The sequence below is a fragment of the Athene noctua genome, chromosome 3 (assembly GCF_965140245.1).
Source record: "Athene noctua chromosome 3, bAthNoc1.hap1.1, whole genome shotgun sequence".
Taxonomy (NCBI): domain Eukaryota; kingdom Metazoa; phylum Chordata; class Aves; order Strigiformes; family Strigidae; genus Athene; species Athene noctua.
In genome coordinates this window covers 64,298,820-64,442,998 of record NC_134039.1, presented here as the reverse complement: position 1 = coordinate 64,442,998, position 144,179 = coordinate 64,298,820, and positions in this window count along the sequence as shown.

Here is a 144,179-nt window from a genome sequence, read left to right as displayed (position 1 = left end):
AGCAGGCTGAGTTGAACAGAGAAATGTGCTAATCGTGTTTTCCTTAAGGGCTTAGGACCTCTTCCCTGCGTCTGTCTAACAAATGCTAATTTAAAAATCTTACTAAACTTACATTGTGACTTTCTTTTAGGATGTTTATTGAATTCTTTTCCACAGACATGGACTAATTAGTAAATCTATCCTACTTTTCTCACTTCACAGAAATAACCTCCCCAGGAATTAAATAATTTGTTTATTTCATAACCTTAATTATTAAAGTTTTTTAATAAACACAAGTGAAACTTGCCTTTCCTGGCATCCTTGTTTGTTCAAGGATGATCTTCTGTAGCCAGGAGTTTCTCTGGGATGCCAGTGAAGTACTCTGCAGCCTAAAAGGCCAGTCTTGTTCTAGATATGTAGTGAAATATGAACTGGTGTCTGGTTGTGTTCAGTCTGTGTGCAGAACTGCAGTGAAACCTCAGCACATATTCTTCACATATACCACAGCTGTCAGTTTAAGGGACAGCACTGCTCACCTGACTTAAGGAAAGGGGAAAAATAAAATTAAACATAGCTCACTATATAGTTGATATGCTAGATGATTCACCGTAATGAATGTTCAGTAAAAAAAAGCCATTAAACAAACACTTTATTAGATATAGCTCTGTGGAATAAGTGTACCTTTTTCTGACTGTGATGGTACATAGATGAACAAGGTATCTAGTGAGAAGTATATGGAAAATACTGTGCATGTATATATTTGTACATATAGCTACATTATGTGGAACCTTCCTTCCAATAAAATTAAGTGTAAAGAAAGATAGTGCTAGATACACTTTTCACTGAATTGGAGGAAAAACGCCTATTTGGCTTGGGTTTTGCAGTTCAAATGTCAACTGCTTGTTAGGGGAAATAAACAAGTAACTCATAATGCTTACTTAAGTTTAGCACTAGCTTCTTGTAAAATCACTGTTACTGCATTAGTCATCCACAGTGGTATATGCAGATAACTTAAAAGCAGGAAACCCTAGATAAAAAAGATGGTTCCTGCAAGCAAACTTAAATTGTGAATTATAGTACAAGTGGATGTGATGTTTGGAAAAGGTAGCAGAAACTTGCTGCAAACTAACATTTTATGGGAAAGAGGAATGTAAATAGGAATTTTGTGTTGGGTTTTGTTTTGTTTGTTTGTTTGTTTGTTTGTTTGTTTTGTTGTGGGTTTTTTGGTCGTTGTTGTTGTTGTTTGGGTTTTTGTTGTTTTGTTTTGTTGTTTGTGTTTTTTGAACCATCTGAATGTTAATCCTTAATGTGAACTAGCAACAAAATAGGAAACTATATGGATAAAACAATGGTCAGGTCACTGACGTTTTTTGTATACCAGAATACACAGGGTATATCCTTCCTCCCATAGGATGTGACTACCTTCTTTACCACAAAAGGTAATGTGTGTCTACGTTATCAACTTGTAACATGTCTGAGTATGAATTGTGCTTTACATTTGTGTCTGCCTTTGTCTTTCAAATTAGCTATCTAACCTCACAAGTCTCCTAATTTAGTGTTATTTCCTGATGTGGAGGACATTGAGTCAGCCTGTCACTTTATAGAGACACTGAACACGTGTGCAATAATTTTTGTTTCTGTGAATAGATTAAAAAATTAAAAAGGTTTGTTGAAACAAATGTGAGACAAGCCTACTTCTGACATCTACAAATGTTCAACATCTGCAAAAAACCCCATACATGTGTCTAAAGAAAGTGGAAATCATTCTTCTTGGAACAATCATTGTCATAGTTTGCTCTCAACTACATCTAGGAAGATAGTAGTGAGACATATGTTAAATTGCTGATGAATTTGCAGAAAATGCCTTACACAGAAAGTAATGTGATTTCATTCTGAGCACAGTACAATTGGTGTGATTTTTCCGCATGTGACTATCCAATAAAAGTGCTCTGAGTATAATCAAGACCTACATACAGTGAGTTTTGATCTCATTAAAGCTTCAATAAGTTAAAATACTTCAAGGGCACTGCTTCTTAAATTGGGCTATAATAACCATGACAACTTCACTGTGTCCCTTCATACAGGAATGAAGGTTCATGTTCTCAATCACAGAGATGTTTTTTGAAAGTTTCTGCTGCAACAAATGAAATTAAAGATGGTATGCACTGACTGCCTTAATTTTTCCATAAGTATATTTAAAGATATGGTTGTGACATCTATACTGAAATACAGAGTAGACAGATCTTAAACTTGCAGTAAGTAAAAAAAATATTTAAAATACAAAGAAAAGTAACACAGGCATGCAGTGCAGGCTATAAGGAATTTGGAATGTCTGGAAACATTTGAAAATACTGGACTGGACAACAAGGTTGGAAGAAAGGTTGGTTTTCAAGGCAGTGATGATGGGGAAGAATTACTTTTCATTGTCTACCAGTAGGAAGAAATTGTATATTAACAACTTGAGAAATTAAACATTTAAGGAGTTATTTTATTACTGTGTATTTATAAACTGGATGCCATTACTGTCTTCTGTTCACAATTGAACACTCAGCTCAATACTTTTGAGCTGAGTGCAGACTATTTTTGCATATGGTATTTTTCTTGAAATGAATTTATTTCAAATGTAGGTTTACAGGTTGAGTCTGTGAGAAAGATTGCTATCTACCACAATGTTATTAGCATCATTTAACTTTATACCTACTTTATGCCTGGGACTGTGTATTGCCAGTATAATAAACACCGTGACCCATGCAGTCCACATTTTTCAAGAACTAGATAGTCAGTTGCAAAATATAATACTTAACATTGAAATACTACAGCATTATAACATCCCTATCATGACAACCGAAGCACAGCTCAAATCACGAGATTTTGTAGCTGATAAAATTTAAAACAGAATCCTGATTGTCAGTAGTTAAGGAGAGGTCAAAACAAAGACAGAAATCATTTAAAGGATAAAAACTTGAACATAATAAAGATAAAGAATTTGCTTATGATGGTTAAAAAATTATTAAGCAATAGAGACTAGGAATAATTATTTAAAAAAATGATAAATTCTAAAATACAATATACACAATATAGACAGGGGAAATACTAAGAAATTTTTTAAAATAGTCTTTACTCTGGTATCACCTGATTTCACTTTTGGTACATATATCTGGTATCGTACAACATGTCAGTCTCTTCTCTCCTCTTAAAGTTCATCTGCTCTGCTCCATTAAGGTATAAATATAAAAGTGTTAGAAAAAGTCATCACAGCTTAGAATGATCACGACCCTACTCCAGATGACATTTTATAATACTTTGTTCAAAGAACAAAGACAATGGCACTCCCTTATCTATGTTGGAGATTCCTGTAGAACATTCCCAGCTTTGTCTATTGCATAATTACCACACTTTGGCAACAGATAAACATCTTCTGAGGAAATTGTATCTGCAGGTGCTTTCCTTATTGATCTCCATCTTAAATATTTCTCATCTTATAGTATCTGGAATTAATACAAAGACATAAATGACCCTGAAAGGTTCAGAGTCAGTTCATTCCTGATCTATACTTATTAATGAATCTGCTCCCAGGAAACTGGCAGTTGTCCTCTTAATTCCCTTACTATTTACCAGGGAACTGGTGGAGAACTGAGCTCTCTTCTGGTGTTCTGAAGGAAGACATGATTTTTTTTTTTTGATTGTCTATTTGAATGTTCATTTTACATGCAATAGAATTACAAAAGAATTTTGAAGGAAACAGGAAAAAAAAAAGAAAATATTGATGGATTTATTTAAATATGCATTTTACATACTGCTGAGTGCATAAAAAAAAAGTGGGAATGTTTGTCTTTTATATTTAACAAGGCTTTATATACATCTATATTCACAGGTTAGCTAATGAGAATTCAAGGATCCTAATTTTAAAGATTATAAATTAAGTTCATCTCTAATAGACTTGAATTAGTAATGTGAAAAATGGTGAAACATTCTTATTCTGACTTTTCGAAATTTTAGACAAAGTGATGAATGATTCAGTGATTCAGAAAAAGTAATGTAGCTATGACCTCTTTTGAGGGATAAAAATTCCTAGAGTGAAGTCAACAAGTCTTTGCAGACAAAACAGTAAGTATTTAATTATATGGTAGCATGAATGATTAGAGGTTAGCTGGGTTGTGATTTAGCTAAATCTGTCCTGCATGTACAGCATTATATAAGGCAATAGTTGATATCAGACCCAATGTCTTCCTGTTATTTTTCTTCATGCCAATAACGATAAACTCTTCTGTAACTCTGATTTAGAGCAAGTTTTGGCTTCATTTGAGACAACAGCCAGACCAAAAGGTATCACAATCAATCACTTGATGTAAGAAACCATAGTAACACTCCTAGTTCTGTAGAAAGACTTTTTAAAAGACAGACAGTACAGTAACAGTACAAGCCTCTTGAGTCAATAATTACACAAGGTGAGTAGTAAGAATCTGGCTGACATGGACAAAATTGGAAGTAGAGACAGATGAGTGGCTGAATGCGTTGCAGTAAAAGGAAATCCTGATCTCCTGATCATGAGCATTGAAATACGGACATCAGAAAAGATGCTTTACTTAGAGCAGTTAAAAAAACTATTAATAGATTTGAATTAAATTAAAATAAATTTTAAAACAGGGGGTCTGACTCCAATTCTGAACCAACGGTGAATGGATTTCATCCATACTGTATATGGATGCAAATCCTCTTTTGTGCTATTCAGTAGATGATCTTGAAACTCTATCTCTCTGGATACTAATGACAACTCAGCAGGTCATATCTCAGCCTGGAGATAATTCTGATGCATTTAATAATATGCAAAGCTGCCTTATTAAACCACTTTCTGGAATAAAAAAGCAGGAATTAAAAACTTCCTTCCATTGCTTCTGCATATTACAATTTCCTTAAAAAATAAAGGTATTGAACTATCACAGAATTATAGAATCATAGAATATTTCAGGTTGCAAGAGAACGCTAAAGATCATCTAGTCCAACCACCCACCATAAGGAGGAACATCTTTCACTAGATCAAGTTCCTCAAAGCTCCATCCAGTCTGACCTTGAACACTTCCAATGATGAGGCATCTACAACTTCTCTGGGCAACCTGTTCCAGTGTCTTACCACCCCCACCATAAAAAATTTCTTCCTTATGTCCAATCTAAACCTACCCTCCTTTGGTTTAAAACCATTGCCTTTTGTCCTGTCACTACAGGCCCTGGTAAAAAGTACATCTCTGTCTTTATTAAAAGCTTCCTTTAAGTATTACAGAATCACAGAAACACAGATTCAGCTAGGTTGGAAATGACCTTGAAGATCATCTAGTCCGATTGTTAACCTAGCACTGACAGTTCCCAACTATACCATATCCCTCAGCGCTACGTTGACCCTATTCTTAAACATTTCCAGGGATGGGGACTCCACCACCTCCCTGGGCAGCCCATTCCAATGCCCAACAACCCGTTCTGTAAAGAAATACTACCTAATATCCAGTCTAAACCTTCCCTGGTGCAACTTGAGGCCATTACCTCTTGTCCTATCGCTTATTACTTGGTGAAAGAGACTCATCCCCAGCTCTCTGCACCCTCCTTTCAGGTAGCTGTAGAGGGCGATGAGGTCTCCCCTCAGCCTCCTCTTCTCCACACTAAACACCCCCAGTTCCCTCAGCCACTCCCCGTACGACCTGTGCTCCAGACCCTGCACCAGCTTCGTTGCCCTTCTCTGGACACGCTCGAGTCATTCAATGTCCTTCTTGTCATGAGGGGCCCAAAACTGAACACAGGTATCGAGGGGCGGCCTCACCAGTGCCGAGTCCAGGGGCAAGATCCCTTCCCGGTCCCTGCTGGCTACACTATTGCTGACACAAGCCAGGATGCCATTGGCCTTCTTGGCCACCTGGGCACACTGCTGGCTCCTGTTCAGCCGGCTGTCAATCAACACCGCCAGGTCCCTCTCTGACCGGCAGCTCTCCAGCCACTCCTCCCCAAGCCTGTAGCGCTGCTGGGGGTTGTTGTGGCCCAAGGGCAGCCCCCGGCATTTGGCCTTATGGAAACTCCCCCAGTTGGCCTCAGCCCATGGCTCCAGCCTGTCCAGGTCTCTCTGCAGAGCCTCCCTACCCTCGAGCAGATCAACACTCCCACCCAGCTTGGTGTCAGCTCCAAACTGACTGAGGGTGCACTCGATCCCCTCGTCTAGATCATCAATAAAGATGTTAAACAGGAGTGGCCCCAAAACCGAGCCCTGGGGGACACCACTCGTGACTGGTCGCCAACTGGATTTAACTCCATTCACCTCAACTCTTTGGGCCTGGCCATCCAGAGAGTTTTTTACCCAGCAAAGTGTGTGCCCAGCCAAGCCACGAGCAGCCAGTTTAATCAGGAGAACGCTGTGCAAAATGATGTCAAAGGCCTTACTGAAGTCAAAGTAGACAATATCCATAGCCTTTCCCTCATGCAATAAGCAGGTCGCCCTGTAGTAGAAGGAGATCAGGTCTGTCAGGCAGGACCTGCCTTTCATAAACCCATGCTGACTGGGCCTGAGCATCTGGTTGTCCCACATGTGTTCTGTGATGGCACTCAGGATGAGCTGCTCCATCAGCTTTCTGGGCACCAAAGTCAAGCTGACAGGTCTGTAATTTCCTGGATCATCCTTCAGAATCTTCTAATAGATGGGCGTCACATTGGCCAATTTCCAATCTGTTGGGACCTTCCCAGTCAGGCAGGACTGCTGGTAAATGATGGAAAGCTGCTTGGCGAGCACCCCAGCCAGCTCCTTCAGCACCCTCGGGTGTATGCCGTCTGGTCCCATAGACTTGTGTGTGTCTATGTGATGCAGCAGGTCACTGACTGTCTCCTTCTGGAATGTGGGGGAGTAGTTCTCCCAGTCTCTGTCTTCTGGCTGAGGAGGCTGGATTCCCTCAGTACAACTGGTCTTGTTATTAAAGACTGAGGCAAAGAAGGCATTAAGCACCTCAGTCTTTTCCTCATCGCTTGTTACCTTGTTTCCTCCTGCGTCTATCAGGGGATGGAGGCTCTCCCTGGTCTTTCTTTTGCTACTGACATAGAAAAATTTCTTGTTGTCCTCTATTTCTGAAGCCAAATTAATTTCCAGCTGGGCTTTGGACCTCCTGATTTCCACCCTGCATAGCCTCACAGCATCTTCATCACCACTGTGAGTCACTAGCCCCTTCTTCCAAAGTCTGTAAACTCTCCTTTTCTCCCTGAGTTGCAGCCAAAGCTTCCTGTTCAGCCAGGGTGGTCTTCTCTGTCGCCAGCTTCTCTTACAGCACCTGGGGACAGCCTGCTCCTGTGCCATTAACTCTTCCTTCTTAAGGAGTGCCCAGCCTCCCCATATACTCTTCAGGACCATCTCTCAAGGTATCCTTCAAGCAGTTGCCTAAACAAGTCAAAGTCAATCCTTTTGAAGTCCAGGATGTCAGTCCCGCTGCCCTCTCTCCTGGTCTTTCTAAGAATAGAGAATTATTTTAATATAGAAATATTATTTTGTGTTCACTGTCCTAGTCATCCTCCAACTGCCACAAGAAGGCTGTAATAAGGTCTCCCTGGAGCATTATCTTTTCCAGGCTGAACAACTCCATATGTCTCAGCCTTTCCTCATATCAGAGTTGTTTCATCCTTCTGATCATTTTCATGGTTATCCTCTGGACCTGCTTCAACAGGTCCATGTTTGTCTCGTACTGGGGACCCCAGGGCTGGATGCAATATTCCAGGTGTGGTCTCTAAGAGTAGAATAGAGGGAAGAACCACCTTCCTCAACCTACTGACCACACTTCTTTTTAAGCAGCCAGGATACTTTTGACTTTCTGGGCTGCAAGCACACATTATTGGCTAATATCCAATTATTCTTCCACCAGTATCTCCAAATCCTTCTCTGCAGTGATGCTCTCAATCCATTCAGCCTTCACTCTGTATTGATGTAGAGGATTGCTCCAGCCCAGATACAGGACCTTGCACTTGGCCTTGTTGATCTTCATGAGGTTCAACATGGGCCCACTCCTCAAGCCTATCAAGGTCCCTCTGTATAGGATCCCTTCCCTCAAGTGAATCAACTGCACCTTCAACTTGTCATCAGTAAACTTGTTGAGGGTGTAGTCAGTCCTGCTGTCTATATCATTATGAAAATATTAAATAGTATTTGTCCCAGTACAGACACTTGAGTGATGTCACTCATTATTGTTTTCCTCTTGGACATTGAGCTGTTGACTGTAACTCTTTGGGCATGTTCAACCAGCCAATATCTTACCCATCTAACAGTACATCCAGCAAACCAATCTCCACACTTTCACAGCAAGAATATTGTGGGGGACCATATAAAAGGCCCTACAGAAGTCCAGGTAGGTGACATCCATAGCTCTTCCCTTGTCCACTGCTGCAGTCACTCCATCATAGAAAGCCACTAGATTAGTCAGGTATGGTTTGCCCTTAGTGAAGTCATGTTGTCTGTCTCTAATCATCTCCCTTTCTTCAAAATGTTTTGACATATCTTCTAAGAGGATCTGTTCCATGATCTTACTGTGTACAGAGGTGAGGCTAACTGGTTGGTATAGTTCCCAGGGTCCTCCTATTACTCTTTATAAAAATGAATACGATATTGCCTTTTCTCCAGTCACTGGGGACTTCACCTGATTGTCATGTCATAACTTTTCAAATATTGTGGAGAGTGACTTGACAACTACATCAGTCAATTCCCTCAGGACCCTGGGATGCGCCTCATTATCTTCTATGCACTTGTGTATGTTCAGGTTCCTCAGGTGGTCTTGAACCTGATCTTCACTTACCATGGGAGAGACTTCAAGCTCCTGCCTTAAGATTCAGAAGTTTTAGAGATGTGGGAAGAGAGATTACCACTGAAAACTGGGGAAAAAAAAAAAAAAAAAAAAAAAAAAAAGTTGTGTACATCAGCTTTCTCCACGTCTGTTGTCACCAGCTTTCCTGTCATTTATAGAAGGGTACATGTTCTTTAATCTTACTTTTTGGACAAATGTACCTGTAGAAGCCTTTCTTATTATTCACATCCCTTGACAAATTCAGCTCTAGCTAAGACTTAGCTGTTCTGATCCCATCTCTACAAATCTGGGCGGTGTCCCTATATTGTTCCCAGGATACATATCCCTAGTTCCACTGCCTGTGCATTTCTTTCTTATGCTTTAGTTTGACCAAGAGGTTCTTACTTATCCAGGATGGTCTGCTTTTCTTGCCTGATTTCTTATTTATGGAAATGGAGAGCTCTTTCACTCTGAAAAAAATGTCTTTAAAGAGTTGCCAGGTCTGTTCAGCTACTTTATTCCTGAGGGCAGCTTCTCAGGAAGACCCACTCACTAATTCCTTAAACAACTGAAAGCTTGCTCTCCTAAGATTCAGGGTCTTGACTTTACTCTTTGCTTGATCCTTATGCATCAAGATTATTAATTCCACCAGGGAATGATCACTGAAGCTCAGATTGTCACCAAACTTGACCTCTAATTAGTTCATGAATGCTGGTAAACAACAAGTCTAGTAAGGCTTCTCCTCTGGTCAAAGAAGCCTTACAGAGTAATGTGGATATACTAGAGAACTGGGCAATCACCAACCATATGAAATTTAACAAGGGCAAGTGCTAGATTTTCCACCTGGAAAGGTGTAATCCTGTTTATATGTACAAATTGGGGAATGAGAGGCTGGAGAGCAGCCCCACAGAAAGAGATCTGGGGGTTGGGTTGGTAGCAAGTTGAATATCAGTCAACAGTGTGCCCCAGCAGCCAAAAGGGCCAACCATGTCCTTGGGTACATCAAGCACAGCACAGCTAGATGGTCAAGGGAGGTGATTGTCTCAATTCATGCTGCACTGGTGTGGCCCCACCTCGGGTACTGTGTGCAGTTTTGCATGCTTCATCCATCAAACTATTAGAGTGTGCTCAGAGGAGGGTGATCAAGATGGTGAAAGGTCTTGATGGCAAGATGTGAGAAGTGGCTGAGATCACTTGATTTGTTCAGATTGGGGAAGAGAAGGATGAGGGGTGACCTCATCTAAGTCTACAATTTCCTCAAAAGGGGGCAGTGGAGGGGGATGTGCTGATCTCCTCTCTGGGGACCAATGATAAGGCAAGAGAAAATAGAATGAAACTGAGTCAATGGAAGTTCAGACTGGATATTAGCAAAAGGTTCTTCACTGGGACGGTGGTCAGACATTGGCAAAGACTCACCAGGGAAGTGATCACAGCACCAAGCCTGTCAGAGTTCAAGTAACATCTGGGTGTCACATGATTTATTTTTAGCTAGTCCTGAGAGGAGCAGATGATCCTATGTGTCCCTTCCAACTTGATATATCCTATGATACTACTATTAAACTCAATATACTCCAAGAGTCTCCTGTACCACTTACAGTTTACCATGCTGCTTTTCCAGCAGATATCAAGGTGATTGAATTCCTCTAGCAAGATCAGAGCCTGCAAGAACGATGCTTCCCATAGCTGAAGTAAGAATGCTTTGCAACAGGCTCCCCTTTATGGGTCAGCCTGTAGTAAAAAACCCCCACTGTTTTTCAAAGGCAGCTCTGTGCAGTCAAACCATTTTTATTTTTCTTAATATAGAAGGCAATCCCCCCACCCCTTCTTCCTTTCCTGTCCTTTTTGAACAGTTTATAGATTGATTACAGTGCTTCAGTCATGTAATTTGTCCCACCATGTTTCAGTGACAGCAATTACATTTTATCTTTCTAGCTGGACAGTGGCTTCCAACTCCTCCTGACTGTTACCCATGCTGTATGAATTGGTATGGAGGCACTTCAGTTGGGCCTAAAAAGTCACCATGTCACCTTTTTAGAAGAACACACTCTAACTCCTTTGAAACATTTCATGGGTGTTTTCCTGTTGGTTCCTAGTACACCAGCAAACCCTTGCTCTTCTCTGTTACTCAGAAGTCCATCCCTGTCCCCTGTTAAACCTAATTTAAAGCTTTCCATGTAAATCCAGCCAGCTTGTCAGTGAAGGCCCTCTTGCCCCACTAACACACCCTATTTCATTTTCATACAATTTACAGATTTTTCAGACATTTTTTTCAATTCTCTATCTAACAATTTCACAAAGATTACAGCATCAGTTGCACTCACCTTCCAAAGGCTGAAACTTTCATGAAGTCAGACAAGCCAAATTTGATACACTAAATAGGCACAAGATTGGGTAATCCAGTGAGTAAAGTATTTGACAGGATTCACACACAGTTAGTCTTACAGAAAGCTGGTGACAAATGAACCTTCTCAGAAAGACTGATCAAACCCCTGTGGTGGTGTCCAACAGGCAAATACACCTCCTCCATGCTCTGAATGGGTGTTTGGCTTCTGCACTTTCACAGGAGGATTTAGGGGACCTAGAATTGCCATTAATATTGCCAGACATGGTATATGTATTCCCAACCACATGTGTGAGACAGCCTATATGGTCTTGTACCTCCTTTGTCACACGAAGACTGCATTAACTTCTGCAACAGATTTAATTTCTTTCTTGGTTTTCAAGCTGTCCTCTTCTATATGCTTTAGATGAAAAAGAAAAACTTCTTTTTCCCCTTTATGCTAATGTGTACTTTTTTTCTTTACATTATTTTCCCTGTTTCCCAATTGGAGTAAAAGTAAGCTCTTGTTATCGAGAGGGGATGCAGACACTGAGGGCTACAACTGCAGTTCTTTTCAGTAGATAATGTTTAAGAAATGCAGGTTGATAATGTCCAAAGCAGTTTATCTGTTTCACAAGACAGAAAATGACTGAAGGACTTGAACATAAAGTCACACTGCCATGTCTTCAAAGTCACTGCATGTAGCAAGACCTTTAGACAGCTGTTACAGGGAAGCTATCCCACTTGAATCATTCAGAGATTCCTTAGGTCTCTTTGCACAGCGTTGATTGTAGATACATTAAGTCTATCTTAGGCTGTTCTGCAGTCCATGACGCCAGAGGCACTGAAAGTGATTCTTAGGCCTGTCTGAATTATGTTTGTGTGGCAACAGGATTAGAAGGATTCAAAAATGATTTCATGCCACTTCAGCCTCACAACTGACTTCCGTAATCGTGTATGTCCAGTTCAGAGTCATCCCATCGGTATTACCCACCATTGTCATGTAAGGAAGAACATCCCTTCCATTTGTCAGCTACAATAATTATTTACGTAAAACAGATTAGAAGAGTCTCATTCTTCAGTAACTTCTGTCAAATAACAGACAAACTACTGTGTTCTTACTACAGAGCATGGGAATGGCTAGGTGTGGCCAGAGGGAGGCTGTCTCAATTTGAGCAGGCAGCTGTATTTTAAATGTTATTAGTAATCTAATTATGCATTTATATTTTGTTTATGTCTTGAACACATAAGTAGCAAAGATTTCTTTCAGAACACCCTTTACATGCTTTGTTTTGAATTTTCTTCCAAGATAATTATTGTTTGATATAAGTGATTAGAAAGTTATAACATCATTTAGACATTTTATTTGGAATCTCTTTTTGTTAAAGAGAAAAAAAATAGGCAATACAATTACAAAACATCACATTTGCAGCTAAAAGATACTATATACAACAGCTAGTAGGAGAAACAGTGCTGTAACACAGATTATAATTTCTGATTAATTAATTCAGACATGAATTATCTGTAGCCAAAATCCGTTCAGTCACATGTTGTTTCTGAAGACATTAAAAAATGTGAATGTGTGAATTATTTGTGATCTCTTCTTCTCAGCAGGATGTTTAACCTGAAATTCATAGTGAGCCTGACAGTGATGTTCAGTACACAAAACACACAGTTGTTAATTCTAAAAGCACAACTGTGGTAGCATATGAACAGTAAATGATAAAGAATTTCTTGTATGTTCTGCTGTTTTATTTTCCTCTAGCAGATAAACAGTTGAAAATAGAGTGATGAGGAATTAGGACAATATTTATCTAGAATTTTCTTAAGAAGCATTGATTATTTCATTAGTTTTATTTCGTCTGCCATCAAAAAAATCATGTGAGAATGAGGGTGAATGATGGTTAAACTGTTTAGTTAACAGGCATTAATATAGTTTTCCCTCCTTTTTGAGAATTGTACTGGGTCTGGCTGAGCTGGAGTTGGTTTTCCCCTATAGCAGCCCTCACGGTGCTGTGGTTTATGCTGGGAGCTGGCAGGGTGTCGATGGCACCCTGGTGCTGTGGTTACTGCTGAGCAGTGTTTAGACAGCACCAAGGCTCTTTCTGATATTTTCCCCCCCAGTGGGACGGGGTGGACAAGATCTTGGGAGGGGACACAACCAGGACAGCTGACCCGAACTGACCAAAGGGATATTCCAGACCATGTGGCATCTGCTCAGTATAAAGCTGGGAGAAAGGAGGAAGGGGGTGGGGTCACCCTTGGTCCTCCGAGGCAACCACTACGGGTATGGGAGCCCTGCTCCTGAGAAGGCCCGACATCGCCTCTTGATGGGAAGGAGAGAATAAATCTGTTTTCTTTTTTTTTGCTTCCACGCACAGACCGTTGCTTCGCTTTGCTTATATTAAAACTGCTTTTGTTTTACCCGCAAGGGTTGGGTTTGTTTGTTTTGTTTTGTTTTGTTTTGTTTTCCTATCTTATTTTCTTTCCCCTCTTTACCCTGTTGAGAAAAAAAGGGGAAGGGGGGGGAAATGATAGGGCAACTTGGTGGGTACCTGGCATTTAGCCAAGGTCAAACCACCACAAGAATCAAAAAAAGCCCATCAAATAAAACTTGCTGCTTTGGATTCTAGCCTGCTCACTGTTTCTCTAGATTAATTTCTATGTGAAAATATAATTTTTAAATAAAACCATTGTCTTATTGTTATGAAAATGACAAGGTTTGACATAAAAAAAAAAAAAAATTACTTGACATTTATATGACCCATAACAACTAAGTAATTTTCTGATGATAGCCAAAACTTAACACGAACACTGTCCCTCTAATCTATGAAGTGAAAACTTTGTAACAGAGTTAGCAAAAAAAGACAAGTAAGATGAGAAATGTGTTCAGGAGGCAAGGTGAGGCAATGTATCTTATTTTTGTTTACAGAATTATTTTGAACTTTTTAAAAAAGTATTTGTAGGTCTAGGGTCGAAATTTTAACTTCACATTAAAGAGCATTGACATTACATACATTAAACATCAGATTTACAGTATACTTACTTTATAAATAGTAATTTAATTTTTAATAGACAATATTTAACATCAAAAACCAGTTATATTTATAGTGTCTTAATTTAGTATCTTTGGTTGGGATTTTAAAAAAGTGGATAGTTACTTTTCTACAAACATTACTTTCTCAATTAATAATCATTTTAATACGGAGTAGTTTTATATAACACAAATTCATCACTCTGAAATCACAGTAGTGTAATTTTAAAATATATTAAATTTCACTTGACAGGTTTTCAGGACTTTTGAGATGTTATTAATATATTCTTCACTACTATGCAGTAACAACAAATTTTTTCTGAAATTAAAAATAATAATAAAACAGAAAATAATTACAATGGACATTTCTTATTGTTCAGATGCATGTGCAGAGCAGGAAAAGCACTACAGATATGGATTCTTTTATTCTTTTTTTTTTCCTCTTTGACAGATTTATTATTTATTTATTTTTTAATTACAAATGACATTGCTATTACTTTTTCTAGCCTTATATTAAGGATTATACTTTATCTGTTTTTACTTTATGCTTTATCTATGTTTTTACTTTCTTGAAGGTTAAAGTTCAATTTTATTCACTCTCTTATTACTTTCACAAGCAGCTTTCTGAAATTTTTGTCATACAGATGGAGACTATTCATCTTTTCTCTCTTCCAAAAGAAGAGACATTTAGGTCTTAGCGGCCGTATAACAAGAAATATTTCACACGGTCTTCTTTGCTTGGAAAATGCTGATTCATAAGAAGTAAACTTTTTTTTTTTTTTTTTTTTTTTTAAGACTCCATACACTTTGGTGAATTTATTGATTGCTCAGGACTGAATTTTTAAGTAAATCAGAGCCACCGGTGAAATGTTGAGGGTGCTAACATAGCTTCAAGGCCTTTCTGTATTTGACTGACACCTTAATGTGGAATGATGAATTCTCACTTCTTTCTGAATACCAATAGAGGCAAAGAAAGAGATAATTAAATACATTTTGTTAAAAATAAGATGATGATAACATTCTGAGTCTATGTAAAAAACTAAAAAAATTTATGGGACCAAAAAATCATCTCGGAACCCACAAATGAAAGTACTCTGAGTACTGTGGGTATCTATAGAAGGGGAAGATAAGCAAAGTGAAGAATTGGTTGCCCACCAATTTAGTGTCAATGTGACAGCATGAGCAAGAAAATAATTTTCTCTGAATGGACAGTCACACTACACAAAGACACACCAGTAAATGCAGTAAAGGGAACTGAAAAAGGTCAGAAAGTTTCCAGTAGATTTTTTTTTTTTCCCTCTGAAAATGTCAATTTGTCAAAACTCAAATCCTTTGTGAGGGAAGATTTATTTTTGTGCACTTTCCATTTCAATTTTGTTCTTAAATTAGTTATGACATGCTGAAATAACACATTTTATATGTGTGTTAAAGTATGATATAGAAACAGTTTGGGCTTTGGATCATATGATTATTTAAAAACATACATTATTTTTAGTGAAGATGAAAAAAATTAAAACCAACTAAGCTGCTTTGAAATTAATGAAGTAAAAGTTTTTATTTATCTGAAGCAATGAGGGAAGCTGTTCCACAAGATGTAGAATTAAACCATGACTTGCATCATGATGGAAAAAAAGAATTCATGAGATGGGAGCCACTTTTCTTTTAGTCTATGTTGAACAAGACTATGATTCTTAGAAATGCTACTTGTGATTGCTGTCTTAGCTTTGGATTAGGCTTAGAGAGTGGGAAAATTACACAATTTGTAATGCAATTAGTTATGTATGTATTGATATACTGGGTTTTTTTGAAGGGGGAAATAAGTGAAGATCACAGTTCACCACATCTAATAAATCCATGAGCCTTGTGAGTAATGAATGAGATGCACATATGCAATTTTTCTTTGTTTGACTGCTCACCATGCTCTAATAAATACTTTTAAACACCTTTTCCAGGTAGATCTGTACAGTCCATATACATGTTTCCAGGATTTACACTTACTAGTTATCTGGATAAATTGCTGCTACTAACTAGAAGAGTAGGAGAAAAAGTGCAATGAACTTCTCTGGCTATGACAGCACCAGAACTGCTCAATCTCTGCAATATGAATCCAAAATTTATTCTGCCAATTAAACATCTAAAGAGTTACAAACATATGAGAAGAAAGAAACTAAGTGAATGGGAAAATATTGGGAACTGCAGATTAAAAACATTTTATTATGCTTAGGTACATAATGCTCACAGTCATTCTTTTCACTCTTCTCTGTTTATAAATGAAGGATATGGTGAGACCATGAACTCTGAAATACTTAAACCAAAATATTTTTAAGAAAGCAAATATTAAGACAGTTCCTTAGCCTTTCTTATACATTTAATGAAAATGAAAAAATTTACTGTTAAAGATTCTGCTTAATAGGAGTTACTTGCATGAATCATGTATGTAGGATATCTGTGGCTTATAGTTTTGTATCATTTTGTACATAGAGACCAAAGATTCTACTTGACAGCTAGGACTACATGTCAGTAAATAATCCAAAAATTTTATGCACCTATGTCCTGGTTTCAGCTAGGATAAAATTAACTTTCCTTGGGCTAGAGGGGGCACAGCTAAAGGGGGCCTGGATCAGTCACTGGAGTATTCCATATCATGTGACTTTATGCTCAGTATATAAAGAGATGCGTGCTTTCTCATTGTTGGTTTTCTGGTCAGTGTGGCAGGATTTTTGGTGCAGTCGGGATCGTTGCTGGGGGTGGGCTGAGTACCGGTCACCAGGTGGTGAGCAACCGCATTGTATATTAGCCATTTGGACTTACTATTGTTACTGTTGTTTTGTTACTACTACTACTAATTATTTTTTTATTCAACCTACAGATTTCTTTTTTTTTGTCCCTCCCATATTGGCACCCAATGTGGGTCTTGAGGTTTGAGATGATGACAGATTACGTCATAATGTCTACTGCTTGGCTCATTAAGATTTTATCACCTCATTTGCAATATGTATTTCCCATGCTGTTGCTCACTCTCTGTGAGAGTTGGGTTAAGATTTTGGTTTTGCTGTGATATGTAATGCTGATTGATGACATGCAGTCATCAGTCCTGAGGCGATTTACAAGTGAATTTTAGAATTTCAGAAATTTCAAATATCCTTGGAATGTTGACATTAACATGGTCAGTTTACCGCTAGGAGATAGTATGTTCCTGCACGTGGTTCAGGTTTTGTTTAGGGTTAAGCAACTATTTAAGAGTATTACCTGGAGATCTACCCCAAGGTTGGAGAATTATGAGGGTGTGGGGGGTGTGGAGTAACATGGGCAAGTACTTAGACCAGTGGGTTCCTCCAGTGTATTGGATTTTCACTCCCGAACAGGTGTAGAATCCTGAAGAACTAGTAAAATATTTGGAGAAAGTATGTTGTCACCCGGGTAATTCCAGAGAGGCACAGATCACTGCAACATGCTGAGGCCTAGCCCATGCCTACTGAATGCCATTAAACACTGTTCAGCACCCTTAAAAGGAAGACAAGGGCTTTGGATCTGGTAACAAAATAATAGACATTGCAACCACTCCAAAGTCCACAACAGAAGCTGCAGACGCTACAAGCCTGAGGACAGGCACTGCAGCTGAGCCAGAGGACCAACCCATGACAGTGTCAGTTGCTCCCATACATAAGAAGAAATACACAAGAAAATCCCCTCGCAGTGTACAGGGCGATGATGAACCAGGCCAATCATGAGAACGGGAGGAGGAGGCAGAGCCAGTGATAGCCACCCAATCCTTATCCCTGAGTGAGTTGTGAAACATGTGAAAAGATTTCAGCCGCCATCCAGGTGAGCAACTCATTACCTGGATGCTCAGATGCTGGATATTGGGGCCAGTAGTGTGGAATTAGGGGAGAGGGAAGCCAGGCAGCTAGGATCCCTCTCTAGGGAAGGGGGCATCTACAAAGCAACTGGAAAGAAGACACAAAATCTCAGTCTCTGGAAGTGACTCCTGTAAAGTGTGAGGGAGAGGTATTCCTTCAAGGATGATTTTGTATGTCATCCAAGCAAGTGGACCACTATGGAGAGAGGTATTCAATACTTGAGGGATACTTAGCCATGTGGGAGATGGTTTATTATGACCCAGATAATGCACGGCTACCCAAAGATCCAGATGAAGTCCAATGCATCCGGTCCATGTGGCAGAAGTTTGTATGGAGCACACCATGATCATATGCCAGTGCATTAGCACTAAAGGACTGGAGAAATAAAGAGGGACCAACAGTGGATGAATTGGGTCACTGAGTACAACAATATAAAGAAAGTCTCTCTTCCTCCCTTGTTATGCCTGTGGAGAAATTATCTCAAGAATTCCATCAATGTAAAGAGTGTGGCAACTGAGGCACAGACTCTCCATTGAAGTCCAGAAGGAAAGACCCTTTATTATTAAAACAGTACATACTATGCTCTTGCCAAAGCTCTTACTTCGTAATTAGCAAATCAGCAATTAGACAGCTATCAACCTTTACTCCTATCAGCATAAGACCACTCTAATACACGCTGTGCAGACCAATCACCTTCTTGTTCACGCACTGTTCACGTAGCAGTAACTTCTCATAGTTCAGTACTTTTCCACAGTTCAGTGTTTTTTCCCTGCCATCTTGACACAACTCAGCAGATTCTTATCTTTCTTCCAAGGCCTGTTTTTCATCAAAGCCTAGCTGTTTCTCAGAGGCTGTGTAAGGCTGACAGGCCAATGTCTCCCACAAAAGAGGACATGTCCTACTCCCCACCTGCATGGACTAGGGTCTCAGCTATTAGGAGCAGACGTTTCCCTACTCAAGAGAACCAGCGTACTCCATAGGGGAAGTTGTGGCATAGTCTGTGTGACCATGGAGAAGACATGAAGAAATGGGATAGAAAACCTGCCTACCTCCTAGAAGAGGAGGTACGTGAGTTGGAAGGAAGAACAACTACAAAACAGGGTTCTTTTAGGAGAAATGATGCTCCAGTTTCCAGTAATCAAATTCCAGAACAGACCCCTGGAGCACTTACAGTACATAGATGACATCATTATATGGGGAAATACAGCAGAAGAAGTTTTTGAGAAAGGGGAAAAAATAATCCAAATCCTTCTGAGAGCTGGTTTTGCCACAAAGTGCAGTAAAGTCAAGGGACCTGCGCAAGAGATTCAGTTGTTAGGAGTAAAATGGCAAGATGGATGTCATCAGATTCCAAGGGATGAGATTAATAAAATAACAGCTATCTCCCCACAGACTAACAGAAAGGAGACACAGGCTTTCTTAGGCGTTGTGGTTTTCTGGAGACCGCACATTCCAAATTACAGTCAGATTGTCAGCCCTCTCTATCAAGTGACCCCGAAAAAGAATGATTTTATATGGGGCCTGAAGCAACCACAAGCTTCTGAACAAATTAAGCAGGAAATAGTTCATGCAGAAGCACTCGGGCCAGTTTGGACAGGACAATATGTTAAAAATGTGCTCTACACTGCAGCTGGGAAGAATGGCCCTGCTTGGAGTGTCTGGCAGAGAGCACCCAGGGTCGACCTCTGGGGTTTTGGAGTCAGGGATACAGAGGATCTGAGGACCGCTGTACTCCAGCTGAAAAGGAGATATTGGCAGCATATGAAGGGGTCCGAGCTGCTTCAGAGGTGATTGAGACTGAAGCACAGCTCCTCCTGGCACCCCGACTGCAAGTTCTGGGCTGGGTGTTCAAAGGGAGTGTCCCCTCTACACACCATGCAACTGATGTCACATGGAGTAAATGGGTTGCATCAATCACACAACGGGCTCGAATAAGGAGCCCCGGCCATCCAGGAATATTAGAAGTGATCACAAATTGGCCAGAAAGCAAAGATTTTGGAATGGCGCCAGAGGAAGAGGTAACGCGTGCTGAAGAGGCCCCACCGTATAATAAACTACCGGATAATGAGAAGCGATATGCCCTGTTTATTGATGCATCCTGTTGCATTATGGGGAAACATCGAAGGTGGAAAGCAGCTGTGTGGAGCCCCACACGACGGGTCACTGAAGCTACTGAAGGAAAAAGTGATACAAGTCAGTTCACAGAGGTGACAGCCATCCAGCTGGTCTTGAATATCGCTGATTGAGAAAAGTGGCCGGTGCTCTACCTCTGTACTGACTCATGGATGGTGGCAAATGCGCTGTGGGGGTGGTTACAGCAGTGGAAACGGAGTAATTGGCAGCACGGAGGCAAACCCTTCTGTGCTGCTGAATTATGGCAAGATATTGCTGCTTGCATAGAGAAACTGGTTGTTAAAGTACCCCATGTAGATGCTCATGTACCCAACATCTGGGCCATTGAAGAACAATGAGCAACCAACAGGTGGATCAAGCTGCTAAGATTAAGGTGGCTCAAGTAGATCTGGACTGGCAACATAAGGGTGAAAAATTTATTGCTCGCTGGGCCCATGACTCCTCAGGCCATCAGGAAAGAGATGCAACATATAGATGGGCTCGTGACTGAGTGGTGGACTTCACCATGGATGCTATTGCACAGGTAATCCATGAAGGTGAGACATGTGCTACGATCAAGCAAGCCAAATGGTTAAAGCCCATTTGGTATGGAGGATGATGGTTAAAATAATACAAATATGGGGAGGTCTAGCAGATTGATTATATCACGCTCCCACAAACTCAGCATGGCAAATACTATGTGCTTACAGTGGTGGAAGCAGCCACTGGTTGATTGGAAACTTATGCCATGCCCCATGCCACTGCCCAGAACACTTTAGGCCTTGAGGAGAAAGTCTTATGGTGGCATGGCACACCAGAAAGGATTGAGTCAGATAATGGGACACATTTCCAAAACAACCTCATAGACGCTTGGGCCAAAGAACACAGTGTTTGAGTGGATATATCTCATTCCCTACCATGCACCAGCCTCTGGGAAAATTGATCCGTACAATGGATTGCTGAAAACTACACCAAGAGCAATGGGTGGTGGAACTTTCAAACACTGGGACGTGCATTTAGCAAAAGCCACCTGGTTAGTCAATACCAGAGGATCTGCCAAGCAAGCTGGCCCTGCTCAATCAAACCTCCTACGTACTGTGGATGGGGATAAAGCCCCCGTAGTGTGCATTAAAAATATCCTGGAGAAGACTGTCGGAGTTACTCCTGCATTGGGTAAAGGTAGACCCATGCATGGAATTATTTTTGCCCAAGGACCTGGGTGTACTTGGTGGGTGATGCGGATGGGCAGAGAAGTCCAATGTGTGTCTCAAGGAGATTTGATTTTAGGTGAAAATAGCCAATGAATCAAACTGTCAAATAACCCTGTTATTACACTTGACGTCTCGCAACATCCTCCTGCCACATCCAAAGCCTCTTGCTCCAGTGACTGAGCCAACTCCACCTCATTCCTCCAGCTTTAAAGACTGTCATGACAGATGGAACCCAAAGTTATGGACTAAATGAACTCAGTAGTTTGGAAGGATGGCCCATAGACTGAGGGAATGATATCTGTGAGACCTGGGAAAAGGGGTGGTGATTCCTTAGAATGTATTTGGAACCTGAACATAATGTAAATGATATGGAATAAGTCCTGGTTTCGACCAGGATAGAGTTAACTTTCCTTGGGCTGAGAGGGAGCACAGCTAAAGGGCCGGGCCGGATTAGTTATTGGAGCATTCTGTATCATGTGATGTCATGCTCTGTATATAAAGAGATGCATGGTCTCTCATTCCTTGTTTTCCGGTTGGCATGGTGATATTTTGGTGGGGTCGGGATCATTGCTGGGCGTGGGCTGCATACCGGTCACCAGTCGATGTGCAACTGCATTGTATATTACCCATTTGTACTTACTATTTTTACTGCTGTTTTGTTATTAGTAGTAATTTTTTTTTATTCAACCTACAAATTTATTTTTTTTTGTCTCTCCCCTGTTTCACTGGGGAGGGGAATTAAATGACTGGCCATGTGGTGGTTGGCTACCAGCTGAGTTCAAAACATGACAGCCTATTTTCTATAATTCTAAGGCAAATTAAACTTAAAGTGAAATCCATGCATCCTGCCCATGAGTCACTTGATTCAGACTTACAGTTATTCAAGAGGCAATATTTCCCATTTCAAACTTCCATGTTGAATATCAAAACAAATATGTTAACCTAACATAGGTAAATATTTGTATGTCTTCATTCAAAAATGTACATATTTTATTTGCATCCAGTCAGAGTAGAACAACAGTGCCAATTATCCAACAAAGTTGAAAGTCAAGGCATACAACAGAAGAGCAAAATTTAGCATGAAAACTATAGTGAAGAACAAGATATAAAGCCTCTTCAAACACTTCACAAGATCTTTATGAATATCTCCTGCAGAACTCCCTTGAACAAACAGAAGTAATCCCAGGATTCTAAAAGCAATAAAAGTTAGGAGTAGACATATATGGAGCAGTGTGCTTGTACAGGACCCCTACAAAACAGTTATGAAGAAACTAAAAAAAAAAAGTCTGTGGGTCAGGCTAACAGCAAACTCCCACCCAGCTGCTCTCTCACTCCCCCATTCCTCACAGGACAGGGGGAGAAAATAAGAATATCAGGAGTGAGAAAGCTCACGGGTTGAGATGAAGACAGGGAGATTGTTTGCCTATTACCATCATGGGCAAAACAGACTCAACTTGGGGAAAAGTAATTTAATGTATTGCCAATTAAAATAGATACTGATTCAGGTGGTGAGAAATAAAAACACTTGAAGCAACAACTTTCCTCCCCCTTTTACCCATCTCAATTTCTATTCTTCACTCCAGACTTCTCTAGCTACCTCGCCCCTCTCCCCCCAGGTATAGCAGCAGGGGATGGTGCTGTATGGTCGGTTCATATGGTCAGTACGCAGCGATTCCTCCTGCTCCAGCAGCTGGTCCTCCCCAGACTGCAGAGATTATCTGTTCTGGCACCTGCAGTGCTTCCTCTCCTCTGACCTTGGGGTTCCCCCTGCTTTTTATCATTCTTTTTGTTCCCTCCTCCTCTCTGTTTCTCCCTCTGTAATGTTTTTTTTCCCTTTCCCAGAGCTGCCACCCCCATGGCCGAGGGACTCAGCCGTGCCCTGCGGTGGGTCGGTCGGAGCCGGCTGGAACGGCTGTGCCTGGCACGGGGCAGCCCCGGCCTCTGCCCACAGCAGCCCCTGCTGCCAGCGCCTGGGCACCTGCGCCCAGCACAGAGCTGATAACCTGACTGATTTATGAAAGAGCAACCACTGCCGTTAATTCAACACATCATACTGCAAATATACTATAATACATGCCTATCTTAAAATCACACTGACAGTCACATCTAATTTGCTGCAGAAAGTTACACAGAACTCTGTTATCCGTCACACTTCAGCCTTGTTACCTAAATCACAATCTGCTGGGCAACAGTGGCCACTTGCCCTTTCGAAAACTGATCAGTTGTAATCAGCTTGTTAATATGCAACAGAAAAATTGTGCTTTTAAACCTTTAGATATAAGCATTGTGGATATTAATTATTCCAGCAGTAAGAAAGTTTCCATGTCTCCATCAGGGCAATGACCATTCTCTGTCTAATCTGGTATCAGAATCAGTAGACAAGGCGCTCTGTTGATTTTTCATCAGTCAAGAGAGCTTTTCCCTTTATCATTGTAATAGCAAGAAGAGGTTTATGTAGATTTTTTCCACTAAGGAATATGATTTTTTAATTAGATTAACTTTTCTGTTAAGAAATGTTTCCCTCTGGTGAAAATTTTCAGTCTTTCATGAAACTATAGAATGTTCACGGTTGCAAAACAAATCACTTGAAACAAAGCCTAAAATACTTATTTTGGAAATAGTCATATTGCTGTAATCACTAGAGTGCTGGTTATTTTGGGGGTAGCACTGTAATTGAACTCTCTTTTAGTTCTCAGATGGTAAAAGCTAAATATTAACTTCTGTACACATTTGAATGGTTCATTTGAACTTTCATTAATGCAGGGTGCAAGGAATTATATCTCAAAGCTGTCCAAATTAGCAGCTCACCACATGTATGAGCAGGGATATTACTGATGTTGCCCTGATATTTTGTTTTCACTTACAAAGAGTTTTATAGAAATGTTTCTTTAAATTGTTTACACCTTTGTGCTATGACCTGTTAGTGTTCTTGACATATACTAGGATGACACAAAAGGGAAACACAACCATGATTGAGGCCATTATTGTTTTAACATTATTTCTATCTCTGCTACACCCCATCCTGTAGGATAAAGATATACATAGAGGATGATTTAAGACATACATATTTTTTGTCACATGAAGAAGATGAACTAATAAACCGTAGGATCTTTTTGATCTGGATAAATTTTCTGCCTTTTAAAATAAGGCTAGTTGTAAACCTAAGGAATTTTCCAGTACAGGGTCTTTTATTGAAAGCTGATCAATCAAGGAAAAAATTATTAAGTTTGATGATACATTTTTTCTTCATTTCTTTAGTATAGCAAAAGTATAGTTGTATATTGGAAATGTTCCCAAAATACATTCTTTATTAAAAAGTAAATGTTGAATTCTGGAGTAAAAGGATAGAAATAATTTTCAACCTCAACTGTAAAGTCTCACTGTGGAATCCATAATAAGAACATGGAAAACAAAAAGTAAATTTAACAGTCATCACAATTAATTAGAAAAAATAGTTAGTGATGTGATCCCATGATCCATTCTTTCTTTTTCATTATTTGTTATGCCTGTAATCAGAAGTAATCAGCTTGTTTGGTTGAAATATACCATATGCTACATATGAAGGACTGTAATTTGTTTTCAGTCACTGTTTCTTAACTTCAGCTAATAAGGAATTGTTAATAAAAACATTCTGAGAAAAGATGAGCACTCAACTAGGTTTTGTAATATTAATGAATAGTGTTGTAATTACAGTTATAGAGACTGATATCCTCCTTTTTGTCTACAGAGAGAGTGATGGCATGGATTGTAGCAGTGGTGATTCACTAGAAGTCTGGAACTGCTTTGTGAGGGACCAAAAATTTGCTTTCAATAAGTTTATCTATGACCTGAATTATCTGAGTCCCCATCTGAAACCTTATTGAAATATTACAGGGCCCCCACTGATTACCTGTCAACAGAAACAATTCTACAGGGGCTTTGTATGATATGGACACATCATTTGCTTACTAATGATTTAAGATTGCTAAATCATTACAAAATTAGGTAATAGCAGTCATCTTCAGTCACACAGTATTTGAAGTAGACAGTTGGAGATACCAGTAGTGGTATTCATTTGGTAAAATGTACACGTTTACATCTGATTTAGACATCCAAGTTGCAATAGAAAGAAAAATAGATCCTTCTTCAAAGTGATTGTTGTCACCCAGATGAAAGAGGTTCAGTCAATTATGCCCTAAAGTTATTTATGTCTCTCAATTGATTATAGCAGGAGTGTCTTCAATTAAGTGAGATGAACCTTAATGTTGCTATCACATATCCTACTATAGCTCAACACCTTTCTCGCAAGAACTTTTTTTTTTTTTTTTTTTTTTTTCCGCTGCTTATACATGTCACATATTTTATGAGTATTCCTGATGTGGAGGAACCACTGGTTTGCACAGGGGTAAACAGCTCAACATAGGAGCTCTTGCTGTCTCCAAAGCTTGGAACTGCAGTGGAGGTCAGCACATAAAGACTGGCTACCAGCTCTCCAGAAGAGTGACAGCTTGGCCTGCAGAAACTCAGCAGTAGCTGCAGCGTGGTTGTCTTGGCCTCTCACTTGATGGACAATGGCTTTTTCGTCTTCATAAAATAGGTGCCTGTTTCACGGTGCCTGCAAGACTTCTGTCTGTGCTTCACCACTGTGATAAGCAATGGTTACCCGTGGTTCCTGCATCTTTGAAATATTGTATGGCAGCATTATACTCCAAATACAATGTATCAGTATGAAAAAGCGTATTATTCAACTCCAGTTACTGATGAACCCTGTTGAAACGGATTTTTTTTTTTTTTTTCAGTTAAGCTTAACATGTGTTCCATCAACTGTAGTTACAGCCGATTTGTACAGGAAAACAACTAAGGGGTCTAAAAGAGGTAGGAAAAGCTAGTATATGGAGCAGATTTTGCTCATATACCTAGGAAGCAACTGTTTTGTCAACTTGTTTTGGCAAAGATAAGGTCAATGCATGTGACTCATCACTGTGTTAATCTAATTTAGATCTGTATCATCCTAATGAAACTAATGAATTTACAACAGTGCAGAACTGGAGCGTTGCTGTAATGAATCGTCTGCTTTATTATAGTAATCCTTTAAGAATCAGCTCCCTGTTATACCAGCCACCAGATAATTTCAAGCCAAAAAGGAAGTTTCTACATTGAAGGAAATAAAAGAAAGTCTCTGTCTTAATTAATCATTGATTTAAACTTTTTTTTTTTTTTTTTTTTTAGGATCTAATTAGTACTCCATCTGAAGAGGCAACAGCTTCAAGATGAAAAGTAGCGTACAGCAGATTGAGGTAGGTCTCTATCATAATATTTCAGAAAAATATTTTTTTGTCTTCTAGTTTCATATTTATTATGTAATTCATAATGAAATCAAATAAAATAAAGTGTTAGAGATGATAACTTGACCTTCATCATAATGAACACAAAGCTCAGTTCACCCTTAAATTGGACATTTATTCTCTGCTCTTCACCTGACTGCAGGAGAAACACCTGAACTCTGAAGTCACTGAGATGACAAGCTGTGAAATCTGGTCAGTCTAGTTAGCTTCAGATAAAAGATTCATATAAGTCACTTACAAGATTGAAGTTGACTTTATAAGTAAAAGTCAAGTTTTTAATGGAATATTTGTCATAAATAACCAAAGAAATGCAATGCATATACAGAAAGCTATGAAATTAGTTTTAACAGAGCAGATAGTGCTTTGTTTTAGCAATGTTGATTTTTTATCATATAGTCCGTTGTCTGGACACGATTAGTACTGACTTCTTTTGTTTTTTTGGGTTTGGTTTTTTTTTTTTAATACAGAAAGTTAGTAAAAGAACATCTAAAATATACTTCCAAAGGCAGTTGATATAATGTACACATTGAGATGTCTTGATGGTTTTTCTGCACATTTACCAAATAAGAAGCAATGGCATGCCATGTAGAAAATAGCTTTTACTTGGCCATAGAGAGTAACATGAATTATCAAGAACAAAAAAAAAAAAAAATCAATAATGCATGCTTGAAACCAGCATGAAAGGCCTCTTTGAAAGTGATAAACATAATCTACAAAGGTCAAGAAGTATTGACTACATTTAAAGAAGGAAAAATAATCCTTCTGTGCAAAATTTTAAGAATGAGTAAGACAGTAGCTGCACAGTCAATAATAACTCCTAATAAGAGGTTACAAGGTGATTAACAGAGATCTTTGGAATCTAAAAGCAGTATCAGATTAGTGGGTTTTCATTTTATATACACATGATATAAGTCATTGTTTTTACAGCAGAAAAGACTGAAAAGGGATGAAGGGTTTTCAATTCCCCTTCTTCAAGCATAGAATTGCAGAGAAATTACAGATTTTGATAACAACACTATAAGCAGATGTGTTACTTTTAAGTTTCTTCAAAGCAGTTTGAGAACATAACTCTATGGGAAAATGAGAAAGGTGTAATTAAATTCCTGTTATTTAAATCTGGGAATTTCAGAGCACGCTTATGTAGGCAACTTGTTCACACCGGTTGTAGTTAATTATCATTCCTATAATTTCAGATTCTGTTTTCTGTGAAATCATGAAGGGGATGAAAACTGTTATCTGATTTTAGGGGATACTTTTTATAATTGTTGATATTATTTTTATATTTTGATAATTTAAGTATTGTTCCAAACCCTTCTATTGTCTTTTTTTCCTATTAGGTAGGCTTTTATGATCTTATAATCAAATGGTGAGAAAGATTGTAAATTTATTTTGTGTCACCTGAGACATTTTATAATCAAATTCAGGACAGTTAAAATATGAAAAATAAAGCTTCAATAATAATAAATAATTTTTTAAAAGGGACTGTACTACAAAGTTTCACATTATCAGATATACATTAATGGAATAAATGCTAATTAGAAGATTGAATTAAGACTGTTAATCAGAATGGAGAACTGCTACTTCAGTGCATAGTGCTGTGTAAATGAAATCAAGAGAAGATATTTGTACCTCATTCATAATATCAGGGTGCATATACATAGGCTCGCACACCACTGAATTTGGCCTAAAGTTCAATTATCTGTTATGCAAGTCCCATATACTATGCAAATCCCGTATAATTCTGTGTTTTTTATGAAGGATTTCTGCTTAATTATGCTAGCTTATTTTTAGTCTTTCCTTATTGTTTCTTCTTGTTTTGTTTTGCTTTCACTCATTTTTAATCTCCATTTTTAACACTGATCTTTGACTTATCTTAGACTATCAATATTTAATTCTGCTGCCAAAGTGTAGCAAGGATCATTGACTAGGTCACATGCTATGATGTCCTTATTCAAATTGACAGATTAAAAGTCAGTTTCTGTTTGCCTTTTGCTCACGTGAAAATACCATTCAAATAGATAAATTTTTGACTAACTGATAATACCTACATCTCAACTCAAAATATTGTTGTTTTTGATTGCAACTTCTAGTTTTCTCCTTGTTTTAATTTTCCATTATTTAAAAGGAAAGAAATATTTAAATATTAGAAATATAAATAGTGTTTCTAAGCTTTTTCTAATATAGCATTTTTGTCATATAAAGGTATTATGAGTATCAATGTTAGAAAGTGCTTAGAAGCATCATTATATGTATTTGTCATATGTAATATATATAACCACACGTATGTGTGTATATATATATATACATAACCACTCATTGCTAACATTTGTCATAAATGACCACTGGTAATGAATGGCTCCGGGTTTAATTTTTTTATTTGTTAGGCTACTGTAAAGGGTGCTTTGTGACAAAAATATGTTAACAGAACCTATCGTAAATCAAGTAAAAATTCTGTCTTCTCATCCTAGTGCTGCCTTGTTCAATTTTCATCATTATGAATAGTTTAAAAATTCAGACAAGCTCTTCCTCTTTCTTTTCTGTATTTGTTTGGGAAAAAAAGCCTTTTTAATGAGAAACAAAATGAATACTCATTGTTTCTGACTTGAGGTACATCAAGAAAGAAGAAACACTGGAAGGGACTTCAATCATAGCAGTGTGTGCAGACATTTAGCACTCTGCTGTTGATTGTTTCAAAAGTTTGTCTCAGTTCAGTAAAGGGTTACAAGCTACATGTCACCTAACCAAAAACCTGATGTAAGCCTACAACTGTATTTGCCAAGTCTCAGACCATTTCTCACTGCTAGAATCTCCTGAATCCAGCAGCCCAACAGATGTAGGTCTGTGGCTGGTCTGTGTTCTCAGGTCCAGCCAGGAGAGAGGCTGAGCATGCATTCCTACAATATATAATATACTGTAAGGAAGTAATGACTCAAACACTCAACACAGAAAGTTTCAAGGACAAGCTGTGGCCTTTGTGATTAGTCTCAGGAATGTCACCTAAGGAAGCATGGGAGGGTATCAAAGGATGAATGCCCCCACTCCCTTGAGGTTGCATTGTCAAACTCCTTAGATAAACCTCAAATGGGGGAAATGTGGACTGAGTGGAACCAAATGTTTCTCATCAAGCACAAGGACCATTAATCACTGGCTCCATTGTGTAAACCTGATAATTTGTGACTATTATGTAAGCCCAAAGAGGCGACAAGGCCTGATAAGAAGTGAACATTTCTGCCCCAGAAGTCCGATGATTGCTCAAGAAGCATGAAGTCAGGAAAGAATCTGTGGGAACTGAGGAAAAAACAAAGGTGGGCAGGGTGAGTAAAACCACTGACTCAATTGGGCAGGGGTTGGTGTACCCCATTCCCCTCAATGTATGCACAGAACCCATGCTCCACCTTTTTCCTCATCTCTCATGGAAATGAGTTCATGGAATACTTACCTCTCTGTCTAGTATGCTAATCAACTGATAAAATTAAGTTAAAAGTGCCAGAAAACTTTGCTGTGTGGGCACCCACCACCCAAGATTACGAGACCTGAGACAATGCTGGATCCAGGAGTGGTGACTGTATTTACTTGACTCTCTTTCTCTTCTTTCTTTTTCTTTCCTTTCTTTCATTTATTTCTTATAGATTTACAAGACACTACATTGCTTACTGTCCTTTTCCAAGTTTAAATTATTTTCTACCTCAGACAAAACATTTTAACTGGTTATTTGGTGTTGTTTCACCTTAATTCAATCTGAGGGGATCACAGAACCTTTACAATTCTTTGCACTCCCCATCTGGGTCATGACACATATACACTGCCGTCCGCAGAGATCAACACAGAAAGTAGAATGCTCTCAAACACCAAAAACATACACAAGGTACATCACTTCAGTAAGTGGTCTGGGTAGACACTGTCTATCCTGTCACTGGCCGCTGGACCTCCCAGCTGTCTCATGCAGAGACACACACACAGATGCCTCCCCTCTGTAGCTGGTCTCAACTTCTGGCCTTACCAGTAGTCAACTCCCAGACCCTATGGTCTCTCCAGAAGCTGACTTGAACCTCTCAGTTCCTCCAGTAGTGAACTCTGAGAATCCCCCAGTGTCTCCAGGACGCTATTCAATCTAATGATTGCTTCAAAACCTGGCTCCAAAACCTTCTGTTCTACCTGAAAGCTAGTCTGACTTGATGGTTGCTGATATGCCCCATAGCAAACACACACTCCAGTCTCTCCAGGTACTCACATCCCAGATCCATAGGACCTTGTGTCCTACTGAAGTTGCTAGTACTCAGACCTCTGTATACACACATGCACACAGAATAGCAAGTCCCTAACCCAATAAAACAGAAATAATGTTTAAACAGGACAGACTTCAGTAATTAGGAGCAGGGAATGGTGATAAAATACACTGTCTAGCAACCTTTTTACACACGACCTGGTAATTTTATGTCCTATTTTCTCTATTTGTCATGCCTGTTTCTTTTACTTTTGGTACTTCTCTCCATAATAGGTCTTGTATAATTCCAAAATGTTCTTTCCATAAGTGCCTCCTCAAACTGGAAGGTGATTGAGGGAGTGTTTCCTCTTGTCTCAGGCTGGTGAGTGTCATTCCTGCTCAATGGTCTGAGGCTCCCATGGAATCACCTGAGGAGAAGCCAGCTCAGGAGCTCCATTTGCTTGGATGAGGTTGTTTGGGTTCCCCTGCCTGTCATTGTTCCTCTGGGCTCCTTTGGGTTCATGAAGATGGGCACTAAAGTATGTATTCTGACACTCAGACCTCAGGCTTTCTATTTGCAGAAGGACAGTAGAAACAACATGTTGAGGCACTCTGTCTTCAGGATTTCAGGATTGTCTTTCAGGGATCTATTTGTGCAGCCACAATCCTAGGTCATGTTTGCTTATTAGAGTAAGGACACATGGCCTTCCTGGCCTTGACATGAGCTACTAGTTGCTAGAATGACTCATTCTTTCATTACTCTACCTGGCAGAGAGCATGGATATACATCTATATGTACATATCTATGTGTGCATATATATATATACATCTGAACATATAGATACACACTTAAAATGTGTTTGTGTATACAAGTCTGATGTGACATGTGACTTTAACTGTTCCTCATCAATTCCTCACCGAGGTAAGGAAAATTATACTGGCAGTTGTTGATGCTGTGGAATGGGTGATTATTGAAATCCACGGTACATTTCAAATGTAACTTGCCATCTATAACTGTAGAAAGTGAGATTAAAGCAGCTCAAGTGGGAAGATTTTGGTGTATTTTAGAAAAAAACCAATGAAATTAGGTCTGGAGCATGACAACAACATGATAACCATTCTGTGGCAGTTGGCTGAAGGAAAACAACGAAATTCATTTAAGTTGAAGAGGCTTTCTATTTTCTTTCTTTCTTTCTTTCTTTCTTTCTTTCTTTCTTTCTTTCTTTCTTTCTTTCTTTCTTTCTTTCTTTCTTTCTTTCTCTCTTTCTTTCTCTCTTTCTTTCTCTCCTTTTTCTTCTGAGTAGTAAAAATACCAAATAGCACTACATGAGAGAAACACATGTTGGGCACTGGTCCACTTTCTCAAGTTATAAATTAAAAAAATTAGAAAGTCTTTTTAAAATTCACTCTCTGCTTGATTCAGATCAGAAATTTGAACTCCTCCATCATCTCTTTCTTTTATTTCTAGGGAGCCAGGAAAGAATCAGTTGTTCCAACAGCTTCTAACTGAGTGAATTATGTGACAACCTTCTAATGGGAGAACATTTTAGTTTAAAAGTTGTAGTCTGGTTGATTCTCCTTTGCTGACCCTAGAATCTTTGCATAAATCACTTGAAAGCAATTCAGGAACTGTATTGAAATGGAGGAGAGTGAGAGAAGTAGAGTCTGGATGTTCTGAATCCTAAATGGCTTAATCCACAGGATGCACAGTCATCCTTAAACTTGCTCTCCAGATCAGAAACACACAAAAAAATGTCTGACATGAACTTGCAGTGTTGCCATTGTATACCCTCTGTTGGTGTTTCCAGTCAATTGCATTCCTCTCATCTTTGCTCATAAACTGCTTGTCATAGAATGGGCTATCTGATGTACTTTCCTAACTTGACCTTTAATTTGGAACATATCCACATGACAGCATTTTTTTTTTCAATATTTTGGATTTTTTTCTCCATTCTTTGTGCGTTTTATTCTAGGATTTGTCAAGTTCCATTTTACTTACATTTAATTTTGCATCAGCCAGTAATGATAACTCATGTCACTCATCTCATACCTCATCAGACATTTTAATTTCTCCACTTCTTCACTCAGAGTAAGTACTTTATTTTGCATTGTTCTTGATACTTTAAGGGGTCTAGGAATTGCTGTGACTTCAAACTGCTTGAAATAAATCCTCTTCACTGAACATTAGTGAAAAACAGTGTATAGATTTCTGATTCCTCTTTCCAGATGTTCTGTCTCCAAGGCAAGCCACCAGCAATGGAGATTGTAACCCAGATCAGATAAAATTTAATGAAAAACTGACTAGTAAATATTAAAGGTAGAAGTAGTCTGTCCTTAGTTAGACATTTAATATCTGGATATCTGTATCTGAGCTAGTCATCTTCATGGTCAAAGAGGAAAAAGCCTGTGTTTAGTAAGTGACACCTCTCTTCTGAAACCAGACATGGAAGAACCATAAAAAAGTTCTATTTCTTTCTATTAACTGTTGAAGGAGCCCAGACAGCTAATTCATTTATAATGTCTAGATTTGTAAAGTTAGGTGAGATTAATATTAACCTGAAGAATGTAAAACCAGAGACATTTATGAAAATTTGGTCCTAACTGCAGAGAATAGGCTAGCTTCCTGTATTTAAAAGGTTTGCATTGTTACCTCTTCTGTATCTGTTCATACTACCTAGCTATTCATACATTTATAATTACCTCCTCCATGGTTTTTGAAGGTGTATCTGCCTTTGCTGACCTGCCTGAACTGAAATCCAGTGCTCTAGTAAAGATGATACTGACAAAAATGTGTCCTATTTGAATACATCTCACCATTTATCCTTCTGTTGAGGAAAAATAATTGATACCACAAAGAAAACATTTAGATAATTCAAATGCAAGATGTTTCGACCCAAGCAAAAATTTTCTTCAGAAGTATTTATGAATGGTAAAATTAGTTATAACAGTTTTGTAGTTTAATGAGAGAAGTTTGCAGGGATATGCAACTCTTTAGGGGAGGAGTCATGAACGGGAAGGAATACTGTTGATCACATACCATTTCATAGTAAAACAGAAGCAAAATGGGCACAATAGAAAAATAAATTTTTGGAATTACAAAATTATTCCTAAATTTAACATAAGAATGGCAAATAGTGTCTTGATTTTTAATTTGCATACATGTTTATTTATATGTTTTTCTATAGTATTTCTATATTTCTTTGTGATATCAATATGTCACTAAATACATTTTGGATTTTGGCTTGTTTTGTTTGGGTTTGGTTTGGTTTTTTTTTTTTTAAGTAGAAGAAATACTAAAGGCCAGCTTCTGCTGGGTAATGATTGGACATATTAGGTTTCCTACATCAGACAGTTTGATATAACAAAACAGTTTCTCTGTGTAACACCCCCCCCCCCCCAAAAAAAAAAAAACAAACCCCAACAAACCAATTGTTTGACCCAATTACTGTAATTTTCATATAACAAGCTGAAAATTATTTGAGATAATAAAGATATTTAGCTTGATACTAAATAACAGTTGGCCTTTCATTATTTTAAAGGATTATGATATTTGAGCAAATATTTATTTCCATATAGTTCACAGTATTATCATGTACAACTATGCTAACAATCAATGAAACAATAAAAATAATAATACAATATAAATCAAAATATAACATTTGGCTTGAATTAAAATACAAAATCGTATTTTGAAAATAAAGACACCTCATAATTAAATTATTTGAAATTGTCATGTTGAAGGAAATTTCAAAAGTATCGGTCATGCTCCTTGAAAAGAAGAAAAATAATTTTGAAACATCAAAATTTTCCATGGAGTGAAAATCTTTAGTGCTAACATTCTCTGATTTCTGATTGTATAAGTAATTTAGAAACACTTCAGCATTTTTCACCAGTAAAAAGAGATACATTAAAAATGTATGATGTAAGCCATCTCTGTAGTGATTAATCCATTAAAGCGTCTTTTACTCTTGTCAGGGTTTTTCCACACATTTTGAAAATTAACAATATTATCTGCTGACACTCCTGTCATAAGGTATCAGAAGGTTAATTTGTATCTAAATGTTTAACATGGTATTCACTGAGCACTGAGTTCCATACTGGTAGGGTCAGCCTCACTAGAAAGTAGGAAGCGTAATTTCAGTTTCAGCAAGATGACAGAAAGCAGTTTTTATCTGATCTATCACATGTAATTTAAAACTTTGGCTTAACCAACAGGCTAATTTTAGTAACACAGTGGCTTGAAATTTCCAGATTGTTGGTAAGGAATGGGTGCTGCTTATCACTTACTAGTTGAACTATTCTCTGGAGAGGCTGGCTTTTCTTCACAAGTTCTCTGGGTACCAAAGGGTTTACCTAGAACCTAGGACTTAACCTTCTCAGTAAATGCCTTACAGTTATGTGGGAGAGGAATAGAATGCCCTTTCATCTTTCTACACTGCTTTTTGGTTTCAAATAAATCACAATTAAACATTAAATATTAAAAAAAAACCCCAAACTTCCACATTTTTTTTTTTTTTTTTAATTAAGAAGGACTAATTGTGAACATGTATTGCAGAAGAGAATTGAGGAAGAGATATTATAGGAACTACTAGAAGAGCTGGAAACATCAATGTAACATCCATTGATAGATTACATAAACTAGTTATTACCCACTATTGAATAAAGCCTGAGCTAAGTAATAAGAATTTTCAGGATCAGATCCATAGTATGTGACTGGGGAATTATCACTGAGCTAAGAAATACTGAATTTACTCCTAATCAAAAAGCCGAAGAAAGCTTTTTTTTTTTTTTTTTTTTTTTTTTTTTTTAAGTGAAGAAGAAACAGATGTATGTATAAATTGACATATAAATTCTCCAGGTTTTTCTTTCTTTCCCTTTCCCAATGGACTTAATAACCAAATAGAATCAAGAAGTCTGCACATGTTCCCCAATGATTTCAAAAGGAAGACATTTTACCAGAAGAACATTTTAATGCTTACCAAACTAGTCAGCAGCTTTTTGTTTTGACATCCTTCACAAATGTGGTAAGCAATGTCTATCAAGGATTTTATCAACAAGTGTCTGCAACATCATTAAATCAAAACACTCAGACACACAGCACAAATCATAAGCCAGGCATTTTTAGATTTTTAAATGCTCATAAATAAAACTTGTTTTATGTTAGCATCCAATTAGCTGAATGAAAAAAAAAAAAAAAGGGTAATGTAAAATCCAAATCTGAGCATTAATTAGACCTGAATGTAATCGTTTAAGATTATTATTATATCTTATTAAGAAAGATATTACTGTGGTCATCGTGTTCTATTTACATGTTCTAATGCTCACACAGATTAAAACATTAATATAACTGCAATAGTAACTATGCTTGTAAATGATATCACAAATTATGTCTGACTGCATTCAGCAACCTTAGGTTGATGCATCTTATTGTACTTGTTAGGAACCTGGAGGCAGTATGATTTTTATGGTTACCTTGAAGGAAAGCTGTATTCTCAAGCAATCATCATGTTTGTTTGGGACATAATTTCTGAAAAGACTTGTGAATTTTATTAGTCATGTTAACACGCTCTTGAGTCCAGACTTCTTAATTTTCTGCGAAGTGCTCATCAATCAGTATGCCTTGCTTGTCAAGTAAAGACTGACAGGGTCTTCATAGTGGCAGTTTTTGTAAAAAACAATTTTCTTGCTATCTTATTGTATATTTCCCTGGTGATAATTTTATAAGCATTAAAATGTAACCAGTGAGATATTTTCCAAAGGAAGGAAAATCTACCTGAAAAGTTCTATGTCAATTCACACTAATCACATAATTCTCAAAAGATTATATAATATCTATAAATACACATATATAGCCCAGAAAACAGACTTTGTAGGAGTTTATGTCTACCTGGTGATATCTATTGACTTCCTTAATTCCTGAAATTTTATAAGGAGACTTGAAAAGGAAAAAAAAAAAAAAAAAAAAAAAAAAGAGATAACACTACAACTAAGAATAAAAATCTTTAAAGAATGAAGCTTCCTTTTTAAAAGGAAGCCTTTTGACATTTGCAATCATGTCTCCTCAATTATGCATAAAAGACATGGCCACATAGTAAACAACAGTGAAATATGTTTTATAGGCTATTATTCCAGTGTGCTGCTTTAACACTTGGTCAGTGAAATCATCAAAATACTCCTTGTACATTTCAAAATACACCACTGATTGAGTCAAACATTATTTAGCAAAGCATTCATTCAAATAAGTTTGTAGTACCACAAAAGTAAATAATAAGAATACTGCTCTCCATATAAAATATAAAGGAATATTACTTTATGCATATGGGGGAGAAGAAACACATTTATTTTGTGAATGAAAAAGTTTTAGCTTAAAGGATGAAAAAGCTAAACTGTGACTAATCACAACTGTCTTAAAGATCTACATAAGTCAGGGTGCTCCTCAGTTGCAGCATGGATGTGTTCCTATATTTTTTTTAGCTTTTTTACAGGAAGGAGAAATTAGTAACTTTGTTTTAAGTCTGTAATGTACTGTGCACTTGGGGAGTTATTTTGAAGCAAGCAATATTGTCATTGCCTATAACACTGCAATGAAAACACTGCTCAAAACATGAGCTACACCCAAGCAATGATGAGGATAAACACACATGAGCCAATGGAAAAGAACAAGCAGTACTCTGGTTTTCAAAAGAACTCTAGTGGTATTCCCATAGATTTACAAAGATATCCTCACATGAGCTTATCCCCCAGGTGCTTTCTTTTAATACCGCTGTATATATTAACATGAAGCACTTTGCTGGCTTCCTTGAACCATGAGATTAGCAAGCAGGGCTAGAATTGAGCAGCTGACTCCAACTTCTAATGTTCAGGTTAGCTTTCTTGCAGTTCATCAAAACCTCATTTCAGACTTGGACTCAGATTCCAAATACTAATGTTTCTTCCTAGTCAAAAAGGACAGATGAATAGTGGGTGGTTGTTTTTTTTTTTTTTCCTCTTTATTTCTTCTTTCTTTCAAGAACAGATGAGCTGTTCATTGCTATATGAAATCATTAAATATCCTATTGCTGTATCCTATCAAATTCTGTGCCCATATATTTCTGTATTTAAGGTATACAAATGTTAAATACATTCTTAATTTTGATTTCTCTGGGCATAAGAACCTCATTTGTTCTTATTGTCCATTTCCTAGGTATAGTAAAAGAACTATATGATGAGCATTCAGGTTTATTTCAGCTTCTCTAACAGCTCTCTGAAAAGATGTAGAGAGATATTGTGACTTGCTGTTCAAGAACTTATCTTGTCTTGCATTTATTATGCTAATTATCCAAGCCACCTGGTACATATTTATTTTTTGTGTGAAAAATTGACAGCATGGAAGTCAGAAATCTTGCACGTATGTGTGTGGAGGAGGAAGAAAAATTATGCAGACATGCATCTTTTTTGGATAGGTGACCGTAGTTTCTTTTTGAGCTCCATTCACTGGGGAACTGCAATATCATGACACTGATAGAGTAACAGATGACTAAAATATGTTTCTTTTTTTTCTCTCTGCTCCTGAATCCTGTTGCAAATGAATTACGCTTGTGAGGGAGGAGATTCATATTTGAATCAAGAGTTTTGTTTGTTTGCATATATTTGAATCTTCAGTGAAATGGTCTGTTATGGTTTTATTTCTAAAAAGCTCATGTAAGTTATACAACACTTATTTTTCCATAAATGCTTTCCCAGAGTGGTTCAGGTAGCCCATCCAACTAGATGTGGAATGTCGCACTAAACATTACGCAAAAAAGACAAGAGCTTGATACCTAAGTCTCTCTGGGTTGAAAATATCTGTTATTGTGGCAAAGGCTTTCTACATCAAGATACGTCGGGTGAAGTAGGAACCATTCAAAGTTATTTACTGTCATCCGAAAAGCCAATTTTTGGATCTCAACAACACTGCTATGAGTTCCTTTGAGGGATGAAGGGAAAACGTGTTTCTAAACCTATTTTGCCTACTGAAAGAAAACAAAATCTGTAGCATCATAATCAGCACAGCTCTGTGTTCAGCAGTGGTGACGCCTGCAGTTTATCAGCTCTGCTCACATGAATAAGTATCACTTCAGTCAATGGGAATTCTTATAAATGCAATCTGCAGGTTTGGAGATAAATCAAGTAGCTAAAGAGGTATTAAAAATGTGCAAGGATGGCAGAAGGGTATAAGCTTCTTTAGAACATATTTAGCTAGCATATAAAGGAACAGAGCTTGAATCTGGCATGGTTTTAATGTAATGAATGCTACAAGCATCCCTCTTATACCATCACCTCGGTGATATGAATAGGGAGATTTAAAAAATGGTATTGAAAATTAAAACCTTTTACATTTTTTAAATTTATTTTTTAAGTCTGCTCTTGTCATTTATGAGATGACTGGTAAAGTGCAGGGGGTCACTAAAAATATAAGCAGCCCTCTCATCCTTTTGAAATGAAGTTAGATTTTGACAGCAGTGTCACTGTTGGACATGCATAAGAACGGTGATTTTGTTACAGGTATAAGCAGCAAAAATAAAAACTCCGGAATAAAATCAGTGAGTTCCTATGTATTCTAGTGAAATTATTTTAAAGGATATTTAATGATAATGTACCACGAGTTCCAAACCTGCACCATTTTTAAATGCACTGCAATCGGTATATATCCTCTCACTGTATTTAATGTCATAATTTCCTGTTTGTTTAGGAAAACAAAGAGCTAATCAGACAAGTTATTGCTCCTGTATTCCCAGTATGTTCTTACAGTTTAACTAGAAAGGAAATATAAATTTTGAAGGTAAGGGGGATTTTCGACATTTAAGTTCATCTGGTTGGGAACTGTGACAGAGCTGAAGTGAAGGATCTTGTGTAGAACCCAGAGAGTTTTAGGAGTGAGTTTTTTTCTTGATGGTGAAAATGTCCCAACTGATTAAAAGCATTAGAGAATGCTAGTATGAAAAGTAGTTAACCAAAGTCATTGTTTAGTCTTGATTCTTCCATAGTTGATAACTTCATATACTGCTCCAGATAGAACCATCAGAAAAAAAGAAAAAAAAAAAAAACAAACAAAACCAAAACCAAACAAACAACAAACTTGTTATAATGCACACCTGGCAGCATTGTTAAATGTCATAGAGCAATAAAAATAGGTTAGTTAACCAAATTCCCATTGGAGCGTACAGGCTGTGATAGCTGAACCAGAATTACATTCTCCCAGTTGCCATCTAGAAAATGATTTATTTTACTTGAAGTAAGCACAAATGAGGCTTAACTTAAACCAAATATCTAGAGGGATGCTTCTGGAGAGTTAGCTGTGAACTATACTGCTAGGCCAGAAATAATAGAAATTATATCCAAACAGTGATGCAGTAAAACCCACATCAGCTTAGATAGGTGAGCAGGTCACTGTATGAGCAGTGAATGTTGTTTATTTTGATCTAAGTGAGGCTTTTGACACTATCTTCCTTAATATATGTCTTCATGGACAAACTGACATAAAGACCAAGTAAATGAAAAGTGAGGTTGACTGAAGACTGATATAACAGAGAGGCTTAGAGGTCTGTGATCAGTGGCGCAAAGTTCAGTTAGAGGTCAGTCACTAGCTGCATAACCAGGGGTCCATACTGGGACCAATACTGTTTAACATCTTCATTAATGACTTGGATGATGGGATGGAGTGCACCTTCAAGCAACTTTGCAAATGATATAAAACTGGAAAGAGTGATTAATATATCAGAGGTTTCAGAAGGACCTCAACAGTCTGGAGAAACTGCATGATAGGAACCTCATGAAGTTCAACAAGTGGAAAAGCTAAATCCTGCACCTGGGGAGAAATAATCCCATGCATCGGTACAGGCTGGGACTGTAAAGCAGCTCCACAGTGAAGGACCTGCAGGCCCTGGTAGACAAACAGGTTGAACATTATGCTGTTGAGGGAAAGGTGGCCAACAATATTATCGGGTGCACTGGGAAGAGTGTTGCGAGCAGGTGAAAGGAGGTGATCCTTCCCATCTACTCAGCACTGATGAGGCCACACCTGGAGTACTGTGCCCAGTGCTGAGCTCCCCAGTACAGGAAAGAAACACACATACCAGAGAGAGTAGAGAATAAGAGATTGGAGCATCCAAGCTACATGGAGGGGCTAAGATCTGGGATTGTTCAGTTTGATGAATAGAAGACTCAGGGTGAGCTTCTCCATGTGTATAAACACCTGATGGCAGGTATTAATGAAGGCAGAGATAGACTCTTAGTGAGTGACGCCCAGACAGTCAATGGGCAGAAATTGAAACATGGGAAATTCCCTTTAAACATAATGAAAAATTAAGTCTGAGAATGGTTGAATTCTGGAAGAGTTTGCTCAGATAAGCTCAAGAGCCTGTATCTTTGGAGTTATTCAAAACTGGACTGGACATGATCTTGAACAACTTGCTCTAGCTGACCTTGCTTTTAACAGTGGTTTGAAGCAGAGAATCTCCAGAGGTCCCTGCCAACCTCATTTTTTCTGTGATTCTGTGTCCATTGTCAGAAAAACCCTTTCTTGTAGCACATTTTTTCCTGTGACCAACATGCCTTTGAATACACTTTACAGTGTGTATAGGCCAGTATTTTATTCAGTTAGCATGGAATTTTTTTCAACCACAATGTCTCAATCTTCACTAAGACTTCTGAAGAATAATAAACACCATAAAACCAGTCTTTTAGAAGGTATGGATGAGTATTTCCTTCTGGTGTTACTGATAAATCTTGTCTAGGAGTTGAAAGGATGACTCTTCTACCCCTATGTGGGAGAGCTAGAGCTAACAGATATATCTGCAGTCTTAGAAGCCCAGGGGCTATTCTTTCACACGACACGGGGCAAAATCACATTGAATAGGATAAAGAGGTAAGGTTGTTCACTATTGCTGTCTGACAGGCAAATTTCACAAACAGTAGTTTCTGTCTTTGATGTCCTCTAAGAAATCAATTCAGATAAGTTTTGCTGATAGCAAATTCCAGATAGGTGGCAGAAATTAGTGAACACTGATAAGTGAAGAGTTAATGAGAGGATGAAGAGTTACTTAGGAAGTACTACTCTACGGCAAGTGGACTTACTTGAGAAGATGCAAAGTTTTCTGTTCCCCCAATTGTTAAATAAAACCAAACCTAAAGAAACTATGTGATCTATTTCAAAATGTTATGCTACTTTAAATTACTTTTCTCTTTGGTTCTTGTGCTTGGGAAAGCAAAATAAATTCCCTCATAAAAAGTAAATTATGTAAAAAGAAATTTAAACACCTTTACTGTTTTACATAATTTAGTTTCTCCATGCATGGACAACAGTTGAATAGTGTCTACTGATGTGAATTTTATTCTGCAATAAAACCAGTCACAAAGGACATCAAGATATAAATTATAAAAGGATTACAACCCTAGTCTAAAAGCATGTTGTTGGATATTTTATTTTTGTGGGGGGGGGCAAGTAGGGTAGTTATCAGGTGTGTCTGGTTCATATATGCATTATTTCAGGTTTACTGTGTCTATCTGATAGAAAGAAAAATGTCTGTTAATACAAACTAAAGCTCCTGAATAAATTGTCCTTGCATTCAAAGATCAATAAAATCCATTAGAATGCTATGACATTTTTACTTTCAAAATATTTCTTCTTTCTTTCTTCTTCTTTCTTCTTTTTACAAAACAACTATCATAAGACCCCCAAAATTCCTGAAGAAAAAAGATGGAATCATCTCTAGTGAGATGGAATTCCATACAATAAACTACAGCATCTTACTAACTTTTGCCTGCTCTTAACTGACTTTATAGTTATCCCACTTTTGACCTTTTTGTATTCCTCTCGTTTTAAACTTCCTTTTTAAAAGTTGCTTACTATAGCACAACATGAATTATTATCATGATGTTTTAAAAGTACTGTAAAAAAATTAATGGTTGAAAATTTAAACTACTTATTAAAACAGTGGAAAAAAATAAAGTTTTCCTTTATGTTAGAAAATATTTAATTATTCTATGCAACTTTAAAAAAAATAATTGGATTCTGTCATACTCCATTATTAAGTGTGGGACCTTATTTTACATAAAGTGAGAATATATAGGGATTCAGATCTTCAGCCAGAATAAATTGAAATAAAACTTCAGTCATCAAAGTGCATAACCTGAGTGCCTGCTTCAGGAACTTTTATGAAAAATTGAGATAATTATTAGTTGCCCTAGCTTATAAATCATGTTAAAAACACAAATGAAAGGTCTTATGCTACCTTCTTGAGGGACTGACAGAGAAAAGAAAGCTAAATTTGCTGGCAGAGTTCCTAACACTTCGTAGGGTTTGGATTCAGTGGGATTGCTAGACAAGTTGTTGAAAGATTAAACAAGCAGTCAGACACACATGGCATGAAAACATGTTAATAAGAGGTTAGACTTCTATTTGGGCTATGTTTTCTTCTTTCTCCCCTCTAAGCTGAACTGAGACATATACTGGGGACATCCAGTTATTTAGGTGGGCTGCTTCTCTTGTGTCATGTAGGATGAGGGAAAACAGAATATTTCTTTTTCATTTCTGCTCTCATAATTTTAAGTTCAGTCAGTGACTGTTAAAATAACATGTTTGTGCCATCAAGAGAATTGGAAGTGTTCAGTCCAAAAAAGCAGTTTCAGAAGTGCAGCCATTCTTTACTACCTTTCAGCTGCTATCTTACCTCTTCCCCTTCCCAGATTTTCTACTCTTTTTCCTTGCTATCCATAGTCTCACCCTGGTAACTGCAGGCTCTACCTACTTCCTCAATGGTGTTAAACTTCAGCCACAGCATGCATGAGGTATGTGACATCGTGCTATTAGAAGTGGTAAGGTTAAAGAGTTACCTATGCACATATACTCTGTTCTACTTTGACTCTTCTTCCCCATCTCTTTATATGCTTACTAGCCATTTTGGTCACTATATATATTTCCTTCTGTCAGAAAAGAAATATTAGTGATGACAGTTATTACTTCAATCTTTCACAATAGCAAGAGGGAGAATCATATCCACAACCACAAATTTTTTGGTCAGGATCACTCTGAAGGTCCAAGTAGAAGGTTCCAGCAACCCTTTCTGTTCCCCAGCTGGGTTGTTCTCCCTGGGAGACAGAGACCTCCCTGGGGGACTTCTTTTCATATTGGAAACATCATAAGTTGATGCCAAGGCTTTGTCTTCCTCCACCTTCATCCTTCGATGCTAGTCTCTAAGCTGCACAAACTCCCTGTTCACTTCCCTGTCTCTTGGGTCACAGTTCAATGTGTACACTCTTCCATGAAGGATGGCAGGAACTGACAGAGGAGACTACCTTAAATTTTCACAAAGTCACCAATATTCAGAACTGCCTATACTCCTCTGAGTAAGGTGAAATCTGAGGAATGTTCTCCAGTTCCTGCATTCCCACAGCTGCTTTTGGCCTTCAGGGAATGACATATCAGCCTCATGCAGGCTTCCTTCCAACAGCCACTCAGCTGCTGCTTCCACTGCTCCCTAATGAATGTCTTTCTCGGTTTCTACAGCAGCCAGTTCCAACCTCATCCCTGAACGGCTGAGTGAAAGTCACAGCAGGAAAAAACTGAAGTCAGCTGCTGCTGGCACCAAGGCCATCCAGGCAATGGGACATGGAGAAGGATGGAAAATACTATCTCAGCTTAGGGCAGCTGCTACTTTCTGGCATGCAGTGAAGTAGGACCAGGGCATGTTGTACACTCCATGATCACTCTGGAAAACTGAGTGTATCATAGCCAAACTAGCCCTTTTACAGCTGTTAACACTGTTGAAGGGTTTTTTTGGATTTTTTTTAGTCTGTGAATAAAGTTAAAGGACACTGACTTGATTCCACGACCCTACACTGTGTTTCACTATCATCTGGAAGCAAAACACCCCATCCTTTTACAATGAAAAAATAAGTAAGCATTTTTCAGTAAACTACCAATTCTACCACCCCCCATCCCCATATTCTAACTTCTTGCATTTATTCCAGGTATTGTCCTAAACATCTTAGAACCTCCACCTTGAGCAGGGCTGGCCTATGCAGCTCTCAGTTTTTATGTTAGAGCTGGGTGTTCTAACCCGAAAATTTTCTGTGGAGGTTGTTATACTCAGTTTCTGATTTACTCCTTATCTTGTTTTCATATACTTTTATGTATCTCTGTGGGAATAAAAACCATTTCAATGTAATCACTTGGTCAAAATGGAGAACAATTTGAAAAGGAAAGTAAAATCCTGTTTATATATAAAACTATTCATTATTCATGCAGCAAACAGTGTTAAATAATGTAAAAGAAATACATAAGAACAGAAAAAAAATAACAAACTATTTTTTGGATCAAGTTATGAGAGATTTGGAACATTATATTTGAGCTAATAATAGCAAAAGGGGTAATTAACATACAAAGCCTAAACTTGTTATACATAATATGCTACATTCATTTTCAGTATTCAGTGCCTGTAATGGTAAAAAGTTGCAGTTCACATTCCAAACTGCCATTCTTTGATTTTATGAATCTGAAGGAGAATAATACAGAGCACAAATGAAATACACTGAAATCCTGTTAGAATTAAGTTTTGTCTCTGAAGTTCAATCTAATAACTTAGAGCTAAACTTCAAAAAATTTAAATGTCTTCAGACGTAAACTGGGAATTTCTGGAGTTTTCAAAAATGATAAATATTCACCATAATTATTCTTGCTTCACTTAAAATCTAAGAGCTACTTTGGATAAGCATTGCTGTAGTGATGCATTTTCTGTCTGTGCTCTCAAGAGCCTGAGGAAAGAGAGACAACAAACAAACAAACAAGGAAATCTGGCTGATTATGAGAAGAAATTACAAGTACTTACCAACGTATATATGTAAAAAAATTATAAACATGTGGGTGTTCTACTGCAGCACGAGGTAGGTTTCTCTGAAAACAAAATGTGTCTTGCAATATCTCAACATTCAATAAATTGTTTTAGAAAACACTAACTTGTGCATGAACTTCAGCATGATATATTGTCACATGAAGTCTTAGCTGAAAAACTTTGTTCCACAAAGGCCGTAGGGCAATAGAGAACTGTAGTACATACGGTGGAAGGTTTGGGTGTCTTGAAGCAGCTTTGGGGTTCAGTCCCAAATCTTGTTTGACATCTCCATCAATGACTGACAAGAGTGAGTAAATGGAATATTAATGAATTAACAGACAACACTGAATTATGAAGAGTTTTGAGTATCAGTGAAGGGACAAAGGCACACAATGAAAATGTGGAGCTGTTGGTACTGTATTGATTCTGCTGGCTCTGTGACAAAATATGGCTCACTGGGTGTTGGTATTTGATGCAAAATGTTGTCCAAAGAATGGCTAATAGAGGACGAAAAAGCTATAACAACTTGAAAAAGAGACAGAAAAAAGTGTGATATAGCTGGAAGGGAAATGATATATATGCATGCAATCACAAAAGGTAGGAAATGCTCTGAACAGCCATTGTATGTGGCAGGAGGGTGAAAAGGGAAATAACCTCTAGTTCTATACTAATATATTTGTGTCCTGTCCCTCTGCCTCTTGACTGCTATCCATCAGTTAGAACAGAGAGCATTGATCATTAAAGTGTTTGCAAGGAAACATGAATAGGTAATAACTAGTTTTTCTATATTGTTGATTATGGATAGAAGAGGAGGAAGGAAACTTATAAGTGGATAGTCACATAACAGTAGCATAAGAGAGCTTAGATGTCTACATCACATAAGAGTGGGAGCTGCACTGACAGGAACTTAAATCAGCTGTGAAGTGCAAAAGCATATTGACTGGAATCAGTAATATATTCACTGCAATTTAGCACTGCTCCAGCTTCTTTTCCCCCTACTCCAGCCAAACACAACAGGGCATTTGCCATCTTATTTGTTCAGTGCATAATCAATGCCTGTGAAGTCAGAGGGAGTCACGAACTTCCACGATCTTTGGAGGAAGTCATTTAATGAAGTCACAGGCAGAGAAGTCTGAAGCTCCAGACAAAAATTCATTATCCATTGAGAGCTGTGCAACCTTCCCTCGTACTCAACTAATTTCCCTCAGGTTTGTGCTGAGAACTTGGTAGTTTTCACATGTATCAGCCATCACACTGTGCCTTTCCATGACAATATCATTATCTCAACTCCTTTATCAGTCTCTTAGATTATGACGTTATCTACTTCCAAAATGATTGTACTGAGGCATCTGAGAAATGGGTCAGCTTTAATTCATGTATGATTTCCTATATGGTAATTGTGGTCATATCCATAGTAATAACCCTAATTTCTTTTTATATAATAAGCTTTGGCATTCATTGTAACTTGATTCTATAACTAAAAATAATACTTCTATAAAAACAAAATCCTAGAATCATATTAATTTCTCAATGCTTAATTAAGTTGCTTCTATTTCTCATTCCCAGCTTAACTTTTCTTTTCAAAGCTGTTGTGTTAAAGAAAAAATAACTTCTGTAAACTGAATACCAATTATGAGTAAAATAAAAGTTATCTAGAGCACTTGTGACAGTCTGATGAAATCATAGTTAATGCCTCAAATATCTGAGAAAGAACTCTGGAAAACGAAACTGTTTCTATGGAAATGCGGGGGCTGTGCAGGTAATAGCAGGGAAGTAGTGAGAGGAGGGGGTCCTGCAGAGGTGGGACCACACTTTTTGAAGGATGAACTTCCCTGTCTTGAGCGACTCCATAAAGAGCCAATAGAGAAGCTGTTTTCATGGAGCATGTGCCAAAAGGAAAGGTCAGGTAACAGTCATACCTGCAGGGAGGGAGGGAGTAACTCCCCAAAGACCCCAAGCCCACGACCCATTTCCAGAAGAATCTGAAGGTACAAACCACACGTACCAAATCAAGGAGAATATGAGAAGCATAGACTGTGCACGATGCCCAATTTGACTAACAAGTCCAAATGCCCACCCAAAGAAGGGGAAAGGAATTATAAGAGGACATGGGTCAAAGTCCCAGGTGGCTGCACCCCTCCAGAACTGGGCTCCTAGGCTGGCTGGACCAACGATGGAATCAGGACTGGTGAAATCTTCCTTTTTTGTTTTTCTCTCCCTCTGTTTTCCTCTCTTTCTCTCCTTTTCTCTCCCATTCTCATTCTGTATCCCTGCATATAAGGCAAAGCTTGTCAGGGCATGTTATAAGATCTGCCACTAGCTGGTCTATGTTGCAAGGTTTGTTGGTGTATGTTATGAAGTTTATCACTTGTTGCAGAGGTTACAAGGCTTACTGACAAAGTTTCATGCCAATATCTGGTGAGCAAATAAAAACTGAGCTTTGTGATTTGAAGAATCCTTGGTGGCATTTCATCTTAATCCTGACCTGGGAATCAGAGAATCTGAATTGTCATCTTAAGAAATGGCTGTGACAGCACTGGATGCATCTGATTTTTAAATATAAAGAGTATAATGCAAATAAGACAGCAAATGTTCCAAGGATCTCAAGAGATCATGTCTGAGCGAAGTAGGATAAGTGTGGAACCTGGCCTTTAGAAAGAATACTGGTGTGATGCTAGTAAAAACAATTACCATTGTATCTCCCAAAGGAACAGAAACAACTTTCTCCTGAACACGGTCAAAAAAGCCTCATGGCCAACTCAACTACTCCTGCAGCTGAGCTTTTCACATCCTCCCTTAACGTAACAGTCTTCCAGACTTTTGCCTCAAATCAAACACCTGTCTGTAGGAAAAAGAATAAGTCACCTATGTACAGTTTCATTGTTTATGGTTTAACACGTATGTGGTTGATTCATGGTTAGCTAGTTTGTCAGGAAACAAAAAAGAAAATAAATACCCTGGGATTCCAAATATAAGATGTTTTAACATGAAGGAATTACAGTGACACCCAATATACAAGCTAAAAATGCTAGAGGAGTTATAAATGGTGCAGAGAAGAGCTGAAAGAGACCTCATTGGATTTTTCGCTGGGCACGGTCTATCCTATCAAAAAGTGTCCTTTCTGGAAACTTCAATTTTTGTGGGGTGGGGGAAGGCATTGACTTTTCAAGAGAGGAAAGAAAATACAAACATTGATTTTGCACAGGAAACAATCAACATGACTGCTCTGAGACTAATTTCCTGGAAACCTGTTGGCTAAGAAAATCCTACATCGCTAGCTGTTGTTCCCCAAATCTACTAGCTGAATAGTAACTCTGCCTCTGTTTTGAGTCAAACAGAAATAGCTGCAGTATGCAGAATGCTAACAGACCAAAATAGTCTCACTAAGGTCATTATACTTAAAGAGAGATCTATTTATTATTTTTATAAATGAAAACCCCTTCCAAGGAAAAAATATCAAATTGGCTATTTTATTTTCTTGATTCATGATGAAAATAATTTTTAAGTGGTTGAGGAAAAGATACAGAATTTCTTACTGCCTCTATTGGTCTTAAAATATTTTAAAATTAAGCTACTAATTCATTAGATGGATAGCTTTTTTCAGTTTAAAGAAGAAATAACAAATTCAATGTTAGAGCAAGTAGCAAAATGAGTACACAGTCTTTCTTTCATTTTCCAATCCAAGTTACTTAACTGAGATTTCTTGATCTGATGGATTTTTAACTGAATTTTGCAAAACACTTTTTAGCATTTTATTCAACAGAAAATCTGTTTCAGAGAAAAGACATTGTTTAGGGTAAGACTAATTTTTCAGACTATGGAAGCCAAATTATACTTACCTAGGTCAAACTTAAACTGGTCTTCAATAAAAAAAAGTCACCAGCTAATTTATCATCGCTGATATCTAAGTACATCTATATAACTATAAATATCCTTCTTCTCCAAGACTATAGGTGGTGAATCTAGAAAAGAGTACATACATAATATCTAATTATTCTGTTTCTTAAAAACCCAACACACAATGCAATCACATTCCAGCTGTCTACATTTTAAAGCGCTAACACGTTGTACTTCACCATTGTCCACTGAGAGGCTTACACCACAAATTAATGTACTGTTTTATTTTATAAACATATTTTAAATAATTAAATCAGCAAAATGATAATCTTTAACTTTACCCTACTAAAAAGGCAAGGCTTAAATACCCTAGAACAAATAAAGCATACAAAGTTAACTTTTTTTGCCTTTGGGAAAAGTAAGAAGATAATTTTCTTTGGCTTCCAGCCAAAACGCTAAAACCAAGATTCATCATATTCAGGTTGAAAAGCAATAAAGCTTTATTATTATTGAAAAATATGTGGATACAATAATCGTAGAAAAAAATAAAAGTGGACTTCAATTTTATTCCTTCTTGAACTTGCTGTATTGAAGAAAGAGAATAGAGTAGATTCTTACTGGAATAATAATAATACTCTACTTCGAGCGAGTCTGATTTTAGATGTTTTGGCCAGCTGGTTTATAAATTCAATTTCTAAAACAATTCCATTTCAGTTGTGAATAATATGAAATTCATGACTAAAGGAAAGACTTTCTCCCAGACCACATTGGATTAAAGTGCAACATTTGTCAGAAAAATGAATCATCAACAGACAGCAGACAGACAGAGCTTACACAAAATAAAAATTAAAAAAAAATAAAAGGAAAGAATAATAAATCTTGTGTTCTGTGGTTTAAACCAATCTCTAGCCATTAGAGCCAGAGGTCTATGCCTTTCTGTATGATCTGATAATGGCTTTTTTCCTTGACAAAATAAGTATTCTGAACTAGATGGATTTGGGATTTGATCCTTATGATAATTCCTGGGGCTCATCTTTTCAGTTTCTCATGTGTTTGTTTGTTTGTTTGTTTGTTTTTCCTCTGCAGCCAAGACCTGTGCAGATAGACATTAAATAAGACAGTTCTTTTCAAAACAGTTAATTTAACCTACAGAGAGGTTCAGAGCTCTATGGACAGAATATGAGTCTATAATATATATCACACCACTGTCATTTGCTTATAAACACTTTATACTCGTTCAGAGTTGCAGAACCTTCCTGATGATGGTGAAACTTCTATGATAGGTGAACGAAAGGATGGTGGCACAAAGGAAAGTGACTAATAAGGATAAGTTCTGCTGTTTCTCCATTATTCAGGCACTGATACATATATATTCATTCACACAACTGGAGTAACCAACATAGAAAATCCTTAATCTACACACGTTGCTGCCAACAGCTTTACTGTCAGCATCTTTACTATAACCCTAACATTCTCACTTGACTCATTTATTTAATCTTTGATTTTTCTGAATCTTGCTTGGATTTTTTTTAGTTGGATACAGTGATATTTTAAGTGATGTGGTAAGTTCTTTTTCAGAAATAAATACCTTGAGACTTGCAAATGTATTATACTACTGTAAAAGAGTAAGAATTTTTAATACGCTGCACATAAAGTTGAATTTAAAATTCTATATCAGATTATTTATTGAAATACATAAAATCACTCTTTTAACTTCTTACCAGAATACTTTTTGTTTGGTGTTTGGAAGAAAATTAATTAAGTAGTTAGAGGGTAACGAATGTTTAAAGTCCATGGAAGTAGAATGGTTTTTTGCAGCTTTGAAGCTCGGCAGAAATACTCTCTACATGAAGTCTCAGTTTCACTTCTTTACAAAGTATTTTTTACTTCACTTCCTAAAGAATGCTCCAGCAAAAACATGCTAATCCTCATAGGCCTTAGGCACTCCTTGAGCCAAATAACCTGGATGGAGGAGATTAAAAATGGTTAGTTATTAGAAAGTTCACACGAAACAAGAATTGCTGAAATGAATGTTGCCCAAAGCACTGTTAAACATAAACACATTAATGCTTTATGTGTCCATGCAGCCTAAGATAAGATTAAAAATTCTGAGACTAACTTTTAGGCTACCAGAGTTGACAGCCTAGCATGGCAGACCTCAGGTTCAAAGCCAGAGTTAGAAGCTGGGAAAATAGCTCTCTGCTGAGATCTGATGTGCCATGGGAACACAGCTATTAGTATTTCACATAACCAAGTTAAACCTGTCTTAGATACATCTAGACAAGACACAATCAAATCTTTAGTATAACATAAATAAACCATTAATCAGAAATAATGTCTCATAGGAGAGGAATAATACTGCTTAACTTTAAATGCCTATACTGTAAATCTCTGCATTTGAACTACCTACCCGGTGCTGTCTTTGTAGACAAATAGGGTACAATTAATTCAGATTTTAGAAGTCTGCTTTAGAATGAAGTCAGTCACACCCCTGAAGCGCCCATGCTTTTGTTTGCCAGGGAGAAATGGGGTGTGCACATGAGTGCTGGTTCACATGTCCTCGTTGAATGTCCATGAAGTTAATTAGTTCAATGACTCCCATTTACAAAATCTAGCAGTTGAGAACAGCCAGACAGTAGAAGAGATAGAATACGGAAATGTAATAAAATACAGATCTTGGTGTATTTTTTTACCCCTGGAGATCACCATGTATTTCAGGAATACTTTTTGACAGATACATTTTGCTTTCTTTCCTGAAAAAGTATAAAATAAAGGGAATCTGAACCCAAATTATTTTATGGTGCAATCTAACATAATTACCTTTTTGAGTGGTACTTGTATATTCATTAACAAGTTCAATGCCTAATCTGACCTAACCATCTTGATGTTATCTTTAATCAAAGGAAAGAAAAAAGTGCATTTGGAAGACTGTTCCTCCCACAAGTATTAAACATGCTTCCAAAGGTCTCTGTTGTCTGTAGAGAGCTTAGTCAAATAATTCATATCAAAACATCACATTTTAGATAGCTAGATTGGGGGAAGATTAATTCCTCCCCTCTTTCTTATTTTTTTAAACAATATTTATAATTTTATCTTCTCTATTTTTTAAATTATTTTTTTTTACCATGAAATTTCCTTAAGAACATGGAGTGAAAAATCTTTACTTATTCATAGCATTCCTTCAAGAGCTTATAAATCCATCAGAATCCCTTATTTAAATATGTGGATATTGAGATATTCCTGTAAACATTTTATTGTTGCTGATAACAATTACAGCATCTGCTGTCCTTTAGAACAGTGTATTAGCACCTGAGCGCTGAAAGAAGAGAATCTGATCATTCACACTCCAATGTTCAGGGACCTAGGAAACCTGTGGAGAGCTCTGATTATGCTTTTATCATTTTTTTTAAAAGCCGATAAAGACATGTGGTTAAATAAAAAAGAAGAACAAAAGTGCTTCAAGGCATTAAACAAAGGGGATGAAATGATTTATTGCTCTGCTTATTTGTACCAAATCAATTTCCCATCCAAGAACCAGATAGTGATACAACATCAAGCGATTCAATAAGCATATAAATGCTTAAGCTTTAGTGACTCTGAAGAGCAAAGGAAATCAAATGAAAGAAAAAGAAAAGCAGTATTGAAGCTATCATCTTAAACATTCTATTAAGAATACTGGTGAGTAAGAGTCCAGGCAGCAACAAATCTAATGGCTAAAATGTCTGAGGCAATTTATTTCAGACACTATACAAGGTCTTCACAAATTGCTATTCATGCCATAAGGCACAACAACAAAGAAATCAACACTAGTATTTCTTTACATTAATTTAGAATATATTATTTAGAAGGCGGCGGTTAGAGACATCATGACTCTGCCTTAAAACATTAGATACATATGAGAAATAACTAGAGTTTGTATCAAAATTATTTTGCTCAGAGATATGCCAGCTAAATATTTAGGTAAATCCATTAAATCTAATGAAACTTCAACTAAAAGAACCTGAATGAAATACTGTAAAAATGTCAGAGCACTCTGCTTTCATATTTATGAAATGAAATGTTTTTATCTGAAAAATAGAGAACTAGGAACTTTAGGAGTCCACAATTTTTCTGGTTTATTTTAAACACCTAATTTAGAACAAGATGAGCAATGCCTCAGAGCGGACTGCTTTTTATCATTGTTTATAGAAGCAAGGTAGATAAAAGTCAGATGTATTTGTTTATAGTTGGCTAGGTGAATCACTCTCATATTTTGGGTGCTCTAGGACACTAAATTTTTTCTTATGTTACCTGGAGCAGCATCTGAACAAAATTTTGTCTTCAAAAAATCAGAATGTTGAAGCAATCTGATGACAGTAGTTATAAACTAAAAGCTGAAAACCACAGAATTGGTCATTGTCACACTGCTCTAATTCTTAATTTCTGCTTTTACAGAAAGAACCCAGATAAATTAAAGGTATATTTTTAGTACTTTGTAAATCTGCAGCTAATTTCTCATTCTTTGGATAAATAAGCTCTTATCCTTTACCTATATCTGGAATTTTCTCTAGATGGTCCATGTGTTTCTTGTAATGCATGTCCATTGTTCACTGAACACAGTGAGTAAACTAGAGTCTGATATTATTTGCATGTGTATTAACAGTTCATGAGATTATTATACTATAAATTAATGCCAATTTTAGAAAAAGTCAACCTGAAATTTTGAGAAGCAACAGTAGAACCTTTGCAGGAGCTCGTCAATGAAGATTCATAAAAGCATCTATATAAAGAAAATATGAAAGGGAAAGTACAAAGGCAATAAGTTGTTAAGAGAGTAGGTGGTTGCAGCAGAAAGTCACAGCAGGAATATATCCAGACAAAAAAGTTTACAAAGATTAAGCTATATATCAGCATCATTAAGTCTCCTTATTCCTGCTTATCTAGGACATTTGGTGCATATCTTGGTCTTGAATAGTTATCTCAGATCCTTTCATTATTATCACCTGTGTGTTTTATTAACATTCTCATCTCAGTTTATCAGTGAGCATATTAAATGGAAGTCAGAACACTGGCCACTACTCTGCACCAGATACCTCCCACCTACTTATTTGCTAAATTTCATTATTCTTTGTTACAGACTTTTAGTCAGATTTCAGTCCATTGAAAGAACCAACCAAGCAGTCTCACTAAAGTTAAGATTCCCACTTACAAGTACTGAGTTACACCTATGGGTTAAAGTCCTGATCTTCAGCTAAGGTAAATCAGTGCGGCCTCATTTAATTCAATGGAATTAGATCAGTTCACCCCATCTAGTGATCTGCCAGCTCATATCTTTTTACAGAGGATATATACTTATCCTAAGAGGTTCTCCTTTAAGAATCACTCCATTCCTCTTTTACAAAAATGAGTTTATACATTTTAAAATTTTTGCCATTTTTTTTTTAATTCTTCCGATTTTGTTTTTTGTTTTTTTGTACCTTTTACAAGTACAGTGTAACAAAGTAAATGTCTACTTACAAAAAAACCTGAGTATGCCATTAGTCATTTTCACAAATTTCTCATCAAGTGTTGTGTTTAGTTTGGTATATACAGTGGGTAGATTACATCTGATCCTAAGACACACCATGTGTCATTTAGGCCATAATGTAGGACTTAGACCTGAATAGACTCCTAACAAAATTAAGACACGCAGATGTAAGAGTATCATCAAATGAGAAGTGATTTACCATTTAGCTGTCAGTTGTGCTTCCAAGCCCACACCATCACTTCTCAGCCACCTTCTTTCCCAATGTGAAGTGAAAGGCATTGTTATACCCACCTGACAATCTAGTTAATAAAAGGTGTTAAGATAAACCATTTAGTTTTGATGGGAATAGGGAAAGTTTCACAAGCAGTACTGCTCTTGACATACTAATTAACATCATGTGTCCCAGCCATATGTGCAAATATTTTGCCACCTTTTTGAAAACCCAAAGTCAAATAGGTTAGCTTAATACCTGTGGTTTCAGCAAATTGATGGGATTTTTGCATGAAGAGGAGGAGAAGGATTCACTGGGTATTGCCACTCTCAGCTAGGGGAGAAGGACCCAGAGCATCACCTTTCACACTGTCTTGCTCTGACATACCAGTTTTTCTTGATACTTGGTAGTTGCAGTACTTGAGGACCCAAATGAAAATCTGGGGCAAAGATCTTAAATACGTGAATGAATAGTGAACTAAAGTACAAATTCAAGCTGAAATACCTGATTGTTGTGGGTTAATGACAAACAAGAAGAAAGTGCCAAGCTAAAAATATATCTCAGATTGTATGCCTCTGTTGGACATTGTTAAAAAAAAAAAAAACAAAACAGAATAGATCTTTCAGTGATTTAAACATCTTTCTTTTTACTATATATAGGTTATTTTTTTTTCCTCTCAGCTGTTTTGTTCTGTTTCACTTATTTTCAACACAAGTATCATGCACATCTGTGACATTAGAATTTAATTTCTTCTATATATGGTGAATATGAAACCAAAAGTAGTATTGTTTTATGCGCAAATATATTTGGCGATGCTCAATTTCTCTTCTGAACTATGGTTTTATGGGCGGTGACTATATACACAGTTTGGGAAACCAAACTTTATTTGTCTCACTAGCTCTAATAAGATAGGAGAAAATACTCTTCTATAATGACATGGAAGAACATTATGAAAGATACTGACAAAAATGACATAAAAATGCTCTAGATTTATAGTGATGTCTAATAAGATGCAGTTGTCTCCTGGTAAGTAAAACTATGTTTGAACTAATTAATAGGTACAAGCTTCAAGAAATTAACGCTTGAGAAGACAAAGTAATGTCATCATTAGCTGCAATTTATTTAATTATTTATTTATTTTAATAAATATGCTTCTAAGCTTTATCAAGATGACTAGTCTCTCATGATGCCCTCATACAGCTTGGCTAGAGCGTATTTACATTACAAACAGGAAGAAAAAATTATCAGACAATTAACTTCATGGCCACCATACTTAAATCCACAAAACAGCCAGATGAAATCAAGAAGCTAAATATAAACGTGATGTTTGTTAAGTAGCAACAGAATTAAGGAGTAAAAAATGCTATAGTACTTAATAGAATCATGGTGTCATAGAATGGCGTGGGTACGAATGGACCCTTAAAGCTCATCTAGTTCTAGCCCCCTGCTGTGGGCGGAGCCATCTTCCACTAGATCAGGTTACTCAAAGCCCTGTCCAAATGGACTTTGAACATTTCCTGGAATGTGGCATCCTCAACTTCTCTGTGCAATCAGTTCCAGTGTCTCACCAGCCTCACTGTGAAGAATTTCTTTCTTATGCCAATCTAAGCATACCCTCTTTTCCTTTAAAACTGGTAGCCCTGTTTGGATGAATCTCATTTCTGCTGGACATGTATGGAAACAGATGGTGCTACTGAAAGACAAAAGGCCTGTTGGAACTTCCTACTGTGTAAGTATCATACATTGTAAGGAACTGAAGGAACTAGTGCCTCAAACATTCATTGACACAGAAAACCTCAAGGACAAATTGTGGCCTTTGTTATTAGTCTAAGAAATGAATTAACTGCCTAAGGGAAGCGTAGAGTGTATCTAAGGGTGCACAGCTCTGCTCCCTTGCACTTGTATAGCCAGATTCCTTAGATTAAGCCTTGAAGGGAGGAGACATAGACTGAGTAAAGCCATATGTTCAGGTTAAGGCCTACACCTTAATTTACAACTACAGCCTCAAAGAATAGCTAAAAGATTGATAAAAGATATAAAGAGCCAACACCAGATAGAGCTGTTACTGCCCAAGAAACAAACACTGAGGAAAATGTAAAGGTGGTAGAGGGAGGTTGTGACCATCAACTCAGTTGGACAGAAGAGTTAGTGTACCATATGTTAGAGTATCAACACATATGCAAAACCCATGCTCCACCTTTTCCCCATATCTCATGGAAAAGAGTTCATGGAATACCTGCCTCTCTTTGTCTAGTATGCTAATCAGTTGATAAGCTGAACTTAAAAGGCAACAGAAAACTTTGCTGTGTGTGCACCCACCACCCAAGATCACCAGACCTGAGACAGAGCTGGATCTAGGGGTGGTGACTGTATTTCTTTGATTTTCTCTCCTTTCTTTTTCATTCCTTTTCTTTCTTTTCTTTCTGATAGATTTACAAGAAATCACATTGCTTATTGTCCTTTTCCAAGTTTAAATTATTTTTTACCGCAAGTAAAACTTTTTAACTGTTCGCTTGGTGTCATTTCACCTTAATTTAGCCCAAGGGAATCACAGAACTTTTATGACTCCCTGAGCTCCCAGTCCTGGTCGTAACATGCACCTAAGTTTTTTTCAGAGAAATCAACACATTCCTCCTGCATCCTTCCTGAAATGTGTGGAAGAATTAGAAATCAATTCTAAATCCCTTCTCATCACAGGGTGACATTCATTTTATTGATTGTGGAACTTCCTTTGCTCCTGATTAAATTTTGGGTAGATTACTGGCTGTGATGACATTTATTTTGTCTACAAGGAAACTCAGAAAGTAGAATAAGTCCAATATTTTGTGTTCATAATAGATATGAGAAATAAAATTATATTATGTTCTTCCTGTCACTTACCCTTAATGTATTTAAACTAGAGTTTTAAGTGATGAGTTGGCATCTCCATAAGTGAATATGATGGACTATTCTGCCTAGGCATATGAGCTGCACACAGTCATAGCAATTTTGTAATGTCTCAGATCTGGTGACAAATATAGGGAGGATGAGAAAAGGCCAGAGTTGTATGTTTTTATATTTTCTTTTCAATATCTATTATATATGGATCTGGAAATCAAATTAGAAGTTACTATATGTCAAAGTTCTACTCAAGAGCAGTGTTATGAGAAGAGTTAAATATGTTATAGTCCTCAACTACGTCACTAATACTGTATCTGGTCTGTATTTTTTCTCTCCATTTCGTCCATGTAGTACTATCTGCCAGTGACACACATAGGAGCAAATGTCTAGGAGTACTTTAGCTACTTTTGATTCACCAGTCCAAATGATCAAATTCTTAAGTCAAATCATCCATCTATGCCTTTAAGAACTGTGTGACAGTACCATCGTATTCATATTTTAGTGACCTGTTCAAGGAGCCATACAACTGTGTGAAGCACATGCTTCAGTCAAAGTATCAGTACCTCTAATTGCTATATACTGACACCTCCCAAACAGGAAAAAAAAAAAAAAAAAAAGGAGGAAATTAATTCTTTAGGATGGTAGTACAGCCATTTAGTATAAATATAAAATATTATAATACATAAGATTATTATCAAAGAGCATTGGTGCAAAAAGATATATTGCCTTACCCATCTGTTGGGAACATCTTATGAGAGTATTTCATCATGAATTTGACCGACTTTATCTTGTATCTTTCCGTTCAATTAATTCTTACCTGATTTCCCATTCATAGATAAGAGTTGCCTTACAGTTCAAGTTCCTGTTAGCTTAGTTTTGCTGTTACTTAAATATATTTGCTGGCAAGATGTTGAGTTTTGAGAAAACCATCTGAAAATTGTTTTTTTTTTCCCCTCTATTAAAATTTATGATACAGTTTGCAATATTTTGGTATGAAGATTTTGTGTGTTTCTTATACTTACAATGACAATGACCCCTTTGTTTAATTAGATAAAATCTGATAAATTGACAAAAATTTAAAGGCAGTTATTTGTATATAGATGAAGGGAGGTCAAGTGGGAATGAAGCTGAAACAGTTCTTAAGATACAAGGCCTAATCTTGAATCTATAAATAATTCTTTTGTGAAGTAACTTACGGCTTATAGCTCATATGGTGATGTGCTCCAATATTACAGAATCACCTGCTAGGAGACCCATAAAAGGATGTGCCTTTTGGATTTCTTATTTACTCCCAATGGCATGTCAGTGTCATTCCTAGTCAGAAAAGGAGGAATAAAATTCTATAAAACTGCATGTTTGCCATTTGTGCAGCCTTTTGTTTGAGTAAACTATTTAGATTGAAAATGTTAATAATTTGTTCCTGATTGATTTAGATTACAGAGGGGTAGGTAGCTTGACAAACTGTCAGTCAATGAAGAAGCGAACACCTTTCATTTCAATGTATGAAGTTAATTCCTGATTTTTCCCTTCTGATTCTCCCTTACCTAGCGATCTTCGTACCGTTGGTCCCAGACCAGTGCAGCAAGTTGTTGTAGAATATGTTTGAAAATTGTTTAGAAAAATATTTCCAAAGTCTTCCATATCTTCCTACAGCCTAGAGAAATGTATGGGTACATTTGCACAAACGCTGAGATTCTTAATCCAAAAACTAGAATGTCAGGAGAAAGAAAGTAAATCTTATGGAATTGTTTTGATTTATTCTATGCCTAGAAGCGAGCAACAAACTTCACAGAATTGGAACTAATTCAAACAAAAGAGTTTCATTGATATATGAAGCTGATGGATGTTGCTCACTCTGTATATTATGATTTATAGATAGGTAGCATACATATATTTTGAATGTGGAATTTATATTGTTAAAAAATAGTCTTAAACTATCGTAGCTGGGAATGAAAATCAAGTAAGGTTACGATCTAACAAAATTACTATGGAACAATAATGACTATATAATGTAGCACCCAGAAAAGAAAATCTGCAGTTTTACTCTATACACTGCCAGATTTTAAGAGCACCTAGAAAAACAATTTTGTGCATGAAAGGCAGGAAGAAAGGAAATACTTTCAGTGCTCAGTTTTTCATCAAATACTTATCCTGCCTTTTACACATTGCCATCTCTTAAACTTGATTTTTCTCTCAGTTTGCATGACAATAAGTGTATGTGCATGTGCAATTCTATGGCACATTTAGCCATCAACAAGGCTTATTTTGATCCAGTTATAGAGAAGTTATAATCTGTAAAAGGACTAAAGGCAGGGTGGAATAATCTAAATGAAAACTGTGCTTCATAAGCCACAACAACTGCTCCCTGGTGTCCAGTACTTTTTATAAGCCTTTGCAAATAGGCAGCAGGACTGTTAACAGACCATGATACCGTGAGAAACATGTTGTATAATACAATTATTTTATGATAAAGCAATGATACAATTCATTTTAATAATGAAACATAATACACTGCTAATTGATAGTACATTAGCTTTTTTGAGTTATGGAATACTGAAGTGATGGGAACAAATCAAGTACATTCTATTCTGTTGTATGCTAACTTTTGCTCAGCATGTAGGCAAGTGTATAAATAAAAGCTCTCAATTACAGTAAAAGTGTTGATACTGCTTCTACAAAGGCTGTGAAATTTAAAATATCCTTTCAACACATCTGTTTTTATTATTTTTTTTTTAAATTACTGTGTTCACTCTGAAGTTCTTGAAATACATCTATAGTTATTATAAATAGCTAGTTCCTCATTTTTGTACTGGGAAACTATATACTGTTAACAAGAGCATGTGCTCAAAGGGAGGACCTTGCAGTAAATCAGACTGATATTACATATGGCCAAAACCTTTTTAAGTTGAAGTTTATGGCATCAGGTCTCTTGAAGCAGTCTAAAGCCTGGTAAAATGACTCACAGCTTTGAAATAACCCCCTCTGAAATATCAACTTGTCTGTCACATTTAAATTTTAATAACCAAGTAGAACCTTTACATAACATGTGGGATAAATGAGTATGTAGAAAAACATACCAAATATTATGGAATTAAAATTACAGCTGTCATTATAGCTAAATGAACCAGTCTTGCAGCTCTTTAAAGGTAGTCTTTTTAAAGTAAAGTCTGTGATCTCATGTCTTCCCTTTATTCAGAACTGAAAAGAGTGGGAACACTGGAAAGTAATGTTCCCTGATTTTGCAACAGCTTGTCCTTGTCTCAAGTTATCAGAAGTTACCTGTGTAACTTCTGTATACCTTTCAGGCTATAGAATCTCTTCAGCTTAACCTACTTGTTGACTGTAGACACTATGACTCCCTTTATTTAACCATATAGCACTTAAAGACTGAAGAATCTGAACACACTTTGCATTTGAATAGATTTAGCCTGCTCTCCAGTGCAAAGTATGGAAATGCCATGATAGCCATTTAAAATACAAATAAATTCAGCCTAGAGAGAGAAGGAAAGGCTAAAGAAGGACTTTTAACATAGCTTTGCTATGCAGAGGTGACTTGTATGATTCAGTCAATGTCTTTGCACTGCACTCCTCCTAACTCCCTGTTCGAGGATTGTTATAGACTAAACCTGCTGGATAGCCTCAGCACTGACTCTTGAAGACGCCTGTAAAAATCTAACGTGGGAGAAAGGTGGATAGAATTGTACATATTCAAGTATAACATATGATGCTTTAAAGATACTCTTCATCAAGACTATCTAAACATGAAAAAGTATATGCTGGTTAACCTCTCCCTTCACCTTTTGAGGGACGTTGATTCCTCCTCATCTTCTCTCTTCACAAATTTATCTCGATTTCTCCTCTGCCCATCTCCTATACTCACCATTGAAAAATTGGATTACTGAGTGCAGTTGATACAGAGAAATGATTACTTGTTTTGAGATTTATTTACTTATTTACTTATAGAAAACTGCTTAGAAACTTACTTACTTATAGCAAGTTATAGTATTACTTATAGTATTTTTTAATATTGCTAAGAATCCTGCTTGCCCAGACTGTTCTGTGGAATTTTACCAAGGACTAGTGTGTTCATAAAATGAAGCAGTTTACTGTGAAAATCTACCAAGAACTACAATGTTCAGCAAAATATTATGCTTTTGTCCTTGAGTAACAGGTGTGCTCTAACTAGTTGGAAACTTGGTAATGAGTGAAGATAACCATATAGGGATGGTAGAAGTTCTACTGGTTCTCTTAGATAAGATAGAAAGTAAACCGGCTGAAAAACTCTCTTATTATTCCAGAAATTGGCCAAGAGAATCTGAGCATGCTCTGTGGAAAAAAAAAAACAAGGTGAGAAAGACTATGAGCCTTCCTCCCAAAGACCCCCAAAGACGACCACCAGGAGGCAATGCGCAGGTGCAAAGAGAGCATCAACTGTTGACACCATTCTTTCTAACTAACGCAGCCTTACTCATGCATGTGTATGTTTGTGTTATGTAATCCAATGAATATGTATATCCACACTCTGTAAGTTTTTGGTAAAATGTGCGGTGGGTGTGCAAGCTTTGTGGAGAGATCCTCTTGCACCCCGGCACCGGAGTAAACATACCTGCTTTATAACTCTATTTGAGTTGTAGTCTTTTTTTCTGTGAATCACAGTGCCAAAGTTTTAGATGTCTAGCCCTGTTGCAGAACCCAGAACCTAGTTTGAAGTGGCTATATACTGTATAGTGATTTTTATTTAATATTGATGATCAGGTTCATCGATACTTAAGTCTGTAAAAAAGGCAGTGGCACAGTTCAGCACAGAAAGACTACTTGCTCAAGTCTAGATGTATTAGCTGCATTGTCCTGGCAGTAGTGTGATAATCCTTATCAATTAAAAAACCCTAGATTTCAGCTTTATTATCTTGAATGAAGTAAAGCATTGATATATCTAGACTGCAAGCATAGTTGAGGTGTTCAAGTTTGCACACTACAGACACGAGGACTACCTGAGAGGTGTTTTCTCCCCTTATGTGTCTGCCTACTGAAAATACAGAATCAGCTTTGCGAGCTAAGAAGGTAAAATAAGATGTCTATGCTATGACATAGCAGCTAAACTGGGGTTTACAGGGCTCCAGATTCTCATTTAAGAACTTAGTATCTATCTAATGGTCAATTCACTAGTCTAATTTTTTTTTTTTAAATCTGGTCCTAGGAGACATTATAATGTACAGCTTGAAAGAAATTTAGTGTAATAGTTGATGGGCATAAATTGCTAATTTTCCCTGACATAAGCCTGCATGACATCAAAGGCAGCAAATAAATGAAAAAGTTGGGGAAAAAAAAAAAACAAAGATTAATGAGGATGTCACTGTATCAGTCTTGTTTGCAGCCAACTGAGCTTCACACAGACAAAGAAAACTCATTTTAGGATTTGGTTTATATGATCTGTGTGTTCGTCTGGATCCCAAATAAGAACCTGCAATTTGCTGCTTCATCTGATCCTGACATTTTGGAAAATTATTAGATTTTCCTGACCCTTCCTGCCAGATCTTAACCATATGGTTGTTAGAGGGATGAATGTCAATTATGAATTCTGTCTGCTGTCTTCATTTCCCTCTTCCCCTCCTCCTGTTCTGCTTAATCAAATTTTAATTCTGGTTTAATGATTTCGCTACCCATTTTGGCACTCCTTCACTACAAAAACAACCCCAAGACAAACACCTTTCTTAAATAAACCATATGCTTAGCCTGCCTTAGTAAAGAAATACTATCAATTAAAAATGTAGACACTTTGAAAATTACATACTTTCAGCTATGGTGTTCATATTTGCTAGTGTTTGAAGGGGTACACTCACAATTTCTTATTTTATTTTTCTTTCTTCTGTGGTAGAACCCTGAATCTCACCTTCCCACACTCAATACATCAAGTATAATTCAACCATCTGTATGTGCCACGAGGTATAGTCAGTTGTAAGACCACTCGATATGAATGGCCTGCCTTACAAAACATTCATGTCATGGCTGCAACTGAGTCCTAGCAAGTCAAGCTGTTAGTAGGCAGTAGTTGCAGGGAATGAATGGAAAAGAATGCCATGGATATTGAAAGAGATATATACTATATAATTATTATTATTATTGTTGTTGCTGCTGCTGTTATTTTCTTAACCAGATATTAGTGCCAAACCCTATCTTAAAATACAATACAAATACAAATATCCAGCAACAAGTGTGTAATGCATTTTTAAGTTTACCTCAGTCACTACAGATTCAGAAATTGCTTAGTAAGCTTTTGAGATCACCAGCCTTCTGACAGTCTTGTATATCACTTTGGTGCATGTTTTAATGAAGTTAAGATCCAGCAGTGCAATTGTAAAAGTGGTCATGAGCTCTGATTTCAAGAATAAGGCCATACCATTTGTTGTATAGAGGAAAAGTCTGAACCAAAGTTACAGCTAGGATGGGAAGACGGTAAGTTTTCAGACAGCCAGTCAAGTAAGAGCTGACAGGCAGCAAGGCACAGCTTTCCAGAGCACACCTCAGCAGTAACTGTTTAGTAAATCCCTTTTTGCTGCTTCAGTGCCGCTGTCTAATGTCAGGTAAGACCAGTGCCCTCCAGTATGAGTACTGTGTCTTCTCCAGAAAACCTCCTGTGCAGAGAGCACTATCTGAATCAGTGTTACTTAGTTCACTTTTTTCTACCTGAGACTCCTGTATAAAGAAGACATTTTCCTTCACTCCATTGCAATGTAAGCTGTTGGCAGAGGGGTGACAAGCACTTCCCTACATACATAATTAATCTTGACAGTGGGGAGGCAACATACAGTAGCGGTGATATTTGCCTGTCCCTACTGCCTTGTATCTGGAATTAATTTCTGACTTCACGGTTTACATTGGAAAAGAACATACACATGTAGGTAGGTTTTCTGAACTGGTGCCTAATACACTACAACTTTTTAGAACACGCTCTCTACTACCCTCTGCTGTAGTGACTGTGTCACAGCATAGTTATAGGAGAGGCTTGCTGTGTGCTAACTTGTTGAATGTAGGGGAAAATCTGACATCTCGGGAGCTATTCTAGAGCATCAGTTCAGCTTCTCAACCCCAGAACTCTGTGCTCCCATCCTGAAGAAGACATCTTGAATGCTCCCATGCTTTCATGGTCATGTGAGTTCTGCTTTGCAGATAACAGTTAATAAATAACTTGCAATATTAATCTTGCAGCTGACAATGGTCAGTATAACTTGGTGTGTATGCTAAACACCATTTTAAACGGGAAAGAAATATCTCATGCATAAGACCTTGAAATAAGTAAAAAAAAAAAAAAATCGCTCCATCCTGATACACAAGCCCAGTAACTGGGAGTAAACTTTCAGTATCATGCATTTCCATGACATGGACTCAAATTTCAACACCTGTCTTGTGCGTATGCTCTCTTATACTTCTCTACCGTTTTTCTTCTTCCTTCTCCTTTGTCATCTTTTATTCAGCTTCCCAGTTCAGCATTTTTCTGTCTTCTTTATTGGTGAATCCTGGTGTTTCTGTCCCTGTCAAAAAAAACCAGCATTCTTCCTCTATTTCTTCATTGCCATTTTCCTTTGTTGTTCCTCTTCTTCCATGACAGATGGACAGTTGCATAGTACCTCAATTAGGGCCTATCAGTACCAAAGTAGGTAAAACACATTTAAGGACTGCACAGCAAAATATGCTGTTACCTAAATTTTTACATGGTTCTGAGATATTTAAGAGACAAAGTAGTGTTGATGAACTGAAAGCAAATTACTTTTATCATAAAATTGACAACACTTCAGGAGAAACATTTTCCTTAACTTTTCTTGCACCCTAGAATCTAAAAAAACCCCACCATTAGATACAATTTCATATATATATGAATATGTGTTTTAGCAAACATTAGCAAAGATGAAACCTCAAATCTTAATATTAAATGATAAATGAAAAACAATTAGTACAATTATAGTTGTAAGACTGGAAGCAGATGGACAACCATCTGGTATATTTCATGTTGCTCATTGCAACACTTTTTCTACCAGCATTTGTTTTGGCAACAGCACAGGTGACACTAACAATATTTAGAATATTTCACAAGATGTACAAGCAAAGGTTTCGCTTGATTTTAAGGACAAAACTGTCCTTCACAGATTGTCGTAGAAATCTTAATCTTCTTTTCCTAAGTATGTCATGAGATCTTAGAGTAGACATCCTTATTTTCCTCTCACTTATCTTGATGTCCACTGTGCATATAATTAATTTATGAAGGTCTTCAGGGATAGTATCTAAACTGTGGCTTCAGATCTTGAAGGAAAAAATGAAAATAAGCTAGTTCTATGCATCTTCCCAGTAGTATTTCCTGCCCTGACCAACTTAATCAACAGTCTTAGTCATATAAAATACACCTTTCATTTTGATCAACTCTCTAAATATATCAAAATTGGTCCAGATATCACAGAATAAATGGGTTCTGTATGCTGCTTACCCAGGAGTGGGAAGCAGAACTGGGAAATCAAAAGTCAGTGAACTGACATACGGAGCTGAACTGGGATCTGAGGCAAGGATTTGTCACTTGTAGTTGTCATGTTCCCTGCTAAAGTGAGTCAGAGGGAGAGAAAAAGGTACTTCTAGGATAGAGCGAGAATGCACCACACATTACAATTTGTGGTATCTATAGGTTGATATATCTAAAGTCTTCAACTTGAAATATTTTATACATTAAAAAGTCAATAACCTTGTCACAGAATGAAACCTACCTGAAAGCAGATCTCAGATAAAATGAGGTCTGTATCTACCCAGCTTCAACTGATTCCGTGATTCTTCTATGAGCTGGAAAGACAAAGCAGCAGACAATGATCATGAGGGACACTTACCTGAAAGCACTGCTAGATGAGATCTGAACTAGATCTGCCCTTCTGGAACGGTTTAGATGTGCACTGGAAAGAATCAGAGATGCATTGTTAACCACACTGCAGCCTAGTAAAGCATTTTGGGCAGGAGAAAGAAGGCAATGCTACCCCAGGCAGTTTCTGCTAATAGACTTTAGACAGAATGCAAGTAGAACAGACGGGGAATATGTGACCACAAGGTTATTGGTGGGTGCTGTTGACCATTTAACTTAAAAAACCGATAAACAGCAGCAGTCCTTCGGTGGATACATGTCCACAGAGGTTCACCACCCTACAGCAGGCTGAGGATAGCAATGCCGAGGTGGGACAGTCACACATGACAAGAGAGACCCCCACCACAACCCCAACACCCAAGGACGCTGCCTCATTCCCATGTCTCAAAGGTTAGAGGGACTCCCAGAGCCCATAACAGGGGCCCTGAATGGTGTGTGTCCTGTGTGTAGTAGAACAGATCTCCAGACAGAAATTAATACACAACTGCTACAAATATTCAATTTAAAATATTAACCTTAGTTTTTATGTCATTATGTTGATTGGTTCTGCTAGTGCACTTACCCCTACATTACCTCACTCCCACCCCACCAATGACAAGCCTAAGTAATAACAATGTCTACTGATAAACATGATTTTGTTGAGAGGGAGGGATTTTTATTTTTTTTTACCTCCCGTAATCTTTTACCTGGAGAGGAAGTAGAATAAAGAAAAGAGATTTCCAGATGGAGTTTTTAATATATTGCTATCCTGACTGAGACCTCAGTGCTGGAAACAGGGCCACCAGTCTCTCCTAACTTGGCACTTAGTGTCATATCTTACACATTTCCATACAGGAGAGGGGACACAGGGATTAGTGAATCTTCTACAATATCTGTTTAGTAAAACTCCATAAAAATCTTTCTCACATCTTCAGTGGCAGAAGTTGCTTTGAAGTGAAAGGATGACTCAGCTTTCAGACTTAACTTGGTTGAGTTCCTCAGGATTCCTGAAGCTTCAGAGATGAGCTCTATCATTCAGGAGTTCACAGAAATGCACGGATACATCCATCCTTGAGCCTGTGAATGTTGGTTCTCTTGCTAGCCAGAGCTTGGGGAGTGTGTGTGATTTCAAAAATGCAGGCAGGGTACAATAAATTAAGGAGGAGAAAGAATTTTTTTCCCAAAAATGCATGAGAGCCACAGAATCATAAAAAACTTCCAAAAATCAGATTAAACAAATAATTGGACATCAGTCAAAACATAAATAGATCCTCACCTGGAATTTTCCAGGAAGAAACTGTGCATGACTATCATAACATTATGTCAACCCATGTTCCTTTCCTGTATTCATTAAACAAGCATTTTCTCACCATTATCCAAGACTTAGCAATCCAAATAATTTTAAACATTCCAGATAGAAGAAGACGACATAGGTGAAGCCAAGATATGGAAAGATGTTGATACCCACAGAAGAAAATCTGAGAACATTTCTATGCTTCACATGGAGAATAGCACTGACGTATCTGAACTAGCTCTAGAACAGAAAGCAAATGGCTTAATGCTGTATTTGAGCTAATATTTGGGTGCTGCATTGTGCAAATACAACCTTATTGGTTGCAGAATTGAGGAATGGTCTCAGTACAGCATTAATCCAGTTTAAACGGAGCTTGAACAGTTCTTTATTTCTTGGTATATACATATTCTTAGGAGCATTACTGAAACAGGAAAGAGGATATTTCACAGAATCAATATACAGTGTAAGAGGAACAGCCCTGCATAATTGTTATGTACAATCTTTTTCACCATATTATAAAAGTGTATATGAAGGCATGCCATAAAGCAGCATTTAGAGGAAGCAACATGGAACTTATGACAATATTTCACACATTTTCATCTCTCAAAATGCTTCATAATCCACCACTAGTTTAGTTCCAGAACACCCAAAAGGCCTAAATATGTATTACCTCCAAACATAAACACTCTGGCAGGTGAGTAATTAAAGTGTAGACATTCCTTTCCACCTTCAAATAGACTGTTCTTTGGTTATAGTAGTAGCAGGTTCTTTCACATCTCTGCTCCATTTATGTGACACACCAGGAAAGTTAGATTTATTCTTTTTTTTCCCACCTTGAGCAATACTCCAATCCCATGGATCCTAGTCTTTGCTGTCTTCCTTGACACTGTGGTCTGACTGAATTTATCTTAATCTATGATGTCATAAAGGCAGTCACAATCCTGATTACAAGTCCAGGTACATCTCCCTCATTTAAGTAGGAAATATGGGTGTTATTGGCTCCCATTATAAAGAAAAAAGAGAGACATACACTTCAGTAGGCAGTTCAACACATCTAAATAAAACCTAAAATCCGAATCACACTCAATAAGTGCCAAACAGGACCTCAGATGCATACATTTCCAGCTTAGGCACTGCAATTGCATGTGTAAAATTAGGTTTGATTAATTTCAGTCTTAAAGTGAAGTTTGTCAAAAGTCTAAAAGAAAAAATTTGTTGGAGCTAAAGGAAAGACCCCAACTAAAGTGATCTGAAACTTCGAACTTACATTCCTAGGAAAAATTTAGTTTCTTAAAACATGTTTTTGTTGTGTATTGGAATAACACAAAAAAAATTTCGCCCTTCTAATTTAATTACATGTAAAAATTATGTAATTTCTTCAGAGGTCCCATGTTCACATTTTCTTCTTTTCTCAGCTGCTTGCTAGAAGAAGTTAATGTCTATGTTATGTTTTATATTATTTGTTGCATTATCAAATTGAGATAATAAACTCCCTGTGATAGAAGCTTTGTCATTTTATCTTTTAGGAAGCAGATGGTGGATCTGTCAGATTGTCACTTCCTCTGAATCACTGATGATGTCTTTTTACAGTGAGGACCATTTAAAAAGAAAATTTACTGTTTACAAGAGGTGCCTTCACTGTGACTGTGTGGCACTTTCCATTTCTATAGTGTGAAAAAACCCAAACAGACAATGGTATACCAAAAAGTGATTTTTTGGGGAGCACTTATTGGAAGAGCAATAATATATAATCCAAATTAAAGTTGTCCAAATAAGAGTTTTCCGTTTCTCTGAAGCCTGTTTTCTTGCTAGTGATCACACTGACACATGATATTCAGTCTATATACCATTATTCCATGTCTAGTTTCATTTAACAAGTGAAGTAACCTTGCTGATTATTTTGTTTGTAAATTGTTTGAGAAGAAATCTCCCAGTGTCATCCACAAGTCACAGGAACTAGTCAAATGAATGCAACACTGTGCTGAAACTTTCAAAGTAATTATCATCAACACTTTGATCTTTCCCCATTACACTGTAACATGTTAGCATATTAAATCTAAATCTAAATTACATGTCAATATGAATCCAAATTTGATCATTATGAGGAGTTCATCTGATTTCATTGATAGCTTCTTGTTGTATAAGTAGTAATAACATTCTACTGCTGTTTTTGATTAACATAAGCAAATTAAATTCAGCTTTCAGAAAATATTCTTATCTTTCAGATTATAAGGAAATGTCACAAAAATTGTAATCTAATCATGCTGACTTCCAAAATAAAAGCAGCTATTGTTTGAAATTTAAATACTGAACGATATGCATAAGATGTCTTGCATATGCATAATACAATGTAATCATATTTTGAATACAATGTTGCTATTATATGTGCTTTACTTGATTCTTGCCTGAGACAAAATTTGCCACATGAATACATATTTGACTTATGCAAATATTTTTATTTGCTCATGTAAATATTTGTTGGGGCTTTTTTAATTGCAGCACAATTTGGTTTTATGATGAGCTTTCAAATCAACTGCCAACAAGAAGGAATCAAAAATATATCACAAGATGTAGCTCATTTAAATGTTTAACAAATGTGTAAAGAGACAAGGTTTCTAAATATGTATTTAAAAATTCTCAGTATTTTCTTCCATTCTCCATTCTGTATGTCTGACAGGATCTTGCACGTTGTTTGCTTTTGGTATGTTTATTGTAGTTAATCCAATAGAATAGTTATTTTATGTAACTCTTCAAAAAATGAGAAAACTGATATTATTCTGCCCGTTCTTTCAGAACTTTCACCAATTTCAAGATGAGTGTTTGTATGAACGGGGTTTGACCATAAGGGCTCAGTCTGTCCTTTTATTAAAAAACCTCCAACAAAAACAAAATCCCAGGCTGTAGGAATAGGATAGTTAAGGAAGGAACAGTACTTTCTTCTATATATTAATCTTGAAAATGTAATAGGGTAAAATATTTTTAAAAAGACAAGTAGCAAGGCAGTGTTGATGGTGGGGAAACTTCAAAGAAACACATGTATATGAATTTAAATTTAATTCCTCAGTAGTCAGTTCTGTAAATAAGAAGACCCTGAGTAATTTTCTTTACTAAGATTTCAATTTAGCACACTAATCTGCTTTAATATGTGAAGCACTAAAGCCCGGTGAGGCAATTCTGTAGTAATGAAAGAAATCTCCTGCTTGTGAAATTTTCTGTTAGGGCTGGAGGAGCTGGAGGAAGCAACTAAGACAGTTTGGAGGGGACACATCCACATGTGTTTAAAGTTTCTGCTAACCAAATGCTGTTTGGAACATCTTTGTAGCAGAAACCTTACCACACTTCAACAGTTATATGAAAGTATCACCCCGGAAGTAAAGCAAATTAAAACATAAACCCCCTAAAGTAATTTTTAAGCATGAAGATTAATTGAATTAGAGTCATTCAACTGTGGCTAAGACCTATCATTTTGTCAGAGCTCACAAAGTCATTTTGTAGTAGAGGATGACTGTTGTAAGTCGGAGAAACACATCTGTCTTGTGATTTACAGTGAAAACAGAGCATCTGATTTAACAGCCAAAAAGCAACAGACTCAGATATGACTCTGGATTGCATGGATAAGGAAGCTGCTTGCACAATGGAGGGAGGGGACTGGGCAGATAGATATCACAAAATACAGGCTTGTTGATGTCTTCTGAGGTTTCTTTAAAGAGGAAACCTTCAAACTTTGTTCCTAATATTGAAGCCCTTGCTCTTACTGAATAAAAATAAAACTCTTTCACAAGATCATCAACCCAATCTGACACAGTAGTTGTGGTTCTACGTCAGTCCAGCATAAAACTGTGTTTTGTCTCCAGGTCAGTTATCTGCCTTCTAGAAAGTAACAAAGGCCACTAAGGAGTCTACTTGCTAAGAATATATTCAATCCTTTTTTTTGTATGTTTGGCCCATGTTCCTAAATATCCTGTGGTAATGAATGTACAGTGCAGAGATATGCATCTGAACTAGCTATCCAGACTTGTCATAGCCATAGCCGCATAATTTAGGATGCAATTCACCTCAGTCTGAACCAGATTTCTGAAACAATTTCTTATTTCTCTCCACTGGTAATGGAATATGGTAAAGGAAGACTAGGAGATATCCATAAATCCAGGGTTATTTTTGTGAGGTCCTCAGGCATCTCTGTTGGCACAAAGCACTTTTGAGGCTCCTGTCATCATATGATAAACGAGGACTGCAGTGCCAAGAAGTTCATCTTCAAGATGGGCATAAATGAACCCATCTTGCACTAACGTATGTCATCCCTTTCTGATCTTGTGACTTCCACAACATCCTGTAACACTGTATTCTACAAATTAATAAAAAACAAAACAAAAAACAAACCAGACAATAAAAGAAACAAAATCAAAATCCTTTCACTTAAAAATTCTTTCCCTTTTTAGGAGAGCTTGTGGCCTAATTATTTCACTTGGTGGTCTCACTGCCTTTATAGAGAGTTAAAACGTATATATGTTCTAATTGGTTTTAAATAGAGTGACTAGTACTGTGCACCATTACGTTAGCTGTAGGTGTTTCAGTGTTTTGGATTTTTTTTATTTTATGCAGTAAAATAAAACAACCTGTTTTGTCTCCATTTCTTTCCTAGTAATTTGAAATATCTCTGCCATTTTCAACTCCTAATGTTCAGAGAACAGATGTTTTCAGGGAAGCATTCACAGTGGCTGAAAGACCTTGTTCCCAAGAGGTAATAGTTAATTTAAAGACTGCTGATGTGTAAACGTAGTTAAGGTTGGTTTTGCCCCCTGTGCATTACTTTGCATTACTGACAGTGTTACATCCATCATTTTATTGCTAGTCATTGGAAGTATTAGATCTGGCTGTCCTGAACATTTTGTATCATCTATAGACTCCTTACAGTTCACTGTCATTTTCAAACTGGTTAAGGAGAATAGGAAGAAAAATAATAAAAACACTTCCTCTTCCTATAGCTGTTAAATAACAACTGGTTCACTTGCAATAATAACTTTAAAAAACCCCAATCATTCTACCTCTTTGTTGTTTTTTATGAAGTTTCTGCAAACCTTACTACACAGATACTTTTTACGGACTGTTTTTCCCTCATCTCCGAAAGAGGTTATTTCTCTGGAGGTCAGAGTGTGTACACAGGAATGAATTCACCATGTAGCATAGATGTAGCCTTATTTCAATCCCTTATTTCCATATCTCTAGAATTCTTGGAGGTATTTAACTGTTCTTGGACTCTTGTAAGGAATTATCTACAGTCTACTGAGGTAATACAACATTACACCCTGTACACAATTTTTTATCTGCTTCTTTTTATTATCATGCATAGTTCCATTAAATATATTCTAGGGTTTCCTAATCAATGTCGCTTTATCATAGTATTGACTTGTTTTTGCATCAATTTATACATACAGGTGGAAAGGATACATCATAGGTAAATTTCAAGAGCATATTAGAGGTCTTTAATTTTTATTTATAGATTGTAATATTAATGGAAAGTGACATCTTGATGTGTACTAACATATATTTCTTCCTATTGGTGATACTGAGGTAGCTAAATCCAAAATTAACTGCATGCTTTTTCGTCAAAGGTGATAGAACACATAAAAGCTCTGTATTCTGTGCCTGAAATAATACATGCTGTAAAGTACCAGCTGAAATATACTTTGAGTTAATATTAGAAAAATAGAAAAATAGAAGCACATAAGCACTCTACTAAACATAAATGTTTAAAAGACAGCAGAAAAAAGTAATTTTAGAAGATAAATGTTTGGCTTCAGATTAGATACAGAGTCTGCAAAATTTAAATTAATTAAATCAACTTTGGGATAAATACCATTGCTACCTAGACTCAGCTATAAGAATTGTTGTGTGCTCAGAGAATGGTCTTAAGGAAAAGCCAGTCATATTCCATGTTGTCAGAGGTATATTCTGAGCAATCAAGGGGGAAAAAAGAAAGCTCTTTTGTTCACAGCTTTGGTGAGAATCCAATAGCAAAACATCCTCCCATGCTAACAAGCTCGTAATACAGTGTTTTCTGGGAGTCAGTAAAATCCTACTAAGAAAGGGAGCTCTTTTTTTATCAGATATCTTTGGCTTCCCAGAGGATCAAGGATTTTAGAAGATTTTTATTCTGAGATTTAGGAGATTCTGAAATGTCTTTGAAATCTAAATTAAGGGATTATATGAGTTGTCATGGGATGTTATGCTTGTTTTAACTCATAGGAATCATCAAATTTCTCATGAGCCATGCAGAAGGAAAATATATTTTAAAAAATACATACATTCTGTATTTGAAAACACCATTAGGTACTCTCACCATGTGAAAATCATGAAATAGCTATCCTAAGAAAGATATTGGACAGCATTTACTAAGCAAAAATATTTAAAAATCAATAGGTTCAGAGAACTTGTACCTAAGTCTGCAGAATAGGTATTTTTAAAAGCTGGAGTTTTTTTAGAAGTTGATATATATAATTTAAAAAACACTCCCACTTGCTCCCTTCTTGGCCAATTTTAGACCATTTTGGGACACTTCAGAGCTGAAGGCCTTTCCTCACAGATACCTTGCTTTATTATCTCAAAATATCCTGATATGTGTCTTCGGGCAGCAAATGATGCAAAGCATATCCCTGTATTTCTGAGATTGGTTATTGAAATCCTGAATATCATTCCCCTTTCTAGACATATCACATGTATTCTAATCAATCTACTTCTCTTTCATCCCATATGTGAGTCAATCTCTATTCAGTCTCTGTTTATTTATCAAGTAAGGAAAAATACAAGAAACAATTACGCTGCTGGAGTTTAACGTTACATTTTTCCTTCCTATTGTCTTAAAAGAGTCTTGCTGTAGGATTCTGATTTATGGGATTTTCTCACATTTACCCACAGGAGCTAATCTTCCCTTAGCTGCTTCCACATCTTCTTATACCTATTATCTGTCAGAGCTCTCTATTTTGAAGCCTCCAATCCTTTCTTTCAGTCTCCTGTCCACAGCTTTCCTGCTTTCTCCAGCTACTTCTTTTGACATTATATTTTCGGTGACCCTATTATCTTCATGACACTCCCACAACATACTTTTTCAATTCTCTTTTGAAATCTGGTAGTTCTTACCAGCCCCACTCCTAAGTCTGCATTTTATTTGGGAGGTCTATGCCTTTAAAGAATCACAGAGGAAATATCCTATAATTCCAAATGGGAATTTAACACCCTACCTCCCCATGAAGAAACTTGTTTATGTGCCTGTACATTCTGAAACTGGAGAAGAACAAATATGAAAATCTATTAAGTAAAACCAATTTCTTGTATTTGAATTACAAACACAAATACCATTTAGACCATTTAGGCCCCTGCTCATGATCAGAACATAGCACTTTTAAGGTGTTACCTGAAGAGATAACATCCCTACTGAGTATTTATTTTAATCTTCGCTATCACCTGCAAATGCACTTTCTGACATGCTGATAACTGTAGATACCGATGCTGATGTGACTCTGTTCATTACCTCTAAAATCAGTGCTCATGGAGAGATGTAAATTTTTGCCAAACAGTACCAACTAGTACTGTACTATTATCTATATGGTGTCCATAATCAAGAGTCAGAGTATGCTTGAACTGGAAAATAGGTTGATTTCTGTTCTTTTCCCTTCTCTGAATGCTTTTAATGGATTGACAATTCTCTTCAAACAAAGGAAAAAATCTTCAGGGATGCTTTAATTTGTTTCCACAGATAATAGCTGACATGAAATTGCTGTGCCAGACGGTATCACTGGTGTAAAATTACAAGCAGTCAGGAAATATTTGAAGAAATTCAAAACATCATATTATTAGAATATAAGCTACACAAATGAAGTAAACATACTATTTTGGGGTCTCCAAAACCCTTTGGTTCTTAGTACTATCACATATAAAATTTGGTAGTCAAATAAAAAGATCATCTTACGTCAAGATTATTATTGTTATTGCTATTGTAATGCAAAACATATGGGAATTTTAACCACTGAAAAATGAAGTATTTTCAAATGCTTTCATGTAGAAATAAACTGGGCTTTCTGGGCACATACAATATCAATATTCTTAAATTATTTGCATATGTCAAACTGTAGCAATAAGCTACTTAGGAAAAAAAAACAAACCAGACTTCATTTCAAATGGTGGATCAAACATCTAGAAATGTGTTCAGTTCAGAAGTCCAGCAAGAAAAAGACACCTCTTCAATACACCCTTTGCAGGATGATTTTTGTAACATCTGTTCCTCTGTAAATCTTTCTTCAGAGATGATGAAGAGGATGCTTCATCAAGTAAGAAAGAATAAAACCCAAAGGATCTTGGGAAGGCCAAGCCTACCTCTTTTTCACTCCTAAAGGAGAATTCAAATGGGAACTGAATCTTAAATTAGATGAAAAAAAAGCTGGTACTTGATTTTAGTTACTCGGTTTCAGGTCAATTGATTCAACTGTTATTGAGTACAACCAAGTATGTGATATTTTATACGGAGGTTAGAGAACGGGTCAGGTATTATACATTGTGCTTTTCTTCTGTATATATTCTACAAATATACTCTCGTGCGTCTAGATCTGACTCCTTCCCTTGGTACATCTGACAGAAATTATTCTGCTTTAACAAACAACATTAGTAAGATAAACTCTACTCAGCTGCCTCCAGAGTTTTCTTAGAATTGCATAGCAACATATTTCCCAGTGTCACAAAATACTTTCTGCATTCTGAGCCCTGGAGTGAGCACATCAAATCAATAATTGCTTAAGCATATGCTTAATTAGGCTAAAAAGCATATGCACTTTGAAACTGCTGCATGAATTCTTTAAAAATGTTTAGTGTTTTTTTTAGAGCATTACCTCCTTCCTATCTCTCCCCTATGCTGTTTTCTCAAGCACAAAAATATTCATCTTAAAATTAACCCATGCATCTGAGTCTAAACATATTAATTATTTGAACTGCAGCTTATTTATCTTTGTGATAAGGATAGTGTTTTGTTTTGGGTTTTTTTTGTGTTTTTTGTTTTGTTGTTATTGTTGTTGTTCTATGTTTCTATAGAACCTGATATAACAGTAGATGAAAGTTCTGTGTTCTGACTTTCAAATACATCACAGTAAGTTGTGAAAGAGATAAAGAGAGTGTATAGGGACTATCCACATGCCACTTCTTCCAATACAAGAAAAGGCCATCAAATGAAGCCACCAGATTCTGAACACCAAAAGAAAGTGGATCCTCATGCAAAAGTCTTCATGGAATCATTCTGATCTGATTTCAGATTTTTTCAGGCATTTCCAGACACTAAGGAAAAAAAAAAAAAATAGTTATTTGTATTTGTATACCAATATATACCAGAATTTACCTAAAAGAAATCATCATAGAAACACTACTCCTAAAACATGATCTGAATTACATATGTTGATTGTTTTCTCTTCTTTTGTCCTAGGGTCTGAAAATCATTAATACAAATCTTTGTTCCTCTCTATTTCTCTATTATATTGTAATGTAAGGGAGATTTCAGCTTCGTATGACCTGCTTTGTCATGTCTTGTCAGATTTTGTCTATGGTATATGTCTCATTTTTGGGAGTTTTAAGAGTAAATCAGATATTTTTTTCTTCTAGCTCCTATTGTTTTAAATTTGCTACTATAATTTACTTGCTCTTGACTTGTGGCCTAAAGCTTATGGCTATCACAGCTTTATTGATCAGGCTCTCAGCATTAGCAATCAGGAAGGTGTTAGAGGATACTGAGTGGAGGAGTCTGCATGCTACTTATCAGTTTGAATCAATCTTCAGGTTGTTGTTGTTGACCAAGACTGCTGTGTCCAACTGCTGATACACGTTTTTTAGGAAAATCAGCAGTTTCTAACTTATGACCATTGTACCATGATGAAGCAAACATCTTTGTGAAATGACGAAAGCAATTGTTGATCTTGCTTTTGCGCTCTCAGTCTGGCTTGTGGTCTGCCCTAGTTGTTGGATTTGCTGCACCATCTCTGTGTCTTTCCAGAAACTTTTCTTTTACCCCAACGATCCTTTCTCAAATAATTGTTTCACATCTTGTAGCAAAACAGACTTATATTGATAAAGGAAACAGCTGATTCTTCGAATTGTTCTGAAATCCATTATGAATTAACCTTCATTAGAGACAGTTTAATAAAAGACAATCATATTGTGTTTGGAAATTGTACTCTGAGAGCAATAAGGACTATTCTGATTTGTGTTATATATTCATGTCTTCCTGCTTATGACTTGAACTTTGAAATATGTGTGTTGATAAGAATGAAGTTGTATACTAAGCCAGTCTCAGATGGACATCCTAGAAATGACTAGAAATAGACTTCAATTACTAATATTCATATCCTTCTGTTGGATTTACTTTGAAGTTGGCCCTGATTTGAGCAGGGATTGTGGCTAGATGGCCTCCAGAGGTCTTTTCCAATTTAAATTCTGTTCTTCTGTGTTGTCTTTATATAGCTTCTGGACAAGAATATAATGAATTACCATTGTAAACAGAATGTCATAGAAGACATAGGCTGTCTTCCACTGTTCATAGTAGAGAGATGAAAGTCGAATATACTTATAACTGTCAACATCTTGATTCTTGTAATTTTTTAGGGCATTACATAGACTTTTTTTCCTTTTGAAAGCTTCTCATCAGCTGTAGAATGGTCTTGTTTGGGTGGTCTTGTGAATAGTCTTACTCACTTGATTCTTCATGTTAAACCATTTTCTAATATCTGAGGAAAAAGTCTAACCCAGTTTTTTGTGGCTCAGATGATCCAAATTGTAACAGCTCTCAAGAAAGTATAGAGTGTCTTTTAAGAAGATATAACAGTTAATTGTAATCATAATTGACATTATATTCTCCACTGACTAGAAGTAGAACACAAGGAATTTTACAGGGTGTGTTGCATCTCAAACCAGGAAATCTGATTAATGCACCAGCACTAATCAGAACTCGACAAAATGTATTTCATCTGAAGATGCCAATTCAATTATTAAGTACTGTAAGAAACTTACCATTTTTTGTAGAATCTCTATTTGAGAAACGGATATCCCTTTTTCTGAAACCCTAAAACTAAACTAAAATAAAACATATAAATAACTCCTCCTTTTTCTCATACACTCCTTATATAAACTTAAAATTGTCTTAAAATCTTCTAGTAAACTCTAGGTATCAGTTTGATCATAGCTTCAATCATGACTATACGATGAATTAAAATGAAAACCTTTTCTGTTAACCAAGGAAAACAAATTGAACGCAGTAATTCATTTTACATAATCCCCACTCATAAAAACTACATATAAAAGTGTCAGATGTTACTTTCACACAATTAATTTATCCATTCATTCAAAAACATTAAGTCCAAAAGTTAATTCATTTTTTCCCTTGATAAGAAGCAAAAACCTAAATTGGGTCTTCCACAAACCCAGATGTCTCTAGTCCTGAGAGATATAAGACTTGGCTTGCATATCCACACAAACACCATGCACGCCGCAGAAGCAATGGCAATATGCTCACACTACAATTAGGATTTTTTGTAATATCATCATAACATTTGAGCAAAACAGTGCTCACAAATTTTGATTTAACCAAAATGAGGGAAAAATGGAAACCACATTAAAATATTTTCAAGTGTCTAACAATATGTTTTTCCTTAATTCCAGATATGGGGCAGGGGGAAGTGTTCTGAATCTGATTACCCTACTGCTGTTTAATCATGGTACCTCCTTTGCTGTCAGCCTTTCTATATACAATAAACTAGAAACATACCTTGATGTCAAACATCAAAGAAATCTCTTACTCTTACCTGTTCAATGAAAAGACCTTTTCATTGCCCTTTATGTCTTTGAAGATTACCATACATGTCCTGCAGCTAATGGGCATCTTTGCCATTTATTTTAGATGGCATCAGATCAGGCTTTTTTCCGACTAATGAAAAATCTCAGGGCACTGGAAATAGATATATTAGCTATCTTCTAGAGGTTGTTCTTTCAAATTTGTACTCAACTGAAAAATAATTTCATATTTAATATTTATTTTTCTTTGAGCCAGTCCTGAAATCCTTTTCAGATGAGGACTGAGTCTGAACAAATAACTGATTATAATTTGGACCTCAGTTCTTGTAGCAGGAATATTTTAAAAATCTAAGTTCAATTTTTCACAGTAATGTCCATCTGTGGACTGCAGCCACTTGGCAGAACATGTCCCTTGGATCTTCAAAACTATGTAATTCAACAAACTGCTCTTTACATAGATTTATTGTTATTTATAACACTGAAAAGAAATGATGTTGTTTCCAAGCTTTTCTGATCATCAGAGAAGCTGGGATTGATTCATTGGTATATTATATTACTTCGTGCAGTACTTCTTTAGCTAAAAATTAAAAGAAAGGCTAAGTGAATTGCCTCATGTATAAAACTACTGATGCATGGTAGAGAATGTGATATATCCAGTCAATATCTTGTTCTTTGGCCAAGCATCTATGAGGTTGTTTTGTAAATGTCCCCCATTAACTGACTCAATCCTTTCTGTGTGCCATGTGCAAGGGACTGTGTCAGCTGTTTTGTCTCAGCATTGCTGTTGCACCATTGCCACCTCCTGAGCCACAGGGTGGTGTAAGACTGTTGGACTATGTCCACTGCTTGTTTCAACACTGCACCACTTCCTCAACATCCTGTTGCCATGAAGAAGTACGCCCTGAAGAGGACAAAAATATCCCCAAAGAAACCACAGTGTCTGCCCAAAACTGAAAAAAATACCTCTTTTGCAACATCTACCAAGATGCACATGCATGCAGGCCAGGGTAAGAAGTTGGGATGAGGAGGACATGCAGACGCTAAAGGCATCACTGGCTGACCCCCCTCGCCCAAGTATGACCACCGTGAACACCAGGGCATGCGTGCATGGAGGAACACAGGGCGGCGAATATGATAATGAGCTCTGTGGAAATGGGAGGACAGATCATGGGGACTGGGATGATAAAAGTACTGCGTACTCTTCTCTAGGGGGATACCCCATCACCTGCACCAAGACTGAACCAATGGGATGCCTCTGGATTTGTGGTGGTGGTAACTACTCTTGCTACATCTCTTTCATTTTCTTGCTTAGGTATTCTGACACTTTCTTACTTCTCTCTGTTCTATCACTATTATCAGTTGCTGTAAATAAAGCTTACAAGTTTGTATGGCACCTGGCTTCGCTTGAATCTTAATCTCACTATTGGGATCACATAAGAACCCTCCCTGATAATGGATCGGAACATCACGCTGCCATAAGACTTTCTTCCCAAGGTCTAAAATGTTGTTCTGGGCAGTGGCATGGGGCACGGCATAAGTTTCCAATCAACCAGTGGTAGCTTCCAACACTGTAAGCACATAGTGTTTGCCTTGCTGAGTTTGTGGGAGCGTGATATAATCAATCTGCCAGGCCTCCCCATATTTGTATTTTAACATCCTCCATACCAAATGGGTTTTAAGCGTTTGGCTTTCTCGACTCTAACAAGTCTCACCTTCATGGATTACCTGTGCAATAGCATCCATGGTGAAGTCCCCCACTCAGTCATGAGCCCATCTATATGTTGCATCTCTTTCCTGATGGCCTGAGGAGTCATGGGCCCAGCGAGCAATAAATTTTTCACCCTAATGTTGCCAGTCCAGATCTACTTGAGCCACCTTAATCTTAGCAGCTTGATCCACCTGTTGATTGTTCTGATGTTCTTCAGTGGCCCAGCTCTTGGGTACATGAGTGTCTACATGGGGTACTTTCACAAGCAGATTCTCTACGCAAGCAGCAATATCTTGCCATAATTCAGCAGCACAGAAGGGTTTGCCTCTGCACTGCCAATTACTCTGTTTCCACTGCTGTAACCACCCCCACAGCGCATTTGCCACCATCCATGAGTCAGTACAGAGGTAGAGCACTGGACACCTTTCTCAATCAGTGATATTCAAGGCCAGCTGGATGGCTTTCACCTCTGTGAACTGACTCGTATCACTTTTTCCTTCAGTAGCTTCAGTGACCCGTCGTGTGGGGCTCCACACAGCTGCTTTCCACCTTCGATGTTTCCCCACAATGGGACAGGACGCATCAATAAACAGGGCATATCGCTTCTCATTATCTGGTAGTTTATTATATGGTGGGGCCTCTTCAGCACGCGTTACCTCTTCCTCTGGCACCATTCCAAAATCTTTGCTTTCTGGCCAATTTGTGATCACTTCTAATATTTCTGGATGGCCGGGGCTCCCTATTCGAGCCCGTTGTGTGATTGATGCAACCCATTTCCTCCACGTGGCATCAGTTGCATGGTGTGTAGAGGGGACACTCCCTTTGAACACCCAGCCCAGAACTTGCAGCTGGGGTGCCAGGAGGAGCTGTGCTTCAGTCTCAATCACCTCTGAAGCAACTCGGACCCCTCATACGCTGCCAATATCTCCTTTTCAGTTGGAGTACAGCGGTCCTCGGATCCTCTGTATCCCTGACTCCAAAACCCCAGAGGCTGACCCTGGGTGCTCTCTGCCAGACACTCCAAGCAGGGCCATTCTTCCCAGCTGCAGTGTACCACACATTTTTAGCATCTTGTCCTGTTCAAACTGGCCTGAGGGCTCCTGCATGAACTATTTCCTGCTTAATTTTTTTCAGAAGCTTGTCGTTGCTTCAGGTCCCATATAAAATCATTCTTTTTCAGGGTCACTTGATAGAGAGGGCTGACAATCTGACTGTAATTTGGAATATGCAGTCTTCAGAAACCCACAACGCCTAAGAAAGCTTGTGTTTCCTTTCTGTTAGTCTGTGGGGGCATAGTTGTTATTTTATTAATCACCTCCACTGGAATCTGACGATGTTCATCTTACCATTTTACTGAATCTCTTGTGCAGGTCCCTTGACTTTACTGCACTTTGTGGCAAAACCAGCTCTCAGAAGGATTTGGATTATTTTTTCCCCTTTCTCAAAAACTTCTTCTGCTGAATTTCCCTACATAATGATGTTGTCAATGTACTGTCAGTGCTCTGGGGTTTCGCCTTGTTCCACTGCAGTCTGGATCAGTCCATGGCAAATAGTAGGCTGTGTTTCCATGCCTGGGATTAAGAATCCCATGCTCTACTGACTGAGCCAACTCCACCTCATTCCTCCATCCTTAAAGACTGTCATGACAGGTGGAATCCAAAGTTATGGACTAAATGAACTCAGTAGACATTTTGGAAGGATGGCCCATAGACTGAAGGAATGATATCTGTGAGACCTGGAAAAAGGGGTGATGATTCCTTACAATGTATTTGGAACCTGAACATAATGTAAATGGTATGGAATAAGGGGTGGAAACTCTTCTGGTTTCATCCAGGATAGAGTTAACTTTCCTTGGGCTGAGAAGGAGCACAGCTAGAGGGTCGGGTACAGATCGATCATTGGAGCATTCCATATCATGTGACATCATCCTCAGTGTATAGGTGGACACATGCTCTTTCACGGCCCATTTCAGTTTTACAGGTTGGCATGTTGGGATTTTTCTGGTGTGGCTGGGATTGTTTCTGGGGACGGGCTCTGCACCAGTCACTGCTCGGTGAGCCACTGCTGCATTTTACCTGTTTTGGACTTCATCTGGATCTGTGGGTAGCCGTGCATTATCTGGGTCATAGTAAACTATCTCCCTCATGGCTAGCTCCCTCAAGTATTGAATACCTCTCTCCATAGTGGTACGCTTACCGGATGACACAGAAACTCTTTCTTGAAGGGATACCTCTCCCTCATTCTTGACAGGAATCACATCCAGAGACTGAGATTTTGTGTCTTCTTTCCAACGGCTTTGTCAATGCCCCCTTGCCTAGACAGGGATCTCAGCTGCCTGGGAGCTTCTGTTAATTTTCTTGGTCAGTTACAATGGACTCTAGCTAAGGAACCAAAATGTAGAGGTTTTGAAATCTAAATTACAGTCAGTGAATCCTTCTCTAAGCCTCAACCACCCTAGACAAACCAAATTAATTTATCTAAATAATTTGCTAAAGATTTTTTTTCCAGAAATTCCACATTTTTTTCTCATCTTTTTTTCCCAGTGTTTGATTATCCTGGCCTTTAGGAAGATTTTGGCACTTTCTAGTTCACACTTCTTCATCTGAAGCCCTCAGGTAGAGTCCTCCTGCCTCACTCTAAATTCTTTTTAATCAGTTCCTTCTGGTGCCTATGAGCTTTTATTACTGAACAAAGTGAAATGTAGGTAAGACAAGCACTCGTTATATTGTGCACACAGGTGCACACACATCAAACATAAGTCAAACAAGAAATTATCTTGACTGATAATGATATAACATTCTTCCAGAATGAATGAATAACTGTATTTTAAAACACTTGTTTTCAAACAATAATGTTTCCTTATCTGTGAGCACCACTTTGAACATCTTTCCACAAATTGTTCATAATAATGCCATGTTGGATAGTGTTAAAAGCCTTACAAACCTTACAGAAGTCAAGAAAAAACATATCTTCTGCTCATCACTATTCATATGGCTGTAACCTGTCATCAAAACACATTCAGATTACCTTGACACGAGTTGCTCTTGATAAACCTATGGTGACCATAACACATCTTCTTGTTATCTCTTATGTACGTTCAGATTCCTTCTTTAATTATTTGCTCCATTCTTTTGTTGTCATCGTTCTTAAAACTGAAATAGGCAATCAAATCTATAATTGCCTGAGCTTGGCTTTCTTTACATCTATCTTCTCAGCCAATGGAGTGAACACAACATTTATCCTACTGCAGCTTAAATGAGAACTAAATAATACTGGCTGTAGTTATATGGTTACAAAACTGGAAAACAAGTATTCCACCATGAAAAAAAGATACAGTATCGAGTTTTGTTTCCACCCTGGAGCACAGCATTATCAAAACTTCTGAAAAAATGCAACAGAAAAGGGAAATCCAGCTCTCAGAATAGTCAATAGCCCTGTGTCTGAAGCATTCACCTGAAATTTTAGGAAGGATTCATTTAACTCAAATGTTTGCCCTAATCAGCAGGTTATGGGGTGTAGGTCTCCTGCTTACCTGTTGAATTTAGGTGGAAGAGTTCTACAGACAAGATTGACTTCAGGTTGCTACACTTTCCATATCAAAGAACAAGATATCAACCCACTGATAGTACTTCTTCCGTATATGCTTCTCTCACATGCTGTCTTAAGGATGAATATTCTGTATGGAAGCATTGCATTTCAGTGGACAATGTCAGATCATTCGACATTATTTTTGAAAATTTATTAACAAGCTTTTCTTAATTTTTTTAATGAATACAGATAAATTTTAAAAATCTATGAAAAAACTTAATACTATTTGTAAATAAAAGCTCTGCTAAGATGTGAGGAATTTAATGACTGACTCATCTTTTCTCCTTCTACACTTTGATATAATTGAAATTGATATTGCAGACTGCAACTTCCCTTACAAAAGGCAAGTGTTTATGTCACTATTTTAGTATCAAACATAATATTTTATTGTCTTGATAACATAGCAGTGATCACCACTGAAACTAGAACAGTCCAAGAAATCATAACATTCACAAAAACAATTTCCAACTTGATTTGGCACCTGACCTTAATGTAAAAAATAAAGCCTTTGTGTCTTTCGAGTAATGTTCAATGCAAGTGTGGTGGGTTGACCTCAGCTGGTCGCCAGACACCCACCAAGCTGCACTATCACTCCCCCTCCTCAGCTGGACAGGGAGAGAAAAAATGATGGAAAAACTCATGAGTCAAGACAAGGACAGGGAGACTACTCATCATTTATTGCCACGGGCAAACCAGACTCGATTTGGGGAAATTAATTTAGTGCCAATAAATAACAGACTACTAGGGTCACAGACAAAAGGGACAAGAGCTTCTCCATCTCCTACATCAAAAAGTCTGTCCCCAAATTTTTAAAAATATATTTGCATTTTTATTTCTCTATTCCTTTCTCCATGGATAACAATATAGTTTTTGTTTTCTTTTTGTCACCAAGTCTCATGCTTTAGATCTTACTAATATTTCAGAAAAAAGTTTCCCCCCCAATAAAACTTGTTTTATGAATTGCAGAAAGACATGGCTCATGATTTTGTTTCTTCTTTTTTATCATAACCCTCAGACGTTCAGCAGATCAGAGCATATCCTCCTCCCCTATACAAAAAAGTCATAGTTGTTTTTGCTGCTTCATTGTCCATGAACAAACAGCAGCCTTCTATATCAATGCTCTGGTCACAAGAATGAATCAACCACAATTCAGTTACAAAACATAGTAAACAGTTGAAATCATGTATTAAAACTTGTTCCTGCTTGCTTCGTTACTTGTTGCTTTAGAATTCATACATCTGAAATATCGTTGATTTGATTCACCACTTTTTCTACTGAGTTTAGTTTCTGAGCTGATTATTAGTACCCATCCACACTCTCCAGGACATTTGAAAACTGCCAGGATTTATACATCTCTGTGGGCTACATGATGGCCACTGCCTATCCTAGTGTAAAGTTCTCCTGAATATTCTCACTGAGAGCATCAGTGACCAGGATTGCTCCTTCCCTGCTCCTGTTCCTGGACTCCAGCTCTGCACAATAATATCTTTTCTTTTTTTCCTCAAAACCATTCTGGAGACAAGCATTAATCCTTTCTGCACGTGTTTCTACTTTCAACTTTGAAATAGTATTTTATTTGGTTTGTGTGGATTAAGTTTTTTCTCTTCTAAGAAACTGATACTTTCTCTGAAATTTGAATGAGAACATTAGCATCTACTTATTATGATTTGAACACACGAGGTTTGAGATTTAATGTTCTATAATCCAACCAGAAAATACAGATACCTGACTTGCGTTTCAGCATAGAATTCAGTTAAAATGTAAGAAGTCTCAAAAGCTTGTCTTTTGACATTTCTATATATTTAAAACATACAAAGGAATTTTTTTTATTTTCCACAGAGCACTCAAATACAATCATGACTATTGTAGAGGTCTTATCATGTGAGCAGATCAATTATTTTATAACTGTGAAAAAAAGAGCAAGTAAGCATGAGATCTTAATATATAAAATGAGACAAATGTAAGTGAATGCAAATACCAGAAAATATCAGGTTTTAAACTTAAAAGAATTCAGAGTGCAGAAATAAATGAAACACTGCCATCAAGTATGCTGGAAACGCTTTCTATATATCATCTAATATATTCATATGTTTATCAGCTCCAAACTTGTTTTAAGAAATTAATGAGATGACATAGAGAATCCTGGACAGCAGACTGTAATCAACAAATTGTGGTAATTCAGATGGTATTAGGATGAGGCTGCCTGAATTTATTCATTAGGAACATGAATTTGCAAAGTAAGCTTTTCTAAAACATCAGCAAAGAACTGGAGAGCCTTGATAATTTCTGAAATACTAGGCATTGACATTTGATTAGAGGGTTCAAGACACTTAATAATTCCCTTAATATGAAAAGCTTTTCAAGTATGAATAGGCTTTTTTACAGTATGTGTTGATTAAATTATGTTTTTCATTACACTATTTTTCATTGTCTTCAGCTCCCCAAGAAATTTAAACTTTAGGAAATTAATAAATGAAGATTAAAGGAAATTCAAAAATTATCTTTAAACATCATACAAAGAATCTGAGTCTGAGTTGAGAAGATGCATCTATGCTTGCACGTCATTATATAATAGCTCCAAAATCCTCAGTCAAAAACCTGAATTAGAGAACCAAGGAAATAAATGTGAGTTAAAATTATTTTTATACTTCTAAAGGAAACCACCTATATACCTAAAAGCATTGTTCTTTCTGGCTGGTGTCTGCTGAGCGAAATGAAGTTGTTGAAAAAAGTATAGCTAAATGTTGAATAAAAAGTAATAATTTAAAAGTAGTCCTTTGATGTTTTAATATTAATTAATTGGAAAGAAAAATAGTATTGCAGTTCAAAAGGCTGATGACAGGAAATATTTGACCATTTGTTCTGAAAACTGACACAATTACTGACAGGTATTGAATAGCAGCAAGCTCTTCAAAAATAGAGAGATAAACTTTTCTAAAATAGTCTGTATTATTTCTTAGAGAATTAAAACAATTTGTTTTATGTTTTTAACAAATCTACAAAATTGAGTTTCTGAGGACATCCTCTGTAAAATTCTGTAATGCACCCATAGGAAAGAATTGCACCCACAGGAAAAAAATGCATCCATAGGAAAAAAAAATCTGGATATATTAGGGTAATTCCTACAGAATTATAATTTATTAAACTTTTATTGTAGTTTATATTTTTTAAATAAAGTACTCATTGTTATTGCAGTCTTTTTGTGGGTATAGAAATAATGAAACATTCAGTGAAACGGCTGTTCTGGAACGCATTTTCTGAATCACTTCATATCTGAATTTTTCCTTCCTCCTAGAGTTTTTAATCCATAATTCTGTTGCTTCCCTGAAAAGATGTAAAAAAACAAGGAAGGTATTTTTTCTTTTCTTAATGGATAATTTATTTCTTCGTTTTAGGTTTCTTTGGCTTCCTTTTGAAGGAGAGTTCTGAAAGAATACTATCAAATCAGTAAAGACTGGCCACAAGCAGAGAATATTTGGCTACTGGACAAAGGCCAAAGAAGGAAATGGACCCTGTTTGTGGGTAATGATTTCCACGGATCAGAGATATAAGAGGATGAATCTTAAGCATCTGGGTACATCATGGATTTTTCTACAATGCTTAGAAAATATCCTAAATTACTTGTTTAGACTAAATTTAATTTTTAACCATCTGGAATTAAATGACATAACCCATATTAAATTAGGTATTTAAAGTGATACATGGAAAAGACAAAAAACAATGAGGAGACACACAAGGATCTTTTCTGGAACATTCTAGCATTATTTCAAATTATATTAATGATGGATGCCTAAAAAAAGGGAGGCTGCTTTTTTATTTGCAAAACACAAAAAACTGTGGAAAGCTGCAAATCTAACAGGGTTATAACTAAAATAGTATTATAAAACAGATAAATATTTGGGGAATAAGTATTCAGTTCAGTAAGTGCAAAAGCAAATTTCTTCTAGATTTTGTAGGAATAACCAATAGATAGAAGATACAGAATGATGACCAAATCTATGTTATGCAGAAAAACACCTAAAGAGCACAGATTGCGAACTGAACAAGAGTCAATAATGCCACGCAACCTTGAGAAAGGCTGATACCATTTCAGGCCATATAAACAGTGTGCTTTCTGTAAGACATGTGTAGTCATTCTTCTTTGTTACTTGAACCAGTTTTTGAGCGTGGTAGTCCACAGCATTTTGGGTAACTGAAGTCCAAGGAAAGCAGAAACAGTGATAGCAAGAGGTATGATGATGAGATAATTCAATTTGCTTGAACTGGAGAAGAAAAATCTCAGATCTTACAGTAAACTACAAATTTGCAAATTGTAGCTTTGTAGTGTAAACAGGAAAAAAAATACATTCCTTTCTGTATCAGTGGTAGGAATAAAAAAGATTAACTGACAAAAAAAAAAAGGCTATTAAAGCAATAGAGATTTGTGCCAAACTTCTCAAAGTAAAGCCTGTGTCGCACTAGGACATGTTGCTTTGGGAAAACAAGAAATTTCCCTCATCATAGATTTTCAAGAATAGATTGGGCAAATGAGATTGGCTGTAGTATTCCTGGTTTTGGACACTGTGAGTGGACCACAGGGCCTCCTGATGCCCCTCCCAGGTCTGCAAACTTTGACTGCTTCCCTGTGCTTTATAGATGTCATCAAAAATTATGGCAGGAAATTTGTTCATTTTGGCATGACCACATCACACATAATCCTGGTTAAAACTATGGGACAGATTCATAGCTGGAATAAATTAAAGCACTCCTCCATGAGCAACCACAACCGAAGTATTCTCTGATGAATTAGTATTTTACATAAACAGTACTGATGTAAAATTTTATGTCCTGAGAACTGTAGCAATTTGGATCTAATGAAAACCCAGTTAAGTCCATGTTTTACCTGTAAATTGTCCCTATATTGTTTCTTGCCTGAAGTGAAAGAAAAGATTATCATTAACAGAATATTTTTTAAATTATTACATTTAGAATATCTATAAAAAATTATACTTCCTAAGTAGACAAACCTTTTTCTTCTCACCCTTTCTATCAAAAATTAAAAGATGTAGTACATTTTTACTCTTTTCTGTCTGTTTCTATTTGCATTTACACATTATTTTCAGTTTAAGATTTAATTGCTACTGAAGAGTATGAATTTAGGAATTCACAAATTCCTAATTTGTGGTGTTCAGATGATCAGTAATGAAATACATTATCTTCACTTTATATTTCAAATCCAGGGAGTTCACAGGTAAGCAAAGGTTGTTATTAACCAGTAAATTGCCATTATAAGTTAATCATCCAATAGATGCCACATATATAACATTATCTTTGATTCTTAGGCTACAAGGAATCTTGCACTAGAGTAGAAAACATTAGGTGCTATATTGCATTAGTGAGCAAATTCTAAAGAAAATAAAATATGAGAAGAACATTTTTTTTTACTTCCGAAGTCTGCAATGTACAATATTCCATAACTTATGTTAACTGCAAAACTCCATTTGTAGCCAAAGAAGAGAGATGGACACTTTCACAGTGACTTAAGGCAGATGAGATGAATCACTCTTGAAGAATGTATTTCTCTCCATTGACTTCAAAGGGAATGCAGGGTAGCTGGAGAGATTTTGATGTTCAGTTTTTAACATGTAAAGTAAGGTGAGATGAATCTCCTTGTAATGTCTGTATCGTGAAAGTAGCACTATTCTGGAAAATAATTGGACCTACAGTGGTGACTTTACAATCAATTAAAAAAAAAATTATAAATATATACATATAATTTTTACCATGCATGGAAGGAAATGTAAACTGTAATTTTTCCTACACCTCTCACATATGTATGGCATCGAACAATGTGGTAAGACTATGGGGCTTCAAGTTAACCTTAAGGCACAAAATAAATCAAGTACATGATGAAGTTAGAAGAAACATTCTGATTTACATTACTGTAGATGAAATCAGAATCTGTTTCATCATACAAGTGTCTTTCCCAGATGTGAAAATATGATTTTGACCATAAGCTAAAACTAGAGGCAAAATCCGAGTAAAATGGTAGAACTGTTTGTTTTATTTTAAATCCAAACAGTGTCAAGAAGTCACAACATTAATGCATGTTCAAATATCTCGCTGATTTTGTAAGCAAAACAATTAACCATAATTTAGGAAAGTGTCCTCTTCTCGCACCTTGAGATACTTAGAAACAAACAGAATCTGAAAACACAGTTCTGCCTATTCTACTGTAAATGTTTCACAATTTCTAATATTTTTTTGTCTGAAGTTCTAGAATGCAAATGAACACAAGGAATGCTACTGACTGACAGATTCTCATTCCTAAGCAGAACTGTTTAAAATATGTTGTTGTTTTTTTTCAGAGTGAATCATATTCAGAAATTGCCTGGCCTCCTGCTGTCTTTTTTAATTTCTCAGAGGCTCTTCATACTTAGGGGTGATAAAGAAGGGAGAAGGTTTAGGTTCAGGAAATCAGAAAGTATTTTGTCTTCTGGAATAGGATAAAAGAAACATTAAGCTAGCTACAGTATCTGACTGCTTTCTGTTCCAGGTTTGCAATGAAAATTGAGAATACATGCTGTATTTCTTACAAGTAAGGGGTGAGAATATGTTTATATAATTAAGTACATCTTTTCTTACTATAAAAATCTCCTGAAGATCATTTTAGTATTTCCATTTAAAGAAATGCAATAGGGTAATTTTTAAGTTTTTTTTAACCTCCTTTATATATATTATTTCAATAATGAATATCAGATTATTGAACACAGAGATATAAAATATCAGTTACTCTCTTTTAAAAGCTACTAGTAGCTGAAAGGAGACTTTTGTATGAGCCAAATAATGTGGTTGTTTTCTCCTCATTTTCCCAAAGAGTCATTTACTCTGTGAAGATAGTAATATTTTGTGTAATGCAGGATGTCCTGAAACTTATTGAACATTGCCATCTTTATTATGCTATTATGCTTTCCTACTGTTTTTTGGTTTTGGTTTTTTTTTTTTACACTTTTGACAGTCTCACCTGCTCTGCTTTTTCACCATCTTTGCGACTATCCTTGAGATGATTAATAAGATGTGATTATTTCTTGATTCTCCTTCATAAAAAACACTGGGTTTTGATTTATCAGCTTCTCTCTCCTTGGTATTTTTAGCATCTGTATGTGAGATTTCACAACCATGGATAATAATAAGAAAAAATCATGTTTGCACATGCATTTTGTGATAACTAAATTATTTTGTTTCTCTCCAAATGTTGTTCAATTTTATAATACAAAATACAGGCTAAGCCTTTTTTTTTTTTTTTTTTTTTTTTAAGAAATGTGGCTCCATTGTGTTTTTTACCATCTCCAGGGCAGTCAGCAATGACTTATTTATTCCCAAATATCCACTACTTTACTGGTCTGTGTTTTTTAAATCATGATCGGATTCCATGAAATTACTCTTGTTTCAGTCACTTGTCTCAATAGCTCTGAATCTCATGTCCCAAGGTTTCTATTAAAATTTAATCATCACTGTAGCATGTTTCAGGTTCTCTTTTGATTTAATATGATCTGTACTATTTAAAATAGTCCTCAGTATTGACCCCTTAGTCTTTTCAATGTAACATATAGTAACTCTGGTTAGATATCTTTTTCCTTATCTTGTTCTACTGATAATATTCATTTTGACCACATTCCTTAATAATAAGCTTATACCTGAACTTTTTATTCATGTAATATACCCAAAGACTCCCTTAGGGTACTACATCCAAAGAAAATGTATGTAAGAAGTTTGTAAACTATGCTAATAATGCAACTAACTCTAAAAGTTTAACGAAGAAAAAGGAAAGATCATTCACAAAATATAGACTCTTACTCAAATGATGGCAGCAAATTAATGTTTTGGATCTATTTTTATCAGTATGTTAGAAGAAAGTCCTTTGTGAAGCCTGTCAGATGAGTCATCAATAAGGTCAATGACTTTCAGAGCGAAGACTGGAATGGTAAATTTCTTTGTAATTCTTACTTTTTGCTGTAGAAATATTTTGAAAGTAACAAGGCATCTGATGTTGTTACTCATTAGCATAGTAAATGGATATGAATCAGAGAAAATGATCAGTGAGAAATAAAACTCATCTTGTACTAGAATAGTAACTCCTGTGTTATTTCTAAGACTAGAAAAGAAGTGTTATTCTCTGGAGTTAATGTCTTGGAATGCAGATTATTTTATATTCTCGTTATTGATCAAGGTAGGGGTAAAAACTGCTTAAATTTGTTAATGAAAACTGAATCACAACATGAAACACATCAGCACACATGTACATCCACAAATGCAAAATAAGACAGATACACACTGCAAGTGATCTGGAGATATCAAATTAATAATTAGTTGCATTTAAGAAAATGGAATATAGTATTGCTTGTTAAATCTTAATCCCGAAGATGGGAGAAAAGATATAACAAAATTAATGAAGAGGAGAGGAAAACTTTGGAAAATAGCAAGTTACATTTAAAAGGAGTCTGTTAATAACAAACTAAAGATATAGTTTGCAACATGACATCATGATAGAGATGGCAATGGTATTGAAAACACATTTATAATCTGAATGAGGCTTTAATATTAAACTATGAGGTATTATAGTATTTTATACAGCCTTGCTGGAAGATTATCTGAAAATTATATAAATATGTCATTACTTCAGCATAAAGTCTAAAACTAAAACAAAAACTACATCAGAGAATACACAGTTATGTAAGGAAGGGAATATCAGACACAGTAGTAAAAGGCTACATAAATTTATTTATAATCCAGGAAAGAAAAAAAATCTCTAGAGGTTTAGTTATCCATCTGTCTCATCCTTCTGTCTTAAGTACTTCTGAGGATCCAATCATTATGGTATTCAAGGACTATATAAGCTTTTTTTATAGTGTATCAGTACTTTCAAAGAGATTATAAATGAAAGAAAAACATGGAAGACTTTCCTGGCACTGTTTTGTAAATCTAGAAAAGCCTGTTTCAAATAGTGTCAGCAGAACTGATATTTCTCCCATTATAAGCCCTGTCAGAGCTCCTTTAGAGTCCCACTACAAACTCAGTATACATTTGCTGTGGTTCCTTGGTTACTTGTATCATATCTTTGGAATTCATGCCTTTAGAAACTGACTGTTGTTTAGGACCCGACCACATTTTAATACAGTCCATGATTTACCACATGCCTTATAGGATGATGTATCAAATACTTAGCAAGCAAACTATCAGAAAATTATTTCTGTATTTATTCCACTGTATTAATAATTCATTGACTACTTTTCTGCCCATCATTTCTGGTAGCTGGTAGTTGTTATGCACCATATGTGATTTATCATGGAATTTCATATTATTCGTAGCAGAATTAACAGATTCCCATCAGGCCAGAATCCATTTGCATGGTATACTCTAATACACAGAAGAAAGACAGCCTCTGTCCTGATCAACCTATTAATGGTAAAAAAGTCAAACACGCAAAGATGTTGAAAAGTTAAGAGTGTAAGTTTTGTCAAATTCAATATCAACAACAACTAAACCAAAACAAAAGTTCCATTAGCATTTTTTTTCTCAGTATGTTCTTTTAATGATGAGGTTGATTAAGTCTAGCCTAGGTATAAACATGTCATATTAACTATTACAGTCCACAGCTACATATTCCTGTGTTACAACTAGCTGACACAAAGATGTTTGCAACTTGTTCAGGCTCCCAAAAGCACTTCAGAGGTCTGCTCAGCCTTTAGCAGAAAAAGAATACTTTTTTCATCCTTGCTTTATATTATACTCTACCAGTCATTATGTACATGTCCAACACTTTCTTCTTCCTGTCTTTTTCTCACAGTCTGTTCTTCCTTTGTTCTTTTTGCACTTTTTTACAGGCTGTAATATTTTATCTAAAATCTATTGGTTTTACCTCTACTCATGTTTCCCTTGAGCATAAGTCCTTATAACAGCAATGATTCACACTCCACCTGTTCCCACATCTCATTTGCTGTCTTTTGTTTCTGACACGTGTCTATGTCATCTATTTTATCTGCTTGCTCATTTTGGTGCCTCTTGTGTCCCTTGATAATATACTTGACACTATCAAAGTTTCACATGGTTGGATAATGGGATTCAGTTACATATCTGAACAATGATCAATCTACTTTTGATCTATACTATATCAGCATCTAGCCATGTTTCTGATTTGTTAAAATTGGGTTTCCATCCTGGTTTTATGCAATGATGTTAGCAATGTGATTCAAGTGAGGCTGGTCTAGAAAGCTCCCAATATATTTTCTCATGCTATGATATTGAAACACACTGATTTCAAGGATGAATTGAACTGAATTGAATGAGTTCATTGATCTTTCTCAAATTATATCTATATTCCATTCTAGTCAATAATTTATTTTCCCACTTTAGCAATTAAATGCCCTATAATCTGTAAAGCATTCATTTTTAACACTGCTTTACTTAGTTCTTTCTGTTGCAATTAGGACTCTTCAATGTCATAAATCATGACTGTAGTACATTTATACAACTGGGTGATCCTGAGGTGAACTGAAGTAAACAGCAATGGCTGTTTGTTTTGGGTTGTTTGGGTTTTGTGGTGTTGTTTTTTGCTTGTTTGTTTGTTTGTTTGTTTGGTTTTCAAAAGCACTTCAGATCACAACTTGCCCAGTCAAATGCTTGTCTTTTTTGTTACAGGAGATAAGGTAGTCAGACCTCGAAGAGGGATCTAGAAGTCCATGTTTTTGTGGTCTATCTCCAGAACAACGGGATACAGTTATTGCACAAGTCATTGTACACTAATTTAGTTTAGGACAATGAGGAGGCTAGACTTCCTGTGCTGTTAGTGCAATTTTCTTTCACACTTACTGCTAGAGAACAAGGAGCTCTGACTATATAAATTTGGCTCCTTAAAATGACACAGGTGATTACACTACTCTGATTGGTGTTTGAGCATTACAGATTGCAATTATTATTGTTTCTGACATTCCTTATTACTCTCCATATTCAGATGACTTCACATACCCAAAAATTTGACTACTTGAACATATCCTTAAGTAGTGCAAAAAGTTTTAAAGCCAACTAGATCAAGATATTACCTACAGAAAAGCCAACATTTTCAAAAGAAAGGATTTTCAATCATCTTCGGGACTGAACATTCAGATACAAGCTGTTCCTGGAGCTTAGACATCTTTTGACTATTGAGCTTAAACACCCAAAGTATTTGCAGACAAACAATAAATTATGTAGTCATTATAATTTTCAAACACTTATTATTCATCAATAATCAAATATCCCTACATACATGAGCTTTCATTAGGAAGTATTCAGCCTTAGTCTACAACATGGTTTGGATCAATAACTGGGAATCATAACAAAGAACTAGGAATCTGTTACAACAGCATCTTCATTTTCCCTTTATTTAGAATCAAGTAAAACAATCTTGAGTATTTTAATTTTAAAAAAATTTTCCTCCAAATAATTTTTTTTCTGTAGTTACTCTAAGCATAAACCAAACAGTTCATCTCTCACTCACTCACAACATCTTGCTCTTAGACAACATATGATAATTTCTTTCCCATGCTAACGTGTTTATTTGTCATTACCCGACATGAATATAAACTACAAAGTAAATGTAACACAATGATACCTAGCTAGTTACACCTAACCTATTTTAACTACTGAGGAAGGATGATTTGAAATACGTACATTCAGGGCTGAGAATGGCTACTAAAAATAGTTTATTGAAGGATGGATTATTTAGTGATGGAATTGTACATAAAGACTCATCCTATTCAATAATCCGTGACTATAGCATTGGATGATGTGGAGGTAACGATCCACAACAGGTTTGCTAGCAAAGAACAGACCCTGGTATCTTATGAAGAGGAGAAGAGAGAACGGAATCCAAGACACTTAAATGTCTTTGCTTGAGAATTATTATGACCAGTTGTTTTTTTGGGATGGGAGGGAAAATATACATCTTAATTTCAACAGTCAGTATACTGCATCAACCAAACTCAGATTGAGTGGTGCATTAAATATTATTTTCTCTCAGAATTTTAAAACCTTCAAAAGGCAACTAATCTTTATTGTCTTGAATTTTTAAAAAATATAGTACGTATCTATACACTTTTCCAATGTCTTGAACCATAAACATGTATATTACATGTTTATAGAATGTACATAGCTGTTTATATTTTTAATTTTAATTGATTTATGTGGATTATATAGTGTAAATATATATTACCTATACCTATATACATATTCATTTGCTGTAAATTCTGATCTTTAAATCTTTTTTCTAGTTATCTATGTTTTCAAATAAACATATTAAAAATAATAAAAAAATGCAACTACTATATCTAAAGTACTCATTTATGTGAAATCCATAATGTATATCTACAGTAGGAAACCATTGAGAAAATTATCAAATATGTAAAGCATTTTGAAAAGAAGAGAATTAGATGCAGCTGATCTATTTTCAGCAAACAAGAAGAAAATGTCTCAATAATAGAATTCACCAAATTGTCTATTATTCCGACAGGACTAGTAGGTTTCTATTTGATCACTAAATGCAAACACCTCCTATGCTAGTATAAGTCTGTTTATGAACTAATTAGGTGAGGAAGATTGTTAGATCTTAGAAATACCTCAAGTTTGTGTGGTAATTATTTACTAGTGAAACCTAAAAATCCACATATTTCTTGTGGGCCACATCATATTAAATTTGTACTTCTTAGAATACTGCTTACTTCTTAAACTAATTCTGACTATACCAGGCTGGAAAGTATTCTGGAGCAAGAACTACCAACAACAGACAGATTTGCCATAGTGAACTTGTAGTATCCATTCATTTGCTGAACACAAATATTTTTCAGATGAGAACAGACTGCAGAATCTGATCAAAAACAGGGCCAAGAAGCCCAGAATGCCGTTAAGCTTGGTCATAGCTGTGAAATTCAACATCCTAAGTGAGGTGCTCATAGTAGCACACAGACTGGAATTACACCAGCATCAGAATAGGATCTGTAAGTCTATATGTATGAAAAAAAACATGTGTCCTGAAGCCCCCGTACTCAGTCAGGTACTCATTTTACAGCCATAACACAGATGAAAAAGAGGGTAAGAAAGGTAAAGAATCTGCATGCAAGACTGCAAACAGATGTATTTTACCAGATAGCACTTTACCACAAAATAAACCCCTTTTATGCAGACACATTCTTCCCTATTTAACGTCTCTCTCAGTCTTACACTCTCAGTTACATAGTAGCCCATATCAAATAAGAGTGAAGAAAAGATCCCTTGTATCCCAGTCTAAGTTACCTCTTGAGCTTTAGAGCATTTTGCTGGGAGGTAAGAATGTGTGCTGGACCATTCTGCTGTTGATGGTGTCTGTCCAGGCCTTCACTTTTTAAAATTCAGTGAAACCAGTAAACTTAACTAGTGACAAAATCAGAGGACATGGCAACCACCCCTTTCCTTCTCTGATTTAATTAAATATATTTGCACATATGCATGTAAATATTTGGAGGACATCTGTGCCTGAATCCATAGGGTTTTTCTATGTGCAACCAGTTTAAACTTGGTATAGTTTTGTTTGATTCATCTAATTTATCAGAAGAAAGGAAGTTAAAGAATGAAACACATTATGATTCCTGGATTCGGATGATACAAACCATGAGTCCTCTTTTGAATAAATACTTCTTTATGTGGTTGATCTCCAACTGGAAAAAGTTTTGTTCACTGATAAGTATCTTGAGGCACTATTTGGCCCATTATTTCTAAATATTCATGCTGACTTTATGCATGTATGCTGTTTTAAGTAATCTTTTTCTGAGTACAAATTTTTTCAAAGGACAAAATCTGGAAATGTAGTAACAAAAAAATCCATCTTTTGTTCCCCAGACACTGAAAAAAAAGATATGTCAAAGAAATAACAGTATTCTTGGTGTTGAGAGTTTAAATTAATTTTTCCACTGTGAATTAATATCCAAAGTGCCAGAGAATTTAATATATGGTTATGATTTTTACTTACTTTTTAATATTTAATATACAGTCCATTTTACCAGCTTTCTGCATGCATAATAACAAGACTATTTTCTTCTAAAGGCATATTATAGATTTTATCTTTTTTTTCTTCCCTTTAATATAAATCATTCTTCTAAGTAAACATACAGACTTGCTCACCAAAAGTCCTATGGACCTATCTAGAAAACCGTTTTGAACTTCAGTGATATAGATTGATGTCAATAGTTTGATTTCAAGGTCTAGTCCGTGATGTGGCATTACAATAGAAACACTGGACAAGCATCCATCTGTTCTTGAAAGTATCACTATGGGCAGAAGGATCCTAAATGTACTACTTGAATTTCCTTTCCCTTATTTGTTGTAAAGAGACAGCTTGGTATAGCTACAATCACTTTTAAAGTGTTTCAGAATCTTGAAGTGGAGGAGAGTTGAATTTTCATTGTTCACATGACTGGAATCATTTGTCCTGAATGTAAAGATAGCAGCCATATTCTCCTTACACAGGTGTAAACAGACTGAAGATGAAAGCTAGTTATTGTCACCCAGTCAATGCTCTATCTCCAGGAACTCACAAATTTCCTGTTTTACTGAAATAGTTCATCCTGCGTTAGCTACCTTCTATGCTTTCAATCCATGGAGTTGTTACTCCAGATTAGAATTTGGGTAGTTCAGGAGGGACCTGAAGATGTCTCTAGGCTAACTGCTTGCTCAAAGCAGGGTCAGTTATGAGGTCAGACAGGTTGCTCAGGGCTGTGCATCTGGGTGTTGAAAACCCTGAAGGATGGAAAGAGACTCACAAATTCTCTTGGCAACCTGTTCCACTGCCTGACTGTCCTCATGGGGAAAATATTTCCCCTTATATTGTCTCTCACTGTCCCACTGTACACCAATGAGGAGCCTACTCATAGGATCCCCATAGGTAAGGGAGGTTGTTGGGCTCTTTAAGCTGAACGGAGTTTCTTCAACCTCTCTTCACAAGTGAAAGTACTCTGGCCCCTCACTGTCCTGTCCTGGTGACCCTACACTGAACTTGCTCCAGTTTATTAATGTATTTGTTGTACTGGGGCAGGGAGGGGTGTGAAAAACTCTGGATGTAGACTAATAGATGTTGTTTAGAGGGGATAATCACTTCACATGACTTTCTGAATGTGCTCCTGTTAATTGACCAACAATTGACCTTCATTGCTGCCAGATGAAGGATGCATACAGGCATGCTGCCTGCTGGCTCATTCCCAGATTTCTGTCAGCCAAGACCCATGGGGCCTTTTCTGCAAAGCTGCTACTCAGCCAGTCAGTTCCCAGCCTCTCTTTTTTCAAGGGATTGTCCAAAGTCAGGGTACAGACTGAAATGCTTCTCAGGTTCTGTAGATATTGAGGCAGTATTTCTGTACTGGGCATATGAATTAGTTACAAAAGAGATAAGATTGCTACTCTGTTGACAATGGAACATATAATCCAATATAAGGCATCTGGCAACAAAGCTGAATAAGAAAAAAAAAATTTATAGTGAAAAAGCTATATGTGCTTCTGTAAGCAACCGGTAGCTGGATGAACAAAGTAGCTGATGTAGCTGTGTCTTTTTAAGCCCCACCATGAGCTCACAGTAAAAGGATCATTCTCTTTGAGCTCCTTAAACATAAGGAATGCAAGGGTCTGTGAGAATGTCCAGGGACTTACTCATTTGCTTGGCATTTATTTATTTATTGCTCCATAGTATGCAGCTGCTCATTTTTACAAAGTTTGCAGAAGTTCAATAGCATCTCTCAGTCACACAAACTAATATTGCACAGTTGACTGATATCACTCATGTAAAAACATATTCTCTATTTAGACTGCTACTGAATAGGCATACTATCCATCAAATGATGATCTGTGAAGTTACAATCATTATATTTAAATTTTCAAATAAAAAAGGCAATAATTACACCTGGGAAAAAAAGAAAGCTTTGGAAAAAACAAAACCCGTAAGGTCATTCACAGCTGCAAACAGTACTATAGGTCCTGGAAACTGAATAAAAATTATTTAATTGGCACAAAAAAAAAAAAAAAAAGTCTGACAGAATTATTTCTTCCACCAGGATAGCAGAAAGGAAATATTTCAGGTTATATCCTTTACAATGTTAAAAATAGAATAAAAACAGGAATGAATTTGTGTTAGAGCTAGATGGAGAATAATCACAGCAATCCACAGGTTACATCTTCGTAATGAAAGTGCAGCTGTGTTACACACACAGAGCATAGTTAATTGCTCAGGCTTGTTAAACTAACTATTAAGATGATAATATGCACTGTATATGTAACTATATGTTAAAAAAAAAAAAAAAAAGTGAAATTTTGTTGCCTTCCAAGAGACAAAATGCAAGTGACGTATATTTAGAAAGACAGAACAATATTATAGTAAATGCAACAGACTGAAATTTGAGAAAGTTAGGAAAGCTACTGACTTATTTAACGCAGACAAACCTTGTTTCAGCTTATTTGGTGATTCCGGTAAACCACATAATATTATAGTATTTATTTTTCTTTACTGTAAAAAGGGAAATAAAAGGTACATCCTGTCTATTCAGATTTGGTACTCAGAGAGCTACAGGGTTTGTCTTATAGCACACTTCAATAGTGTGTCTAACAGTATATGGCTAATGATATTGTAACTACAATATGCACAATGACATATTATTAATGATCATCATCCTCAGCATCTCTTAGAAAGGAAAAAAGTTCTGTATAGCCTCAAAGAAGTAAGCAATTAAGGCATATGGCTTGATAAACTCATTATAACTCCTTCCAAGACAGGATAAAATGAGTTAAAGGAGCAGAGGTTCCAGGGATTCCAATCTAAGCTTTCTTTGCCATGAGGCGTGCACTGCCATGTAGTAAAGGTACTTGTATAGCAATTACAACAGCAATCCGGATGACCTCTGGATGAATAAGAGTAATCCCATGTAAATCTGTATTGCACTGAGCAACATGTAACTATGGTATTAAAATGCTGGTTTAAATCTGCTGGTCTGGAATAGTCCCTCTTCATAAAATTTGCTTTCTGTTCTTATGTACCTTATATAGTGGTGTCAGGTTTGATTTCCTGCCTCATGCTCATGATTTCAGGTTTCATTAAAAGGGTTCAGTTTCTGCTCTATTGAATAATCAAAGCTAAGAAAAACTGAGATAAAAGATTTTGTGCAAGAGAAAAAAGATGTGAAAGTGAAGCTAACAAGATTTGAAGTGTTGACATTGGGAAAAGTGCTGAAGGAATCCCTAAATTCTTTAAGCCACTATAAAACTTGTACTGTCTATGACATAGGATTTTAAGTCTTTTTTGGGTTTGAAATATTAAATCTTTTGTCCTAGTAGAAACACAGCAAGAAAAAAATTGATAGTACCCAGATCGTAAGTGCATCATTACTTCATTCATCCCAAATGCCTTTTATAAATGTTCTGGACTTAATCAGATGAAACTGATGTCATCTGAGAGCTTGACTTCCAAAGTCAGTGCTGCAATAGAATGGCAAAACAGACAGACTGTGATAAAACAAAGTAACTACTCTGACTATTTTATGGTCTTCCATCATCACAACATTGGAGTTCCTCAGCATTTTAATATATATATATATTAAAACAACACTGTTTAGTTGTTGAGAAAATTTTATTATATACAAACTATTAGCTAGAAAATTAGGGCCAAAAATATATAAAGTGATTTGCTGCTGCCACACAAAAAGTCTATGACAGAGAGGGGAACTGCAGTTCTTCAAAGAAACTAGTAAGAATCATAATCATTACACTATCCTTTCTCTTTGCTGTAAATGTTAGTGAGAGGACCAGCTACTGTTGTGGAGAGAGGGCAATAGCTGCAACAGTACATCCCTTGCAGGTCTCAGATTACTGTCCTTATGACCCATCTCCCTTTTTTTAATGAGCTACATTCTGGGGATGAATCAGAAACTGAAAGGATATCTGTACTGCACCTGAATGAGCAGATCTGAGAGCGCCCCTATAAAAAACATGATTGATCCTTTGCATCACAGCTCCTCTACAGGTAAGGCAGACTAGATCATCTCCATCATGCATCTGATATAAAAACTTGTTACTGAGATACACAGCTACTTGATGGCAGCCAGATAAATCTGACAGATAACACTAAGTGCACATAATGGTTTCTGAGCTTCTTTAAAATTCCTACCTCTTTCTGGCTACCCTCAGTAGATGAGTGGTACTAAAATCTCTCATTTCCAAGGAGCGTTGCATTTGTCCAGGCATTATGTTAATGCAAAATTAGATTATGAAAAGCTACATGTAATCAGACTTTAGCAGATTGCATAATATTGAAAAGGCTTGGAAAAAGATCATCAACCTTGAGAGGAAAACATTGGAACATCAAAAGCTTAACTGTATTGTTGCAGGGAGGGATACCTCCTACCTGCTGAATGCACTCATATGTAACATTAACTTGCTCCATCCTACATCTAGCTAGCTATGTCAAGAAGTAGCATTTCTGTTGGCATGTTGTTGAGTTAGGCATGATTCCTAGGAAAATGCTAGAACTCCCATAGCATTATTGTACAGCCCCCTTTATTTCAGCACACTGGTGTGATCCTCCTTGCCACTACATGAGTTCCGACTGGGCAGCCAAGGAGAGAAAGAAAGTGTTTAATTTTGTCTCACCTCATCAAGAACTGTCCCAGCACTGTTAGGGATAAAGGACAAAACAAGAAGATAGAAAACTACATATAACAGTACAGACAGTAGAGACAGATAGATGTATTTGAGTGCCAACATGCTTGATACTTTTTTCTAGAGGATTGGCCACAGTGGCTGTAGAGTCCTGGAACTGCACGGGTATAATATAAATGTGTAGGACAAAGAGTAGGTTGAGGAAGAACTGGCACTGTGATACCTTTATTCACCTCCAGAAGGTTCTGCTTAACATTCTGAAATGTTAAATTTACAGGAGCACTGAGGTTATGGAGTCCCTGTGAGCAGCTACCTCTACTGAATATATTTTTTACCAAATTGAACAGGTGGTGAGGAGAATTTCTGTCTAATAATTTCCTTCAGTTATCTTTCCATAACTTCCTATTTCCTGTTTCCTATAGAGAGAGATAATCCATGAATTTTGGTCTGAAGGAGCAAATGTTAGCAAAGATTTCTATCGTAATAGCTACTTTTGATTTCTCCATGCGTTTTACAATCATAATGATATGATTGCAAAATGCTAAGATCAGGATAAATTTATAACGAAGAAGAAACTCCATTATGTATACTTTCCCATCTGTAATTCTTTTAGAAAGGTCTATTTCACAAGAAAACCACTTATAAAGCATGCTTTGTGTTGTTAATGACTGGATATATTTCTATAAAGCAGTAAGCCAAGAAAGCAAAGTGAGGAAGTAAAATCAAACTGTGCACTGAAAAAAGCTTATAACTTTCTCCAGCTGCCTTTATCATACAGAAGCAAAGGACATTGGATTTCAAGGACTCAGACTGTCTAATTATTTATCTATACCTACATCTGCTCTTCTGCCTATCAAATCCAGAATTTGTTGTGTTTATTTTCCCATTCAATTATTGCTTTCAAGTGATGAACCTATTTCAGTATTGTTAATGTAAATGTATATACTGCTCTGAATCTATAAACCCAGGAAGTTCTTTAAATAAATAAACCTTTATAATTTAGATATAATTTGATTTATCTTGCTGTCTTGTATTCTTCTACAGCTTTGTGATCCTAATGAACTTTTCTTCAGAGCTGATGTTAAATAGAGATTTTTTTCAAATTAATTTATCAAATGAGTTAACTAGGAATTACAGTCTAGAATTTGCTGATGAGCCACAGTCAAGTCAGACTGGTTTCTGTGCCCCTCAAAATGCAAAATTTCAGTCAAAGTATAAATCCAGAGTGATTTTAAACTTGTATTTATTTTAAAGTGTTAAAGAAAAGCAAAAGGCAAAAGGTTGAAGCGGTGTTATACATATTAAATTTACTACAAAACGTATTATGAAATACTTCCCTCTCTGAAAAATGCATGTTTCTTTAAAAACTCAAAAAGTAACACCTATTTTAACATTGACTGTTATTACTAACAATGAAAAAAAGAAAAGGAAAAAAATAGTAATGTGTTTGTCTAATTAAATATAAAAATGAAGTTATAATTTACAAATTTAGTCAACTTAGTTAACTTTAGTGGTTAAAGTAAAATTATGCATCCCACTTTCTGGCCCCTTAGTGTCAGGCAGTAATATTTATGTTCCACTTGAGATGTGATACATAGCCATGGCTCTTTGACGAAATGCTATATGTCACATTATGCTTTTTCTAATGCTCAAGGAGTCCTTTCTTGATAATGTAAAACATTTGTACTCAATGATAAATGTGATCCCCATTTTGAATTCAGAATATTTGACCTTGTCTTTTCCAGTATTCATTTCTCACAGTTCTGAGCAAAAAGACCCATGCATTTTTGTCTCTATGGACCATGAAAATGCATCTGCAGACAAGTAAAACTGATGGTTCTACAAGAATTAATGGGAACAGTATGGGAAGGGGTCAAAATACACAGATAGTTTGTCCAGGTTATGAACGGCATTATGTGATATCATTGTCTAATGTAGGACGGGTCTGGCTAGACCTTATGGTCTCAGGATCATTTTCCATCCTTTGTAACTAGGATATCTAGCTGGTTTATAATCATGCTGATACTATCAGGACTGGGCTTCATGGATGCCCGTAGACTCAGTTTCCAAACCATTATTGTACTCCATGAGATACATTTTGACTATTCTCACAGCAATGACAACCTATACAACCTGTCTATAGGAATGTTCAGTCAATTGAATGCCAGCACTGATTCTGTTCTCCTAAAACTTCTACTTCTTTGTAGTTTTATTTATTCCTGAGACCTTCATATATTTTTTATCTTTTTTGGTTTTGTTGTTATTTACAGTGTTTTATCTACATTATTTTATTTGGTGTTCAGAAAAACATTCTGTTTACGGATTTAAACTGTCTGAAAATTTTTCCTGCTGCTGTGTTCTTCAGTAGATACAATTAAGTTATTATATGGTCAAAATTGTCAGTATGATAACACTGTAACAATGTTCATATTAATATTTTGAGATAAATTACTTGAAGGCTAAAATAATAATTATTTTACAGAGTGGCTTAAGCAAAAATACACAATTCAGCATATACTATATTTATATCTGCTTCTCTGAAGAAGTTATTATTACCAGCTTTCCATTGATCTGTTGGATCTTGCGGACTCAGGGAATTAACTTTTTTAAAAAAATCAAACACAGTAACAGCAGCTCTTGTTCTTTACTAACCTACTCTGTTTCTATTCCATGTGTTTGAAGAAACTCGCTGTTACATTTTTTATCTAAGCTAAGTTGCCTACATTTCTTAGACCATAAATTCTTTATTTCTTGATCTAATAATAATGGAATTGATCATATATTTATTTAAGCTGAATATGTATCCTTGAGAATATTCTTTGTCATTAATTATAAATGCTGAGTACACAGCAAAGTACACATCCAAAAGTGATTGCTTCAGTCCAATTAGGAATTTCCTTTGTTTGATGTCAGTAAACTTTTACTAAAAGCTATCACTATTAATAGTAATTTCTATTAATATCTTTTCAATTTTTCAGCCAGACTACACTGGTGAAGAATGCTTGGGCATAAAGTATTTAAAATGGGGAAAATTCAGTTAGAATGGACTACTAAGACATATCTTTTTGTTAACACAATTACTGAAATATTTAATCAATCTTCCATTTTTTGGACTGGCTTCACAAATGTTGAATATAGATTAAGACCATAGTTTTTTCCTTATAGTAGTCTGAACAGCTCCTTTTTCAATTTATGTCTATTGTCTCTCATCCTTCTGCCATGGCTCACTGTGCAAATGCTGTCACTAGCTTCTCAATAACCTCCTATAGGTTCTGATGGGCTGTTGCTTGGTTCACCAGAAGCCAACTCTACTCCAGTCTGAACAAGCTTAACTTCCTCGGCCTCCCTTCACTTCATTGCTTAAGCCCGTAACTATTATCGTGGCCCTGTGCTGAACTTGCTCCTGTTTATCACAGAATCATAGAATGGTTTGGGTTGGAAGGGACCTTCAAAGATCATCTAGTTCCAGCCCCCTGCTGTGGGTAGAGACATCTTCCACTAGATCAGGTTGCTAAAACCCCTGTCTAACCTGATCTCAATCAATTCCAGTTATGGGACACCCATAGCCTTCGGGGCAACCTGTGTCTCACCACTGTCATAGTAAAGAATTTCTTTTTTATATTAAATCTAAATCTCCCCTCTTTTAGTTTAAAACCATCACTCCTTCTCCTGTCACTACAGCCTCTGGTAAAAAGTCTTTCCCTGTATTTAATATGAGCCCCCTTTAAGTACTGAAAGGCCAAAATAAAGTTTCCCCCGAGCCTTCTCTTCGGGCTAAATACTCCCAACTCTCTTTGCTTTTCTTCACAGGAGAATGTCTATCTTTTACTGGGGGGCCCAAACCCAGATATCATACCCATGCTGTGGAGATCTGGCAGTTGTTTAGAGCAGGGTAATTACTTCTGTTTATTCATCTTAGCTTTTTCTAATACTGTCTGAGCAGGTATTCTTTACTCAGAGGCTCTAATAAAGACACATTTCCTCTGATTCCGTGTACTACATCGCCTAAACTTTCTCTTGTAGTGATAAATGTATTTTATGTCCCCTACTTTTTTAACTAAGGAAATGACAACACATGTTGTGGTTAGTTTGGAGATACACATAAACTAATTGACCATATTCTAAATGAATGTTGGTTTAATCTGTAGTATTTAATTCTCTGCACACCATAAATCATGTCCAAAGGTGATATTGGCACCTTTATGAAATTTAACAAAACCAAATATGCATAGTTGCTGAAAGAGCAGAAGCAGAATGTAACAAGCATCAGGGAATAAGAAAAAGAAATCCCAGCTGTATAAGCTTTAGTTGTATAAAAGTGCATAATTTGCCTTTCCAGCACAAGGAAAAAAGCCTATTGTGATCTCCCTGTTCATTGCCAGAGCTGATAACGAGATACATTCTATTCCTATCTGAGAAAATCACTGAGGCATTTATAAAAGCTGAAACTACTGTTAAGACATAAAATATCTTACCTTTTGGTTATTGTATAATGTATGGATAGCGTAGTTCTTGTCAAAAGCTGTATTTCTGTATCAGACAAAATAGCAGGATATCTAAACCAACAACAACCTTGTTTCTATTTGGTGTCTCCACCAAGAGCATTACAGATAAATAGCACATTCAGCTTTACATTCACCAGGTGAGGAGGCTGGAAACATAAATTTAACTCAAGTTTCTGGAAAAAGTGAGGTGTCTCTGAAGTTAGTATCATCAGCATAAAATCTGCCTATTAACAGGCTTCTGTTTTGCATTTAGACATAATTTGCTACTAATATAGATTAATATAACACAGAAGCACAGGGTACTATATGTTCTTATAGTATAAAAATCTGTTGTGAATAACTAGTGTGTCTTGCCATGTTGGTTTTAGTTTGGCATATGTAAATAAAAAACTTATTCTTGTTCACCATATCAAGAAATTATTGTTTTAAATTGTATAAAGTTACCTCAGAAAATGTTACCCTTTTTGACACACAAAGATTTTTAAAAATAATTAACACATTTTTTTCATTAAGTAACAAACTATTTTGTTTGACCCAAATTTCAATACTTCCTTTATGTTTTAAGCTTTAGAGAAATGTTAAAATGAAAAGTCCATTTAGAAACTTTTAAATTCTCCAAATTCTGTAGAAGGTAGAGTGTGCTTTGCTCATCTCCTTACTGATTTCTTGAGATTTGCCAAACTGTTTAGTCAGTTCCTAAATCCAGAGTAAAAACTGTGTTTAATAGAAGTATTTCTCAGTTTCTGATTGATATTCATTTTTCTCCTTTGTCAGTTCTATATCTTCCAATAAATAGAAGAGACAGTCATGTTTTGATCCTCTTTAATTTTAATGCAAAAAATGTAGGATTGTTCACCCAGAAAAAACCTCACTGAAGTGCTAAGGCTTGGACAATAGACCCAAGCCAGAGTTGACCCATAGATGAGTCCTGTATATTTCATAACTGATAACTGTTGTGCTAACAGGTATTGTACTAAGTTATAACAACCCACCCGTTCTGATGTAAAAGGTGGAAGTGTTGAAGCCTGAACAACAGGCCCTGAACCAAAACAGTTAACTCAGTATGTAATCATTAATGAAATATGCATGGAAGGTGTAGCTATCTTAAATGTATCTTTCCCTTCCCTAGTATGTGAATAGAATAACAGAGTCATGGAGGCAGGTGTCTGTCCCCGAGGCCTGATGTGAGACCTTGCGCATAATCCCGTTAGATAAGCAGAAAAACTCCCTTAGCTTCTCCCTTCAGCCCTGGCCAGGCTCTGGGGAATCTAATGTGAGACTGAAACCAGATATTTCCCCTTAAAACAAAGGTGCCAGCTATTCTGGCTTGTCGATCTCTGGTATATAAGGCTGGGCCCGTTTGCAGGGACTCTGGCAGCCTCACCTATGGGTGGCCGCACCGTGTAGGATTTCCCCCTTGCCGGGACAGGCTCTCCAAACCCTCGCTGTAACCGGGGCTGCCCAGCCACTGCGGGGCTGGATGATGGTAACGTGTGCAAGTGGTGATGTGTCTTTCTTAACCACTATTCGTTGTCTCGCGTAGTAATGATTTGATGCATTACCCTGTATTCTCCTGTTTGTTTAAGTGCACTGTTCTGTCTTTTCTTACTGTATGTTTTCTGTATTATTCTGTATATTATATAGTTATTTCTAGTAAAATATGCCTGCCCTTTTCACTCTGGTGTCTGAGTTTAATTGATATTAAATATCATAAATATTAAATATCCCCAATCAGCAAATCACTTCTAGACATAGACTGTTTGATAGATTCCCTCTTATACACAATGAAGAGTTAAAGAGTAAGAGTGATTGAAGTGGAAGATAACACTTTATCTGCTCTTGAGTGCAGATTGTGAATACCTATGGACTCAGTAGTAAAAATACATAAGAAAGTGGACATAAAACATAAATTTGAACTGAAAAAATAGTATATTTTAACAATATTTTCCTTCTAATGAAAGGGTGAGAGAAGATTCATGCATGATAATTTACTTATTGTATTTTGAAAGTACATAGAAATCATTTTATACAAAACTAACTAGAACAGAATGGTATAGCTGATTTTGAGAAACACTAGAAAATGTCTTATACTAACTTATACTGTTAATTCTACACCACATAAATAGATTTGAACAGATTTTTATTCTGGAACAATTTATTTTCCTCTTCTCCAAATTTCTCTAATTTATTTCAAATAGTGTGAAATTAACTCCCACTGCTCAAGACTGCAGTGAAAACATGTCATTCCAAACTATAACATGTCTCCTCTAAGAGACATATTTTTATGGACCTGTAGCTGATGAGCTATAACAGGCAATGGTTGATACACTTTTTGTAGCTTTACATTTGGAACATAGGGCACAAACTTTAATTGGCCTCCTGCATTGCTGGTCATAGATATCTGTTATGACAGAAGACCATATTATACAAATATACCTACCTTTATGAAGCTAAGTACTGCAGAGAACTCTACATTTTCCTTAGTTTTGGACTGAAATGGTGAAGTTGTACTGTTCTAGTGGTTAGAATCCTTTTTTCTAACTTTCAGTCTAGCACATTTACATTTTTTCTTTGCTTTTAGTATAATATTAATACTAACAAATATTGCTGGTTAGAATTTTTTCTTTCTTGATATTTACCTTCATGGTTTTGGAGAGAAAATTAATTTGGGTGGGCTAGATGAGTCACAGGTTTTTTCAGTTTCTTTTCCGTTGATAAGTTTTCCAGTGCTGATAATAATTTCCCTTGCGATTCATGTCATTTTTGTTTTGCTCAGAAGAATATATATTCCAACTGAAGCTTGCACAATCACAATTCAATCACATTTCCATTTGCCTATTGGAAATAGCTTGAATGATATAGCCTAGGATTACATCTGCTTTTTTAGACATTTTTCTTTGCCAAATTGCCTTTATAATCTCAATATTTCCATCATCTCTTTCATGATAAGACAGAAAAGTCAACAACACATTATTCTGTTGAAGATGAGAAATGAAAAACTAAGTTACTTTATAACACTGTTGGCCAGTTACAAAAGTGTATACAGCTCTGTGCATATAAGTGTATCTATATAACACTATATAACGTCTGTGAACATATTCACAGGAAACTAACATTAGTATTCAATTATACTTTTATGTTTTAGACAAGTTGACAAATTCTGATTTATTTTACAGAATGTAAAGCTGCTGCCAATGCCAAAAAATAAGATTCCAAAATCTAGTTTTAAAAATGTAGCAGAATTTACACACATATTTTTGTCTATATAGCTTGTTTCATAGTATTACCCAACACAAAATATTTTTTAAAATACTATTATATAGCAGCTATATAAAATGTTAAATAAAATGCTTTTGAAAGCATCAGAGGGACTGTATTATAGAATATATGGAATCCTGAAAAGCAAAGGAGTCCAGGAAGGCTGGACATTCTTCAAGACGAAAATCTTAAAGGCACAGGACCAGGCCGTCCCTACGTGCTGAAAGATGAGCCATCAGGGGACACCAGCCTGGCTTAACAGAGAGTTTTAGCTGGAATTCGGAGAAAAAAAAAAGTTAATGACCTTTGGAAGAAGAGGCAGGCCACTCAGGAGGACCACAAAGATGCCATGAGGTCATGCAGGGAGAAAATTAGAAGGGCCAAAACCCAACTAGAACTTAATCTGACTACTGCTGTAAAAGACTATAAAAATTGTTTCTATAAATACGTTGGCAATAAAAGGAGGACTAAGGATTATTTCCATCCTTTATTGGATGCAAGGGGAAACATAGTGACAAAGGATGAGGAAAAAACTGAGGTACTTAATCACTTCTTTCCCTCAGTCTTTAACAGTAATACTAGCTCTGCTTAGGGTACCCAGCCCCCTGAGCTGGAAGACAGGGGGGACCCAAATGAAACCCCCAAAATTCCAAGGGGAAATGGTTGGTGACTTGCTACAACACTTAGACATAGACAAGTCTACAGGACCAGATGGGATACACCCAAGGGTACTGAGGGAGCTGGCAGAAGTGCTCATCAAGCCTCTTTGAATTGTTTATCAGTAGTCTTGGTTAACTGGGGAAGTCCCAGTTAACTGGAAGTTAGTAAATGTGATACCCATTTACAAGAAGGTCTGGAAGGAGGATCCGGGCAACTACAGGACTGTTAGTCTGACCTCAGTGCCAGGGAAGTTTATGAAGGTTATGGATCTCCTTCTATGGCAAGGTAACTCACTTGGTGGATGATGGAAAGGCTGTGGAAGTTGTCTACCTGGACTTCGGTAAAGTCTTTGACACCATTTTCCACACAATTCTCCTGGAGAAACTGGCTGCTTATGGCTTGGATGGGCATATGCTTCACTCAGTAAAAAAGTGTGTGGATAGCCAGACCCAAAGAGGGGTGATGAATGGAGTTAAATCCAGTTGGTGGCCCCCAAAGGCTCAGTATGGAGTGAGTTCTATTTAATACCTTTATCAGTGATCTGGATGAGGGGATTCAGTGCACCCTCAATAAGTGTACAGATGACACCAACTTCGGTAGGAGTGTTGTTCTGCTTGAGGGTAGGAAGGCTTCACAGAGTGATCAGGACAGACTGGATCAATATACTGAGGCCAGTTGTATGAAGTATAACAAGACTAAGTGATGGATCCTGCACCTGTGTCACAACAACCCCATGCAATGCTACAGGCTTGGGGAAGCGTGGCTGGAAAGATGTCTGGTGGAAAATGACCTGGGGATGTTGGTCCACAGCAGTCTAAATATGAGCCAACAGTGTGCCCAGGTGATCAAGAAGCCACTGGCATTCAGGCTTGTATCAGAAATAGTGTGACCAGCAGAAATAGGGAAGTCGGTACTGGTGAGGTCACATCTTGAATACTGTGTTCATTTTTGCACCCCTCACTACAAGAAAGACATTGAGGTACTGGAGCATGTCCAAAGAAGAGCAATGAAGGTGGTGAAGGGTCTGGAGCAAACGTCTTATGAGGAGTGGCTGAAGGAACTGGGTTTGTTTAGTTTGAAGAAAAGGAAGCTGAGGTGAGACCTCATCTCTCTCTACAACTACTTGAAAGGAGGTTGTAGCAAGGTGGGTGTTGGTCTCAATTCCCAGGTAACAAGTGATAGGATGAGAATAAATGGCCTCAGGTTGTACCAAGGGGAGGTTAATATTGGATATTGGGGAAAATTTCTTCACCCAACGGGTTGTCAAGCACTGGAACAGGCTGCCCAGGGAAGTGGTTCACTCACCATCTCTGGAGGTATTTAAAAGACTTGTAGACATGGCACTTAGAGACATGGTTTAACAGTAGATTTGGTAGTGTTAGATTAATGTTTGGATGTGACAAACTTAAGAGTTTTTTCCAACCTAAATGATTCTGTGATATGTGACCCTGATTTATAGTGGAATTCTTCTGTGAAATTTCCATGTAACAATTCCACAGCAGTATGTCAACACCACGCAGGAGGTATTTAAAATGAGCCTTGCAAGAAAATTTGCTATCAGGTGGAAAACCTTTTGTTTTAGGAGATTTCAGATACCATTTTGGCTGTAGGACTTTAATGCATTTTTTTATTCTGAAAAAAAGGAAAATGCAGCAGAAGTCTAGAGGACACTAATACTGAATGACTGAAAAAAAAAAAAAAACAACTCGGGGAGCCCATACTGATAGCTGTTGGGAAAACACACAATGCTTCTGCTGCTATACTCATCACAGAAACATTATTTTCAGTCCTGCCCTGTGAACAAGACTATTATGCTCATAAGAGTGTTTATCTGGAATATGATACTAAAAAAAACCCCAAAAAACTCGTGGTTTTTATTTGAACTAAAAATAAATGTCATTATTGGAAAATTAACTGGAAACTATTTACGTACTGCAACATTCATTTTCCCCAGCAGAGCAATAGGAATCAAATACTACACATCCCAGTTTCTCTTCCTCTAGTTCTTCAAATCCATAATAACAACCATCCCCAACATGCCACGCAGAAAAAAAAACAATTAAGAGAAATGGTCTATCCTAAGAAAGATAAGCACAACTACAAGGATTTCTCTGCTTCTGCCAATAGAGAAGTTAATTACAATCACAACAGAGATCCTGGCAAGAATTATTTAGCTGTTCCTGCTGTTAGCAGCTTCTCCTTATGGTAGAAATGCTTTATTGCTAATAAAATTTCCTTTGAAGAACCTCTATTTCCATTAATTTCTTGACTTAAATTTTGAAAGAAAAAAATTGAAAAATATTCTTTATTGATATCTTTAAAACAAATCTGTATGTATGATAAGAGATTTTTTTGTTGTTAGAAAAAAACTTTTTCCTGAATGTGAGATATGTTCAGGTTTTTAAATATTCCAGAGAAACAGTTTCATTTTTTTTCATTTGAGCTATACTTATGGAATGTGAAAATTATAGTCACTGTTTCTTATTCACAGAACAAAACACTCTGAAGTCTTGAAAATTTCCTAAAATTGGAAAAAAACTTTTCTGTTTTACTAAGTACAAACACATTCAGTGTGATATAATGAAACATTATTCCTATTTCTTTAAAATCCTCTTCTTATTGAAGAATCCTTTGAATTCTGTGGGAAATTTGGCTATATATTCTCAACAAAGACACTCTGTATGTTATTATTATACTGTAAGATACCCTTAAGGGATGTAATGACTGTAAAAAAATTACTATATGCATGAAGATTCTTCTCCACTTACAGTTCTGAGATGTTTCTAGCTCAGTTCATGGAGTTTTTAGTGGATGGGGCAAATAATTCTGTAAGAAAAGTGTAGTTCCAGAAAACTTTTTTAATGAACAATGTATATAATTTTCTGCCAGCAGTAAATCTGTGAAATATTCTGTTAAGAACAGAAAATATGTACTTTTAACCAATTTTTGTCAAACAGTACTAATTTTTTCTCTATTGAAAACTTTGTTGATTTATTATCGATAGAAGTTAAAGGCAGGGACTGGGAGATTGAAGAACCACCCACTGTAGGAGAAGATCAGGTTCAAGATCATCTAAGGAACCTGATGGTGCATGGAACCTGATGAGATGCATCTGTGGGTCCTACCAGGGAACTGGCAGATAAAGTGGCTAGCCAATATTCATCACATCTGAGAAGTTGTGGCAGTGTGGTAAAGTTCCCACTGACTGGAAAAGGGGTAACATCACCCCAATTTTTAAAAAGGGAAAGAAAACTCAGGGAACTACAGGCCAGTCAGTGTGTCCTCTGTGCCTGGCAAGGTCATGGAGCAGATCTTCCTGGAAAATATACTAAGGCAGATGGAAAATAAGGAGGTGATTGGTGACAGGCAGCATGGCTTCACTGAGGGCAAATCATGCCTGACGAATCTGGTGGCTACCTACAACAGGGTTGCAATGCTGGTGGATAAGAGAAGAGCAATGGGTCTCACCTACCTGGACTTGTGCAAAGAATTTGACATTGTTCTGCATGACATTCTTGTCCCTAAATTGGAGCTGTGAATGAAAAAGGTGTGCAGACACTATGGAATACAGAAAGGAAATGATATAGAGAATCTAAGGCCAGTTTCTTACTTAACAAAGAAGTTGCCCCGAGTCAGATTTTTTCTCATTCACCCAGCATCTTCATTGCTGAATGCACCAAAACCTCAGAGAAAAACAATTAATAATTAAATCAGTGAGACTAACAGTCATGAGCAGAGACAGTTCAAGGCTATTCAGATGTGTAGACAAAGATGATTTTTTTCTTTCCACCGAATGAGAAGCTAGAGATCGACTATGTGTAAACAGAGGAAAGAGGCAGCAGCAGCATTTGCAATTGATAACCCCTTGTCCTGACTTCAGTACATACAACTCCATCACTCTCCAGAGTAATAGATTCTTCTCCAGAATGCAAGCATAGGTAAAGTAGTCTGCAGGGCTGTGATGTTGCTCTCAGTAATATGATATCCACAGTAAAATAATATCCTAGACAAGTGCTTATCTTATCTGTGCCTAGAGCTGCCTTCATCTTGAAGACAGTGAATATAAAGAAAGTGCAGTTTAGAATGCATCCCTAACAGCTGCATGTGAGAAAATAAAAGAATCATTAACAAGACCTCATTGGTGAATGGCCCATAGAATGAAAGGTAGTCAGCAAAATTTCTGCAAAATTTCTGTATATAAGTGTGGGGAAATTACCTTCCTTCTTTAGCTTTAACTGGTTCAAAAGAACATTTAAAGCTATATCATCAAAAATGTTATATTTTCATATTTTGAGTTGTAGCCAATCACATTTATCAAATTGTGGATAAACTCAAAATGTGAATTTAAAATAGGAATAAACAAAAAAACAAACAAAACCACCTTAAGAAATGCTAAAGCTTAAACAAATTTTCACAGTATTGAGACCTTCCAGGGACTGTGCAAGGGCAGGTTGTCCAAAAGGGAGTCACTTGTTCAGTAAAGTCTTGAATCCAGTGGCAGCTGCTATAGGTGAACTAGTAGACCTCAGACATTAGGTATTTTTTTTTTTCCCATTTACATATTCTTCAACACTAAAGCAATCAGCCCAGACAAACTGAATTTTTAATACAATTCCTTCTATTTCTATTCAGTTTTTGATAGGAAACCTCTGCAAACAATACTGGAAAGACTGAGAAAGAAGCTCAAATGAAAAAGGGAAAAACCTACACACAGTGCACTTCTGCCAAGTGCCCTGAAAGGGGAATCACCATTAATTATATGGGATTTTTTTTCTCCTCTCTGAAGACCAAAAAGACAACAGTAATACAATTACGTACTCATTTAGAAAGAAAAACAAGGCACTAGAGAAAGAGCACATATGGAAACACTCTTTGATGGCAACTGAAAAAAATGTAATTAATTGTGTACTATATTATGTACTGCAAGTATCCAGCCTTCTCCAGAGAATGCCTTTGAAAAAGATGGTAAGGATCACAGAAGAGACAAAAGTGGTTTCCATGTAGAAACCCGGCCGTAATGTCTTGCTCTGAAAATGTTCTTAAATATTGTTCTGGTTCAGCTAGGATAGGGTTAAGTTTCCCCAGCAGAGAGGGGGAAGGGATCTCCAGCTGGGTTATTCATACCATGCTGAAGTCAGGTCTGGGCGCAGCAGTGTGGGAACTTTTCTCCTTTGTGGCTTTGGTTGTGGGAAGCACGCGGCGGGCTGTCGGTATCCATTGAAGTATTTCTCTGCATATCTTTTGTCTTGTTTACTGTTATTACTGTTTGTTGTTGTTATTATCGCTATTGTTGTTGTTCAGATTATTTACTACACTGTTGTATTAAATTTCTTCTTATTTTAACCCGGGGTTTGTGCCCTACTTGTGTCCGAGGGTGGGGGAGGGACAACGGCAACATGGTCTCTGGTTCCGGCAGGGCTTAAAACTATCACAAATATTCAGCAAAAAAGTGATGTCCAAATACTTACAGGATATGACTCAACTGAAATTGGCATAGTGCTTTTATTCCATTAGTCTTAACAGTAATTAAAGCTGTTCAGAGGACTGTGACATGAAAGACACATTTGAATTTGGTACTGGTATATTAAATATATATATATATCTGCACATAACATGCTTGTTTGGAGTTTAGTTTCAGCTTTTAATACCAAGTATGTTTGTTACCCACTAGAAAATGCCTTTCATCAAAAATGATTTACTTCGAACAAAGACAGACTGCCCTGGAAATGTCATAAGAAAACATAAGTAAACAGCTACATTTTTTTCCCTTTGCTCTATTTATCTTTCAGTTTTATTCAGGAAATAACCACATAAGATAAGAAAACAAGTGATCCTACTGATCAATGCTATAATATCAGTTTGTCCTTTCTCAAGTACTTATTAAGCCCTCTCTCACTTTCTGAGGGCAATTTTGCCTTTTCTCTCACATCCCAGAAGCAATCACAGGCTTGTGAAGCATTTCAATATGCTCCAAGTTTTGGTTTTCTGGACTGAAATGATATTTGTGTAAATTTTAGTAGTTGGTTCTGGCTTCCTTGGCTACACAGAAATCCACTTGCTAATCCTTCCTAAAATATTACTTCCAAAGCGTCTTCTTTAAAAATTATTCAAAATTAAAACAGGTAAGTGATAACAACACCGTGTTGTTTTTTTTCCTGAAGAATCACGTGATTCCTTCTTTGTAACATTTAGCCTAGGTCACTCTTACTTCCCTCTTTAACACCTTACTTTCTCAGACTGCATAAAGTTCACTGAACCTAGTTGAAGGCTTCCACAGCAATGATTTCCACATATGGGACACACCATAGGTTCATTTCATAGATGTAGAAAAGTAGAAAGAGATAATAAAATACTCATTACACAATCTCCTTTAGAATGATACTACTCGTACTTGAAAAGTGTTTATTTCTCTCTCTTCAGTTATGGCTACCTAGACAACTATATAACGCACAATAAAGGTACCAATTAGATTGTAAGATCTGTGAGATCTATGTTATGATATCACAAAATAAAATGAAATAACATTAAATATTGATAAAAACTGATGTGTTGCTCCTCTTACTTATTCTATATCAGATAGTCATATACACACATCATTTCCTTTGGAATCAGATCCGAATTCTAAATAAACTCTGCTATATCTAGGTGAAAGTCAGGCCTTAATGAAGTCCACAGTAAAACTTCCCTAATTATCTATATAATTAGGCGATGACTACACATCACCTCATCTTTCAAAGCATCTTTTTCAGTCATAGGACAGAAACAGGAATTTCAATAGTACAATTAGTCTTCCCTATATAGCAAAGCATGGCTGGGTGATTTTCCTGGGTTTTTTTCTTTCTTTTTATGTTTGGTTGTTTTTTGGGTTTTTTTGGTTTATTTTTTTTTTCCTTTTGATCCTCATTCTAGTATAAACTTCTTCTAATTCAAATACATAAACTCTCATTAGTTTCAGCTTTAGACCGCAACTTCTTACAAGGATTCATTTTGCTCATAAATGTAGTCTTCTATTTGTAATCTAATAGGGGTTTTGTTATTTGTCATGAATTTTCCATCTCCTCTTTCTTCTCCTGTCCTTTATCTCTGAATGACATATCTGTAAGTCTGATGCACATTTTTTACAACTGTCTGTGGTTTTACATTCCAATATTTTTACCTGCCTCCTTTAGTGTAGTTGTCTTTTACTCACTATAGTTTGTCCCTGGGGAAAATCAAAAGAGGTACCGTGCAGGTGCAAGTGGGCTCTGCATTCTCAAATGTCTTTGTCCACAGCACAAAGCCATTACTGATTTTAGAGTTCTGTAGAAATATAATGGGTCAGTCAGGCTGTATATAGCATCTACTCATTGGAGGATTACAAAAATTTGTGATCCATCCTGAGACAATTTTAGGTGGCTTTGCAAGGAGGTAGATAAGATATAGCTGTTCTCAAGTAGGTTATTCCCACTGGTACCAAAATAAACACCCCCAAAATAATCTGCATAAATTTATCTCTGCAGTTTGATCACTATGATCTAATACGGATTTTTTTTCAACCTGCTGCACAGAATTCAACTTTTTCAAAAACTTTCTAACAGGCACATTGTTAATTGACTTTCTTCTATTTGCCCTGCTTGGAGATACACCTTGATAGGAAAAGAACAAACATCACCTCTTCTTCTTTCACTTGCTGTTTGACGTAGGTGTATTCTCACTATTGTTAAGAATTGGAATTGGCTGGATTCTGATAGGAAATCAGCTTTTAAAGAAAAAAATTAAAATCAGATTTTAAGAAAGTTTCAAGTGAAACTTGAAGCATGCTTAGAGTTTTGGAAATAGATAATTTTCAGACAAGAAACAGAGCTGTTTAGCCCTTGCACAAAAGTTTGAGTTTCTTCTAATTTATATTGGTATTCTTTTGCTGTTGTGGTATTAAGTTGTGCAAAGTGAAGGAAAGCAGACATGGGACCAGATGATTAACCAGTCACATGTTTCACATGTGGCCATGGAGCCTCAGTGATGATTGCAATTACTTCCTTGCATAAAGAATAACTTTGAATGTTGATGATTCTGAACCTGGTCTCTATCTCTGTGCCATCAGTAGTTCAATGCCTGACCTGAAATATCCTTCTAGTTAACCACAGATGTTTTTGACTTAAAAAGAAGCCATCAGATGAAGTAGTTGTTGATTTTGTTCATTATACCAACTTGTCCATTGGAAGATTTCCTTATAGCTTTGCATTTAAATGTTAAGGCAAGTAAGAAGAGCTTCCCACTGGTTATGTTTCTGCTTTTATCAAGATGGTTCATTTGAGATATTCATATGAAGAAAAGAGTTTGGGTTGTTGCTAAAATATTTTAACTCAAAAGAGTCAATTGAAGAACATTTCTTTGAAAATTCTGTGTGCTATGAAACTGGTAACAGCCGAATGAATGAATCATTACAGAATTGCGTTTTTCAAAGGACCATACTTCTGAACTTCTTCCTTCTCAAATCACTATTCCTATAGTACTTTCATGGAAAAGAATGTAACATAAGCAGTGATTTTTATTGTGTATTACAGAACACATTTGCTAGGATCTACTGGATAATTTCTTGTTATTGGTTTGGTTACAATACTGTAATTTTCAGAGGAAGTATATTTTAAAATGTCTGATATTTTCAGTCAAGTAAAAATCATTGTACTGGGTCTGGTTGAGCTGGAGTTGGTTTTCCCCTATAGCAGCCCTCACGGTGCTGAGGTTTATGCTGGGAGCTGGCAGGGTGTCGATGGCACCCTGGTGCTGTGGCTGCTGCTGAGCAGTGCTTACACAGCACCAAGGCTCTTTCTGACATTGCCCCCAGTCGGACGGGGTGGGCAAGATCTTGGGAGGGGACACAACCAGGACAGCTGACCCGAACTGACCAAAGGGATATTCCAGACCATGTGACATCTGCTCAGTATAAAGCTGGGAGAAAGGAGGAAGGGGAAAGAGGGGTGTGTGTGTCACCATTTCTCTTCCGAGGCAACCACTACGGGTATCAGAGCTCTGCTTCCTTGAGAAGGCCTGACATTGCCTGTTAATGGGAAAGTAGAGAATAAATCTGTTTTCTTTTCTCTTCCATGCACGGACCTTTGCTTTGCTTTGTTTACATTAAAACTGCTTTTGTTTTACCCACAAGGGTTATTATTTTCTTTATCTTATTTTCTTTACCCCTTTTTGCCCTGTTGAGAAAAAAAGGGGGAAGGGAGGAAAGTGATACAGTGACTTGGTGGGTACTTGGCATTTGGCCAAGGTCAAACCACCACAATCATTTAGACCAACATTCAGATTCATATATGGTATATTAATATGCCCGCAAAGGAACTTTCTTCTTACTGACATCTATCATTTTATTGAGGTGAATCACAGAATCATTTAGGTTGGAAAAGACCTTGATGATCATCTAGTTCAACCATTAACCTAACACTGACCGTTCTCAGTTATACCTAAAATATACCTAAGCGCTATGTCAACCCAACTCTTAAACACCTCCAGGGTGGGGACTCCACCACCTTCCTGGGCAGCCCATTCCAACATCTAACAACCCGTTCTGTAAAGAAATACTTCCTAATATGCAGTCTAAACCTTTCCTGGTGCAACTTGAGGCCATTATCTCTTGTCCTACCGCTTGTTACTTGTTAAAAAGACTCATCCCCAGCACTCTGCACCCTCCTTTCAGGTAGCTGTAGAGGGCGATGAGGTCTCCCCTCAGCCTCCTCTTCTCCAGACTGAACAACCCCAGTTCCCTCAGCCTCTCCTTGCACGACCTGTGCTCCAGACCCTGCACCAGCTTCGTTGCCCTCCTTTGGACACTCTCAATTAATTCAATGTTCTTTTTGTCGTGAGGGGCCCAAAACTGAACACAGTAATTGAGGTGAAGTCATACAAGTCATTTACTAGAGCAATAGTTCTGTGTCTGCCTTTGTCCTTAAGGATTCCGTCCTCCACTTAACTTCAGATTTCTAATAAGGAAGACAAAGACAATGGGTTTATCTCCTTTTTCAATACACCTACTGGTGCATTTAAGGTGAGGCTAAATTTGGTAAGAGATGATTCCCCTTGTGTTCTAGCTGATCCTCAGATATTAGAGGGGCTAGGGGCAGCTGGACTTATCTTGTAATAGGTATGCCAATTGGGGCCGTGACTATAGGTCTGACACCAGATACACGAACAGGCCATATGCTGTAGGTCTGGTTGCATTCAAGAGAAGCAGTCATGTTCACGAATAGCATGGATTATTTTGTATGCAACATTTACAGATTAAGATTGCCCGCGGTAAATGCACAAACTGCAGGTTGGTTATACAGAGCTACACACAAAAAGAAAAATTATTGCAATCACACACACACTAAGTTCCCAGGTAATCACTTGGCATAGCTGAGGGAATCTTACCGAAAGGCATCCCTTCTGGGGTCAGGGGGGGTAGCGGAGAGAGCACAAACCCATTGATCTGTCCCTCCGATTTGGTGTCGGATTATCGTCCTCCCCAGTTAGGTACAAACTTGGAGTAGTATTTTATCATAGTATGCATGTGTGAGTGGGTGGGACTGTGGTCAAGTCATTATCTCTTGAATAACGACACAGCACATTCCTTGGTGCGAGGGGTGCACTGTTTCTTGTGGGAGAAGAGGAAGGGTGAGAGACAATGTGGTAGACTACTGCAAAACAGTCCTTGAGAGGAGATAAGTGAAAGAATGGGACTGCATGGCCTCCACCTCGCCTCAAATTCCTCCTTGGCACTACAGCAAACGCAAATCACTGGACCTTCACCCAATCCTGTGTTTGCTCTGGGCACCATGTATCAAGGAAATGTGTGTGTTTTGCAGATTTTTCATTGTTTTTCTTTTTCCTCACTTCCAACACCTATAGACATGAATAATATATTCTACTTACACAGAAAGAGTGTTTCCTTTTAAAGAACCTTTACAGTGCATTTATACTATTTGTTGTATCATTGTTATACTATTTTGTTCATACAAAACAAGAAAATAAAGCAAGGGATAAAACTGCTTGATACTACAGTGGTGTTACAAGCTTGCTTCGTACTCCTCTTCAGGTAGGAGTTGTTCTTTTGGAATCCAAACTCATCCTGCAACTGCGGAACAGGATTTCCAAGAATTAATCCAGCAAAACTGTTTCTGTGGCTTTCAAACAACTAAATTCAGTAAAGGTATTAAGTTATCAGAATCAGCCATGCTGCATGTCACTCACTGAGGCATCACCTCTGGTGCAAGGACATTCTGCAGTGGACTGGGGACCCAGCATGCGAAGGAAGGGTTTCCTGAGCTGTGGAAACCCCAGGGAAGCACGGAGACTATCAAGAGCTGACAGGTCTCATGAGAGAGAGCAGCTGATGAATCATGGGCAGGTCCAGGAGTAATGGCAGCTACCCCCACTCCCACAACAGGCAGCCCCAGGGAGCTCCAGCCACCAGAGCAATCAGTTTGTGGCACATCAGCCACAGTGTGGCAGTTTACATGGCAGTTTTCATGGGAGTTTTCAGGTAGGGCACGCAAGGAGGGCCAACAAGGACACTTCTTTGAAGGAAGGACATTCCACCAGCCAAGTAGAGAGGCTTGAAGTTCGCATAACCCAGCAACAAGGCACCGCTTTGTGACCATCTGCACAGGTCAAGGCCTTCATCCACCTGACCTTCAAGGCAGAATGGTGGGCACTCATCTGAGAGCAAAGGCTGCAGCTCTGGCTGGGCAGTCTGCACCATTTACCCTTGTGGTGGCCAATGCCTCGAACCCTAACAGAGCTGCTGAAGGGAGAGGCTGCAGTGCAGACCTCAGGGCACAGCAAGTGCCTGGACCTTTCTCCTGGGGCAGGGACAGGCAGCAGACCTGCCTGCAGATGGTGTGCCCAGGTGGAGGACCTCCTGCAGCAGGTGGCTGAGCTGCAGGAGGGGGTGAGAAAGCTGTGTAACTTCAGGCAGGCTGAGAAGGAGTTAGATGATTCAAAGTGCAGTCTGCAGTGGACCCATAGCTCATGGCCACACAGCCAAAAACTCTCTCACCGGTGCACATGCAACAGGTGGGAGCCAATAATACAGAAAAATGGAAGCTTGCAACAGCAAGGACCTGCAGGAGGAAGAGACTGGCTCCAAAGTCTGAGGGAACCTTGCAGAACCATTTCACTGTTCTGCAGACTGAAGAGGAAAGACCTGCCACATCAGGAGAGACACGAGAGCTGAGTAACTCAGCCTGATTTGCTGCCCGCATAATAATCAACGCAACTAAGAAAAGTTGATGGATGATAGTATTAGACAACTCTCTTCTGAGAAGTACAGAGGCACCTATCTGCCAGCCTATGCTCTCTAGAGAGGTGTGTTGCTTACTTGGATATTGTATCAGGAATGTCACTGAGAGACTACCAAGCCTCGTACAGTCCTACTATTATCCAATTTTTGCTGTTTCATGTGGACACCAATGATACAGTGAGAAACAGTCTGGAGTACCAAGAAGGATTACAGAGCCCTGGGAGTGGTGATGAGGGACTCCAGAGCAGAAATTTTTCATCAATCCTCCTGCTTGAAGGGAAGGGATTTGAAAGGGCCAGTCAAATCTGGCAAATCATCAGCTGATTACAGGACTGGTGACACAGCCAGTGGTTTTGAGAAACATTGTCTACTGGGTGATGATGAGGTTCATCTCTTAGAGAAGGGGAAGACCATCTTTTGTCACAGGCTTGCCAAGCTGAAGAGGACTTTAAACTAAAGTTGCCAGAGGAGGGGAAACTCAATCCCTCCCACTTCTACCAGTTTGATGTCAGTGCCATCAATAGATTCCCAGGTATGGAGAGGTCAGCAGGAGAGCACCTGAAGAGCAGCACAAAAAAGTTCCAGCCAGTAAGTCAGCTTCATTGGGGGCCCAACATAAATGCCTCTATGTAAATGCATATAGCACGGGAGTAAACAAGAGCAGTTAGAGAGTGCACCTGCCTGCAGGGCTATGATCTTATTGGCATCACTGAGATGTGGTGGGATGACCCCTATGACTGGAGTGTTGGAATGGAAGGATACAGGCTCTTTAGCAAAGACAGGCAGTCCAGGCAGTGAAGAAAAGGAGGGTATGTTGCCCTCTATGTCAATGACCAGCTGGAGTGCATTGAGCTCTGCCTGGGGATGGGTGAGGAGCTGACTGACAGTTTGTGGGTCAGGATTAAAGGGAAGGCAGGGACAGGTGACCTTATAGTGAGGGTCTGTTACAGGCCATCTGACCAGGATCCTCCTCAAATTCTCCTTTTTTTTTTTTTTTTTTTTTTTTTTCCCAATCAGACTTTAGCTCATACCTTCACAACTACATCTTAATATATAAAATATTTTATAATCCAACATTATTTCTTTGCCATCTCAGTTTCTTCTGTCCTCTTCTCTGATGAGTTTCAGGATTCACTCCAATGTATAATTCACTTATCTTTTCTCTAAGGCAGTACATTTAGAGATATCCTGGACAGTTTATGTTTTTCACTACAAATGAAAACTGAAGACCCACTTATTTTTGCTTTCAGATTTATGAAATTTGACACTGGAGACTATGTCACAAAAGTATGTTTTGACATGATCTTTCAGATATCTTAAGATGAGAAAAAATGACATAAGTAATTTTTTTATGGGATAGGAATTGAATAAGCACAGAAATTTTCCCTGTGTGATCTCAAATTAAAATTCAAAATCTACCAAAAACTACACTGATCAAAACTACTAGAAACTTCTGTGAATGTCAGGTAGAAAACTTGCCTTTATTTTCTCTTACAGTATTGTTGACATATTTTTGTTGCCAATGTCATCAGACTTTTCAGAAGCAGGAAAATATTGTATATCCTAAAAAGTAAAATAAATTTTAAGACATATTTTCCCAAGAAACTTTTTTACTAAACCTCCATTTCTACTTTATATTTTGGCTAGAAGTGGCAGACACTCTGTATCACATTTTCTCTCTCTGTTTTTTGAGGCAGTTTACTTTTCAAATAATGTAGTTCTAAACAAAATATGTTAATGAAAGGCTGCTCTTTGTTCCTTATTTTCTGTCCTTGATTTCCCAGTTCCTCTTCTGCCTCAGAACTAGAACATCTCAGCCTCCATGAAGAACTGGAGTCCTGTTGCATTGGTTTCAGTCTCCAGCTTCTCGAATTAACTCTTAAATAACTCCCATGGTTGTAAGGAACCTCAGATGTTGTCCTAATCCAATATCGGGGAGGGTTCTTAAACAATCCCAAGAGCGAGATGAAGGCACAAACGAGGTCAGATGCTGTAGAGCCTTGTGAACTTTATTTTCTATAACAGTTAGTACTAGCGATAGAACAGAGAGGAAAATAAAGGAAAAGGCAGAATCTCTAAGCATGCAAACGGTAGAGATGCAGTGAGAGTAATTACCACCACCACGAATCCAGTGATGTCCTGTTGGCTCTGTTTCGGTGCAGGTGATGGTGCTCCAAGCTCCAAGCTCCACCGAAGTCCCAGCTCTGAGGAAGGATGAGATGACAAGAGTGAATAGAGCTCCCTAGAGAGAAGTCCTTTTATCATCCCTGTCCCCACAATCTCTCTGAAGAGTCCACCCATTCCCATAGAGCTCATTGTGTTCCGCCCGTGGTCCCATGCCGGCCTGCATGTCTTCATCCTGATTTAACTTCAGGCAGATGTTGTGGTTCTGTCAGAGACAATTTGTCTCCTTCAGAGTACTGCTCCACGGTGACAGGATGCCGAGGCCAGGAAATGGTGGTGGTGCGACAGCAATGTTTGAGACAGATAACACAGACCCTTACAGATGTACATTATGAATCTCAGAAGACATGTGAAACACACATCTGTTTGCAACAGTAGAATGCATGACAATGTTTTAATGAATTATCATTTAAATTTAAGCAAGTACCTACATATTTTTCTTGCATTCATGTTTTTTGCCTTTGATTGAACAAATGGTTAGAAGTTGTTCCCTATTATGAATGGACATTATGGAGATTGCAAGATGAAATTTGCATCCTACAGCAAAAAACAACACATCCATTAAACATGTTTTAAAACCATGTGTCCATTCTGTCTTTAGCCTGCTGTTTACTGCTGTTTAGAGAATAACAACTAAGTAGATCCTCAAGTGCACAGATTTGCAGTTTTTATTCTCTAGATCATTATGAGTTATAAAATATGCATGTTGGCTGGGAGCACTTTGCTAGTATGTCTTCAAGTGTAAGAGTGCTACAGGTTTTTATACAAACTGTGTGTTGTCGTATGTCCTTTGAAGTATGGCAAATGACAAAGTCATGTTACCGTAATGGACCACTTGTCTCTATGATCATCCAACAAGGACTACTGTAATTTATAGTTCTCCAAGCACACTTTAAAATTACACAGCCTTTTACAGTAGACACAAAGGATAGAGTAGAACAGCATAGAATTAATTTAGTACTTTTAACATTTAGAAATAAACTACTCTTTACAATCATGCCTATAAAAGGAAAATTAGCAGAGGTAATCAGCTTGCACTGACAGGTTCAAAACCTGTGAATTAATAATGCCTTAGTGTGTGAGAAAAGTAAGATATAATTGGTGTGTATCGTGCACACAGTATTGATGGGTAAAAATATAGAAATAAAAACATATAGTAGAATATTCAGGAGACTGGTTGACTATAATTTTTTTTTTAGACATGTACAAGCTATTTTGCGATTGATAACACATTTCATTCTAAGTAAAACAGCATCATAAAATTGAAGTACAGTCTAATTTGACACTATATTGATTCCTAAATCAAAATAGTTAGAAATATTTTATTGCAAATGGAAAGAAGGTCTTCCAGTTTTTGCACTAACTATCAATAGGATACAACAATATCCTTCTGGACTTGCTTCTTTTATTAGAAATTTCATTAGTGTGTCCACAATGGTTCTGACTGGCTTAAGCAGACATTTAATAAAACTCATTCTTTGAAAACTATGATGGTAAAGTAGCAGTACACTTATTCTGCAAATGAGATTCTCCATTCAGCTACTGAACAACTGCAACCGTTTGATAGGTTTTCTTCTTTTAAAGAAATTGCTTATAAGGGCTCAAGCTGTGTTCAGCTGTTAACCAAAACTATCTTTCATAGGGTTTCAAAAACCAGGAAAAGACAAGAAAACTTTATAGGAGTGAAAAGAAATGTCTGTGGCCTTAAATTTCTGCCTGAGATCTTTTGAGATCTTAATTTCATATCTCATTCATTTTTTTCTAAGGTGATGTAGAATGTCCTTTTTAAGATCTTTTTACTCTTTTTTCTTTTTCACAAAGAGAAAAGAATTGTAGTGGTAGTGTATGCCTAACTACTATAAGAATAAGCAAGAACAATATGCTCTAAAATTATGGGATTCATTTTCTCCTCTGGAGAAATTATCTTAAAATATATGGGTTTGGAACTTACAGACATAAAATAAAAATACCATTTTACTGGTATAGTTAATTACATATCTTAAATATGTCATTGTTATGCACCTGACATTCATGTAATCTGAAATCATTTAATCAGTTATCACCGTGAAGGATATACAACGATTTGTGTGATCTGTGATGATATTGTACATAGAAGCTCTTATGTGGTTCTTTTTTTGTTGTTTGTTTGTTGTTTTTTTTTTTTTCCTGAGTATGATATTCTCAGTGTATAGTGACATAACTGAGACCTGAACTTCTTGCATTCTGCTGTGATTTAAAAACAGAGAAAACAGAAAAATATTCACTTTCTGAACAACATCAAGATCATACATATATATATATATATATATATATGCTCTTTACATATGCTTCAGATCTGGGATATTGATGTGAAGATAAAAAGCTTTTTTTCTTTTCACCAATAAATTAGGTCATAATTCCGACTAGTTCGGTGAATAAGGGAAAAAAAAAAAAAAAGCACATATTTTAGAATCCAGAGCTTCTAAACTTTTTTTTTCTTCTTCTTCTTCATTAATCAGTAACATTACAGAAACAGTTAAAGAAAAACCGAGTGGATCAAAACTATACAAACCTACCAGCAAGATGAAAAATCCTTTCGTTAAATCCTGAAGAAATTATCTCACATCAGATATTTTAATTTTATTTTGAATTTAATATAATTTTTATTACTGTCATCACACTTGCCTGTTCATATGTTCTTTAATTTATTCAAGTCTTCTTCACAAGTGTCAAGTAACATAGAAATCCCTGCTTTTGAATGTATCTGTCAGTACTATTATATTAATCTGTTGATACCTCAGATGAAGAGGAATTTATACCACAGCTGAAATCAGGTGTTCAATAGGCTATACATGGCAACATACTTGGTTTTGTGTGATGACATATAGGCTGATCCTGTCCAGTTACATTACCTTAAAAAGTAAAAGGGATGGGTTTTATGACTTCTAGGAGACTACCGTCATATGAAACGATAAAAACCTGCATACTCAGAATTATACAGACAAGCTTATCACTTCAGGTTTTTTTGCATGTGGTTTACATTATCTTACTTAGATGTTGTTATTTGTTCATGGAAGTGAGACTTTACTCAAAATCCCTCCAAAGTCATCTCTCGAATTATAGTGGTTGTGAAATGGAGAATACGAAGATGAAGAAATGTGTGGGGAAATAAATTAATCCAGGGCCCACTTTATTTCATGGCTACATACTTTGCTCTAGAAAGTACTTCTCACAACAGGGACTGTAGCGTCTCAGTATTCATTAAAACCAAAAATAAAACACAGCTTCATTTCTAGCCTTCCTTGCTATAACCTTGAAAGCATGAGCAGCACGTGTAACCGATGGAAGGTAGCAGAGTGTAACCAAATGTCTTCCTGATATGAAGAAAGTTTGAAATTATATCTCTGAGAGCTATGAACTTCCCCATTTATCTCACCCAGGGCTTTGTGGACACCATGATCCCATATCTACAAATCAGATCATTTTTTCATATTATATAATACAACATTTTATTGCAGCCAGTCACCTCGCATTTTATTTTTCTGGATTTTTTTCTGCCCATTTGGGAGACTCTGTTCAGCTGTTTCTTATTCTGTAAATTCCCCAGAAGAGGGAGTTAATCAGGTTTCATACATGCTCACTGTTCTGTTTTATAGTATATTTCTCTTTTACCTTGTTTTTATGCCATCATGATTCAAGAAAATATGCTAATTCTGATAATACAGGCTTCTAATGAATTTTAGTTTTCCCACTCATATAATGTCAAGGATTTTCTCCACTCTTAAATGCTCAAGGAAACTCTTAAATTCTTAATGAATAAGACAGTCACCAAATATCATTCAGGAAGCTTTATTACTACCCAGAAAGCAGTCCTTAGCCCTCAGCCCACAGCTGTATGCGATTAGAATATCCCAGTTAAGAACTTACTGCCTGGTATAAATTGATTATGAGCTCCATCGCTGAACATGAAGGCAACTTACCCTCAACTAAATATCAAGTCCTCACAAGCTCTAACAAGTGCTTTTAAAATTGTACAGCAATTACTGTAGTCCTTCTGCACATGGAGCATAAGGAAATCAATCAGGATAATAAAATCCACAATTGTTGATTAAAAATATAACCTATATAGTTATTTTTTCCTCTCCCCTCATATTACTGAATAGACAAAATTTCTGACTTCTCCTCAGATTCTTCCAAATCTTCTGCCTATTAGAATATGCAGGTGTTTTTAATTTTTAATTTCCTTGCACATCCCTGTACCTCTGAAAAACTAGAACTAATACATTAGTAGAGGGCATTTTGGACAATTTATTCTATGAATAACAACATGACCATTCGTCTAAACTTTATCGTTGTATTACCACTGTAAGAATGAGGTTCAGATCTGTACTGAATTCTTCATTCACTCAGTATGCTTGGTTAGTATGTGCATAATATGAAGAAACTATTTTTCTTTTGGTTTAGCAACTTTTAACTTTGTTGGCAATTTCTTTTGAATTTGGTTAACTTTGGTTTATTTTGGTTTTATTTTGGTTTATTTTATTTATTTTCATTTATTTTCTCAAACAAATATTCATATTGAACAATTAAAGTAACAAATTACACGGTAGAATCACATATAAAACAGCAGAGTGTACAAATTCAGTTGATGGCTCTTAAAATTTGCATCAAATAAAATACAAACTGCCATGTACCTGTAAACACTGCTACATAATATACTACGGTAGACTGAAGATTCAGAGGCTTTGGCCCATATAATTTTATTCTGCTTCTTTCCACAGGAGTATTGGTAAGGTTGATGTTTCAAAGCACTTTAAAGAAAAACAACTGTAATTCAAGCCACTAGATATCAAACAGCTCAAATTAGCTTTTTCCCAACAGGGGGGTGCATGTTTTCTCTCTGCCTATCTCATAATTTATGGGAGAATAGTTTTCATGGGAATTCATGCAGATTATACACTACAAATAGGACTGCTATCCTCATAAATTTTGCAAAACTCACTCAGAAAATAAAAAGTGAAAAAATTTGGGCACAACTTATAGATCAGTTGCATGAAGGAAAACTTATAAAAAATTATTTATACTTCAGTTGAAAAGTTGAAGACAGAAAACTGTCAAAACCATGTTCTAACTTGTGAAAAAGAGTTGTGCTGAAAGCTCTGTAGGAGCCTCCTTCATGGACCACATCCTGAGGGCTTGCACAGAGACTGCCTTTGCTGCCACCCAGCCTTGTGAAGCACGATGAGTGCACAAAATAAACCATCTTGTACCCACTAGTAAGGCAAGATCATTTACCTTAGAAGCATCATAAACTCACATTAAATTCCAGTACCTTTCTTATAATCTGGTCCATGACAGAGCAAACCTATCAAAGCTCTGATGTTTCAGCATCCCATATCTGCAACAACTGCCTAAAAGGGAGTTCTGTAGAACAGAAATATTTTGTGTCAAAATACTGCAGTTTCAGCTTGGTAGGAAAATCCTTTAATATGGGATAAAAAGATATATCTCAACTGCACTCAAGTGTTTCCCATTTTTACATGGAGTGTGTGTCCCCTGGTGCAGATGTGGGGAATGCGAGAAGCAGCTGATAATGCTCTGTACTTCAGGACAGTGTGAGATGTTTTCTACTCTCTCTGAAATATAATCTGTCCCAGAACCACAAGATTTGCCTTATTCTGGTAGTCATTGAAAACTGGCAACAGTTTTCAAGATACTGTCAGCACACCCTTAAATAATGCTTATATCAGCAATGTACCATTTAAAGTATTTATATGAAATTCATCTTCATTTAGATCTAAGACAAACTGATATTAGCAGTAGTATAACTAGGAAACACTTAAAAAAAACCCAACAAACCAAACCTTATATTTTTCTCTATTTGACCAAGTAATATACTGTAGAATTTTTTTTTTCCCAGAAAATGTAAATTTTTTCATACAAAAATATGGCAATTTTGTCAATAATAATACACTTTTTGGTCAGAAGACAAAACATATTTTAGTAAAATATATCATGAAGGTATCAGGTTTTTTTCCAAAATTATTATGATTATTTTCCTTTTGAGTGAATTTTTCTGAGTTACTCAGTTTAAGCTAGATCATCAATACAAGAGCATTTTGAAATACAGAAGACTTTGCAGCCACACTGTAAATTTTAAGAATGTAAAAAAATTCAACTTTTTAAATTCTTCTCCCACTTAATTTTACAAAAGTTTTTGTTTTTTTGTTGTTTTTTTTTTTTTTGTTAGGGATCATATTTATTTTATATTACTAACTTGTCTTTACAAAACTCAACTATAAAATGTAACATAAATCTATTTTTAAAATTTACTATAATGAAGTTGGTAGAAACTTGATTTTAAATTATAGGTATACTTTACAGATGTATGATATTATTGATAATATCATTGATAGTGAGATAAGCAAATGAGGAGAGGAAGAAATATCAAAAATATCCATTTAAGAATTATTTTCCTAAAAATGTAGAACCAAATCAAATTTTTCTACTTTCTGATCCCTCTAGAACCTTTAGCTCCAAATTTCTACCAAACCTCTCACCGAAAAAATTATGGCTACTTAACAAAACAATTTGTCTTCATTGTGCTTCTGATTCTGTTATAAAACCACAGAGCACAAAGGTCTTAATCTTCCTCTTGAAATGCATCTGGGATTTTAGTTGAATTCATTCTGGTTTGGTTAGGGAAATGAACTGTTGTTGATCCTTCTGGCAAAAAAATCCTAACATAAAATACAATTAAAATCCTGTTTAATAATTTCACTGCTTGCAGCTGACACTTTTTGGATGAAGAACAGATAATTTACTCACAGCTAAAAAACCCAGACTCAGTATCCCAGTGTACCACACCTGTCTGATTAAAGCATCAACAGCCAGCACTCGGACACTTAGGAGGTTGCCTCAGAGCACATACACTGCTGAGGCTTATATTCAGGCATCAAACTGCACCATTAAAAACTCACTATTCTGCTTCATTCCCACATGGCAGTATCAGTTAATACCTCCATAACTGTGAGAGCTGAGCTCCATTGTGTTCCCTAGTCTTAATTCTCTGATTTCAGCCTGATGTATCTGAATCTTCTTTGATCTAAACCCGATCTTGTTTTCATGAAACAGGCAGAGAACTTTATGCACACAAAAGGCACTTATGCTTATGCCCCCCAGGCCATTCAATTACATTTCTGTATTTCTGAAGTCATCCAACACATTATCATTTCCCAAATGTGAAGGAGGGGTGAAACTCAGTTTGAGATTGGGGATCCAGAAACAAACTCCTGAATTTTCATCTTCATCCTGAGGCCTCTTAAATTTCTATCAGCATTCTACAAATCCTCCCAGCAATCATATCTCCTCCCAGTCCTAAGAGCAGAAATAGAAAAATATACAGCACCTGCAGGGCTAAATCTCTTGCGTATCTTCTCCCAAAGCATTGGAGGAGCATAAAGAAAGGGAAAGTGACACAAAGAAAAGGATAAAGTATAAAGGAGACATCTGCTTGAGGGAAATAGGAGCAGAATGGAGGCAATCCTTTAAACCAGGGAGGCTTGCTCTGAGCCTGGTGAATCATGTAGTGATATCTGTGAGGAAAGACTTCCTCCAGTTATGGATGAGAAAACTCATTGCATTCTTCTGCAGATTCCATCTCATGACAGTTTCCTTATAGGACTCCTCTTACTGTCTATACAGGATTTTAATCTTCAGGAATGAGAAGAGCATTATTTGAAAACATTTTATCAGAGTTCATTGGGGATACGGTCCTTTGTGTTGGGAGATGCTTAATTTAAGAATAAAAGCAACAGTTGCTTAGTGTTCTTGACATTATTAGGTGGAATTGTGTAAGTATCACTCCTACCTGTGTAGATAAGTATAACTTAAGGTATATCTGTTAGTGTTAACCTGCCCATGCTTTTCAACGTCAAAGAACACCAAATAACACCAGACTGTGAAAAGAAGTAATGAATTTAACATAACAAGAACCTAATCTAAGCACTTGAGATCACAAATTATTGACCAACTTTCCTGGGGGTCCTTTGTTAGATTTAACTTTTTAAACTGTCCTTTGTTAGATTTAACTGTTTGTTCTTTGGTGATCCTGGTCCCTTTCTTGCAATTGTTCAGGGTAATCTACAGTTCCCAGTTTATCTTTCTTATCACCTTTTTACTTCAGATTGGGAGGATACACTGACTGCTACTTAGACATTTTAACTATTTACTTGCTGACCTATCAATGTTGCTTGTTGAATTTTCTAAATATACGAATAAGAATATAGAATCAGAGAATACATGCAAACAAGAAAAATAGGAAAGAAATACCAATATTCACTTGTCAGGCAAAACAGCTCCCATACCACTTCCCAATCTTCCAGGGATCATTTTTCTGCAATTTTCTCAGCCTCATAATTCCCTAATGCTAAGTGAACCATTTATAATAGTCAAATTTATGTTTAAGAAAAGACCATCTATCTGTGTTCTACAGCAGTAATGTGGTAGCATTAACATTTCAACCTGGGACAGAAAACTGCCCAGGTATTTACTAAAAAGTAAGTGTTGGCCTTTGTATATAAAAATAGTGTAAATTTCCTGAGATGGCAAAATGCAGTGACAACTGATACCCCAGTCCTTTTTCTTATTTTTAAAGAAAAGTTCTAACGTAAAATTTTCTTCTTTTTTTTTTTTTTTCCCTAGAATTTCATGGCCCATTTCTTTTCAATTTCATATCACATCTTTCTACTATCAGAATTACTGTATTCAAACAAGGTCTTTAAATGTATGAAGAGATTTTCTGAAAAGATAACAGTCCCATTTCAAAGGATTATAGAAATGAATTTAAATCAGTTTAGATAATTCAGATTAGAATACATTTTACAGCAAATTAAATGTAATTTTAAACAGTTTGCCAGCCAAAATAAATTACAATAAAAATGATAATATAGAAATATGTGATTTTTAAAAATATACATAAACATATCCAAATCATCATTTCCAAGGTGATAACAATTCTAAAGCTATTAAAAAAGCAATATTTACAGAACCAGTGTTCAAGAAAGACCATTTACTATGTATTCTAATACAGATGTCCTGCAGACAAGTAGTAAATTAAAAACAAAAGAGAATATAATAGTACTCTCCTGGATTTAGGAGATATTAATAATAGGTCCCTGTGTATTCATATAATGTCACACTGAATGTGATCTTGAAAGGCATCCCTGTTTTCATAGCTGCATTTTTTTTTTCTCATTTCGTGGGAAGTATGAACTATATATTTCAACAAAGGCTTTTATTATCTGGAAATTAGAAATAAAAATATATTTTAAAGAAATTATGTATTGATATTGTGTTGACTGCCATACATGCTGATGGAGAAATATATACAAATATATCCACTTTATGGCTAGTGTACAGAGAAATAACATTAACTCAAACAAATAAATGTGGGCAGCAGTTTCTCATAACTGCACTAGGGTTGTTGTGGAGTAACATATCTTGGTAAGCAATGTAATTTGAGGAAAGGCTTATGTGAAATACTGAAATACAGCATTTATTGTCCCATATTGGTAAAAATACGGGCAAACTCATGTTCCCAGATCCGTTATATAATATATATATATATATGTATGTGAAGGCGGGGTGTATAGGGAAGGATTCTCTTCTTTCACTAGTGCCTTTTATATGTCACCGAAATCCAGCAAAGACATTTTTCCTGTCTTAGCTCTTATACAAATCCAGAGCAAAGCATGTTGCTATACTCTGCCTAGTTTAAACTCCACCATGAGTCATGCTTCTGCTCCTTAGTAATACCTGGGTTTGTTTCATTGACTTCCTAACAGCAACTACATGAACAGTTCAACAAGGCAAAACTTTAACTAGTAATCATCTAGAAGGACTAGGATACCACAGGATGTAGTTTCACCCGCTGAATCCCATTTCATTGAGGTGTATAACTGCATGTACCCTAGTAAAAATCTGAGCTCAGGCAAGTGACAAGAGACTCTTCTCTCTTGATCTTTTGCCTGGTCTAAGTGTTCCCATGCTGAGCATGCTAAACACTATGAAAACCAGTGTACAAACAAGCATCAGAACAGCTTCAATGATTCAGAATAGGGTTCTGTCTATCGAGGAACTGGTTCCGATGACAGCAATCAATGGATATTTAGGCAAAACCAGGGAAAGCACATAGGACTTCTGTCAGCACTCTCCCAGTTAATATGTTCAGCTGAGGGAATTTTCTGACTTTCATGTGATCTGTTCAGCAAATCTCAGCGGATTTCTCATCCAAGTACTTTTGCAATTCTTCTCTAAATATAAGCTAAGATTCTGTCCAGCCACAATATTTTTAGATGATACCAACAAAAGATTTCCAGTAAGTGCACAAAAAAATGAAAATATTATTCTTCTTTCTTATTTACTTTTTTTTAAAAAAAAACTTGACATTTACTAGCTTAATTTTATGTACTACATTCTTGTGCTAAAAGAGTTGGTGAGCAGTCAGTTCTTATCCATCTTCCCTATATCACTTATCATTCTGTAGATATCTATGATGGTTTCTTTTTCCCCACATCTCTTTTCAGGCTGATGAGTCTTACATTATTCAGACATTCAGAAGCCTTTCTAAACCCATGATAATCCAGTTGTCTGTTTTCCAAACAGTTCAAATTCTAATCTATTCTCTAGTAACTTAAAGTTTCAACAAAATGTTTGGAAACCTGGGTATCAAGTTTCCATTCCAGACTTACTGACTTTTAAGCAGTACAACAGGGAACAACACCCTATGTAAATCCCTTTGAATGAATTTAATCATATTTTATGGATTCCAAAAAGTTGCCATCTATAGGCACCTAAGGACATGTTTCTAAAGTTTGTTGTCACTTTAGAATCATTTGGGGTATAGTGAAGTTGTTGCCTCAGAAGTTGTCCTTTGCTGATTTCCTTTGAGATAATGTGGCCTTCAAAAAAAGAGCTTGGGGCTGAAAACTGCATGCTAGAATGGAGGTGTGCACATCAGGTTTTGCTGAAAAATTCCTGGGTCCAGCTTTTATCATGAGTTCCATCTGAGTATCACTCACTAGGGTTTGGTTTGTCACTGACTACCTGAAAAAGCCCATTTTAGTATATCATTGTTCTGAAAATTATCAAGTCAGGTTAAGCAGCGATTACTACAGAAGTCTGACAGCCACCTACAGGAGGGACCATAGGTCTTGGTCAGCTACTAAAGAAATCTGCAGCTGTGTGTTTGTGTGCAAGATCTTCTAGCAAGCTTTGAGTCTCATTAGCTGGCAGCCTCATTAGCAGGATGAGGCTGTTTACATCATTCATGTTTATGAGTGCGGAATGTGTGGTTGTTGTGCCCACAATGTTGGTCTGTTGATAGTGTACGTGTGTGTGTGCACATGTGTGAGCATGTGTGTGGGATGACATGCTTAGCTTCGCTCCTGGCTGGACCTGGGAATAGAAAACCACAGCAGCCTCATATCTGGCAGGTTGGGGAAGGAGAAATCCCTAGGGTAATGGAGACTGTCAAATTTGGGTCCATTGGACTGGGAAAGAGAACTCTCTGGGTCCTGGGGTGAACTGTATCCAGCTTGCCCTAATAACCTACACACATATACCTTTTTTATTTCATCACTAAATATTGTATCTTGCTGATGTTAATTATTCTCATAACCAAGAACCACATTTTGTGCATTTGTTTTCAGAGACTTTGCTGTCTAAAAGCAAATAAATATTTTATGGTGAATTTATTCATTTGCACTAAAGAAAAACAGTGTATTTGAAGGTTCTTCCAAATTGCTCTAATACCAGGCTAATAACATAACCTCAAATATTTACAAATGAAAAAATTGCTATATAGATTGATTCCAAAGCTCTGTCCATCTCTCAGTTGCTTATGTTTATCTCTCTGGCTTCCTATTGACTTACCACTAAAGTCCAACAGATTTTTTAACTAAACACAAAAAAATTGCAAAAGAGATGAGTATGTATACAGTGGGTCTATTTGGGGTCTGTACACGAAGTAATACCAGTTAGAAATTTTCTGTTTGAATATCACAAAACATAGCTTGATTAATGACATATTTAACTAAATAATAATATAAATTTGGTTTATCTCAGAAGAACTAGAGAATGAAAACAGTCACTGTGGGAAAGGCTTCTGTATTCTCTCTACACTAAGGACCAAGACTGGGAGCATGAATGGATTAAGAAATTGAAACTGATATTCAGTTTCATCATTGTTCTTTTGCTCAGGTCTGTTTACACGAAAGGATAATGAAAACTTTTCACTTGGGTTGCTAAAATATGTAAAAAGTCTATTACACAAAACTACAGTTATTACACAAAGATTAAAAAACAAACAAAACAAAAAACAAACCACACAAAAAACACCACAAAACAAAAAACAAACAACAGATTAGATATAGACACCTGGTCAGTTATAATAGATTGCTCTCACAGTTAAGTCAAGTAAAACAAAGCTACAGGTGGAAAAAGAAAAGCTCAGACAGAGCAGACCTGACAAGCCTCAGCACTGAGGCCTCACAAACACAGTACAAAGCTTATGGTCTGTTATGAGCAAAGATAGTACCTTACAGGGCCCTGGGGTTACAATTTCTAGTACAAAATTATATTGAAAAGTGAAGCAAAACACTGTTAATTCAATTTAAATAACGACAGGATATTTATAAAGACAAAATATAACTACTGCTTTTGAATTTGGTCTTACATTCCTGCTCTTCTAAAAATTATTTACCATTCTCCAAATTTATCTACAGTACAACTGCTTGCTCTTGACTATAGCCTACGTCTCTACAATCTTCATAGATATTTTTTTCAATCAGACTGTCACAATTTATGCAGAAAAGATGTGCTCTTATTATGTAATAAGATGGCAAAGCAACAGCACATCTGTTCACAGAGGTATCTGTTTTGGACAGAAAATACTTTTTTTTTTTTTTTAAATACATTTATGTTTTAGAACACTTACAAATGCACTGGAACTAATCTTAGTTTCATTAAAAACAGTAGACAGTATCATGGGAAAAAGAAAAATCTCCGTTATTTCAGATCTTAGGCCAATTCCCACTGTGGGGTAGTAGATTAGAACTGACCTCTGTGCAAAGCACAGACAAAATATGATATTCTCCACTCTCAAGCTGCATGTGACTCATAGAATAATTAGTGTGCCAAATTCCAATGTAATTGTCAATAGACCCCTCCTCTGTAATCATATTTCCCCATGCTACAGAAACTTGCAATTTATTCTGCTTATGCTATTGCCTTTAAATCCTAATTAATATTTAGATTCAGATTTAATTGAATTCAGTAATGGCCGTCTATATGCTAATTTGTTTGTAGTTACAAGCCATCTGTTGTCATGTAGGAGCTTCCCATCTGTATTTAATAATTTATAGACAAGAGGACTTTCTTTTACCTTTTATTTCCTTCCTTTCCATTTCTGTTTTAACTCATAAAATCTGAACTAAAATGAAGTGACTGAGGTACAGCTTTCCTTTCTTACAGAGTAAATACACAGTTCCATAATATTCAACTAGAAAGAATAATTTACATAGGAAATTAACTCTCCATGTTATTTTTCAAATTATTAAATTATAAATGCTCACTTTGTGTTGTAAAATTTACTGCCAATTTTGTGATCTAGATTACATGAGCTCCGTGGGCTTTTATAATTATATGTTTTAATAATAACGGTTCAAAAGAATTAAAGAGGCGTGTCCTAATTTCTTGATGAGGAGGTGATTTTTATTTTTTGGGTTACCACCAGTAATACATCTTTACATCTTATGTGAGTTATATAGAGTTCATTCATACTTTGCACATGTTGTGTCCTTCATTACATTTCTATGCATTTATCTCTTAAATGAAGAAACTTTGGAGTGACAAGGCAACCATGGGAAAAGTAAATACCACTTCAGCATCAGGTTCACTGAGCCCCTATTAGTTATGGTGCAGATAGTACACAAAGTGCTTTATAAAAAACTAGAGGAAAATATAACTCAAAATCTATTTTTATTCACATAGGACCTAAGCCCTAATTTATTACATCTTGCTTCTATTCCACCTTGCTATGTTACCTACCTCCTCTGGGTGTGCACTCTGGCTGGTTATATATCCATGGACCAGAAAAAAAAAAAGAATACAACATTTACTACCAGATGCCCAGGTTCTTTCACATAAAAGAAATTCATGTGCATATTTGGGCAGGAATTACCAAATACTCTGAATAGGTGCTTGTCCAAAAGATCAAGTAACCAAGACCCAAAGGCATGCTAAAAAATGAGTAGGTACAGCTTAAGTAAGACACTATTCCCTCATTCTTGGATAGGATCAATCACTCTTGAGGAGTTTCTCTCCCTCTCTGTCTTTGGAGTATAAAGGTATCTGTAGGTAAATAAAGATAAACAAAGATGCTACCCTAATTAAGCACCTAAAGTGAGATGGGAGAAATTTTGGCCTAAAATGTTATTTGTTTCCCATTATCTCTTGGCCTCATTCATTTAAAATGTCTAATTTTAATTGATCCATAAGGACTAACTTAAATGCTGAGGACTGTTTTTTAGTATGTGATATACTGCTCTTTATGACTGATCCTAGATTTAATTCAAGTCTCCTGGACACTGCTGTCATGCAAATGAAGAATCATGATAATAACTATGACTCAAAGATTTGGTCAGTTGTTAGAACAACAGCACATGAAGCTCAAAATAACAAAATGGTGAGGAGGATCATTCTGGCTACCAGATCTACCTACATCTATGGAGATATATGATCTTTCTCCAGTAGAGAATTTGGCTTTCATATTTATATGTTTTAATCAGATAATCTATTTTAAGGAAAGTGTTGGAAAAGGTGATAATATATGTTTTTCCTGAAATGATATTCTCTTATTTTCTATCTTTTTAACACTGGATCATTCATGGTCCCTTCAAAGCCAATGCAGAGGAAAAAAAAAAAAAAAAAAACAACCAAACCACAACAACCAAAAAAACTACACATCTTTGTTCTCAGCCTTGTATTTGCATTATTAAAATGTTTAACCAACTGCTTCTTTTCTCTCCCAGATTTTAAGGTAGAATAAAACCCCTTTGTAGTTAGATATCCTATATTTATCTTTATTTTTATGTATATCTTCAAGTTATTTATTAGGATAACATGACTTGGTATTTGTATTTTACCTCATTTTAATTTAATGTCTCTTGATGATAGTTGATTTGTGGGCTTTAATTATTCTGTGTTTTATGTGATACAGCTTGATCATCAGTAGAGGCTAGGCACCACAAAATGAAATTTGTTCTTATTAATACTTTTTTTTTTGCACACCACAGTAGCATTGCGTAGGCTTCAGGAGGTGATGACAAAGAAACCTAACCTTCAAGAAGATATCACAGCAAGACTGAGAAGGATAAAAACATGGTGTGGGATTCTGCTCACTGACCTTGCACCTACATCTCGGTTGCTACTGCAGACTTGGTTTTGAGTTAATACACTAGTTTGTTTTCTAGGCAATGGAAAGTTGTGATTTTGAGATTTTTAAAGATCTGTCCATCAAATATAAGGCAGCCTAGAAAGCTTTACCTGTTTCTGCCTCTTCCTGCTGGTTAAAGATTCATGACATGGTGCATTGTTCTGCACACGAGCCCCAACAGACTAGAATAGCTATTTGGTCTAAATGTGAGCTTTCTGTTATTCACCTCCTCCACATCCCCACTGGTTGGAGAAAGTCTCTGGCCATGGGCAAGGCCAGCTGGCAGCAGCCCTTAAGTGTTCTGTAACTAGAAGAGCTACTTCAGCATCATCTAAACTACGAGTAACAGTCATTGTCTACAGCAATGTCTGTCTACAGCGATAAAGCAAACAATGCCAAGATGCTCTAAGAAATTACAGCATAAGTCTTTTCTGACTTCATGATTAGCTTAGACAAGGAACTTGACTGAATGAACAGAACAATGCACATTGTAGACAAGATATATTCTGGCATCAAGCTTTCTCATCATATTGCATGCAGTGAAGCTGTCAGACAAAGTTCTTAAATTTGCTTACAGGATGTACTATTTTATACTCCATATGATTATGTTTTGTAAATTGCTTCCAAAATGTACCATGTAAGCAAAATCCTAAGGAGAGTAAAAGTAAAGGGATGTTTGTGTAAATCATAAAAACACCTACAGTGACATTTGGTAGAAGCCCACATAATATACTTGCACACACATGAAAGATATCATAATTTTGTATTATGTGAGAGGGTAAAAGCTTGCTTTTTCCGGAACAGACATTGAAAATGTAACAGCAGAAAGAAAGGTCAGTCTCTTACTCCATTGTGCTTCATAATAAGATGGAATTGCTATGTCTGTTCATCTCATGGGGGAAAACAGAGATGTCCCAAGTCCAGAGCATTAGATACAACACATAGCCTTACTTGGTCATTGTTTTCTGTGACATTACATAAGCATATAGTCTGTCTCAGTGAATTTCCCCACCACGTAAGTTACATTACAATCAATCTTTCCATTAATTTAATACTTCATTTTACCTATATCTAAATTTCTTCTATATTTGCTTTATGTTGTTAGTAAAATTATACATCTTCAAGTTGCTGGACATAAGGCAACATTAATCGAAAATATTAGGAATTGTTACTGAAGTTATACATATTCAAGAAAGGATTATTTTTTTTTCCTTTACTTTGAACATTGATGCTCCGTCATTCTCTGAGAAAGGCTGAAGACCTACAAATGCAGCAGCACTATTATGAATTTGTTGTGAATTCCATATGCTTGATCCTTTAGCACTTAAACCTATAAGAAAGTTTCCCACAGATTTCACAGGGCAATATGGTCATGCCATCTTAATTCTGCACATGTTCATTATACATAAAGCACAAATTTAAGCACTTTTATGAACCTTAAAGCTTAACTAAATTTTAGCCGAGTGTTAAAACTATCTTTGAAAATATTAAAAGTAAATTTCTGAAAAACAGTAAGCAAGAGTCAGAAATAAATCTGTTTTCTTTGAGTTTTTCCAGAACAGTCACCTTTCAGAGCATTAGTTAATTTTTCCTTCGGACTGAAAGATGAGATTTAAACATCATCTGGTTAACACGTATCAGCTAAATACTTGCCAAATCATTGTATTCTGAAGATCACTGAATATTATATGAATAAACACATGCACTATTTAGTACCACTTCTCATTTAATTGATACTTCTGACAGTTTC